The following is a 121,896-nucleotide window of genomic DNA, read 5'->3' as shown; positions in this document are numbered from 1 at the left end:
GCTGGCCCTGGGTTTGGGGGTAGACAGGTCTAAGTTTTGGATGCGGTTTGAAACGATGTGCTTCCAGGAACACTTGGCACATCGCTAAGCTCTGAGTTAGTACAAACAATTGTCTGATTTTGTATCATATCTGCCATGTGTCCCTATTTTAAGAAGGATAGTCTCTCTTTAGGACACATATCCCTCCATTGATATCTCACAGCGTTCTACAGCCCTAAAACCCTGAATGTTTATATCAACAACAGATTTATTTATTATATTGTATGAATAACACATTCTTCCTCTTCTCAGTTACACAAATAACTATTGATAGATCAGAGTCGCACATCATGTCTTTATAAAGACCTACCCCTAGCCACACCCCTAGCCACACCCCTAAAACAGTAATACCTCACAATTGGCCACTTGAAACGCTGGTTGATACATATTATAGTGCATTATATTTTTGCTGAATAACAGGTTTTCTAGTATAATAACATATTGTTTTACTATGGTCACGGCCTGATGGGAATTGGCCATACAACGTATTTTAACTTTGTTTACGTCCTTCTAAGAGAACATTGTGTATTTTTTTGTTTAAGATGTACACTGTCATTTAGTATTTGATGTATGGGGTTTATGTATAAAATGTGAGAATGGTACAACATTTGAGAAGTGGTCTTATCATCAAAATAATTACTGAATTAGTCTATTTATTTATTTATTTTTACATTTTCACCCGAATCAGTTTTTTTACATAAGCATGATAGTTTTGTTCATTTATCATATTAAATGATTGTAAACTGAATTTAAACCAAAATGCTCTTTATCCTATGAGATCTATTCACCAAATAAGATTAGAGGGTAAGTTTTGGTAAGGTGGAAAAAAATGCTTTAAATGGACACTCCTTTTTCGAAAAGCTAGATCAAGGTGCAAGAATGGAACTAATAGGTTTCTTAGGATTGGCTTGGCGTTTAAAAGATAGGCTAATCTTTGCGGAATACTTAACTTTAGGTCAGTCTTGTAATGATCTGGCTTAAAATACTGGTGGTCCTGCCTTGATCTGTACTGGAGCAAGTTCTGGTACCCAGCCGTCCATCTTAGGTGGACAGAACAAACGCAAATAACATATCCTGATAATAGATAGGGTGTGTATATGCGATTTTCTAAAAAGTTTCCATCTTTAAATCTTGAATGAACTTAAACCAGTGTTTTCTGATGCAAGCCATGTGGAAGCTGAACTTGTGGGCTTTCTATATGGTTGCCAAGACTTTTGGCCTGTCTGGCAGTGAAGATGTTAACATTGTTGGGTTACACACAGGCACAATGCACCTCGTGTGCCGTCTCTCGTTGACTGCTCCAGGCATTTACACATTAAACGCTCTTATTACCAGGCAGCGCACATCTCGTAAACAGAGCTCCCTCTAACATTACAAATGGGGTTGGCATGAGCCAGGAATTTGTTTTTTCAGCGCTGCGGATCATGCATTCCTTCTAGGGATCTGTCTGAGCTTATAGAGGTTTTAGGAGGAGACCTCCATAGTCCTGGGAAGGAGGGTTACCAAAGTTTAAAGGAAAGCTAGAGCTGAAAGAAGCTTCTCCTAAATGAAAGAATATCCACCACAACTAGAAAGACTAGGAGAACCCTGTTATAAGCATGTTACAGTCATCTCATGGAAAATGGTATATTTAGGTTCAACTCTCAGATCATTAAAACTCGCAGGTATGAAAATATGGCATTCAGTTGACAATTTGTGTTTTTTAGGAAAAGATTAAATGATGCAGGAGAACATTCCTTCCATCTCTGGCTTGATTCCCATATGCTTAACAGGGCCAGCTAAAATTGTCTCTGGCATGGATCTGGTGGATCAGCCATGATGGTGGATACAGATTTGATTTGTAAATGTGTTTCCTCAGCTCTAAGACTCAATGGGCCACCATTACAGTACCTGAACTACAGCTGTCCAAAACAGGGTTCTGGAGATTTGTTTTTCGAAATCTCCATTATCTCCAGCTGTTTTAGGTGTTCTGAAGGCAATAGAAGCCTCTCCACATTACTGTCTGACTATACCAGGGACAGTAGTTGTTACACTTTGACTCCCTTAATTTTTGTAAACAATGGCTTCTAAAGAGCTGTGGAAGATGGTAACTTAACAACACTTGTGGACAATGTGGACAAGGTAATATATTGAAACATTCTCACTTTAGCTGGTGCAGTCTCCTGGCAGGCTGTAGGAACATTTTTGATGAGAATTTGCATATCTATCCACACAGCTTTCCTGTGTTGTATTTCCAAGATCGTGTTTCTGAGTTAGTTCTTTAAGTATTTAGTCTGTTACCGTCCTTACATATATAATCTGTTGAGTAGTCCTGTGTCAAGAAAAAAATCAATGCATGTTCACCCAAGTAAGACAGCTGAGCGTTGCGGTAGTTTGTTTTCTGTTTTTCAATTGGAGACCGCTAAATTAATGTATTGGCTCTGTATTAAAATCACTGCCCATCTATGGGATGCTATTCTTGTTTAAGTAATTAAAGTGGATCTGGTAAGCCTTTTTTCTGATACGTATATGCTGCTCATTTTAATGTGGAGACACCATGGTTTATTTATGAAAATGGCAAATTCACAGTAATTGTGTGAAGGTTACCGGGGGGGTGGCTGGTAGAGGCTACATCTGTATCTAATTAAGAGCCCTGGTAACTGTATTATACACTGTAAGTGCTTTGGGAATGTGTAATTATATACAGCAACAATTATTCATTTGGCTTGGCCTCTGTAGAACAATGCAAACCATTGAGTGATAAATTACGCATAACTCTCATTCACACAAATATTTCCATTCCCCTGCTCCCCAGGGGATCATCTAGAAAAATTATAATAAGTTCTGTAACTCTTGAAATGGCAAAGAGGCAAGTATATATAGTTGTTTGGTTTTTGTACAAAGAGTTGCTTATCTCTGTGGCACTAAGGGGGTTAATCGGTCTAATTGTTCTGAATGATTTCAGAGGATGTTGTGGGATGGAATGGAAACCAGGGACAAAACTGAATTGTTTTTTTTTCTTTTTCTGAATCCACTTTTGTTTGGCCATGTTTCTAGACACCATTGCCATAACTTGTGCATATAGTATATTAAGGCTACCATTCACTTTAGAAGTCCCAGGTATCAAAGCTTCTTAATGGGTCATGATGCAACCTCTGGGTTTGGGTGGGGGGTATGGTGTCTTTGTCTTGTTCTGCTCATTCACTTGCTGGTTTCACCATTTCCCATAAATTCTTATATAGATTTACCTCCATTCTCCCCTAATGGCTGAGCTCACCTTGGAAGCAAGATGTGTTCTCTCTGTGTTATACATCCCAACAGTCCTGGGTAGCTTGCCCAAATGTCCCATTTTTGTGGGCTTTGGATCATTGACTAGATGGGGAGATCTTCTGGCCTCCTCCATGAAACTATAAAATCAATGGAATTCTGTGCTATTGTTGGTAACCTCCATTGCAAACTCCCACATTGCCTCCTCACAACATATTGAAGACGAGCCCCACAAGGTAGATCTTCCAAGGAGAGTGGTGGCCCTGCCCCTGCAACTTCTGGCACCAGGCCCATCCCACCCTACCTCTTGCTACCCCCGTCAACACAGGTGTCCGAATTGGGACACCTAAAATGTGGCCAGAGAGCCGGTCAGATCACTGAAAATTAAAACTATTGTCAAGTTTTCCTGGCACGTCCATGCTAAAGGAAGCCAGGAATGCTGATCTGTAATTTGACTGTGTTTTGCTCCTGGTTTTACCACCTATTGTTGTGTATCCCAGGATATATTGAGATGTGAGATAATAACCCTGCTAAGGAGAATATGACCTGCAACAGATCCCTGGAGCCCTCCCTCGTGTAGCTCGATGATGCCGGTGGGCAGGTGCTGATGTCATCAGTTAATGGTGCTGACATAGTCAGCGGGTGGAACTGATGACATCAGTGAGCAGTGCCGGTGATGTTGCTGATGGGCTATCCCCAACTTCTTTATATTTCTGTTGGGGTGGGAGGGGGAAATGGCCATGGGGGTCAGTGGGGTATGTCTAAATGATTTCAGGCCATGACCCAGAGAAACAGTGCTTTACCCAGAGTCTCCGGGTGAGACCTGTAGAGTTCCCAGGTATGAACATCTCCCAACCTGTTTGCGTACATGTAGTGCAACTACACAAAATCTGTGGTGACTTAAGAGAAAATCACTTTCTCTATAGAATGTGCTGTTCAAAAATAACATGTATATTGTAATGTAATTGGTTCACATCTGGAAGCCATGTGACCCCATCCAGTGTCATTTATCACCCAAGACAAATATGTTAGTTAACCCATACATGGCTGGGGTGTCTTCATACCGTGATCGCCATATGTACCCCCACAAATGATTTTGCCCAGGACAAGAATGGCCTTCTCCTAAAAGCTTAGAAATACAAAAATCATTTTAGTCCTAAAATGTAAAACCATAAGAAAACCCCACAAAAAACATTTTCTGCATTTCTACTACACAGTAGGTGCCACTGCTCAACAATGTCCCAATTTATGTTCAGAACTATCCCGAGGACCACATCTGTCCTTAACATATTACATATATTGCATATATTGCATTTTTTTTAAATTTATGTAGGAGGTTTGTGTGTAGTGGGGTTTTCTGGGTCTCCTCCATCGATGACCTTTCAATGTGTGTCAGCATTGAAACCTACCAGAGGGAAATGCCTGATGACAAGTAATTGTTAACAATTGGTGTTGTGGTTTGGCTGCAACTATCACCAGTAGCCTTATTGTCTGCCAAGAATGATGGGGTTTGTGCCTTGCCAGATGGAGCTATAGACTATGCAGTCCGTTGACCAACATCTCAAGGGATAGTTTTGTGTGTATTACCTTTTCCAGTTTCTAGACTGTCTTTTTCTTATCAGACACATTAACATTCTGCTTCTTCCTTCTAGAAACAACGAAAAGAAAAACGTAAGGAGACCTCTCAAGAGCTGAATGATCCAACTGGTGAGAGGATACATGACCGTTCTCTAAATATAATCATGGTGTGATCCTTCATTACTACTGCACTCCATACCACAAATTCCAGCTATTGATGAACTTAGTAAAGCAGCCGACGAAGTTGTAGAGATTATTTTGGCAGGCAGTTCACTGCCAGACTTTTTTTTTAGTTGCTGAAAGAAGTAACGTGTAGCAACTGTATTCAGACTCTTTAAAACCGTGTCAGCGTTTTGCCGTGCACTAAAACAGATTTGGATTCCATACATCAAATACTTCTCCTGGCTGTACAGTGAGACTGGACATATTTAGGGGGTCTGTTCACTATGATCTGAGTCGGCTTGAGTTAAGCAAAACCCAAAGCAGTATATGCACTAAGGGGAGAGTTTAAAGGAGGGTTGTGGTTTTAATTTCCTTTAGTTTACTTGCCAAATTCACCATATGAAGAGCCAACCCAAGTGAACTTCTGCTGCAGGATGAGCTTGACCGGCCCTGTATAGTGCATAGATAAATCAATGAATTAAAGTCTTGTTACGCTTTAGATTATGCGTTTGTATAGGGCCAGCTCATCCAGTGGTGGTATGTGGTCATACATGGGGCTTTGCCAAGTTGAAAGCAAATATGGCAGACCTTAAATGGAATTATTTTCCATCTAGTTTGGAACCTGACAATAACCCGTATACCCTACTCATAGACACTATCAATTTTAGGGGCTCTTAAATCCATTAATTTAATATAAGAGGTTTACCAATTCTAGATTTGCAGTACGTCTTAATTTCACTTTCAGTATTGAAAGGTTCAAAGAAACTGCTGTGGTTGGTAAATGTTATGTTATAGAAAGACTTAATTAAAGGCGTGTGGAAACAGTTTATACTTTTTTTTATACATTTTTGTTTCTATTGCTTTATTATCTACTCAGATAATTTCCATGGCCTTAATGACTTGCTCCAGAAAATCGCTCACCATGAGCAGGAGATTAAAGAGATCCTTCAGAAACACCAGGAGGAGAAGCGATCCATGGCAGAGGTCCACAAGACCGAGGTGGAGGCTCAAAAACAAGAGTTGCTGGAACAGGTCTGGTGTGAACACTATCCAGCAATCCCTTGAGCGTTTTGATTTATCGCCTCCACGTTTAGACAAAGATGGGAAATTCTGTGTCTTTTGATCCTTTGTGTCACTTGCTCGTTGTTAACCCTGCAGCTTTGAAGTTTTCTTCACAAAAAGGCCAATACCCTACCCCATAACTAACAGCTAACATATGAGAATTGCTTTAAAGTCCAAGGTGTGCAATGATCAGTAGGTGTTATTCTGTTTCTTATAATATATTCTCTGTTCATATACCTTAAACTTTGATGCTAACATCTATAATATTTATGAAACTATTCCAGCTCTGGTGGAGAGTCATTACTCAATTAGTAAATTCAAGCATTCACACGTACCTCTGGAGTTTACAACTGGATACGTTTCACAATTTTTAAATTTTTTAATTCTTAAATTTTTTTAAAAAAGACGGTTATAAAAAGAAACAAAGCAGACAGCCAATCAGATAACTGAGATCAAGGCACTTTAGGAAGTAAGATGTTCTAAGTACAAGCGCAACCCTTTTATATCCATAGTCCTGCTTAAAGATCCTCATGTAATAAAGAAGCATTTAGTTTGGCAGATCCCTTTCTCAAGTCTATAGAGTTTTCTTCTATTCCTTATTGAGATTTATATAATTTTATAACGAAAAAGGGTTTAAGGCATTTTCCTATTTTCTGCTATTTTCATGTTATTAAACATATAGAGAAAAGAATAAAAATACAAACCTGCTAAGGTTTATTTGCTTAACATACTGGTATGAATCAGTAGAATAAATAATTACTGATTTCTCGTTTTTAGTATTATACAATAATTTTGTTGCAAATTATGTTTTATATGTTTTGTATTACATAATTTAAGATTTAAAAAAACCCAAACATATACTTTCAAATGGTATGTGTCCAAAATATTGGATGGAGTGCATGTTTGTATAAAATCCATCTGATATGTTCTGTTTGGATTTCTTCCCGAAATCGAACATTGTCTTTCCAAAGCAATTACCCAAATAAAATATTTGTATGTAGATAGTAATATTGTTTAACAAAACCGTTTAAACGGTTACCTTAATCTGAATTTTCACGTCCGTTCAAGGACAGCAGGGAATACGTGGATAATACAGGTATGTTGCGTTCCGCTGTCACGTATGGAATGGATTAAGTATGACAAGGTGTATTGAATCTGATGAAATGCGAGGCTATAGTGTGTACGACCGAAAGTTTAAAATAGCAAAAGATCAAAGACTGCCTTTCATCGCTTGATCTTACATGCGCAAACAGGGTTTTGAAAGCATTCCTATCCCATTCTACATAATAAGTTAGAAAACCATGTCTGCTCCTGAATTGTGTCCTCGGCCAGAATTACACTTGTGTGATCCCAAATCGGGATTAAGAAAGAAAGGGGTCTCCATGTGGATCTCATAGTATAATAGGCATATTGGATGTTTTCAACATATTCTGTGTTTCAGGTGCGGAGAGATAGAGATGCTGAAGTAGAAAAGCGCCTTTCCGAGCAGGCCTCGGCAATAAAAGAAGAACTGGACGCGAAGTTTGCAGGTAAAAAGTTAAACGAGCAAGTCAACCAGCAATATTTATGTAAAAATGCAAAATGCAATAATGCTGCAGTCCCTATGATATATGACAACTGGGCGGCTGCCTAGGGCCTTAAGCTAGCAGGGGCACCACCATCATCCTTTGTCCTGATTGGTGCCAATGGGCACCGGCGCACAATAACCTTGTTTTGTTGCCTATTTAACACGCCATATGGCAACCTTAATTTTATGATGCTGGAATCCCCCCCCCCCCCCCCGTGTAGATGACTGTAAATGTTCATGTAACTTATTTTTATTACAAATATTTGTGATAGTAATAATACTTCTTTTTCGACATAAATGTTGGTATAATCATCAAACTGGGCATTGGGTTTTATTTGACATAATTTGAACTGTATTTTCTCCCCTCCCCAGAGCTGCAGGCAGCTTATGAACAGGAAAATCTTTTACTGAAAGAGAACTATGAAGAAATAACCACTTCCCTTCAGGTCTGTTCTCCACCCCCCACCCCCCCCATTTCTCACAACGTCATTGACGATATATTGTTTATAGCCGGGGGAATGGGGAATATTACACAGAAGGTAAAAGTGCCATCCAGATCCCAAAGTCTTTCATCTCCGGGAGATCAGAATGTTTAGTACATGTTCTACGACCCCAAAATATGATAATGTGGTTATAAACAGCAGAACACTTCTTATTTATCTTTTGTAACGTTGCATAACACGAAAAGTTTGGTAAACCTCCCCACCAGTTGCACGCATAACATTTTTTTAAGTGTTTGGGGTCTTATTAAAAATAGACTCTCTTTCTTGTAATTGTATTGTCTGAAATTATTTATTTTACATTATAATGAATATATGGAAATCTAAAATCTTTTCAGTTATGTAGAATGTTAGAAGCCATCCTCCCCAATGTCCTTCATGGACAGTACATTACGTAGAAGGCTTAAGGGACAGTTGATAAGAGGCCTTCTTGACAAACTTTAAACCATGACTTTTTCACCTGCTGGAGGAAGTCATCTCTTGTATATTATATACATTTATTGGGCGAAAAGAGGGGGGGGATGGGGCTTGATGAAGAAAGGAAAATAAGTTATGAAGGCTAGGATGGAAAAGGAAGTGAGCTTGAATGGTAAGAAGAATGAATCAGAATGAAACGGGAGCAGATTGTAAGAGTGCAAGCATGGTTTATATGCCAAGAAGGATAATATAAGGATGCATGATGAAGGTGTGAAAAAGTAGAAAAGTTGGGGCAGACTGAGCTAGAAAATAACTTTTTAGTAAAAGAGACAGTGATCAGAGACGGGGCCAGGCTGAGAAAGAAAAGAAGCCCTGGCACTTTGGGGCCATTGGATCCTAAATAATGTACCTTCGGCCGCAAGTATGTAAAGGATATTATAATGAAGCAGCGTTCATTCGTTGTGTCCATCTCGCTGCCACACATCTGTGACGTCAGGGGCAAAAAGGTAAAGGTTTGCCCAGTTCGCCTGATAGACAGTCTGGGACTGACTATAGTGAATGGAGAAAGGGGCATGATGTAGGTAAAGTTAAATCCAGGGCTGGCACTACCTACAGGTAAGGTAGGTGCTGGCATAGTGCTCAGATCTACGTGGGGGCGCCTCCTCTGAGGGTAGTCAAGTCCTCTGCAGAAGAGGAGCCCCAGGTAGATCTGCTAAAGGAGCAGGGCCGGTTGGGGAGATCATGGTTCTCCCTCCAACTGACCCTCAATAAAAGGAGTGCAGAGTCTATGTCTGGTCGTGTTAGTTTGAGTATCCGCATACATTTTATGTGGGTGTCTGGGTGCACTAGTTTGTGTGCATGTGTGTTAGTGTCCAGTGTCTGGGTATGCGTGTTAGTGCTGAGTTTCTTGTAATTGTTGTGAGTGTGTGTGCATGTGTAATAGCGCATTTCTATGGGTGTGTGAGAGCCCCTCCTAAAGGTCAGGCTCAGGATCCACCCGCAGGACCTCAAGGTAAGTGAAAGGGGGAGATAGTAAGAAACAGTGTGCAATGTGGGTGCCGGGCAAGTCCTATTATGGCTGGCCTTTGGGGTGTGCAATCTGTTATCTATGCCGATGATGTAAGCGTGATCAACGCAGGGGGCAGGTTATGTGTATGACGGGTGGTATACAAGGTATGCCTAGGAAGAAAAAAATGGTTCAATGGCTGAACCATTGTTCAGTTTGGGACAGCATGTTATACATGAATTATTTTAATGTTCTAATTACTCCCCAAAAGTCAAGGGCTTCTCTTATGAGATCACTAGGGCCCCAGCCTTAAGCTTTGAATATGTGACTATAGACAGAGGAATGAGTATATCATACTACAGATAAAGCAGCTGGCATGACTGTAAATATTATATGGTTAATCCTGCAGGAAACTGTTATTGGGTTAAATTCCCAGCTGGCGTCCTTCCAAGAAAAAATGAAGCGCGTGGAGGAGTCGGTCTTAAATCAGGATTACAAGAAACACATTGAGGTACAAACACACTTCGACTTCGATTATGGCGACCCAGTGCCTTCATCCGCGTATCCGGGCAGCCAACAGAAAACCAACAACGTATAGAGTGTGGCTACAGTTTAGCTACATAGATTCTAGATCCTCTAGAGTAATTCAATCATATGTTCGGTATTGGTTGAAAACGAGTTATTTTCTCATAGATCGTATCAATGATCCGTTCTCTGTGTATTAAACATAAAGCGGCTATTCTCGAAAAATCAATATTAATCTCATCCTTTTAACAATCTGTTCACATTCATGTATTACCAGCATTCCAGCCCTGCCCTGTCCTTTACATCTTTACATATATACTGTCTACATACAGCACTTAAGTCATGTTGTTTTAAAGCGATCCAGAATAGTTTGCTTTCAGCAGTATTAGTTTATTCCATCCAGTGAATATGGTGAAACTCCCGTAAAGCCCTATACGCATCTTGTCTCCCACACCTCTAAGCAAATCTATAAGGCCATCCACATGTGGTCTCCTGGTTGCGTGGTACCTACTGATTCTGACGCCTCCATAGTCTGTTGAGAAATGAGATTTCAAAATGATTTGCTTAGTCGAAAACAGCTCATTTATACATCTAGATGAGCCTTTAAAGTTAGTTCCAACATAGTCAACTGCATCATGGATTTGTGATGAGACTGAACTTGTGGTTCATCCTCAGGATCATGGAAGCCCTGGACAGTTCTGGGAGCAAGAGCTGCAGAGCCTGCACTTTGTCATTGAAATGAAGCGGGGACTGATCCAGGAGCAGGAGAAAAAACTCTTTAAACACCAGGAAATAGTAAGTGCTGGGACTTTGGGTTACGTGGCTAGTAGCGCTGGGTGATGTGTGCACATCCAGTAGGATTCCATGTTCGTAAATTCCCAATCCATTTGCCCCTACTATTTAGCTTCAAGATTGGATCCTCCCAGCAGCCATCATTATGATGGTTTTTCCAGCAGAGCATTTCACATAAAAATACTCTACAGGGGACTGACCGATTTCAGCAAATGGAGCAGTCTCCATTACATTTCCGTTAACGTCTCTCATTTTGCGTGTAACTCTAAGCGAATATGGAACTAGCATAAAAATGAAATCATAAATAACGCTTTTTGGTCAATTTAGACGACATGGTATTACGGAAATTGTCTTCTTCCTGTGACAGGCTGACAGAAATCTAGAGCTTGAAGAAAAAGTCAGCAGGATGGAGCATGAGATAGAAGCTCTAACAGCAAAGATTCAGAACCAAACAACCATCACTATGTAAGTTGTCTATGTAAGTTGGAGCTGTACCAAGAAGATCCCCTCCCCCCCCCAGCAGGGTTTTCAGCAGGGAAAGGAAGGAATCTACTTGGGGGGGGGGTGCCGCTAGAGAAGATGAAGATTTGGGTGGTCTGGTGATCCATTGTGGCCCTTACTTGGATACTTCTGAAGCTTGATCACAGTATATACAGATCTGTATATACTGCCTGACAGATTAAAAATAGTGAGAGTCAGCCTATGCCATCCTACTAGTCCGGAAATCCAAAAAACCTAGAAGTTCTGGTGCCATGAAGTCTTTAAAGCCCTGACTGTTATGACATCATAGATTGCCTGAGATCATGCACAAATATAGGAACAATCCTTAGTTATGCCCTCTATCGTGTCACAACTTCATAAGTATTAGCTAATGGCATCATGTACCTTCAACAGCCATGCTACTGTCGTAATATCAGAATGAGAATAAGTGACCTTCAGCTACTATGTCCTCTTTTTCTTTCTTTCTGGTGCAGCCGTTTGACAGAGGAATTGCTGAGTTCCCAAAATGCCCTAGAAAAGGAACAGCAGCTCCGTGAACAACTTCAGTGGGAAAAGGAGCAGTATCTGTACCAGGCGGTAAATGGGGAAGGTCCTCGACCACTCTCACTGCCAACCAGCACAAAGGAAGTATCTCTGATGGCAACCTAGAACTGTGTCCTGCAGAACATCCTTGACTATGGTTCCAACACCGTTCTGTTTACTGAAAAAGCAGCGTCCCATCAGTAATAAGACACAAACGACCATCCATCACAAACTTTCGTTATTTATTTTTTTATGTTTTTTTCCTTGCCAGTGGATTTTTTTTTTTTGGTTTTTTTTTTTTGGTTTTGTTTTTACAACCATTCCAGGAATCTTAAAATCTTCATCACAGTTGAAACCCTTGTGTGTCACTCATCACTCTGTTGTAAAATATATGCTTTGCTCTTCCACCCCAGTACACACAAATTGCCCAAAAAAGCACATTTATGCATTATTTTAGTTTTATTCTTTTAGAAATGAAGCACTTGAGGTTATTTCTGACTCTGGGACCTTGGTGCATCGCTGCAATAGGGTGCCCGGTTGTTGAAATGCCGCAGAAGCCTTAGAATGTACATAACGGCCGTGTGTTGCTTACTTGAAATAATACACACGTTTAGTCACTAAAACTTAAGTGGAGGTGTGATGAACAGTTACCTATAGATTAGGAAACGCTAAACCCAATGACATATGGAACAAGATCCTCCGTTATTATTCTACTCACTTAGTACTCTAGCATTTCTCTACAGTTCACCTACAAGTGTCTCTGATAATCTGTTTCTTCCACCAAGTAAGCCTGTATTGCTGTTTTGCCGGTAACTTTGGGGGAAAAAAAATATATATCTGCACAACTGCACTTTTGCTAATGGGAATATGCCACTAAATTAATATTGAACAGTGCCAAAAATAAAAGACACCAATACACTGGACTATCTGAATTACAAAATTAACAGAAAGAATATTGTTTAAAATGCTCCCTTTTTTTATTTATTTATTTTTTTTCTTGTGTTTTGGGCTATATGAGAATCTCTATACACTTGTCTTGATCTTTTCATTTGCTTGTCATTTTGATAGGACAACGTAGGGATGAAGATGTTTAAAGAGAACAAAAGGAGGACACCTTAGCTCCCAGTGATATAAGTACCCCAAAATGACTATGTTAAAACAACAACGAAGGGATAGAAATAACAAGCTTTACAAATCAGTGAGCGATGTATGTGGTAGGGAGCAATTTCCCTAAGACCCCTAAGAGAGTCCGGCAACCTAATCTCAAGGCGGTTATAATTCATTAAGAGTTTACTGGACTCACTTGGCCTCTTAGGGGCAATTTCCTCAATCTGCCCTTAACTACATACCTCCGTTAATTTGTTCCGCCTGTTTTTTAGTCCCCTCCCCTTCTTTGTTGGTTTAAACACCATTATTTTGTGGCAGTTTCTAAAATTGTTCAATATGCTGATGAAAGTTCCATTTTATTAGAGTTAAGGACTTCTGTTTTGTGTCTCTGATTTATGGCGAGATCACTTTACAGGTCCAAATACTCACCGTTTCTCATTAAACTGCTAAAAGAACAAAAATTCCCGGATTTTTTTTTTTAATTATTACTGTGTGAGAAATTAGCTGTACACTAAGTGACACCATTTTAAATTGTGTTTTTAGTATTTGTTTTACAGGCAAAAGGGTTTATTTGGACGATTACACACATTGTCTGGAACATTATGCATTTCATTTGGTTGGATTTTTTTTCCCCCTGATCTGCAACAAATAAACTCTTCCAATAAATTGCCAAGTCGTTTCTTCTTCTGTGAGTTTGCAAAAGCCACCTAATGCTAAGGAACTGGGTGAGCAGACAGGTGGAGGTTGCAGCCATTTTCATAGTGTGGCATTTTTGGAGGCATTTAGGCCATATCCATGGCAGCTATGCACCCCAGGCCAGGTAGTCTTAATGGAGTCAGGACTGGCTCTAACCATATATGTCACATAGGATGGCAAATCACAGGGCAAACACTATGGTTGGCACCCAAGAGAATTTGGGAAGCCATTTAGCAGGGCTAGTTGGGGAGATCAAAGTGCCTCTGCAAATTGCTCCATGAAAAAAACACAAGGAAACAAAAGTTGGCACCTCCTTTCAGCACAGACCTCCATGTCAGAACCCTAGGTGCTCCATGCATGGTAGGGTTGACAGGGGCAACATTGCCACTAACCCCCATTAGTCTTCTTTTACCCTTCTTCTCCTCCCCTTCATGTTCTGCCATCTGGACAGGATTTCTGCTCCCAAGCTATTTGCCAAACTTAGTCACTGTGTGTGACTTAAAATGGTACCCTACAGGCATCTAGTACAGGACTGCTTTATTTGAGTCTTTGAGTCTTTAACCCCTTCGTGACAAAGGCTGATTTTACTTTTTGTACCCTTCGTGACAATGGCCGTTTTAACATTTCTGCGATGCTCGTGTTTAGCTGTAATTTTCTTCTTTCCCGTTTACTGAACGCACACACATTAGATATTGTTTTTTTCAGGACAAGAAGGGCTTTCTTTATATGACATTGTTTTGATTGTATCATATTATTTACTATTAAAAAAAGTATAAAATATGGTGAAAAATTTAGAAAAAAATGACTGTTTCTAACTTTTAGTTGAAAAATCTTTTACTCATCTATAAAAGGTAATAAAAAAACCTGCTAAATAGATTCTACTATTTGTCCTGAGTTTAGAAATACCCAATGTTTTTATGTTTTTTTGCTTTTTTCTGCACGTTATGGAGCAATAAGTACAGGTAGCGTTTTGCTATTTCAAAGCCATTTTTTCCAAATCTGGTAATTCTTCCCCCCATGTGCCATTTCGGGTATCTTTGAAGCCGGCCAATGCAATTTACCCCATCAAATCATATATTTTTGAAAACTAGACAGCCCAGGGTATTCCAAATGCTGGTATTTTAACCCTTTCCAAGCACTTATTCTACCATCAGCCTTTGTCAAACTTTATGGTAGTCATTTTTTTGCATTTGTTTTTTCACACATTTTACTTTAGGTATGAATAAACAGGTTCTGGTATATGTCACTATCATAAAACACCCCAATATGTGTTTAGCAACATCTCCTGAGCGCAGTGATACCCCACATGAATGATTTTGCCTGGCTGTTCAGGGGCAAAAGGGCCACATTTGGGGCATGCACATTTTTCAATGTTGAACTTTGGCATTTGGGGATCCACTGCCCATCCCCTATTTGGTACATCTTTGAGCCGGGCCATTTCGGTGTGCCCAACAAAACGATATATTTTTGAAAACTAGACACCCCAGGGTATTTTAAATGCTGGTATTTTAACTCTTTGCATGCACACATTTTACCACCAGCATTTTTTCAAAGTTTGCAGTAGTATTTTTGTGTGTGTATTTTTCCCACACACACCTACTTTATGTATGAATTTACAGCTCCTGGTATATTCCGCTGTCACACGACACCCCAATATGTGTTCAGCAACATCTCCTGAGTACAGTGATACCCCACATGCATGGGTTTGTCATTTTTGGGGGGAAGTAAAAGGCCACATTTGGTACGTGTGCATTTTTCTAATTGGAAATTAGATGTGTGGCCATCCTTCCCCCCCGTGTTAATTGGGACCTTGTTGAACCCGGCCAATTCAATTTACCCCATCAAATCATACATTTTTTAAAAGTAGACACCCCATGGGCATTTAATATGCCAGTATTTTAACTCTTTCCATGCGAGAATTGTTTTAAGCTAATATGCTAATTTTAGGACTTGCTCACAAAAATATATTTTTTATATATATATATATTTTTTTTGCCTTTTTTTTTTATTTTTTTAACATTTTTTTTCAACTTGAAGGTTCCCCTGATAGTGACATCAGTGGGAAATTATTTTTACATTTTACTGGTTTTTTACTATTTTGTTTCTAATTATTATTAATTTTATTTTATTTTTAATTTATTTTTTCTAATCACACTGTGATTAGAAAGCTGAGCTCCATTGACTTGCATGGTTGAATGCAGTACCTATATTCAACCTGCAAGTGGAGCCAGAGTTCTCTAGAGGGTCTGGAGACTGTCTAGCGAACTTTTTAGACTTTATTGTTTTTCTTTATTGAATTTTCCCGGACCGCCGCCATCTTGCTGATGGCGAAGATCACCGGCAGCTGCGGCTGTGACCGCTCTCCGGAGCGGTCACAGTCCATCCAAAGGTAAGTGTTTGGTGTCGCTGGATGCTTCCTGATCGAGGCATTCCAGTTGATCGCCTCCTAAACGCTTTTAAAACGAAGTATGGCGGATGTTGACGCCCCGGGGAGGGGCCAGAGATGGCCCCTTTGTGCCGATAATGGCGTTGCTGAATGCCTCGAGGTCGAGGCATTACAGCAACGCCGTTTCGGTGCAGAAAGCGAAAATAGATCGCTTTCTGCACCCGTTTAATGACGTGCCGGTCCTGGCACGTCATTTGTCGTTATCGACTTGAATTTCCGTGACGTGCCCGGACCGGCAATTGTCATCAAGGGGTTAAAGCAGGAGAAAAGGGACAGACTAGATGGGCCAAACGCATCTCATCTGCTGTCAAATTCTAAATTTCTATTGTTGATAGGTCAAGGTAGCCAGAGAAAAAAGTTGGTTAGACTTGTTATTTGTGCCAAATCCTGCCAAAGGTTTAGTGTCCCTGACATAAAAAAGTCCCTTATCTTTAACCAACTCAAAAAAAGTGCATTCATTTCAAAGTAAAATGCAAAATATATAGGTAGTTTTAATATATATATTTTTAATTATAAATTTTGTATCCTGGATGGTCTGGAAGGAGAGTTAATAATGGCAATGTTATTATTCTGACTGAAAAACTTTTTGAAATGTAGTTCCATACACCTGGTGGGTAGCTGAGGATGCTTAGAGTTGCTGTGTAGCTGAAGGGCCAAACCTTACAAATGTCATAAATACATATTTATCCATCTACTTTAAAATGTATTCCCATTCTGCATCATATTTATTAAATTATTTATTCAAATTAATATACATATACGTTTCTGCCATCGTAAGAAAATACTCTCCTACTCGATCCTTACGTTCTTCCCATGGGCTAAGGCTCTCCTCACTTATCACCTCTTCCTTTTCCCGTCTATAAGATTTCACTCGGGCTGCCCCCGTATCTCTGGAATCTACTCCCAAGGAACCTTCAGCTTTCACCCTCCCTCCCACCATTCAAGAAACATCTCAAAACCCACTTCCTAAGAGAAGCCGCGCCATCTTAGCTGCTAGAACTTCCTTGTCATCGATACAACCACCACACTACCTCTCACCCGTCTCTGTGCCTTATGTTTGTCACCCCATTCCCTTGCGAGCCGAGCTCTCTCGTCTTAGTCTGTCAATTCTCGTCTTGTCATACCCCTTGAATATATGTATTGTATTAAGCGCTGCGTAAATTGTTGGCGCTATATGTTCCAGTTTTTCCACTGGAGTTTCTCATGGTGAAAAGTGAAAGGCCGTCTGCACCGGGGGCCGGAGACACAAGGATAGCCCAGTTGCCAAGGGCATTGGAAGATCAGCGCAGGAAAAGGATTTCAGTGGAAAGAGTTATTTTTATCCTGACTCTCTAATCCACAAGAGGAACTGATAAAAGTGAGCAGTTGTCATACCTCAGTGGTGTGGGAGAGAAACTTCAAAGAGACAAATGTATGAAGAGAAACGCATGTATACACAGTCCGCATTAAACCTTTATATGGAAAAATGAAGAAATACATAAAGTATTTCCGTAAAGTCATATATATCAGAAACAACAGCAAGCCTGTAAACGAAGTACAATGTAAACGAATAAATACACAGAATTAAGTAGTGGAAGCAAAACAGGAAGAGATCCTTGAAGCAGCCCCTTTATCAGGGGAACAGCATAAATCGGAGTTAAAAATGCATCTCCCCATAGAGTTGGATCATCCTGGGCATGGTAATTTCTGTCCTCTATGTAAAAAGCAGTGCATTTAAAATGTACCCTGGTCGAACTTGTAATTGTAATAGAACTTGATTGTTTGGCTTGGCTCTATCTGGAATATAATAGTTTGTTTATCTTACAATAAAGATTAGACACATTTCTTGGCGTCTCCCAACATGCCAACAGCTCTTAGCTTTATGATTTTTTAAAGCAATGTCATAATCCCTAAACTCCAAAACTTCTAAAGGTCAACGCTATGGGAGGCAAATATTGTTCATAATCCTATATAAACTTTGATCTGTAGAGGATTCGTGGGGGGAAACTATTTTATCTTGTCAATTGTGGCATTGTTGTTCACGTTTAAGGTGAACTTGACATTATCTGTGTGGCCCAATGTGCAGAATCAAACCAGATATCTGACTGTGTGGTCAACAGGAGACCTAAACATTGTGAGTTTACCGAAATGCACTAGTATTTATTTATAAACTAGCTTAAAATTAGAGTTATGAGATGAAATTTTATTTCCAGCATTTTAGTTGACTTAATGGGCTGTCTGAGATGTCATGATAGTATTTGTGATCTTCAATACATACAAAGTCAGTCATTGAGACTCAACACACTAATACTTTAGTATATAAGCACTTTCCATGCGGTGGTGCATGACTGTTCTATGGATGGGACAGCCTTGGGACAGGCGAAACTAAGGTTGCCACCTGGCCAGTGATCAAAGCTTTGAAGCTGGTGCCGGCGTAAGTAAAATACTGGCAATGCAAAAGTGAGTCCAATAAATGTAACAGGTGCTACTAATTACGTATTAGCAAATACAACAAATAGTTTATTTCATTAAAGTACAAATGTCAGGGGCTCTGAAAGTAAAGCAAGTCTTCCTTACCTTAAGTAGAACTTTATTAAATGTAATAATAGAAAATTACCATGCAAATGACAATTTCAGTGCCTATAAGAATTTACCTCTACAGACAAGCAAGGGTTATATTATAATTTAGGGCAGCTTCTATTGCAGGCACTGTGTACACGACACCCTCTCCCCTGTCTCACATACTGACCTCCCTGCTCCCCCTCCTTTTTCTCTTCTTCCACCTCTCCTGTCAGCATGGTCTCTGCTTCTGCAGAGAGAGATCAGCAGAGACCAGAATATGGCTTGAGAAAGTAAGTTAGCAGGTGCAGGAACGAGGCAGGGGGAGAGTGCAGGGGGCATCTCCTGTATCTTTGTTGTACGACCTTAATAGATGCTAGTGGTTTTTCATTTTTGTTTCATTTTCAGTTCTGTCGAAATCCAGAAGGCTTTTTTTATTTGAAATCAAACTTCCTTGCCCCAAAATAAGTCACTTTGTGGCCCTTCCTTGTCCCCTAGTGCTGTCTGTGCCCCCTCGCTCTCCCACTAGGTCTTTCTATGCCCCCTGATGGCAAAGTTTACCTGAAATAAATTGCACAACAGATAAGACCCATTCAGTCCATCTAGGCTGCCTGTTTTATCTTTTATAAAGGCTCAAACCTTACCCAGTTCTTGGTTTTGTCTTAGTTCAGAAGAATTCATGGCTATGCAATTCTTAAATTCCCTCACTGTGTTAGCCTCTACCACTATCTACCACCCTCTCTGTAAAGTTAATCTTGCTGGCATTAAGTCAAACTTCCTTACATAAAAGAAAAGTAAAAATATAAGAGGTTTTATGTGCCTCAAGCTACTAGTTCCCCAAGAAATATTCCCCACAAATAACAATGATTTAAAAAGAAAGAAAAATAATGTTGCCTCGCTCAGCTGCCCTAAAATATTATAGAATCCTCAGTTTACCACAGGGGTGAAAGGACGGGACTAATCCGATGTATCATGTATCCCTGATATTTTTACTTTTATTTTATGTAAGGAAGTTTGACTTAACGCCAGCAAGATTAACTTTACAGAGAGGGTGGTAGATAGGAGGAACAGCTTCCCAGCAGAAGTAGCTTGAGCTCAACAGAACCCCTGAGAATTTAATTTGTATTTTCTTCCTCTTATTATAAATCGGTGTTTTGTTTGAGGTTTTTAAAGACACTATTAAAAGTTTAGTTTTAGAGTTATTTCTGGTGGGATTTCTTTCAGTAATGATATATGTGGCATTGGAACGGTAAACTATTGCCTTTTTTGTCTTTTGCTGTATATAACCTCTTGCATCCTAGACTTGATTGTCCCCTGAGGAGTTCTCTGCTAATACTTAATAAGCAGAACCTTTATTGGACTCATGAATGCTTAACACGTCAAACCTTAAGTGTATTTTCTGGGAACATTGCCAAAGCAGGCACACAAATGGAATTTTGGAGGTTTTGTCCTTTGTTTATGTTTTTCACACAAAAAATTGGCAAGTCAAGTTATAATTATTCTGGATGGGGCTTCTTGCAACAGTGTTGCCTCAGGGCCCCACCTGAGCTTCACCTGCATACAGGGGCAGATGAAGGACCTCTATGACTCCATTAAAAAGGACCTCCATGACTCCATTAACTTTCTCACATCACTATGAAGAGCCAACACTAGCAAGTTCCTCCAGCATGAGTAGTTAAGCTGGCCCCGGATAAAGTATAAGGAGACTATAAGGAAAGCATGCTGATTTAACTCTGTATTATACAGGGCCAGCCAAGCTCTTCCTACAGCAGAAGCTCACTGGGGCAGAACCATCATAATTTATAGCAAAGTCCAACTCTCCTGTCAACTCTCCCTTTACAAACATGCCCTTCATTTGACCATCTCCAAGTTCTTCCCCCTGGGCTTTTGGCAAAAAAGAGATCTGATTTATATATTTATTAACGTCAAGTAAATTCTTCCATTTCTGGTGAAACTCTCACTTGTATATTTGCTCAATTATGTTCTTGGTTCTTGGCAAGGGAAGTCTCTTGGCTCGCTTTTATCTTCATTTTCTGTTTGGTGTTTCAATAGAATGGTTTTGTTTGATAGTTTAATGAGTATTTGGCACCATATCTCCTAAATCTGTGACCTTTCCGTGCCATTGGGGTGTTATGTGACCCGACATGGAAACAAAAATGAGCTGACTCTGAATCTTTTCAAAATATTAACCCTTCAATTTCCTATCATGAACCAAAGGCTGGTTGATTAGGGCGATTACCCCTTTTTATAGATAAACTGTAGTTTGAATACTAAACATGTTTTGCAGTAGTTGGAACCCAGCTGCAAAACCAAGGAGCCAACAGTCTATCTTAGTATGATCTTTGGGCATCCAAGACCATGCACAGAAAAGGCATATTGAAGGAACAACAGAAAAACTCAATTTTCCTAAAGAATATATTAATAATTATTTTGTTTATGCTTTTCCACTGGATCACTGTCCCTCGTTATTTGATGGGTTCTTAGATGTCTTCAATAATAACAATCCTTAGCCAACTCCAAGGAATTCAAGTGTCTGGTTAAAATCATTTTGCTAAAACATAAACACATTCAAATTGATGGTGTTCTAGGTAATGTATTAGACGTATCATTTTCAGTGACGAATGCAGAGGCTTTGATAAAATGTATGTAAGAAAATCCCTCTTTGGAAGACATCAATGGTCTGTTTAAATATATATATATATATATTCCATGGTTTTTTTTCATATAAAAATAATATACTATTTAGGAGTTTAGTCTCTAATGATGTTTTGGGCTTAAAATGCAAGACTCAGTAATTTAAATTCAGCTAAACACAGAAATGTTAGAATTTTTTTTGAAATTACATTTTAATTCTATTGTATTTACTTTTAATACATTTGTGTTTTATCAAGATGAGAAAATAACCAACATTTTTGAAGGTCCCTCCCGATTCCTTTGTATAGTTTTATGTTAGAGACAAATAAAAACTTAAAACATAACCTTTTAACAACTATAAAATGTAATTAAGTATTTTATATTTATTAAAGGTTACTTTTCAAAATTATGTTGCTCTCTAATATAAGGCTATATACATTTTTTATTCATGCCTAGCAAGAAAGATGATTTATTTAAAGGCCCTCACTGATAAAATAAACTTTATTGGACAATGAATTCAATTCAACATGGTTTTTATTACAACCATTGGTGCAATATTTTGCTTATTTTTGTTTATGCTGTTTACATTGGATGAAGACATCCTTGGAAAAATATTTTTGATGTCATGTCTGGGCTGGAAATGACCTCAGAGGTCTGAATGATTATTAGATTTAAGTTGGTTAGGTCAGTTAGCTAACCTAAGCTTGTCCCATCATTTCCATGTCAATGGTCGAGCATCCTTCCATGGAGGACATCATTGGAAAGATACTTTGTGATGTGATAAACTGCCGTCTAGGCTGGAAAAGCCCTCAGTTGTCTGAATGATTATTAGATTTAAGTTAGATATCTCAATCATCTAACGTAGACTTGTTGGGGACTAACGTTTCCTCTTCGATGGTTGTGGTTACCCCATAGACAGGGTGTTTACCTGTTCTTTAATGGTGGTATGCAGGGAAGTTAGGGTAATTTCCAAAGGAAGGAAGTTATAAATATCCTCGCTTCTAATGTATTCATACCTATTGTAGCCCAATTATAAAGTCTATAAACTATGTGACTTATTATGTCATAGCACTTGTTGTTTAGTGTAAAGTGTACATCAGATGTTTCGGAATTTTTGCAGTAGTTTCACATCATTTTGGTTTTTCTGGAAACATTTGTTTTTGTTTTTTTTTACAGTAATCAGTTTTTTTTCCCCGACGAGTTTAAAAAGAGTCTGTACTTTCTGTCTATACCAACAGAGGTCAGTACAAGTATCAGCATTCGGTGACAGCATTAAACCGTTCTCTGCTTCAAGCAACTCTCCCACAATTCTCTAGGTTGCACAATGAAAACATTACGACACAGCCTCATGATCGGGCTTGCCTGTCATGTGATTGGCTGCGTCGCTGCTTGCTTGAAGGGAAGGAAGGCACTGAAAAAACAAAAAGAAAAAAACAAACATTGGTTGCGGAATGTGATCTCTTTAATTTCCAGTTTTTGCCTTAATCTATGATTGCCATCAATCTTATCTGCTGATAAGCTTTTTCCTAGTGTTTGCTGTGCGCGCCTGTGTCTGTGTGTGTGTATGGATATCTATTTAAAAGGATCAAGCACAAGAGTAATAATCGAGTCGAGGTCGTAGTACATTAGCTGTAACAATGGTTCGTCTCACTCTATGTTTCCTGGTTGCGTTTGCAGCTCTGGGATCATTTACGTCGGAAGCAGCTGTAAGGCGGCCGCTGAATATCATTCCATGGAGACTCACCACGGTAAGCATTACTGCAGGGGTTGGTGTCGCTTGGAAAGGGGTCGAGGCAGCGAATTGCTTGTAAAGTCCGATCAGCCAGAAATGTACTCATCAGGAATTCACTAATACAAATAGCTTTACCGTTCTACTATTCCAAACATTAGCAGATTGCTGCAGTAATCCTGTATAGATATCACCGTTCTAGATTGTCTAACTAAGCTTTTTCAGAGATTTTGGATAGAACCGTAATGAACCGTAATGAGTTAGTGGCGCTGCTAAAGAGTATTAACTGAAAAATATATTTCCTTAATTCGTGTTCATTGTCTAAATATTTTGTGCCAGTATTAAAATGTTGCATTAGGTAAGGAGCCCTGATCTTAAACCTATATAACTACCTACGGTAGTACTTTCTTCCTCATGTTTGGAATCATATTAGGTAAAGGCGGGGAACCCATGGATCTCCAGAGATTTTTGTGCTTTCATCATCTGGAAGGCTATAGGTTTCCTATCTATGGGTGCAGGTAAAATGCCATTACATACCCCCAACATTTCAGCTGTCCAAATGTTCTGTTGGTGGTCCGGTGAGAGGTTGGGCCAGTCCAGGACCATCCATCCACCTTACCTACTAACTATGCATTGAAGCAGAACATCAGGATATGACATCATATTGTGACGTACAGCTTCAATATGTTACAAAATAACCACGAGGGAGCTGAAATGGATGTCTATGCTGCACTATTTTACTTTTTAACTTTAAATCACAGATATCTGGCCTATAAATCTGTTGTTCAAGAAGCCCCTAATTTCAACAAAGCAATATAGAATTTAACGACAGAGAAAAATATGGACATGTTTATACCTAGAAATGACCTGTAATGCGTTGACCCTTAGAATTTGACGGCAAAGAAGAACCATCGAGTCTGGCCATTTTCCGTAAAGACTCAAACCTTAACCAGTCCTTGATTTAGCCATGCATGTTACCTCTGTGATAAGCCACCACCCAACTCTGCAATAATGGAACCAAATGGTTCTAATAATGGTTTTCAGAAAACAAAACCCTTGTTGTGACTTGTCTCCGTATGTGAGTCACCTCTATTCAGGCTCGGATTTAAAATATAATTTACTAGTTAAAAAAAATACTCCTTGGGATTCTGGGATATCATAAGAGCAGAGCATGGAGAAGTCCATTTGCCCAGAAATGGACGTCTTTTACTACATATGTATCCTTGGTACCTTTGCTTACGTAATCATGTTTACATACATGGCAACTTCACGTCTCCGGCTATCCGGCCAGGACTGCACACTGACGTCAGCGGGCGGTCCGGCTGACGTTGGTGGGCAGTCCCACTGACGTCGGGGGAGTTCCCGCTGACGTCGTCGCCGCTCCCGCTGATGTCGGGGGAGTTCCCGCTGACATCAGGGGCGTTCCCGCTGACGGCAGCGGGAAACACCCCCATTTCAATGAAAAAATGGGTGGGGAGCGGGACGTGTCAAGACCCCGCTCCCGCGACCCGGATGATTCGGGTCTTTACCCGGAGAACCGGAGGAGCAGCGTTCACCCCGCAATCTCCGGGTCAAACCCGGAGAGTTCCCAGGTATGACTATACACCTGTAGGCATTAGAATTGACAGACTAAGACGAATCAATACATTAGTTAAAGACGGTTTTGCTCGCAAGCCTACAATCTATTAGTTACTTATATGTTCTAGCTATGATATATTAGCCCAATCTACTTGACAAACTGTTGCTCCTTATTACATTGCATTGCAGTAGACAATAGAATGGATCAGTCTTAATCACTCAGCAGGATGCTCTGACTAATGAAACTCTGTAGAGGAACAGACCTTATTAGCATTGCCATAAAGCACTGGGACAAAATAATATAAAATCAGGTTTTTATCAATGCTGACCTACATTACTGTATACAGCGCTGGATTTTATGCTCAAGTATTTTTTTTCCATGCAACTTCTCCTTTGAAGTCCTCCTCATTTGTGATGCAGGAGAAGGCAACTTAACCAACATCTTTATTTCTGCTTTTCTTGTAGGTTAATGGTTTCTCCTGGTCTAACTGTGACGCAAAAAGCCTACCTGGCAAAATCAACAGCCTTTCGGTCAGCCCAGACCCAATCAACATCCCTGGTGATGTGTCCCTCTCTGCAGTCCTATCCACTAAAGTGCCCGTGGCGTCCCCTCTTAAGGTGAGTACTTTAAAATGCATTCTTCATGGTCCTCCTCCATGATCCAATAATTTTTGGCACCGATTGACCGCTTGAAGCATCCAGTCAGTGTCAGGAAAGCACTTACATTAAAATCAATGGGAGCTCTTTCTGCGCATGCGCATGGGGGTCTAAACAGACCTGCACCCACCATGTTCCAAGGTCTCCAGCAGATGGCTTGAGATAATTTTATCAAGTGCATGAAGATGTGTTTGGCTGAGCACATCTCCTCCATGGAAAACAACTGGGGGGGACAAATACATTTGGGGGGATTCTGCAGACTCCACCTATACATTTCAATGGGGACCATGAAGCTATCATATGCATTAAAGTGCATATAATGGACTAGAGTGTCCCCTTACGTAAAGAAGTACTGTTTAGTTATATCTTTAATATAATTGAATAAAGAATGGGTCGCAAATCTCTTCATGTAGTGCGACACCTGAAGACTAACACTGAGGGATCTGGTGGCTGTTGTGGCCCAGGTACCAGCACTTTTCACTAGAACTGAAGGACTGAAGTTCAAGGCTTCTATTAAAAAATGCATGGTCTTTTCTATAAGAAACCTGAGTATCAGATGTTAGACCAAGAACGGGGCTGAGCTGAGCATTAAAATTGGTCCCGGCACTTTAAGGCTAGTGGCCAATAAATTACATTTATGCATCTGGCTGCCACACACCAAACAATGGGATCTACCCAACGAATGACAATAAAGGTGCGTGGAAGGAGCCATTAGACACCAGCCCACCGGGCATTTAGCCCTGGCTCGGAATATACATGATATACAATATACTTGGGCAAAGAAGAGGTCACGGCATTGTATTTCACGCCACTGGTAAATCCAGCTGTTAGAGGAAGGTTTCGTTGACTTAGTTATTGTCAATGCTTTTTCACAGGTGCCCATACACACGTGTCCAATCCTCTCACCACCTCCATAAGTATTGATATCTGCCTGCCAAATGCGATTTGATCCATACATTTGCTAGCAATGTGATGCAAGGGTCGATTTTTTTTTGCAACATTTCTGCAGAATTGCTCACAATGGCTTTTTAATGTCTATTACAACTATTACATAGTAAGCGTTTGGTGCACAGAAATATCTATTATTACCATTAATGTGCGCTTAAGCATGATGCCTTGACATGCATGTTAGATTTGTAATGTGCCGAGAGGCCGGCAGTTATGTTTCACCTGAAACCCATAACCCATGTGATTGCCATGCTCCTGTTTAAAAAGAAATACAAGGGTTGTTTTAGATATAGGCCCTTTGTCACGGTCAGGACTACTTGCCAAGCCGTGACTGTGTGGAGGGCGTGGGCATGAAGGGGTTAATAGCACCAGGCCTCTGGATTTACTAACTTCACCCCTTAACAAGGCATAAGTTACACCAAATTAACCCCCAAATCCTGCCTGTATCCCCCCAGGTAGTCTGCCACCACTCACGATTTTGATACCGGATTTGTGAGAAATCCGAATTAGAACCTTTATCTCTATATATATCAACCCACCCCGGGCAACTAACATATATATATATATATATCCTGTAAAACTTAATAACAATATGGTAACGTGTTATCCTCTCTTAGGGTTTGTGGATATCGATACTAGAGCCCAAAGACAGACTTGGATTATGAATATTTTAATAACAAAAAGACAAAGATTACACAGTGCCAGAATTACAAAAAACAAGACATACAAAATAAAAGTAAAACAGCAAACAGTTCTTAAAAACAATGGGACTTAAACACAGGACCCTCACTCACGAGTTTCTCCAATAAGTAGGCCTGTGGGAACTCCTTAAGTCCAGATGGTTTCTTACGATGTTGTTCCGATCAGAGTGTATCATGGAGTTCTGCTTTGAGGTCGCTGCTTTGTCCCTAAATCAGACTTTTGCAAGCAAACGCCCCTCTGACCACATGACTGATTATATGACACCATCTCCAAGAATCGGGTCCCATCTTTGATGTGCCAATAAGTTATGGTGGGGTAAAGGTGATGTAAACCCCCCTCTTAAGATAGGAATGGAATTCCTATAACTCAGGGTCCTTATCTGTTAGGCCATGAATCACCACAGGGGTCCTTTGGGAAGATGACACCTCTAGCCAAAACAGATACAGAGGGCATTCACAAAGAAACACATCAACCTCAGATTAACTCATTGAATGCTTAAACAAAGAAACTAACCACCTCTGCTGGGTTACCCTTCCATGCATCCACTACGTTATATGAGTTAATCATGACACCCTTGCCCTGAGCAATGCCAATATGGGCATTTTTTTATATTTAAAAGCCCTGAGTTGTTTTGTTATCTTTTACTATGTGTTTGTAATTTCTTCAGGTCAAGGGCCTTCTTTTAAAATCATAGATATACATAAAAACATAATAAATATTAGAGATAATATGTAAAACCCCCCAAAAAACGATACTATGTAATTTTGCCTAGAATGTCTTCTACACAGTAGTTGGCACAGACCCAGTTTATGTTTGTCAACATCCTCTGATTACAGTCATACTCCAGATACATATTTTTATATTGTCAAGAGGTCCACATCCATACTTTACATATTACCCTATTTTATATATTTATTACTACCAGTTTGAGGGGATTAAAGTCGTGATTTTATATTAATTATTATTTGCAGTGGCAGGGCAGCATGGAGAGCAATCAGAGATATCTGATGAGTCTTTCCATCCCCAAGTGAACTTCCGGTGGGTGTCAGAATGGACGCTTTACCGGAAGGGAAAGCCCAACAGCATGGTTGGGCATGCCTTGTATAATTGCGTATGATGACATATAGTTGGTGGGGAGGAAGCCAGCAATGGCTTCTGCCAACATGGGGGAGTCTAGGCACCCAACAAAGTCACCACAACAAAGTCAAGATGTACTGGTACCCTCCTAATGGTCTTGGCACAGCTTTCAAAATAACGGCCTACATATATTTAGTGACCATTCCCTGCAGCCCTTACATCAATTCTTAATTCCAGGGCAGTTCTTTATTCTTTCCTATTTGGTTGATTGAAGGCCTCTAAAAGGAAACACCTTGCAGCACGAAGGTCTGATTTTAAATGGTCGGACAGTATTACTTCTTTTTCGAGGGGCTAGAAAGTATCTCTAGTGTTTGTGCCTCGAGGAGCCTGAAACTAGGTCACGTTCCCCAGCTGATAAACAATCGTACATTCAGTTCTTCATTTCTTAGAATCTAAAAAAAAAGGCAACCAATTCAATTCGAGGAAATGAAATTAGAAACGGGATTCCTTGTACTGTTCAATATCCAAGAAATCTGCAATCATGTTTTCTTGTCATGCAACACAAAATCAGGCAGTGATAGGTTGTTGCCATAGAAACGGCATAAGCTATTGAAACATTTCTGTGTGTCTTTATGTGATTAAACCTTAAGAGGAAAAAATAAAATGGCAATTGTCGGGGTCGTAGTTATATTCCACAGGTGGCAGAACACCGTGACGGTGCAGAATGAGTTAATTTAGAAGGTTTTGTATTAAATAGAAGAAGAAGAAGAAAAAGTACAATTTAAAAAAAAAAGTCTATTTCTACATATTTTAATCTGGGAGTTTTAAGAGGAGTTAATTGTAGGTTGGTTTGCTGGGTTTATTTGTTAGGTAGAGAGAAAATAAATTAATAAAAAGTAACAAAAAAAAATAAAAGGGGAAAAAAAAAAGAAAATATATCATTTTTAATGTGTCCCTTCTTTGCCATCTGAAATATCACGAGGAATGTATGTTTGTGTATCTTAATTTGCTTTAGGTTCTTAAAAACCAGTTCTTTTAAAAATAAAATGTACTGATACTGAAGAGGTTTTATGGACAAGTGAAGAACCCAAGAGGGCTTTTGATTTTGTTTTGATCTTTTTCCCAAATGGGCTTTTTAATCTGATTTTGGCTTTTATCTGGCATGATTATTTTATTGGTTTCCATTGAGTACCATATGTTATTGTGCTTTTATTCCAGATCACCATTAGTGCTGAGAAGGAGCTGCTGGGAGAATGGATAAAAGTTCCCTGCATTGATAATTTAGGCAGCTGTTCTTACGATGACGCCTGTGATATCCTGGACTCTCTAATTCAACCAGGACAGGAATGCCCCGAGCCTCTGCGCACCTATGGCCTGCCCTGCCGCTGCCCATTCAAAGCAGTAAGTTCTAGGTGTATCTACTGCCTTTTTCTCATAGAAATGCTTAGCTGGAGAACATGTCTAAAGAGCAGCTTTGGGGGTCGAACGACCCTTTCACTTGGGTCGCCTAAGACCATCGAGAAACACATATTTCACAATATATAATTACATAATTTTATGGTTGGGGGTCACCACAACATGAGGAACTGTATTAAAGGGTCGCAACATTAGGAAGGTTGAGAACCACTGGCCTAGAGAAATCAGCAGGAACAGTCCATTGGTTGCTATGGCGATCACACCACATTTAGCACTGGGCACCAGATTTGTTCCTTAAACACAACCGCTGATATGAACTCATCTTATGGAACATATTTCCAAAAATCACTTTTGGTTCAAAGTTTGCAATGAAAATGGTCACAAAAACTATGTTTCTGGTAGTCTTTTTAAATACTTTGCAAAATATGTAGGTAGTGTTCTAGAGTAAAGCGAATGAATCCCGTGTTCTTTCTTTTTTTTAGGGATCTTACTCTCTTCCCGGCACCACTATTAAAATACCAAATCTGTCTCTCCCATCTTGGCTTGCTACTGGCAACTACCGTTTGACTGGAGTCATGAGCCATGGCGATGAAGAGATCGGCTGTGCCAAGTTCACTTTCTCTTTGGAGAGCTCTTCCTCCTGGTGGTGGTAAAGCGACCCTCCCCCCAATATCCAGAAGAGGACATAGAAGATTCATATTCCCAAATGATTAACCTCGACCCTCTTTTGTCAATAACCAGCACATCCTTGTTGTAGAGTAACATATTCATTTAAGAAACAGGATTATGTGTGGATGGATTGTTATTGTTATTAAAATGTTTTAGCCCATTTGGTTGTGTTGGGTACCCTTCTGGTACTCAAGTGGCTCATGGCAATAAGTCTACTCACTGTCCCAATTTCGTTACGCTGCTAAAATTCTAATTTTCTGATTTTAACCTGACCCTTACGTAAAAGGGAAAAAAGTTTTTAAATAATGGCAAAAAAAAGTGTAAAATAAAGCTTTTCATCCATTTTCCATCATTTTCAAGCATCTGTGGTTGTTTTTATAACCAATATATATATATATATAGACAATACATTAGCTCTTCCCCATCGATTATATATTTTCAATATAGGATTACACGACAAGGGATGATAGGAGCTCACAAAAACAAATCTTCTAGTTAAGTGGGATCTTTCATTTCAAGATTTAAGTGAAACTTTGAGGAAATGGAGATTTCCCCCCACTAAGGTAGTGATACTTTACTTGTCTGAACGAACCTACAGGATCAAAGCCCCCTTGTATGACGGTCAGGGATAGGCAATGCTTCTGTATAAGGACACCAGTAATCGTGGCAAGGGTTGTGAAGGTCCATCGAACATCATTAGACTGTCCACCACAGACCCCAGTAAATGTCCACCATGAGCAATGTTGGTGGCTACCCCTGATGATGGTAAATACCGGTAACTCTCTGCTTCATTAGAACTGGATCCAGAATAGAGCTGGGGAAATGTACTCCTTCTTGGGCCATTTAAACGCATAATGAATTTAAGACTTAAGGTTAAGTTTTAGCCAATTAGGGCTCCTATTTCTTCTATTGGTGGAATGGGGATTGACAGCATTCCCATTCAGCCAAAAAAATGTAAGGTCAAGCAAATGCAAATAAATAAAGAAGAATTATATGGCAAGTGTCATTTTAACCATGTCACACCAGCTTGATAACATAGTCCCTTAAAGGGACAGGCTGTCAAAGGTTACGGACGAAAGACGATATGACCTTTTCTTGCACTAGGCTAGAGATTGAAGGATCATCATGTTTCATACCTCGGGGTTAATATGAGGAAGAAAACCAACTGAAAACTAAGACAGCTGAAAACGTGGGCGATCTGACCTGATACCTTGTGTTTTAAAAATTGCCACCAGCTGGCAAGTGGTCAGATCTTTCAATGCAGCAGTCTGATGGCTCAGAGAGGATCACGACAAAAGTTCTAAATATAAGTGACCTTTAGTTCAATAATCCCTCCTGATCCCTTTTCTAATCAATAACTGATCTCAAATAACCAATTAATTAAATATTCTTAAACAACACAGGGTTTCCTTGCTTCTCTTTTTGTTGAGATGAATGGAACTTTTAGTACACTCCACATCTCGGAAGGTGCAAACAGCAGTGATATTTAACGATATATGATGACACAATAATGAGAAAACATCCAGATGGCCGTTGTTTACAAGAACTCATGTTGTATGACGTAAATGCTTGAAATGTTGTGGCTATAACACTGATACGGCTATGCCGTCAACACTCGAGATTAATGGCAGAAGGGGCATTGTCTCTGCCCCTGGATACAGCAGACGTTTAAGGGATGGAAAGATCTGATTTGTTTCATGGATGATCTTGCTGATGGACGTTTCATGGGACAAGGTGAACAAAATTATAGTCTACACAGGAGAAGCATTTCAGGGGTACCATACATGTAAATTGTATGCTGCTGCTAGGACCTGTGCCTAATGCTACGCTTCAGCCCGTGTTGTACCATTGTCAGACCTCTAGTCTCCCCAATCGGTCTACAGACGGAACCCAAGAAGTTTGCAGATACCATAGTTTTCTGGAACTCCTGGCCTCCTACCTAGGGTCCTAGCATATAAGCAGGCTCTGATCAGGGTGGCATAGTGACTTCACCCTGTTCTGTAGGTATTACTATGACACAATACCATGTCAGCCAACTGTCTATCTTTTGTGCCGGCCAGTCCCAATTTTGCCAATCTTTTCTGCCAAGCTCTACCTCCATCTCACCCTTCACTTGCCCAGAATTCATTCTCTGGTGCCAGGGACATCGCATAATGCATACAGAGCATGCTGAGAATTGTGTCCGTGCGCAGTAGTCATGCCTGTGAACTTTTGGGCTCCAGCTACCCGGTCCCCTGACATCGCAGGAAACACCCCCATGTAAAGGGGAAATGGACGGGGAGTGGGACGTGTCAGCACGGAGCTTCCGTGACCCGGAGGATTCAGGTGCTGACTCGGCGCTTCTCCTGGAGTTCTCCGGGCCAAACCCAGAGAGTTCCCAGCTATGGCAGTAGTGCTACCACCGCAGTGCACCGGGAGAGTGGCTGGGAAGTATGATGGGCATACCTGGGAACTCTCTACGCCCCGCTCCCCACCCATTTTCCCTTTAAATGGGGGTGTTTCCAGCTGCTGTCAGCGGGAACTCCCACTGACGCCATCGGGAATTTAAAGATGCATCACATATGGCTATCCTCAAAGACGAGACCGAGGACTGATTAAGGTTTGGGTCCTTACACTTGACTAGACGGGCCGAATGATTCTTATCTGCCATCGGATCTGAGTTAATATGAAGTCATTAAAATAAAAAGTGCCTCTACTTAAACATGAAAATAAATTCATGAGATTCTATGACCTACAAAATGATAGAAATCTCTGTAAAGTCCGATCTCTGGGTGAATCTTTCTAACAGTTAATCACATGCATCATGAATCTACGGTCAGAATTCAACGGTAATAACTGATCTGATAAAATAATGTTTCGGATCGTATGACATTTACATACATCCCAAGTGTCTCTTTTTAGGAGGGTCAGTCCTTTTATTGGGACGCGGATCCATCTGTCCCTCTAAAGTCCTTTTTTTTCGGGAGCTGTTTATAAAAAACATTATTGGTTTTAGATGTAGAAAATTGCGAAACCGCTCATTCCATAAGGGTAACAAAGAGGGACTGACCCATAAAAAACAGGGATGCTTGGAAGCTATTCTGTCCCAAAGCAGGATCATTATTGGGATGTAATACTGATTCCACTTTCTAGTCTGAGTGATTTCATTATTTAATAATATTTTTCTTAATAACATTAAAATAATAATACAGAGGACTGTGCGCTTCTTGCATTGTTTTGTTTAAAAGCAGGTGTCGCGATTCTACGTGAACAATAAAGTTTGTTGTGGAAAAAAAAAAACTGGCTGACGAAGAAAAACACATCTGTCAGTTGCCGCGGAGACTGTCAGCTGACTCACGTGAGTCACGTGACTGTAATAATGTGTGTGGATGGGATGAGGTGCCGGGAGACAGCAGGAAGTGTCTGCAGACGGTGAGGTGATTTACTGGATGGCAGCAGGAGGAAGGCTGCATGTGTATGAAGTAGTGTGAGTATTTGGGGAGCGAAGGGTTAATATTATCCATATTGTCAGTTAATATGGAGGCTTGGTGCGAAAGATAAGGCGATTAATGCTTTAAGGTTAAAGGGTAAGATAAAGGGCTAGAGGTAGAGCAGGGTAATTTGCACAGACAGGGGCAAGAGGTAAGGGCAAGGGGAAGCCAGAGGGGGCAATTGAGCCCTGCTTATCAGTGGGTTGGAGATGAGGTGACATTCTGCTCAGCATTATAACATTTTAACCACCTCTTATAGCACTTAAAGGGTTAACATAGGTGCATGTTAGTGGGCCACAAGATTGAAAGCTGTCAGCCACAGAGCTATGGATTGTTACGAAGGTGGCTGTCCCATTAAACGCTATACCTTCTAGATGAGTGATCGTATACGTATATATCATATAATTATATCATGTGATATGTATGTCACATGTATGTATGTGAGCTCTGATAATAGAGTGAAATACGCTGATAACGGACATTTATTTTCCTTTGTGTCATTGTCACTATTGTGTATAGTGTGTGTGTGTGTGTATATATATATATATATATATATATATATATATATATGTGTATATATAATTATTGGCGGTGTATCGGGGGTTAATTGCATTCATATGTTTAACGTCGGGCAGACATACTGTGCTGCCGGGTATTTGAGGGCAGTGCAGACAGGTGAGTGTTGGAAGCTCTTTTGCACCGTATGCATGGTGGAAAGCATTACTACAGGAGACATCCTCTTTCACATCCTGTCTCGCTATCCTCCGGCGTTTAAAGGGTTAGAAGAGATACAAAGTGCAGCCGGTCATTGTGAGAAATGGTGATATTTTGTTAGCGATCTGCATTACGTTACATTTATTCATATAGCGCCAGCAGATTCCGTAGCGCTGTTATAATCAGTAAAGTCCCAAACAATAACAAACTGGTATAAAAAGGAGAAGAGGGCGCTGTTCTTGGAGCTTACAATCTAGTCGGTGGGTGAGGGGGAAGTGAAATAGGAGAGGACGGCTTGTTCGGCGATGAGTTGATAGAGTCCGGGGGACGTTTATCACTCTTTATTCTCATCTTAGATTCAGGATAGCTTTATCCCCGTCCTATGCATGTTCAAATACCCTCTCGGTATTAGCTTCTACCACATCTGCTGGGAGGCTGTTCCACCTATAAAGTAAAAAGTATCACAATGCACTAGCAAGTGGCATTAAGTGAAAGGCAATCGTAAGATTCAGGACGTCGTTGAGATCTGCTGTGACTCACGTATGTTACTGGCTTGAATTGTCCTATTTGTGCAATCTTTGTGACGTCACTGCAAACATATTGTGATGACAACGGGGTTTTTATGTTTCTTTTTTTGTTTTCAAGTGGGACTAAAGTACAAACCCGAGATAAAACACTTGCGGCATTTTTATGAATTCACAGCTTCTGTACATAAAATCCATAATGCAAACACATTTTATCATATGGGTGATAGGTTGATGGTAATATCTGTTTTAACTGGAATGCTTGTTATATATATATATATATATATATATATATATATAATTGCTACTAAATGAGGCTCTAACAGGTCTTTTGAAGATAAGAATTCACATTTTCATTGGAGTGCGTGTACAGATCGATATTTCAGTCCACAAATACCACATAAAAGTCCACTGAAGCATTAATCTGTATATGCACTACAAAAAAATATAAATCTTTATATCTAAAAAGACCCATTTGTTCCTTTTTTTGTGAAATATTGTGGGCGTAGTTGCACCCGGGCCAACTATCTGCAGGAGGAGTGTTTGGAACACTTGCATGAGTGTGTGTATGTGTGTATGTATGTATGTTTGTATATGTACCACATGTATATTCTGTCGGCTGGTATAATGTCCCAATGCAACACAACGGTAAGAGTGAAGACTGCGGTAGAGTCAATGTGCCGGCGTTTATTAGGATGAGTTATCTGGGACTCTTAAATGTTTAGGAAGATTAATGAGAATGTATATGCCTTTCTGGACCAGCTATACATAAAGGCGAACATTTCTAAAACAAGACTTCATTGAATGTCCACTCCCCAGCAGGTGTTATGGCGACCACCAGGCTGAGAAATGATACGTACAGCGACTACAGCTCGACGGAGGTCAGTCCCAGCGAGGAGAACTCTCCGGGAGCCAGCAACAGCTTTGTCCCAGGATCCAGGCAGTACGAACGCCTCGACGACCACCATTCCAGCAGCACAACGTGAGTGACGACTTCAGAGCCACCAAGCTCAAGTACAACCAGGCTAATATTTCTCACAATCTATAGATCAGGTCTTTGGCTAAATAGGTTGTTCTCAGAACATGGCAGCCACCGAAACCTATTGAGAACCAGCGGCTTGGATGATGTTCTGCTCCTCAGGATAACCTAGGTCCTTTTTCTTTACAGATGGTTCCAGACCTTGATACACTTACTAAAAGGGAACATTGGAACGGGGCTCCTGGGCCTGCCACTGGCTGTGAAGAATGCAGGGATTGTGGTACGTCGGTGTCCGTCCGTGTCCAGCAGCATGTCAAGTGTTTGATAAAGGGTTCCTCGGAACGAGGGGTGCATAAGGTGAGCCCCTATTTCTACTATAAAACGGCTGAGGATCCTAATCCTTCCTAGGTTTTTTACTGTCTTGGTTGGAGTCTAAATTTGCTTCATCCATGGAATGATTCATGTCTAAGATGACACGGTATATGTCACAACCAGTACAGCCTCGGAAGGATTGGGATCCTCGGCCAGTTTATAGCAGAAATAGGGGCTTACCCTTTACCATTATATATCTATTCAAATATGTATAGTTTGTCAATAAAGCAAGAAAAAAAAGACCAACCGGTAAAGAAAACTAATTACTACTAGTACCAAAAAGCAAATATGAGCCCTCCTGTCTTGCCTTAAATTTACAATTATTGTCACATGACATTTAAGTATTCCTGTCAAAAATGACTGGAATCTGCCGTAGCTGACATTATATAGCTAGACATTTTTTTTTTTTTTTTCCCAGCGAAGAGCAGATTCAGAACCCTACACATGAGGTTCTTATTGGGAATCGCATGGTCCGGGGCGCCAAGGACTTCCCATGGTGGCCATTTGGTGTTGGCTGTATCATGGCGATAACATTGGAAATACATATTTCCAGGCAGTGCTGTCATTGGGCGGGGGTGTAAAATGTGAAAATGTTATACATTTTATTTACCCTTAAAGGAGAAATTTTAAGGCGTTCTTCTGCTCGAAGTTAGTTTTTTTTTTCCTGTTGAAAACACCTAACAATGGAACGGCTCAACAGCTGCGTTCCATTGGTTGCCATGACGATAAGACCACTTATCAAACTTGGTGCAATCATTTTTTTATTCTAAATAGATTTTCCCAACAAAATATATATATTGGAACAAATATGCAAATCAATGCTTGTGTTTTATTGTTACCAGGATATGCAGATGATTTGTTGATCTTGGCTCGTGTCTAAACTCTGAATTGTTTGTTCTTCAATGTAATTAGGTTAGCCGCCGGGGGCACAAACCCCTTATTTTGTTTTGATTGTGTTTATTTTCTCATGCTTTTGATGGTTACTTTTACTCTGTATGAAATTGGCTCTTGTGAGCTTCGTAAGCATCAAAGGAGCTAATTCTGCTTACGTGCATTTGTTGCTAGGCAACAAGACTTCCTAACAATAGCGAGTCCAGCTCATGGCTTTAAATATACGTCGGCCCCTGCCTGTAATCGCTTCTTCCTGATCGCTTACTAATCTTGTACTGTAGCCTAGTATAATTACTAGGTGCATGTTATTAACCCTATACCGGATAGTCAAACTCTATTATTAACCATCTCGTACCAACTGCTAAGCATTAAAGGGACACTCCAGACATCATATGCACGTTGGTATATGATGGAAGAGTGCCTGCCTTAAAAACACTTTGTTCTCGGTACAAATGCATACAGGGATTCATCGCTTTCTATACATTTGCATCCCCCCCCCCCCCCCCGTTCCTTGCCCCGCATGGGATTAGATTGTTTGGAGGCATCTCCTGTGTACACGTGGCGTACACATCATCACGGGATCACGCTGAAGTTCCGGGGCATTTAATCAGACCTTAATATTCATCCTTAATTTGTGGGGCTGTATGATGTGACGGAAGCCGCTCCTTGAGCTCAGAACAGGAACCAGGGACCCTGCATACGCAAAGTGTAAATCTAGTGCTAATCCAATAATAGCGATTTATAGGGTATTACCCCAAACATCAGACAGATCCAATGCTGACGTAAACCAGGAACTCAGTTTAATGGGAAACACAGCAGTAAATAAACAGTACAAGGGGCTAATTTACATACAATAGACACGGCAAAACGCATATTGTTCTCAGTCAATTTTGTCTTGGACACGGCTCAGTATCTGCACTCGGCCCACCTCAGCCCAGTAGGGGGGTCGCTATTTTACTCTGTGAGGAACACGGTAGACAGGGGCAGTTCCCTGACTTTTGGATATCAGATCTTGGTGCAAATACTGGCCATGGAGGTCTCAGTCCTGTAAGTCCTGACTGGATGGAGAGTACCACCACACATAAACCCCCTCCCAAAATGCAGGTACCCTAAATTTGCATCCAAGCTCCACAGAGGCTTCTGTGACATATGAGACACCAGATTATTCCTTTTAAAGAATGTAAATATGACCTAGTCGGTGGAAAAAACCTTTAAGTGGCTTTAAAGGCTCAGGAAAGACTCGTAGTAGTTGGGTGCTTACCCACCATGTCATTAAAACTGATCCTTCAGGCTGCTGGGGTTTAGGTTAATGCGAAGATTGTGATGCTGACTAAATACAACAAAAGTGAGCAAGTTTGTACCTCCCAGGCACTTCTTAGTGTACAGTGTGTAGGAGAGACAGCTCCTCTCTCGGCCCAAACCTCTACTGTCTCTCTTTCCTCTGATGATATCCCTATGTTCTAGAAGCTTGGGGTGTTTGCTGGGTAGACTGTGGGTGAAGAGTCCTAGAACATTGTTTTGATTGTGTCAGTAAAATCCGATCGCCTTCTAAAAATCTTTACTCGGGTACATAAATATCTATGAATTCAAATATTTTCATAAAATGAACGCACCGGCTAAAACAAAGGTGCCCCCTCATTGGTGACCTTAAACCTGGGTGGAAGCCAATGCCACCACACAATGGGATGGTTAAAATGGAGATCACTGGCCTCTCTAACCATCCCATTAGCGCTATGGTGGCCTGTGCCAAGTTGACAAAGTCCTACGCGGTTTCCTTTGGGCCTCGTTTCCTTTTAAAGTGGGGTGCTGGGATATGATGTCATATCCCAACGCCCAGAAGTAAGGATAGCGGCGCCGAGGGGGCCTAGAGCAGCACCAAAAGGTAAACACATCACTGTTGGGAGGAATGCATTATCCCATCATTTACTATGTCCCGGAAAGAGGCTTTTACCCTCATACCCCCCCCCCTTTCAAACACGCCATTAAGCAGCCTCCTCTCATAAAATGTGTCTGTTTACACGTGTTATCAAGATGGCATCATCCGCCAGCTCCATGATGAAATGACCGCCATTGTGTGAGGACAATTAAAGCAGATCGGTATTCCTTTCCCAGATGTTACAGTGCCGGATGTTAAGTAATCCTACATAAAGCTTGTAATAGATGGACGTGGATTAGGGGGGCTCCTTATATGTATGCTATTGGGGCAGTCATCTAACTACCTGCTGTCAGCGTCTCCATCGGTATGGAAGCTCTCCCGCACGGTTAAGTTGCTGGTTGCTTTTGGTTGGTTCGGGATGGCTTTGTAAGGATGTGAAGAGACCTTCAGGACAGAACATTGATACAGATCACAGCTTAAGTAAACGTTTCAAATCACCCAAACCAATTACATGGAATGGGCAAACAAAAGGCAGTCTCTGTAGTTTTAAATCATGACTTTAATTTATTATTTCTTCTTTTTTTGCAGTTGGGACCCCTCAGCTTAGTAGTAATGGGGATCATTGCTGTGCACTGCATGGACCTCCTGGTTAAGTGTGCTAATCACTTCTGCCAAAGGTAAGTAAAGTATTTAGCAGTAAATTAGGGGTTTTCATTTGTAGCCCCGAAAAATATACATGAACATAAATTGAATTTCTCTCTGTTACAATGTGGTCATCTGAATATACAGATTAACTGTACCCGATGCTCGTTATTAACTGGATTTGATTCCTATATCCATCCTGCTTACCAGGAATCAGTAGCGTGTGTCAGATCTCTGTTCTTCGTATGCTGTAGTGTTGCTGGCTTTCCGCTGTTTTCATATGGCTCTGGGGTTTAATAATGGGACTATTGGCTCGTTAGTCTTACAGCACTGATTTAATATGCAGAGTACACTTACCGTAGTCAAGGACAACTGGGTGTCGAGCTGCAACCTTTCTGGTCTTTTGTATGACACTCCAGCCTACCTAAAAACTCTGTTTTACCTATTTTTATGAATAAATAAAATTCAGCCCTTACACCTATATTTTCCACGTTTATACCTTTTTAATAATAATAATGATCGAGAGTATACCCCTGTTCATTGCCATGACACTCATGTCACATTAGCGTAAGCACACCATGGATCATACTTAAAATATAACTTTACAATGACCCCTTTTACTGTATTTTTTTTGTTTGTTTTGTTGAAGATAGATACATTTTACAAACAGTTATTTTAAAGATACTTTGTACTTTGAGCCAAATCTTTTTCTGTTCTGACTTTTCCTTAGGGATCAGAGACCATTTGTGGACTATGGAGACGCAGTGATGTATGGCATGGAGTCCACCCCAAGTCAGTGGCTGCGGACACATTCCATCTGGGGAAGGTACTTTTTGGATTCTTGCAGACTTTCTGTCCCGCCCTAGGTCAAGCATGTTTAATTAATAGGACAGTTTAATGTTCATAACAGCCTTACTGAAGAGGAATCTGCATCTCCTTACCTTCTCCATGGTTTGACCAATTTTGGTCCAGATTGGCTGCACGAAGCAGACAATCAATTGCAGAAGATCTCCTATTGAAATCAGTGGGAGTTCTTTCTGTGCATGCGCACTGGTGGCATCTCTTTAGAAACCTGTGACGTTCACCAAGCCAGCACTAGATCTGGCAAATGCATATGCAAAGGAGCCAACGTATCGATGTTAACGGACCTCTCGGCATTAAAACTAACTCTTGCATTATTGTCCCACGATATGGGGGGAAAAGAATATAAATATAAAGGACTATCAATAAAGTCTTCTTCTATCTTATTTATTTGATGGCCTTATATATCGAAGGATTATAGCAGAGTAGGCAAAGCCTCTTCAAAGTGAAGAGACAACTGTTCATCTGTTATAACCCCCAACATATGGCTAAAGTGGTCACGAGGACACTGCTTGTTTGTTTTTCTATGTATTTAGAAAAAAAATAATAATTGTAACAGTTTACAACTATATTTTCTGCAGTGGCCATCCCTTTTAGTGGTTACCTTATACTCTAGGGTAGAGGGTAGTGGCGGAACTACCGGGGTCGCAGGGGTCGCGACTGCGACCGGGCCCTGGAGTTCTGCCAGTCAAGGGGGCCCAAGGGGTGCCGAGCGGTTGCTGAAAACCGCTCGGCAACTCTTGGGCCCCCCTGACTGATAGAAATCCAGGATGCCTCTGCTCCCCGCCGCTGCCACTGCTGCCGACGTCGCCGCCGCCTGCCTCAGCGCTGCCCAGAGTACAGTGTTGGGAGCGTGAGGCGTTTGTCTCGGGTGCCGGCACCCGAGACAAACGCCTCACTCTCCCAACACAGGAGTTGATGGTAAGTGACCTACAAAGGGGGGGTAGGGAGGGAGTGGGTAAATCGTGAGAAGGGGGGGTAGGGAGAGAGAGGGTAGATCCTGAGAAGGGGGGGTAGGGAGGGAGAGGGTAGATCGTGAGAAGGGGGTAGGGAGGGAGAGGGGAGATCGTGAGAAGGGGGGTAGGAAGGGAGATCGTGAGAAGGGGGGTAGGGAGGGAGAAGGGAGATCGTGAGAAGGGGGGTAGGGAGGGAGAGGGGAAACTGAGAAGGGGGTAGGGAGGGAGAGGGTAGATCGTGAGAAGGGGGGTTAGGGAGGGAGAGGGGAGATTGTGAGAAGTGGGGTAGGGAGGGAGAAGGTAGATTGTGAGAGGGGGGTTAGGGAGGGAGATCGTGCGAAGGGGGGTAGGGAGGGAGAGGGGAGATCGTGAGAAGGGGGGTAGGGAGGGAGAGGGGAGATCGTGAGAAGGGGGGTAGGGAGGGAGAAGGGAGATCGTGAGAAGGGGGGTAGGGAGGGAGAGGGGAAACTGGGTAGGGAGGGAGAGGGTAGATCGTGAGAAGGGGGGTTAGGGAGGGAGAGGGGAGATTGTGAGGAGGGAGGGAGAGGGTAGATCGTGAGAAGGGGGGTTAGGGAGGGAGAGGGGAGATTGTGAGAAGGGGGGAGGGAGAGGATAGATTGTGAGAAGGGGGGGAGGGAGAGGATAGATCGTGAGAAGGGGGGTTAGGGAGGGAGAGGGGAGATAGTGAGAAAGGGGGTGGGGGGGCCCTTAACAGATTCTCGCACCGGGGCCCTGAGGTTTCTAGTTACGCCCCTGGTAGAGGGAAAAGCTTTGTGGCTCCTGCTTCTGGTTGAAAGACTAGTCTGTGGTTAACAGTTTCAGTCACTCTATACCTTTGTAATCCAGCATCTGAAAAACATGTCCTTTCCAGAGTTTAATGATGCTCTTTGTGTTTGTCTTTGGATCAGAAACTAAAGAACTTTCTATGTCATCGGCGTGCCTTTTGATCCGCCATATGACGTCCCCAAATAAATAATAAAGCCATATACAGCGTAGTGATATTTTAAGCAATGCATGACCTGTTCATTTAAATAGAATAGAACAAGAATGGGCAAACAGGCTGGCGTAGCCCCTTGAGAGACTTTAACAAAAGTTTAGCCTGACATTAGAATTCCATTATCTCAGTGTTAATGATTAACATTAAACATATTCATAGGACAAGTGGGTTCTAGATTGGGTGACTTTACTACCTTTTCTACTTACATTACGTTTATTTATATAGCACCAGCAGATTCTATAGCGCTGTACTTATTAATTAAGATGAAGTTTATTTGTATATGGCACCTAGAACCTCAATGCCACACAAGGGCAGGGATAACACATTAAAAGCCCCTTTTTTGTGTTTAGTTAAACTTTTTTTTTTTTAGCGATTTTGTATTTAGACCCTTTATGTGTTTAGCGCATCGATTCCATAATTAGTTCCTCAAATCCTGATACCCCATGGGTCATGTTTTGCAAGGACCTGGGGTATATTTATTCTGGGCAATAAAACGTTTTTTCTGGCCAGAATTGTTAGGATATGTCGTTTCTGCGCAAGTACCACTAGGTGGCAGTAGATATTAATATTTTTATTAGCTGTTTTTGACAGTAAGAAACATACAACACGTATGAATCATTGGTTGTGTTTTGACAAGGTAACAAATCAATAACATGTTAAACTTGGAACACAGAAATAAGGACAGATTCTTAAGATTCATACATTTTCACCTCTGGTCCCTTCAAGGGCCCGTTGGACACTATTTTTAAATAGACCTCTAATTGTTTCCATCAGATAATGTATGCAAACGATACCTAAATACAAAAATCACTCACTTTCTGGCTCATTTGTTATCAATTGTATTTTGGTACGGTTCTCAAAGGACCTTTTAGGTCACATTGTAAGCATCTTGATTTTTCATATATTGCAGTTTTGGTTTTTTTAAACACACTTTTTGTAGAAAATGGCCTAAAAACTCCCACGTTTACGTGTTACCCTTATAATCACCCATTGTTCACTTTTGCTGAACCACTTTACAGGAGCGCTCCAGCCCGTGTTATATGCATATTGGAGCCATTTTGCAATTATTGGAGCTCTTCATGCTCATTTAACTCTTCCCCCAGCTGCCGGTACTGAAAGCAGGAAGCATACCGCAGAATGCTTCTCGCACGTGCTCAGTAGATCTCCCATTGAAATATGCAGCCAGTCACTTACATGCTCTCTGAACGCTGGCGTCGGAGCACTACTTAGCATGTGCAATAAGTTTGAAACAAATGATTCCTTGGTTCGTGGAAGTGGGTCTTGCGAGGACTGCCACTCATAGCTTTGCAATCTGCAATGAAAGTTGACCCAAGCTTAAGAGGTTGGTGTTTAGTGAATAGACTATCTTTTCCTAATGGCTTGTATTTTCAGGAGGATGGTTGGCTTCTTCTTGATCCTCACACAGCTTGGATTCTGCTGTGTCTACTTTGTGTTCCTGGCTGACAATATAAAACAGGTACTTCTCACATTCTTGTATTTGATTCAATAATCACATTACATTTCCCTTTGATATCTTCACCCTGCCCCCACCCCTCAACCATTTGGAAGATATGGTGGAAACTTTTGCATTTTGGAATATATGAGCTAGGAATATTTTTTTTTAGTCTATTCTCCTGCGACATGCAACGAACTCCCCAGACAAGACAATGTATTTCCCTTTTTTTCCTGTCGTGTAGTGTCAGTACCACGGGGTGTCGCTCTTCCTGGGACAAGGACCTAGAACCGAAGAGGTTAAGATACCTCCTAACCCCTCCTACTCCTCCCTATAAGAGCCCCGGCAACCCTCATACCTTCAGTTCTTTCCTTGTCCCTTGTCAGGGACGGACCTTGTTTTTTTGTTTTTTTTCGTTGGTGGGGCTCCCCGGGTGGTGAGCAGAGCGAGGAGTAACGTCCGCATCGGCGGACGTTACGGAGCCGTCTAGACGCCGCGCTCTTATGCCGGCAGGTTGGAGCATGCGCACAGCGGTGGAACGCACGCCAGAGGGCGCTGCGTTCCACCAAGAGTACTGACACGCTATTGAGCATGCGTGATTCAGTTTCTCTTGTTCAGGGCGCGAAAACTAACTGGTTTTCGCATATATATAGCTGTGCTGCCCAGTCTGACAGCAGAGGAGCTTGTCAACACTGGGATTTCCGTGTCACCAGCCCCCCCACACGGATTGAGGAGTTGTAAGGTAGGATTTGGTTAATCTTACCCTGTCAAATCCTCTGCCCTGTATATTTTTTTTTTTTTTTTGTGTTTTATATTAGATGTCTGGTCCGGTTTCACCAGATAGGCTGGATAAAGAGAAATCTTTTACACCTGCTCCAAAAAAGGCTGTGGTTAAAACCAAACATTTATCGTGCACTGAATGTGCCACTCCGTTGCCGGATGGTTGTAAGAAGAAATTTTGCAATGCCTGCTCTGCTGAGAGTTTGGCAAAAGAAAAACAAAAAGACATGCAGTCTTTTTTAGGTTGGTTCCAGGACAACCTGGCGCAAACGTTTGAAACGTTTAAAGCAGCAGCAGCTACACCTGTGGAACCCGTTAAACTTAAATCCCACAAACGTAAGAGGGTATTATCCCCTCATTCTGATTTATCCTCTGGGGAGGTTTCTAGTTCATCCTATTCAGCTTCATCTAGTGGGGAGTCAGAGGATGAGACCAATTTTCCTCCACAGGAGCTGCGTAAATTTGTTAAGGAAGTCTCACGGCTTTTTCAGGATTCAGACCTGTCAGCGCACCCCAAAGGGTTGCCCAGGTTATCTCACATGCAGAATCTCATGTATAGAGAGTGGAATAATCCAGGCAAAAGAGCCTTTATATCAAAGCACTCTAAGCACCTTTTTTACCTTCAGGGCGATGAAAAATGGGAAGATATCCCTAAAGTAGACGTCCAGATAGCCCAGCTTTCCAAACGTACGACCATTCCCATTAGTGAAGTGGCTGGTCTTAAGGATCCTATGGATAAGAGGGCAGAAACGTCTTGCAGACGTATTTACCAATCATCTGGATTCCAGTGTAAAGTGGCGTTGTCTAGCGCATCTGTGGCTAAAGCGCAGGGTGTCTGGTTGCAGTCCTTAGAGGGCAGTCTTTCAGAATCTATGGATGAAGGTTTATCTAAACTATTTAAAAACCTGACACTGGCTAATAGCTTCCTGCTGGAAGCTGCAGAAGAGGGCCTTAAGCTTTCAGCCCGTAACATGGGTTTGTCTTCCGTTGCCAGAAGGGCATTATGGCTACGTTCCTGGGCAGCAGATACTGCCTCCAAATCTACTCTATGCGATCTGCCCTTTGAAAGAACCAAGCTATTCGGTTCTTCCTTGGAGGAACTGATCAGACACATGTCTGATACTAAAAAGGCACTTCCTCAGGATAGGAAAAGCAGATGGAACAAGCGATACCAGTATAGACCTTCCAGGCCTTTTCAACCAGTTTTCAAAACTCAAGCCTTTCGTAAACAACACGAGAGAAAGTTTCAGGAACACCCTAAGAAACCAGAGGGTAGGAAGTTCTGACGGTGTTGGAGGTCGTCTGCAATGGTTCCTACCAAAATGGAGGCAAACCACAAACAATTCCTGGGTCCTCAGGATCATTGCGGACGGGTACGGGATAAAGTTTTCCAGTTTTCCTCGTCCTCTGTTCCTGATTTCGTGTTACCCCTCTCAGGTGAAGAACTCAGCACTGTTGGCCGAAAGCCTTACCCTTCTAAAAAAGGGTGTCATAGAGCCTGTTCCAAAGTATCAGGAGTTTCAGGGAGTTTATTCCCGTCTCTTCCTGGTCTCAAAGCCGGATGGGTCCTTCCGTCCAATTCTGGATTTAAAGAAAGTCAATGCATATATTCCTTACCGTCACTTCAGAATGGAATCCATTCTCACGGTTACCCGCCTGTTGAGACAAGGGGACCTTATGGTTACGTTAGACCTAAAAGATGCCTATCGCCATAGCCTCCAGGAAATATCTCAGGTTTGCCATAAGAGTCGGGACAAGAGTTCGTCATTTCCAGTTTACTGCTCTCCCTTTTGGCCTGTCGTCAGCTCCTCGGATCTTCACAAAGCTTTTAACTCCTATTGCAGCGGCTTTACGGAAAGAGGGGATCACAGTCGTCCCTTATCTAGACGATTGGCTGCTAAAAGCAAGTTCTTCTCAGGAGCTCCGGGCACATCTCAGCTTTACGACCCGATGCTTGGGGGAACACGGCTGGATCATAAATTACAAAAAGTCCAACCTGATTCCAACTACGAAGATCCAGTTTCTGGGGCTCATAGTGGATTCCGTCTCTTCGAGACTTTATCTCCCACGCTCCAAGATCAAGAAGATAAAGAATCAGGTTTCCTTTCTGCAACAAAATCCAACCCTTTCCTTCAGGTTGGCTATGAGTATCCTGGGCAGTCTTACAGCGTGTATTCCGGCAGTAAGCTGGTCCAAAGCGCAGTTGAGACCCCTGCAATGGGACATCCTACAACAGTGGTCCAGGAGACCGGAGGATCTAGATGTTACCTTCACGGTATCCAGGGAGGTTTTACTCCGGCTGAATTGGTGGAAAGCAAAGGAGCGCCTCACCCAAGGGCGATCTTTTCTACCACGTCATTGGATCACCCTCACCACGGATGCCTCCAAGGTAGGCTGGGGAGCTCATCTACTCGACCTCTGCAGTCAGGGCAGTTGGTCCTTAATCGATCAAGCCCAATCATCAAACTTTCGGGAACTGAAAGCTGTGTTCCTGGCACTCAAGACCTTCGGTCCAAGATTACGGGGGAAAGCTGTGAGAATCCAGTCCGACAATGCCACCACAGTCTCATATATAAACAGACAGGGTGGCACTCGGATTCCAAGGCTACAGGACCTTTCAGACCATCTCATGCGCTGGGCCCAAAGAAACCTGGAGGATTTAGCAGCGACACATATCAAAGGAGTAGACAACTGTCTGGCAGACGATCTCAGCAGATCTCGTTGCTCCCAAGCAAACTGGTCCCTGGACAAGAGCATTTTTTCTCTCCTAGTTCAAAGATTCGGCCTACCAGATATAGACCTTATGGCGACCAGACAAAACAGGAAATTGCCAGTTTTCGCCTCCCTTTACAGGCAGGACAATCCCCCCCTGCTAGACGGAATGTCAGTGGTTTGGTCTTTCAAGATGGCTTATGTGTTTCCTCCAGTAGCCATGATTCCTCGGATCCTCCTAAAGATTCGGGTAGACAGAGCCAGGGTTTTAGCTATTCTCCCTTATTGGCCGAATCGAAGTTGGTTTTCGGAGCTGCTCAGTATGGCGATTTCAGTATGGGAGCTGCCAGTTTCCTCCCATCTTCTGGAAAACAAGAACCTGTCCAAGGATGTTCTTCTGCAGTTCAGATTGACGGCCTGGCTGCTGCAAGGATGATCCTCCAGAGCAGAGGCGTTTCCAATTCTATGTCAGAAATCCTCTTGGGTTCAGTACGAAGATCTACGTCCACTATTTATCTTCGAGTCTGGAATAAATTTCTCCACTGGTGTGTCTCCAAAGGTTTGGATTTCTCTTCTCCCCCCACAAGTTCTGTTCTGGATTTTTTGCAGGAAGGTTTTTCAGCGGGTCTCACAGTCTCGACGCTTAAGGGACAGGTTTCAGCCCTGAGTCATTTTCTCCTGTCGGAGTTGGTGTCCCAAGTTCTCGTCAGACGTTTTTTTAAGGCTGCCATCATTCAACGGCCTCCCAGACGTTCGCATTTTCCCTCCTGGGATTTGTCATTGGTCCTCCAAGCACTCTGCTCTGAACCATTCGAACCTTTGGAAGAGGTATCTCTAAAATTTTTATCCCTCAAGACGGCTTTTTTGGTGGCCATTACCTCAGCGAGGAGGGTCAGTGAACTTCAAGCTCTTTCCGCGGCTCCAGAATTTACTATTTTCCACCAAGATAAAGTCGTCCTGTATGTTAAACCTTCTTTTTTGCCCAAGGTTATCTCTGAAGCTAATGTCAATCAGCCATTAATTTTGCCCTCTTTCTTCCCGTCTCCTTCAACTCCGGAAGAATCACTCTGGCACACTTTAGACGTCCACAGAGCTCTACGAATTTATATAGACCGCACTGCTTTTTTCCGCTCCATGGATCAATTGTTTGTTAATTATTTTGGTAGATCCACAGGCAATGCGGCCTCCAAGCACACGATATCTCGATGGCTTTCCGATACTATTCGCTTAGCCTACTCTCTCAGTGGTCAGGTTCTTTCATCCCGCATTACTGCTCACTCCACCAGAGCTATGGCTACATCCTGGGCTGAAAGGTCTTCGGCATCTCCAGAAGAAATATGCAAAGCAGCTACTTGGTCTTCCTTTCACACGTTTATCAAGCATTACCGGCTAGACATCTTCTCCTCCTCTGATGCTGACTTCGGGCGTAAGGTGCTTCAGGCAGTTACCTCGTGACCGTTTTTTCCCCACCCAGGAGGGGTCATCTTGCTATATCCCCGTGGTACTGACACTACACGACGGGAAAAATAGTAATTTTACTTACCGTAAATTCTTTTTTCCTTAGTGTAGTGTCAGTACATATATCCCTCCCTGTGCATTTTTGTATTAAAATTATTTTTTGCAAGCTATCTTGTGTTTCTTGGTACTTTCTGAAGGTATGAGGGTTGCCGGGGCTCTTATAGGGAGGAGTAGGAGGGGTTAGGAGGTATCTTAACCTCTTCGGTTCTAGGTCCTTGTCCCAGGAAGAGCGACACCCCGTGGTACTGACACTACACTAAGGAAAAAAGAATTTACGGTAAGTAAAATTACTATTTTCCATCCCATAGATAGGATGGTACTTTTTAGCTGCTATTTTTGCTTTATCCCCTTAAGGACAATGGGTGGTCCCTAAACCCATTGAAAACAATGCATTTTGAGCCCGTACATGTACGGGGTTTGTCATTAAGGGGTTAAAGTTTGAAAATGGAGTGACATCCCTTACCCGTTTCCTAATTTCTCTGGCTGCTTGGGACAAATATTACAATTTGTAGGAAAGACTAAAAGGCTCACATTTTAATCCTTAATTCTACTAATGTATTATTGCCAGTTTCAATATGTTAACCCATTCATTACACAGAAGGGACCCTTTCTGTTTAAAATTTCTGTTTATCTGTCCTGCCTACTACCATTTGGGCTGTCTACCCGCACCGCGTTATATATGGGCTGTCTACCCGCACCGCGTTATATATGGGCTGTCTACCCGCACCGCGTTATATATGGGCTGTCTACCCGCACCGCGTTATATATGGGCTGTCTACCCGCACCGCGTTATATATGGGCTGTCTACCTGCACCGCATTATATTCTGTTCCTTTTTAAATAGCTTTTTAACATACAAAGAATAGTTGGAACACAGGCTCCTTTTTGTTTTGTCTTTTAAGTCTCCTCTCTTCTTATTTATCCTTTTAATCCCTTGGATCTTCACTGGGACCTGGTATGGTATATTACTGGGATTCACTTAGCCTGGTACACCGATTCATGACCATGCATATTATTTTTGCACATCTCAGTGCTGAGTTTGAAGAATCGGCACCCTTAGATGAACACTCAGTCTTATTGTCTTACTGACCTTCCATCTCCTTTACTTACTTACTAATTATGTGCGACATATCTTTGTCATTGTAACAGAAGGCGTAAGGATGTGTGTAAAAAGTCACTGATTAGATTATATTAAATCACTATAAAACTTTAATAGTTTTGTGATGCTAAAGTTGCAGTTTCCTTGAATTCATAAATTATTTCTCCAAAGTTTGAAGATTCTCATGACAAACCAGTTTTTATGTTTCCATTTTTTTTTAATTTCCATAATAATATCAATATTATGACCAAGTCCCGATTAAGTGGAAAAAAATCACCCTTTCCTGATAGATCTTGCGCCTCTAGGATCTGACCCATGATTGTGTATTGGAACGTACAAGGACTTGGTTGACAAATGGATGCCTTAGTGCATCCATGCAAAATAATTTAGCCATTAGCCATGAAAATGGTCATGGATGGTGGATCAGGATTTAGCCAGTGCTGCTGCCCAACCTGCCTCCATTAATCTATACACCTTCCTCCATTAATCTATACACCTTCCTCCATAAGGTGTTACCCTAGGGCACGGCCATAGCCCATGGAGCAAATCCGTGTTGGGATCACATTGTGGACAGCTGCTCATGGATCGTAGGCCTGGCTTGGCTTCCCTGCGGGGTGTCCAATATGCATTGTGGGCTATTTTGTAGGCTTTTTCTAAATAGATTACAAAAGGGTGAAATAACTATTCTTGGAGTTGTACTAAGTTGTAGCTCTGTTTTGGGGTAAGTGGAGGGCATGTCACAGAGGGATAAAGCCAACACATTGTAAAATATATTTGTTTTGTGGTTCAGTTAGTCTAATGTTTTGGTGTATTTTTTGTTTTTTGGCTACTGTTGGGTGTTGTATTTGTGACAATAAGAAAAGCAGAGCCGTGCAGGTATTTTAGCACATTTTCCACACCCCAGGTCTGGAGATCAGTTGTATCAGCTATAAGACGCTGGCCCATTAGGAGTCATCAAGAGGTGGTATCTGCAAAGGTCTGCAACGGGGTAGACATTCCAGCTGGAATAAGCCAAATGGCTCATGATTTAAGTAAGCTGAATATTGAAGAGTGTTGGAACGTCACTTTAGTGTCGATAAATGTAAAATAATCCACTTGGGACATAAAAACCCAAAGGCAGGAGGGACTTGGGAATAATTCTTTCTGAGGACTTAGTGGTAAGCAGGCAACGGAACAAAGCATTGGGGAAAGCAAGCAGGGTGCTGGGTTGTATAGCGAGAGGCATTAATAGCAGGGAGAGGGTTTCTATATACATGCATGCATGCGGGAGGCATAAAGCAATCCGGGAGGTAAGAGGAGAAGGAGGACTGATGAAAGTCTGAGTCTTTACATTGGGAAATCTGGGCAGGCTGGGTGGGCCAAATGGTTATCTGCTGTCCAATGATCTGTTTATATTTTCGAGTCTTCTCTCATGTATCTGCATAGTTTGCGTTGACCGGTGTCTTTTGGTTAATTCACGTTATTTATTTCTCATGTCTTTCCTAGGTGGTGGAAGCAGCCAACTGCACCACCAATGACTGCAGCTCCAATAAGACCATCATCCTAACGGAGAGCATGGATTCCCGACTCTACATACTCTCCTTCCTCCCTTTCCTCATCTTGCTAGTCTTTATCCGAAACCTCCGATACCTGTCCATCTTCTCTCTGCTTGCAAATGTGGCCATGCTGGGCAGCGTCGTCATGATCTACCTGTACATCGGGCAGGTAGGTAGCTTAAATGTTAACGTCAACCATCACTGCTTCCTGAACAAGTCAAGGTATATGCTGATCGCGTAGGGTCATCTAGCTTCGCTGGTAGCTGAAATTCACTGGAAATTGTGAAATATTTACAGGGCCAAGCTCAATTCTGAATGTTTTATGAATTTTTTTTAATTTATTTATGAAACTAGCTTTCGAGCTATGAAACTGTGATAAACACGAACACACAAATTAACCTGCGGATTATAAATTGAGTATAATGCGTTTGTGTGTAGTACAGCTGCATAATTGAGTGCTTTGTGCAACTTGTATAATATGCAGCAAAGTGCCCTAAAAACATCCATACAGAAGGTGAGGGGCCTGGTTGTGGCAGCTGATGCATGGTCCTGTTTGGAAAAACATTAAATGAACATTGTGGCATGTAAGGCAAATTATTACATACGTGTAGCTGTAGTTTTTCCTTAAGAGGGAATTAAAAAACCCAAAATCACTTTATCTAAGGCAACTTTCCTTTGATGAAGCGTAGAATCCCCAGTTCTCCAGGTCACTTTCCTTGTTCTGTGGGGCAGAGGAGCTAAATTCTTCAGCCACCTGGGACTAGACCTACCCATGTCTGAAGCTAACCCAGTCCCATCCTCGTGAAGCCAGTCTGTTAGACGACAGAGAGACCTGGGCCTGTTCCATGGAATGCCCATGACTACCGGCTATCGTAAAATGATATATTTTATAGCCTCTGGTAACTCATCATATCATCCCATTATCCCCAGGCTTAAATTCCCTATTTGCAGGCGCTTCCAATCCAGAATTCCGGGTTCATATGGAAGACTTAGCCTTGAGATCCACATGAATTATGGTGCGTTTAAGGGAGAGGTGGCTTCTTCTCTCAACGCCCCAATCCCCAATCAGTAGTAGTCCCTGTTTTTCTTTCCATATGGTTGTTTATCCCAAGCCTACCGAGGTCCCGCTGATCCACCGTATGATCATGTTAATGAGATCCAAGAGATGGTAACTTGGCTCTGTTGGCTTTTTTTATCATCACGCATGGAGCGAGATCTTAGTGTCTGGACCCATCTACTCCGAGCCGTGGATGACCCCTAGCCGGACTTTCCAGCGAAGGCTTCATAGGGCATATTTCTTGCTCTAGCTGTGTAATCGTGTCTCGTTTCGCTGTTGAATGGATTAGAGGTTTCTCACTACGCTATTAAACTAAAATCTAAATAATCCTCCCGGTGACCGCACCCTTCCTTGTAAAACCTCCAAAATAATTATTGACTTTCCCAAAAATAATTAAAATTCCTATTAAAAACCATTAGGCAAAATGGAAAAAATCGCAAACAATGCGTTTGAAGAGGATCTGTCACTTACCCAAATCCTACTTTTTTTTCGGTTCAGGATATGTAATAAACATAGATAATGGCTCTTAGGGATTACTATGCGCCGTATACATACCCATATTACTGTTTACCATGGGAAAATCCATCTTCACTTTCTATTGTCAGGTTTTGCATAATTATTCCTCCCCATTAAAAGGCTCTGCTCCACGTAGACAAAACATTGACTTCAGATTCGGCTATATATAAATATATATATATATATATATAAATAGTGCTGTAAATAACTCTTGCTTATTACGCTAATTTCTTATAGGATATACCAGATCCGACACATCTGTCATATGCATCCAGCTGGAGGTCGTACCCCCTATTCTTCGGCACCGCGATATTTGCTTTTGAGGGGATTGGCGTGGTAAGTCAATTCTTTAAAAATAAAATAAACCTGTCTTTTTAAGGAATTTACTGCAGTTTTTTTAAAGTGCACATTAATTATCTTTTTATAGTTTATCAATACGGAGGACACTTTTTTTTTTTTTTGCAGTGAATTCAGATATTATCATTTCTATTCATATTTTATTTATATATATATATATATATATATATATATATATATATATATATATATATATATATATATATATATATATATATTTAAATAACCATGACCATTGACAAATTTGTTTTGAATCTAGGAGCCAGCTAAAAAAGTTAGGAGCCAGGGTTTTCTTTTTTAAACTAACAAAGTTTTATCAAAAAATTAATGATGTCCCAAGGAACTCCCCCCCCCCCCTTAAATATAGGTCCACTTTCCTCGAGCCCCTGTTTTTTTTTTTTAATACGTACATTTTCGCTTTTCTTTTTTCCCCCCGCTCTCCTCCTACGTGGCGATCCTCTCCCCGTCACGAGGAACTCTTCTGTGACTCCGCCCCCTTGAGGGGCGGGGCGAAGAGCCTCACTGAGGCACTGCCACTGAGCAGCACGGCGTGTGCAAGCCTAAAATGAAAGCACTACGTGAACGTTGGTCTGCCAGGCCGCACACTGAAGTCCGACGGCCCGCATTTGGCCCGCAGGCCGCACGTTGGACGCCCCTGACCTAGGCGCCAGGATTAAATTCTCCGTCGCCATGGTGACCTGGCGACTGGGATTTGTCGAGCCCTTCGATAACTCCACATTTAGCATTTTGACCTACGGCGTCTTCTTATAAACATGGCCTGTTGTTTGTTGAAAATGGGTTAACACTACAGCGTTTACGCCAAATCTGTACATCGCTACCTCTACCCAGAATTTTCCCCCCATTTAATAGAAAAGAATGAATATGAATGTGTCTTTTTTGCCTTTGGAGCTCGTAGGGGGGATTGACGTAGACATGTCTTCTCATGGCAAGGAATACGTTCATACAAGGATATCTTATCAATGACAAGGCTTCTCGAATTATTTGAAATGATAATTTCAGATAATTGGTGTTTACTGAAATGTCTGTCACGTATTGTTACGCTATGACCTCAGGCCTTTTTGTCTAAAAATCCTCAAACCAAGGCCGTGTACATCCAGAGCGCAGGCTACATGAAGATGGTCATTATAGTGAACGCAGAGTCTGGGGCGCTTGGTATATTGTTGCTTTTCTGTGTTTGGTTAGAACCAATGGCTATGGGACCCTTATAGCCGAACCATATATTTTTTGTTTGCATTCCTTTTACAAAGTTCCTTGGAAATGGGGTCCTCTGGGTCATCTCAATGTATGGTATTCGAGGAGTTGAATTACTGCTGCTGGCCCGGGTAGGCTGTTCATACCTGAAAGCGGAGTTGATAATTGCCGTTTTATAGATGTCTGTGGCATGAGCTTGTAGCGTGTCAGTCTGTCTTACTCTTTTGGAGCCCCTGGCTACTAAATAGTACCTGCAATGTGCAATTTTTTTTAGTTGGGATTAATTTCTGGGAAATTAGATGGTAATTGAACCATAACCTTGTCAGCATTATTTTTTTTTCTCCACCAGCCTGTAGCTACTTTGTGGTTATCTGTCTAAGGATAAAGACTTTCCGAAATCAGACAGGACTATTATTAGTGTATATATGTATATGTATATATATATATTAATAGCAATTTATATCACATTTTCATGGTAAATGGTAAGTGCTTTAATAATAGCTCTGGTGCCCTCCTTTAGGACCCTCGTCCACCTGATACCTTTTTCTAGGAGCTCAGAGAAGCTTGTAGGCGAGTTGGGTTTCGGCTCCTTTGCGTCTCTGTACGTTATGAATACCCAACCCCACGCGGGCTTCTGCCGTGCAAAAAAGTTTGTTGGCCCGATATGATGTATAGCTAAGTCAGCAAGTGTTCTTCAAAGCAAAGCCTCCTGGCACGTTGAATTATGCATTATACGTGGCCAGCGCGGCCCCTTGACGCTGGAGAAACCTGCTAGTGTTGGCCCTCCTCTATGAATGGTGCAGAAGGATACTTCGAAACCCTCTTCCCAGCTCAACACGTTATTGTGATACATAACTAGCTGTCAATGGCTCATAATTTCACATGTAAAATCTTGGTCTCGAACCATAAAACGTTGACTATGTTTTAATGTCTCCAGAGGTACTGGCCCAAATGACCAGTGGCAGAGAAACTGAGCCAACTGCAAATCTTTCCAAGCTACCTTAGAAGCTATTACAGAGGGCCTACTTTGTGGATGGTCTCAAAACCTTTTAAAAATTGAAAAGTTACTATAATTAAAATAAATAAATAAAGTCTTGCATATAATATGACCTATGACCAGGGGTCTTCAGATCTATCTATCTATCTATCTATCTCTCTATCTCTCTATCTCTCTATCTCTCTATCTTATATATCAATATATAGACATACAGTATGTGTGCCCATATGTAAACCTATGATAGAACTAACACAGACGGGTTTGGAGGCTGGTTGACCTAAAGTCTTCAAGAAATAGAAAATAGAGGTTTTTTTTAAGCCCTTCAGGTGCCCTTTTAAGCATTTAATTATGACCCATTCATGATGTTGTGATACATTTCGTGCTAATATATATATTTTGTCATTTTAAATCCTGTACAACAAAAAGGTAAAATGGACTATTTGTCATTAAAATTGTAACCATTATTCTTAATAAAATTACCCATCAAATAGCTTCTTTCAAAGCCAATCCAGCCCACTAATATCAGCCCCCGGAGCGGTAATTATGGCTGAACAAAGGGATTTAGAAAGTGTCAGTAAGCCCTTAATTGACTTAATTTTTTGTTTATTGCCTCAAACCCAGATTAGAAGGAAAATGATTGTATTTTCTCTTTTTAGAATGGGCATGATCATGTAAGTCATCGTATTACACATAGATACGTGGAACGTGATGGCAGATAAGAACAATCAGGCCCTTCTAGTGCACCCCTATGTTTTTTTAGTGTATAAACTCATTATGAACGAGTAAAGTTTAACATACCCTGTGCTCAATCCCGGCTCGGGAGCATCTCGGTTCCCAGTGAATGCATTTTTAAAAGGGGGAACTATTGACGTCATTAACTGTATTTATTAAAAAAATATTTTTTTTGGAGATAATTAGCCCTTAACAACAAAGGATATTTTACAATTAATTACAGCATGCTATTTAAAGTATACCCTTGATTCCCTACGTAGGTTACGTAGGCTCCATCATTTGCATATGGCTTCTGTTCTAGATGCTTTTAGTACAGCATAGGGTTAGAAACAATTCTTTCTGATCATCCCACCTACAGACAACTACTTATAGATCTCTTCTAGGAATCTGAGAACGGCATCTAGCTAACAATTCTGTATGTGTATGGCCGGCAAAATTGTGACAAAAAGTCATTAAAATACAATTTTTTTTCCCAGGACAAGCAAAGCACGTGTTTGAAACCATATCATTACACATAACACAATGTTTATTAGTGCTAAAATGTTAAAAAGTGAACTAAAATGGAATTAGTCCCACTGCTGAAAACAAAACCAATTTTAAAAAATATCAAAATCAAAAAAGTCCCCATATGCATAGGTTTTTGTTTGTTTGTATTTTGGAGGGGCCAAAATGCTCTCTTACAACACTACAGACTAGATGGATAATATAGGGGGATATATATATATATATATATATATATATATATATATATATATATATATATATATATATATATATATATATATATATATATATATATATATATATATATATATATACACACAAACTACAGTTTGGGGTCACTTAGAAATGTCCTTCTTTTTGAAAGAAAAGCACTTTGTCCATTAAAATAACGTGAAATGGATCCGATAATATTAATGTTGTAAATGACTATTGCAGCTGGAAACGGCTGATTTTTAATGGAAAATCTTCCAGTGACACGTTGTGTTCACTGATCCAATTTTAAGTTTAAAAGGCTAACTGATCGAACCCTTTTGCAATTATGTTACCGCTAGAAATGTCCTTGTTTTCCATGAAAACCGCTAAGTGACCTCACATTTTTTAATGTGTGTGTTGCCCTAGTGTCATTGTAGACTGTGTGTGGTGCAATAGTGTCATTGTAGACATGTGTGTGTGTGTAGTACCCTGTGTAATTGTAGACGTGTGTGTGTGGTGCCCTGTGTCATTGTATTATTATTATTTATTGTTTTATATTGAGCCATCAAATTCCATAGCGCTGTACAATGGGTAGACAGGACATAACAAGTAGCATGTAATACAACAAATTGACTAACAGACAACAGGTGAGGAGGTGTGTGTGTGGTGCCTTGTGTCATTGTAGGCGTGTGTGTGTGTGGTGCCCTGTGCCATTGTAGACGTGTGTGTGTGTGGCGCCCTGTGTCATTGTAGACGTGTGTGTGTGTGTGGCGCCCTGTGTCGTTGTAGACGTGTTGTAACGTTCACCCTTTGCTGTATGGACTTGGTTAAACTTTGTGCCATTCATTTCATGTTTCCAGCCACTAGTGGCCGCCCTTGCCATTCAGAACCACTCAGACTAATTATCAGGTCCAGCTGCAGTTGCTTACCTGATCAAGTCAGCCTTTATAAACCTGCCCAGCCCTGCAGTCTGGGCCTTGACATTGAAGTTTGAGGACTACCTGTTTGGTTCCATATTTGTTCCTGCTTTGGTTCCTGATTTGTTCCTGCTTTGGTTCCTGATTTGTTCCTGATCTGCTCCTGCTTTGTCTCTTGCCGTGTTCCTGAGTTGTGGCCAGCGCCCCACTAAGTGGACTCCCAAGTCGAGTGCCCTGTAAGTGGGCAACCTGCCGTGTGCCCTGCAAGTGGGCAACCTGCCGTGTTCCTGAGTTGCGGCCAGCGCCCCACTAAGTGGACTCCCAAGTCGAGTGCCCTGCAAGTGGGCAACCTGCCGTGTTCCTGAGTTGCGGCCAGCGCCCCACTAAGTGGACTCCCAAGTCGAGTGCCCTGGAAGAGGGCTTCTAGCTGTGCCGTGTGCCCTGGAAGAGGGCTTCTAGTCGTGTGCCCTGCAAGAGGGCTTATAGTTGTGTCGTGTGCCCTGCAAGAGGGCTTATAGTTGTGCCGTGTGCCCTGCAAGAGGGCTTCCTGCCGTGTGTGCCCCATCCCATGGGCTTCCTGCCGAGTGTGCCCCATCCCGTGGGCTTCCTGCCGAGTGTGCCCCATCCCGTGGGCTTCCTGCCGAGTGACTTTCTTTGTGTATATATATTGTACCATCATATGTAATACAACTCTTAATCCGCATCTTCTGTCCTTGAGTTATTTCCTGCACCTGTCTGTACCAACCCCAAGCCATCATGCATCGTGGGGTACAGACAGAGCCCCTCGTATCCCCTGCACCTGGGCTCCTTATCTACCTGTGTCCTCGGTTCGTGACACGTGTGTGTGGCGCCCTGTGTCATTGTAGACGTGTGTGTGGTGCAATAGTGTCATTGTAGGCGTGTGTGGTGCCTTGTGTCATTGTAGACGTGTGTGTGTGTGTGTGTGGTGCAATAGTGTCATTGTAGACGTGTGTGTGTGTGGTGCCTTGTGTCATTGTAGGTGTGTGTGTGTGTGGTGCCTTGTGTCATTGTAGATGTGTGTGTGTGTGTGTGGTGCCTTGTGTCATTGTAGATGTGTGTGGTGCCTTGTGTCATTGTAGACGTGTGTGTGGTGCCTTGTGTCATTATAGAAGTGTGTGTGTGTTGCCCTGTGTCATTGTAGACCATAGCAATGAGGACATACTGTTAACTCCATTGTACTTGAAGAGTTTACCTCAGAAAAGATGAGATCTGTGGCTGCATGTGGCATAACTAGCATCTAAAGTCCGTCCTTTCCAAAGCTGAACCAATCAACAACAATCAGCCGCTTATTAGGAGAGAGATGACCTACCGGGGGGGGAATAATCAAGGTGGTGTTTATGCACAACACAGATTGATTATAATGCTATAAGTAGTTCGCACAAAATGACTTGGTAAAGCCCTGTTCGCTCGCCACGCCTTATATATAAATCCAAATTGCTGCATCAAATGAGAACCCCTTGTTGAGCAGCGAATGTATTGCTGCTCGAAGTCCATGGTTGCGTTACTAGATCCCTGGCATCTGCTTTGATTTGAAAGCAAATTTGAGGCTGCTAGTGGGACATTCAAGTGAATCCTCAAGGGTTTCTGGTAGGCCGTGTCTTATCGCGAAGCAATCAGCACAGCAAAGTTAATTACATGTTAAATAGAGCTGTTGTAGAGCCGGTGGGTCAGGAACAAACTGTAACCCCGGCACAAGATACACCGCCATGAGAATCCGCAACCTCCTCCACGATGTTCATGCGTTTCACCTACTAAAAACATGGCGTTATCATTCAACTGGAGACCATAAGAGTTGTCATAGGCACGAAGATACGGACAGTGTCCCTATTAGTCAATAATTTGTGCTACCTCCCTTTACCAAGATAACCGCGCTGCGTCTTCTCCTCTAATGCCTGATGAGGTTGGAGTATAGTTTGAGTACAAATTGTATCCTAAATGACCACTGACCTTTCTGTTTCCCACTCTTAATCGTAGCTTACTTACCGCACGCTGTACCTTCTCATACCTTTTTCTTTCCTCCAGATTCTTCCATTGGAGAATAAGATGAAGATCCCACATCAGTTCCCTGTTGTATTATATGTGGGAATGGCTATAGTCACTGCCCTTTACATCAGTATGGGCACTCTCGGATACCTGCGCTTTGGATCGGATATAATGTCCTCTATAACTCTAAATTTACCTAATTGTTGGTAAGTTCTTGTATGCAATTGCCAGAGTTTGACAATTTGCAGAATGGCTTTAGGAACATATTTGTTTTTTGGGGGACCCAGGAAGTGTGCAAAACCAAACATTGTATATAAGCAAAAAATGCTTAGCACTAACAATCATAGAAGCTGCAGATTTTGCTCTTCTGTCACATGGACGAATGTCATAAGATGTAGGTTGATGACTGAGCATTATACATTTTTTTCCATGTGCAGGCTTTACCAATCTGTGAAACTTCTCTATTCGTTTGGGATATTCATCACCTTCGCCCTACAGTTCTACGTCGCTGCAGAAATCATAGTCCCAACTGTGCTAACCTCAAGAGTTCAAGGCCGTTGTGTGCTGTTTCTGGATTTAACAACAAGGGCCCTGTTGGTCTGTGTCACGTGTAAGTTTTGTATATTTTTGTTTCTCTTTCCTTAGTTTCTGCTGAATATAACACTTTTTTGCAACTCAATTTGGCATTAGGAGTGCAGTCTCTGACTAGACATGATTCTTTAACACATCAAATTTTATGAAAAATACCCCTTGTCTTATATTCAAGGTCGTTTTATAATCGGACCTCGAATAGAGGTCAGCCTATAAGACTAAAATCTAGATCCCCGCAGCGCTGCAGGGAACCCGTTGTTACCGCTCCCGTCGTGTTGCCGCCGGCAGGGACGCCGAGGCGCAGCCCGCGCGGTCGGCTCCCTGCTCGTGCTGTCGCGGTGAGCTGCCGCCGGGTCAGTCCTCCTTCGAGACGCGCGTCCCCGGCGAGTTCGAGGGGTCGTGACGGGGCGCACGCCTCTACGTCGCTAAACTATTAATGTTCATGTCACTCTTAAAGTGACATTTATCATTTTTCCTCCTCCCCCTAATTAGGAGGGTAGGATGATCTGTATTGTTGGAGGGATATTTAAACCCTCGTTTGGCACTACACCCTTGCCTGTGTTAGTGCCTTTTTGCCTACACTAGAGTTTGAATCCTGATTTATCTCTCTGGTATTGACTCCTGCTTGAACCTGACCTCCGTTGTTTCGCTGCCTGCCCTGACCTTTGCTTGTGACCCCGACTGCTCTATTGCCTGACCTCTCGGATACCGTTATTATTTTTTTATTTTCTGTTCCTGAGTTTCACCTTCTCATTACTCTCGGTGGTGAACGGCCTGTATCTCCTGTGCCCTGGTGGCAGTGCGTCCTCTCTCCACAGGAGAAGCCGATTCTGCAGCGCGGATCCAGAACCCGTACTTCGGTCGTGACACCCGTAACCCTTCTCTCTGGCCACCGGTGAATGTCTGGGTGATGTACGCAGACAACTTCAGCTTCTGCCCGGCACTTCCGCTGGGGCTTCTATGATGAAGCACATGACCTTCCATAGTAGCAGCGGAGGTTGTCAACCTTCACCGGCTGCCCCCACTAGACTCCAGGCTTTTTCTTTTTTTCCTAAATGAATATCGTCTTATAATCAAGCAAATACTGTTTAATTCAAATGGAGTCAAGATGCCCAGATCGCAAATTATTTTACTCTTTGATAGGCAAATCATTGGAGATCTATTGATCTCCCTAACTGGTCCCCTCTGCCCACAAAGGACAATGACTAAAATTCAAGATATATGACAAGTATTGTCACTGGTCACTTTTCTAAGGACAATCTTGGCGCACTACTACTAGTTTAATTACTTTACATTAGAAATCTTATTTGTATTAGTTCTGTTACAGATCAAACCAAGCCTTTCCTTTTTCTGCTAACCGCTTTCTTCCGTATGGATCCGTAGCTGCTTTCTCCTTCTATGAAGACAAGTTTTAGAGCACTCTGTAAAAAATCTTTTATTTTACAGACCCTGGCTGAGCAGCCGCTTAATGTTCTCTATGTTTAACAGGCATGCGGCTCCATACCCTTTAATCTCGGTGTCAGGGATGTGTTGCACGCATTACATCCATTAGGTTGAGTTCTGCGGTGATGTCCATTAACATCGCTTCACCTGATCCATGTGCTTCCAGGCGTGTGACCAATCTGCCTCGCTAGCTGTCAGTACCCCAAAGCAGCTCTTTACCGATAACATAAGTGTGGAGCTCCTAGTGCGGAAAGAGAAAATGATATTATTTGACAGATCAGCCTCTTACTACATGCCTGCGCCATTGAGCAGAGAAGGGCCTGAATGAAATGCTTTCCATCAGTGGTGGAGGCTAATAACTGGTCCGAGGGTGGATTAGGCATATGGCAATCATGAATCTAGAATTAGACTAATTACAGGCAGGCTAGATAGGGGGCCCGAATGTTTATGTACCATCGGAGCTTCTAAAAACTTCAAAATGTACTTGTTGTTTTAAATCCAAGAAAGGCTTTCTGACTTCTTGGAAGCTGCAGCTTGGGATCATTGAACCAGAAATGGTTAACTTGACCCAAATTCCTCTGTAGTGCTATAGGCTGTTTTCCCAGTTGAATTATATATGTGTGGAGTCGCATGGAGCGTGTTTAGGTTAGAACCAAGAATCTTATGAGAGAGGATTTCTCGGTTCTGCCGCATCCCCAGGGTGAGTCGGACGTGCAAATTGAAAGCCCCTTTTAACTCCGTTGACCCAGATGGGTAATGCTCCAGCACCACTTCCCAACACGCAGGTGCTTGGTGTCATACCGGAAGTCAGTGAAAAACAATGGATATGTGGTATTCACATGACAAAAAGAGACATTATTATAATTTATTGGTCTGGTTGTGCTGAAATGTTTCTTAAGTGAAGGATGCCCCTAAATTCCAAAGCAGGTAAGCTCTTTTGACGCATAGATTTTTTTCTGTAGATGTTTATACAAAGTTTCCATAATACCTATTTGGTATGAACTTCTACATTACTATATGTTTTATCACTAAGCAATTTAAATAAGATTTGCTTGAAATGTAACAATGAAGGGTTAGTAAAAATGTTTGTTATAAACAAAGATCTGTCACTACACAATTAGGTTTAGGGATCTGGAACAAAACTATAGTAGCACTGCATAAGCTTGACATGACTTGGTTGGTTGGAGACAGCCCTTAGCTATGGACATTGGGAGGACCTTGATCGTGATGAGCTCCCTACCCTTGTAGTTTACATACTGTGTTTAGTCAACATCGATGCCAGTGAAGACTTGTCTGAATTTGCTAGTGCTTTGAGCTGCTAAATCCAAGTTCAGCCCAACCTCAGGTGAGTTACATTGAAGATATTTGGTGGTTCATTTAGGAGGTAGACTTGAGGTTCAAAAAACAAAACACAAGGTGCCTTACGTCACCCTACTTTTATCTCTAGTGGCCGGGAATGTGACCCGGCAAAGGGATCGACACTAAGTCACTAGTTATCCTATCCTAAGGCAAAACACTTTCAGAAATGACAGGTTTCATATTTTCCCTGCTTTGCAGGTTGAATCTTTTTGTGAAGTTACCACCACTGAAACATTGATTGAGAATGTCAATGGAAGCATTTGCTTTGTGCATAGAAAACTACACCTAAGGATACAAGTGATTGTTATGATTAATATGGACATCTTTAGATTATTGCATCGCCTCTCGGGTGACACCTTAAGTTTTCTTCTCGATGAGTTATAGAGTAACACGCTCACTGCCCTTCAGGTCTTCTTTAGGACGAGAAAGGAAAAAAAACAAACAATTTTCTACCGTAATGTGTTGATCATATTAAAGATTCTTTTAGTATATTGGCTGCGACATCAGCAGAGAGTAATTCCCAGAATGCGAAGGTACGTTGACCTGTCGCGTTTAACCTCTCTCCAATATCAGAGTTTAAGTTAATCCCATTATTAGGCTGTCAAAGTGATGTGTAAATTAGATATATTCTCTCTGGCCTTCACTATTCTGGGCCGTGTCTCTTCGTACTGCGTTTAGTCCAATTTTGGGTCTTTAGTGCGTTCTCTAAACGATAAGCTTTAGCTGGCCCTCTCCCTATGTTTATAGGCTCCTTGGATGAATTGTACGCAGCATATTTATAGTCCCGGTACTAAACTGAATGTTTTCATTAGCCCATTAGTCGTTTTATTAACAGTTAAACATAATATGCTGTTCACAACTGGGTTCCTATAGGAAATATAGCATATATTTCATTACATTTATTTATAAAGCGCTGGCAGATACCGCAGCGCTGTTACAGTCAGAAGAACAATTTAATAACACATTCAAAAACAAACTGGTGCAAAGGAGAAGAGGGTGCTGCTCTTGCGAGATTACAATCTAGTCGGTGGTTGAGGGGAGTGAGGCAATTGGAGAGGACGGCTTGGATGGGGATGAGTTGAAGCTGGTGATTGTTCGGATGGCTTGATCAGGATGATGGTTGGGAGTACTGGAAAGGAATGCTGTACACTTCCCTGAACAGGTGGGTTTTCAGAGATCTTGAAAGCTGCGTACGAAGAAGAAAGTCTGACGGAACGGGGAAGGGAATTCCACAGGGGAGCGGCGCGGGTGAAAACCTGAATACGGGAGTGGGAAGAGGCAACAACAGTAGAAGAAAGCCGCAGGTCATGAGAGGAGCGGAGAGGGCAGGTAGGGATGTATTTGGATAGAAGGATAGAGATGTAAGGGGGTGCAGAGTTGTTGAGGGCTCTATAGGTCAGAAGTTTAAATTTGATTCTGAAGGGTATGGGGAGCCAGTGAAGTGATTGGCATGGTGGGGCAGCGGATGAGAAACGGCGGCAGAGAAAAATGAATCTGGCTGCAGTGTTGAGGAGGGATTGAAGCGGTGAAAGGCGGGAGAGGGGGAGACCGGTTAGTAGGGAGTTGCAATAATCCAGACGGGATATCATTGGTGTTATCATATGGAGAGTATCGTTGGTGCTAAAGGTGTCATAAGAAATGCTGTATCCCATGTATAATCAACTTGAAGTTAGGTGTGTGGAGTGCCCTTAAGGGCCACTTAAGGCCCATCTAGAAGGATACAGCCCTCAAAAGGGTTTTTTGTACAGCTTTTACCTTCTTAGAATGTCCAGAATCTTCAATATGTATCAATATAAAAACATTAACTAATTGAAAAAGTGAGAGATTAAGGACCCGCATATCAATACTGTGAATGCTGTGTTTTCTTTGTGTACCGAACTCTCCCACCCTGGCCGTACCCAGGGCACTCATCTGTGTTTCTATCCATTATACGGAGACCCAGGCTTTCTGTAGCCGCCAGCATCGCAGATAATCCACTTTACTTGATTATGTACAGATTTCTTATGGTTGATTTTTATCATGAAAGCATTGGCCTGATAATTCTTATTTCATCCAAGAAAACAAATCAATTTATGGTCAAAAATATCTGTAATCATATTAACCAGCTACATCTATGTAGCATTCCATATTAAGTGCCATTTTCTCTGATTACATGTGGACCAATAACTATCATTAAAATTAAGTTTGTTGTTTTACCACCTGTCAAATCTTGTGCTAGCCTGCTTTTTTTTACTGTAAAAAGACCAAAAATGATAATAAAATTGACATCAGGTCCCTGATGTCCAACCAACTTTGGTCCTTGGTATTATATTCAGAGCCTTACGCCTATTCCATGAATCCCAAATTTGCAAAATGAATCATTTGCATGATTAAAGGTGCTGTTCTACTGAGACAAAACATTTATTGCACGCTGTAGTGTGTCATTCCCTTCACAGCCCAAGACCATACTATGATCTAATAATAATAGATCCTGCGCAACCACAAGGATCTATGTGCATTGCCTTCCAGCGGGATCAATGCTACACATTGAAACATTAGCTAGTGTAATAGAGACAGACACTACTAGGATGTCTGAGAGACCACATACACACTTACATACTGAAATCAGTAATGCATAAAATTAAATATATGTAAGATGGACATAATGGTCCCTAGTGATATCATAGCATCAGGGCTACTGTCTGGTTCCAGGAGAGATCCCTGAGGTTTGTTGTGACACATTGTACATAAGGAACAGGCAGGTTATTATTTGATGTCACACTTGATGTGTCTATATGACACTGCGCCGTTATGAATTTGCCAGGTTCTTGGATCGGTACCGATGGGTTTCACCAGTCTTTTGTCTTTATTCGCAGGTGTCCTTGCTGTTCTTATTCCCCGGCTGGACTTGATCATCACGCTTGTAGGGTCGGTTAGCAGCAGCGCTTTGGCTCTGATCATCCCTCCTCTTCTGGAGATTTTCACCTACTATTCTGAAGGTCTCAGTCGGTGGATTATCGCCAAGGACATCCTGATCAGTCTGGTGGGGTTCTTGGGCTTCGTGTTCGGGACGTACGTAACTCTGTGGGAGTTGCTGACACCAGAGTCCTTGCCAAGCCAAAATATTACTGCTGTGTTTGCGGTACAATGAGAAACCAGTCGAGTTAGTAGTGTTATTTTACATTATCGGTGCATGGTTAACAGAGGTGTTAGGAAAGGAACATTGGCCAATTTGTCCTAGTAATTCTGGATTTTACTCGTATAGAACAATAGATTTCTGTGAATGCATTTATTGTACCATTACCTGCCAGAATGTCAACCATTATGTTCCTAGGATTTAAAGAAACATTGCATAGCATGATGTCCTACTTCTGTTTTTCCTTTACACCTTTTGTGTATTTTCGTTTTTTCAGTTTTATGGTTTTTCTGTGTATTTTTTTCCCTACGACACACATCAGAATGTTTCATTTTCATTTATTCCCTATTGGCAGCAAATTAATGGGAGGTTAAAGGGAAATTAGCATGAAAAATAACATACTTCTGAAATCAAGTTCTCAATTTACAGTGAATGTTTTGGTTGCTCAATCAAGGTGCTTTTTTTCAGTACAAAATTAAACTGGTGCCAATTGAATATGGGGTTAATTCACCGAACTTCAAGATAGTTCTGGAATTATCCACAAAAGTGCTTTTGCACTTGCTGCTGAATGTTCAGTAGAAGTTGACGGCTATCCAGCTTCTAGAACAATGATCATTGAATCAACGATAAACTTGTGCCAAGCCCAGCTTTATTTTATTCCAACCTAATTATTCTTGGTTCCTCTGTCTGTTCTGTGTATAAAAGGTTTTCTATGTGGAGTGACAACTGCTACAAGGGGACAGTCACCAGAAGCCATAAAGACTCCATAAAGCAGTAATGCTGGGAATCATGTATAGTTACCTCTTACCAAGTGGTAACTTATTAATAAGAAGCCTAGTAAGGTGATCTATTGTCTTAGTTATATGAGCACCGTTCTCTGATTTGGAATTTGAATGTAATCACTCTCACATTTCCAGAAACTCATATGAATGTGGATTATGTATTCTCAGAATTCTAAAACGTTTCGCTTTCCATCATGAATTAACAAAGTATAGGGATTTCACATATTTATGTATACATAATAAAGTGGGACCGCAGCTGAGAAGAACATAAAGAGAGATGGTAGCTTGGTGGAGTAGAGTGGAGGACAGGTAATGGAACAAGAGGTCGGTGAAGAGCATAGTGGAAGAGCAGATGTAGCATTCATCGAAGAGAATGATGGGCAGGAATAGGGCAACAAAGATATATTGGTCAATATGTACCAGGGTTGGATATCTGAATTGGTGGGGAACAAAGGACAAGCATGGTAGAGAAGTTTAAGATATGGAGGGAGAGGTTTAAGTGCATTGGGTTAGTTTATGAAATGTCTTAATGATCTGTAGCACAGGTAGCCAACCAGCAGTGGCTTCCCAAGCTGTTGTAAAACTACCAGTTACAGTTACGGTTAGCCTGCTGGCTGAGAATCATTGAAGTTGTGCCTCCACAGCTGTTGGTAAACCACCTGTTGGCCCTCACTCCAGTTACTTGCCAGGGTTGACTCATCCCTTATTTGATTGTAACTATTTGTGCATTTTTTCTCAATATTCATATAAAACCATCAGACACACATGCATGTCCATCACCAAAACATGTTAAGCAAATGGTAGAACAGAAGAGTTCTGTAAAACCATCCGTATATAGAGAATACAGAAAAAATTGTATCGGTATTCTACACAAGATCACTTTACTTAGGATTACGTGCCAAAACTCATAAAGAACATTTTTCTACTAGTGTTTGATTGTATGTTTATAGAATGTTCTTTTCTAATAGGGACTATGACTTTTTCATTATTTAAGCAAATTAATATTATTTTAGTACCTTGAGGTATTCACCAAACATGAATGCACATTAAAGTACCTTAATAAGCATTATTTATTTTCTTTTAAAAATAAAAAAACAAAAAACTTACCTTCTGGAAACTGCCACCCCATCTCTAATTCAAGGTGCAGGGGAGAGCTGCTATTAAAAGATGTTCTTCCTGCTGTAACCGCCAAGTTAGAATTGTGAAAATATTTTATTTTAGGTTTAAAAAAATATATTTTTTTTAACCTAAAGATTTGTATATTTGGTAGCTGTATATTACATTTGTAGGTGTCAGTAGACTGAAAATGTTTGTGCTTTTTGACCTTTTTATGCTGTAATGGAAGAAATTTGCACACTGGTAGACGCGGAGCGTGCTGTGCACCGTATGTTCTCTATGTTCCATTACTAAACAAATACTTTGGTTTACACAATACAGAATTATCAGTACTATATTACACTCATTTGTCAAAAGAATGTATTCTGGTGCTTTTTTTTTTGTAAAACTCTAATAGTTTTACACGAAACAAAGAAATCTGTATGTTGGTATTTCTATACAATGGACAAAAAACCCCACCATTCTGATATTTTCTGTTTATCCTGAAATGTAAGCATTTGTGATGAAAGCTGATATCCTTCCGAAGTATTAATTTAGGATCCGTGCTTGGTTTTTATCCTAAAAGTCATATTTCCATCTACGCAAGTCATAATGGAGGCATTACCGCCGTCTGTAATATACATAACGATTTAATGGTTCCCCATAATAAAATCTTTGGTTTCTGAATTTATGGAGTTTACATGCTTATCCATTTTCTGTTGAAAACGTTACAATTACGTCTGGTTGACCTTTGAGTATAGTCTGGGATTCCAAGAACTTTCATACAAATTGAATATGTGAAATTGTGTTTAAACTGCTGTTCTTATTGAAAATGCTTTAGCCCTTCTACCAGCAAAGAGAGCTACATCAGCCATTGTGCGGGGAACGTGGCCTGTATGCTTAGAGCTTGTGATTTAGCAAAGCCGTGTTCTGCAAGACAATCTTCACTATGATTGTTCCTCGAGCTGTAACGGACGTTCAGGACGTCTTGAATGAACATACCCATACGTAATACTAAATTTGATCTACGGTCCTCTTGATTGAATAGCATTGTCATTAGTGGAAATAATCAAACAAATCAAAGCGTGATTTGCAAAAACCCGAATAATTTAATGTCAGATATTGAATGCAATTAAGGTTTTATATGAGGAATGCTTATTATGCTTTTTAGCAATATTCAAGTATCATTATCCACCGATGGAGAATGATGTCACTCACATGTTACTGTGATGTGGACCTCCTGTCGCTGGTTTGGGTTTTTTTTTTGCATGTATAGTACAGAAGCAATAGGGATACTTTCTTGGGCATGTGAGTGTTGACTGGTGGCAGCTATGGTATATTTTTGTTTACAGAACATTTCCACACTTGATAAATTTAGGTGTATTTATCATGTGCACGAACACACTTTGAAATCATCCAAACAAGGAGAGTACTGTAAATTTAACGTCACGTGGCATGTCCAATGGGAAGAGCCTGTTTAGTCTTGAAGATTGTAGGTTTATGTGAGTTGCTTAAGAGGAGTAGGTATTCTAAGTAACCATGGTGAGGAATGTCACTCAAGTCCCGAGCTACCCTCCATAAACCTATTGCCCCCACTTTCCCTCTTTCCCAGCTGTGTGCTCCAGATTCCTCCTCCTCACCACCACTGATCCCAGCCAGTGCTTACTCATTAAGGAGAAGGCGTCTCTATTTTTCTATTTTCTCCATATTATTGTATTATTAATGTCTCTCAGTGTTGCCAGATGCTCTCTTAGCTTCAATATCTTGGATTCCAAGTAGGCATATTGCTCACGCTTCTCCCACCCATACAGCCCCTGGAGCACTTGCTCCAGGAGTGCAAACAGATGTGTGCTGGGTGTCTTTCATCACCTTCCTGGCATTTTAAACCTCAGTTTTGCACTTGTCAGGTTTGTCAAGGCTCGGGGGTTTATCTTGAGGCTCTCCCACAAATCAACCTTAGAAATCCACCTTTTTTTGTTTTCTTCCCAAAATGTTACTCCCCTCTCTAAAGAGTAGATTTCGATATCTCCAAATGTACTATATATATATATAGTACATTTTCTCAACCTAAACAAAGGTTATGAATAGAGTGGTGTTTTTTTTTAACATCTCCGATGTTTACTTCAGATTGTTTACATGTTTAAGTTAGGTGGATAGTAAATGGTTAAGGTGATATTGTAATTGCTGGTACTATTTTTCTTTTTACCGTTTTGCGTCGCTGATCTTTTGTCCTAGTGCTCTGTAATGCAAGAACGCCGCATCTTGGACATCCATCAACTATTCAAAAGGTTAAAAATCTCGGAAGAGTGTACCTGTTTGATATCTTTTTCCGTGTTGTGCAGTAATTTCTTGTTTATGCGGCAAAGCATTTATTCAGCTAAAGATTGTACTCAAAAAGTAGTGCTCAGGTAGGTTAAAGGTCTTTTTAAGGTCTTGTTCTATGTGATCCTCTCTAAGGTCAGCGAAGTATGTAATATGGATTATTCCTTAAATCTGTATTTCTCCAGTCGGCAAAAATGGGCCATAGCTAGTTAACTTTCCCCTTCTTAACTAGAAACTTTTGGTCAGGTTCACCAAACTACGGACAAGATTGTCACATTAAAGTTTAGATTGTATTTTATGGATAACACCATTTTCTTCTCAGCAAAATGTGGGTCACATGACAACAGGTGTTTTGTCCTTGCGTTAACACTAGTGGATTTATCAAAAATTACTGAAATATTGAGTTTTTGTCTTCACTATTTATGTAACAATATTGGGGACAACTTTGAGGGCATTTATAGTTTTGTTATCGATTCCATCTATTTCTCCATGGAGGTCTTACTTGCCATATAGACAGGTATAATGTCTAATATTATGTATATTCTGTTGTAAATGTGTATAATTTGGGGTTCATCGTGTACTAATTATGAAATAAAATAAAAAAAGATTGTAACTGGTATTCCTCTGCTTGTCTCATTTATAGTATTCAACCACAACAATCTTTTAATAAATGTGGCCCTTTAGGCCCAAACAACTCTACAAACCGATGCATCACTGTTCTTATGAGATGTGTTGCTGAACACATGTTGGGTAGTGACATATACCATGAACTGAACATTCACACCTAAATTACAAACTTAAGTAATAACAGAAAAAAAATACTACCACAGACTTTGACAATGGCTGGTAGTAGAAATAGTGCATGGAAAGAGTTAATTTACTAGCATTTGAAATACTAGTCTTTAAAGATATATGGGTTGATAACTGAATTGGTCAGCTTCAAAGATGTCCCAGATAGGACATGGGGCAGGATGACCAGAATAAAAAAAAAAAGGTTTTGAAATAGCAATATATGCTACTTGTAACATTTGGTATTTCATAACTTATTAAATATTCATAAAATATTAGAATCTATGTAGCAGGCTTTTTCATTAGCCTTTGAAGATGAGTAAAAGATTTTTAAAATAAAAACATGAAATATGTTTTTTCACCATTTTATTATTTTCTTGGTAATCATAAATTAGATTATATGATCAAAATAATGCTATCTAAATAAAATAAAAAAAACAACCTTCCTCCCCCCCCAAAAAAAAATGATATATAATTTGTGTGTCTACTGCAAATAAACAGTCTTGTCATTAAAAAGAGCCTATTAGCATATCTAGGAACTCTCCTGATTGAGTCTTCAGTTGAAGTGCTGCTTCTCCTGGCCATTTCCCTGATTTTCCAGCTAAAGAAATGGCATTTGGTCACCCCCACTACCTGCCTAATTCTCATCCTATGTCCAACCCGATTAAGGCCTCCACATATGGTTAGCCCCACGCCTTGATGCCGCTGCCATAAAAAAAGATGGCATGCTCTGGGTAGCACGACTTAGGTATGACTATTAGTAGAAGTTTCTCCTAACAATAGTGTGTGCTTAGGACAAGGTTTCATGCTTTACCCACTGTATATGAAAGGATCAAATCTTGCCAGGTTGATCCAATTTTTGAAAAAAAGGTAAATTTTTGGGAAAACCCAGATTCTCCTACTTGAAGCTCAGATGTAGCCAAAAACTGTATTAAATTAGTGTTGATGAGTGCATTATATTAATGATTTAATAGGTTCCAACACATTAATTACAGTGCTCTGTATTAAAAGTTAGACAATGTTGCCATGCATAGTTTTTGGGCTTCCATTTACGAAAGATTAAGATTGTTTTGGGGTGTCCTCCTAATAAAAAAAATAAAATCTTATTTGGATTTCCACATCTCAGAAGCTGCTGTGAATGAATAGGCCATAATGACTTGGTACAGATCAGGAGTGCTATTCAGGTGGACCTGTGGCTTCCATGAACCAATACCCTAATTAAAAAAAAATAAATTCATTTAGAGCTATCTATTTGCTCCCTTTGATATAGCTGTAATGAAATATATACTTAGCTCATAATATGCATCTTACATTTGCATCATATACGGCTAACCTGTGTCCCCTCTCTGACATCCCCTCTTATTAGGTTAAAATAAATTGCATTTATCCAGATTAACTTTAAACTACAAAATGGTTTCATGACTAGTAATGAGTAGCATTCGATTTTTACGACACAGCAAATTTAAAGGGAATGAAAATTGAAAATGTTCAATTAATAAGTGCAGCAAGTAATAGCATAAATGGGACCCTCTGAACCCACCCCAGGCTGTTAAAATAGCTTTTTACCTACAAAATATTGTTTTCTTCTGAAGTTGTATATTTAAAAAGAAGGATCAAATGGTGCTTTTAAATGGTTTGCAAAAGTGTCTTTTTGAACCAGTAAATGGTTCAATATTCTTGTCTGATGTGGAAGAATTATGGAAAAAAAAATAGTACTTTGAAGTTCAAATGCTGTCGTAGCAGATGCAGAATAAAAACAATTCGGCTTATCTATTCTGCTGTTTTTCCCCCTGCTGTTAAAAAAACTCAAACTTCATTAAGTCCTCGATCTTTTCTTGGATTCAGGATAGCTGTAAGTTACCCGCTCATCTATCGCTCTTTAATAGACTGAACCTATTTTATATGTAAAACAGAGTGAGCTTGGCTTTAGTTTAACCCCTTAATGACAAAGCCCGTACATGTACGGGCTCAAAATGCATTGTTTTCAATGGGTTTAGGGACCACCTATTGTCCTTAAGGGGATAAATTATGTTCAGAAACACAAAATGCTTGGATTTAATGCGTTTTAAAGAGAAGATACATGGCTTATTAGACTTAAAAAAAAAAAAAAAAAAAAAAGATTTAATGATTATTTCATGTTCAGCATACTGAAGAAGCATCGAAAGCAGAGATGTAAACAAGAAAATGAACAAATATAAACCCAAGTATTTTTTTGTATCTTTTCATTTAATTAAATATGCATTTTATACATATTGTGCAATGACAGGTATAAGACTAAAGTTCTTTAGAATGGTTCAAGCCAACTGGAATATTTTTAACACGATCCTTTTGTACTCTCTCCGGAAATTCTTATTTAGAGCTCCATAAACGACAGCATTGAGGCAGCTGTTGAAATATGCCATAAAGTAGCTGGCTACGAAGAGCCAATGTGGAATGGAACCTCCCAATGATGGGTAAATGGCTACAGTGAGTCCAATGATGTTTAGGGGTCCCCAACATACTGCGAAAAGCACAAAGACAGCAAACATTGTGATAAAACCTTGTAGATTGTAAGGCCATGTCTGAGCTTGAAGATGTCTACCAGGCCTGACTCTGTGGCGGGTGTTAAGGACCAGTACCCAAATGCGTAAATAACAATAACTCACCACCCCTATGGGTAAAAAGAAATGGAAGACCACAATGACGATGGTGTACAAGGAGCTGACCGACTGGGCAAATGTACAGGAAAACACCCGGGGGTCATAACGTAAAGATTCCAGAAAGAGATTCGGCAAGATGGCTGCCAAAGACAAAGTCCAGACCAGGCCCACGTAGCAGACGGTGCTGGTGTTAGAGAATAGACGGGGATACCAGACGCTGTGGCAGATGTAGCAATATCGGTTGACGGCGATCCCTGTGATGTTAAAGACAGAGCTTATTACACTGAGTCCCATGAAAAATCCACTCATCTGGCAGTGTACGTAGCCCATTTTCCAGCCTTGGTTGAAAATAGCCAGCAGGACCAGTGGGTACGGGTAAAAGGCGACCAACAAGTCGGCTACAGCCAGGCTAACTACAAAAGCGTTACCTGCGTGAAAAGAAAAACAAGAGATTGTTAATGCTCAGTTTAGGATGGAATTGATCAGTCAGCGGGGGGGTTAGTTTGATTCTGGATGCCAAGTTACAAGCAGTATAATGATTCTTCATTATGGAAAGACAGAAAAGTTTGATGGATTTGGATTTTGTTTCTGTGGATATTTCGCCCTTTCATTCATTCACCATTTGTGAGGTCAGACCCTGATGCTGGGCGAGAAGGTCTGGCTTCACAATCTCCATTGAAAATCTTTAACATATTTTAATGAATCTCACTCTTAATCTGATAAATCATTTCTGTGGCAGTGTCCCCCCCCCCCAGGTGAATGCTGTGTCTGCAGAAAAAATTAACCCTTTAAGAATAAAAAAAATGCATTGAGCACAAAGGGTATTTTTTACATATAATTTTTACATATTTATATTTATATAATTTTTAATATCAAAATTAATTTATACTAAGATTTTTTCTGCACTTTGCTAGTTGCGTAATATGTTAATGGCAGATTTCTTTGAACTGTACCAAATCCCTCTCCTTTGAAGCCTAATTATAACTTTGGCTTATGGTCTGCATACACTCCTAGACAATTAGCGATCGATTGCAACATCACAGAAAGTCTAATCTGATGAATTTGTGTGCCACTGTGGGTTCAGACGTATACTTATGCAAGTTACATCTAATTTAGTCTTTTGTGTATATTTATATATATATATATATATATGACCAAATTACATTTATATATATATATATATATGTGCACATCTTCTCAGATGTATCATAGCTGCAATAAGACACTCAAGAACCGATCTAGCTATGCATTATACATGGCCAATTCAGCCCTTGGAGAAGTGGAGGTAAGGATGGCCCCTAGTAATGCATGGTAGGTTTCATCTTCAATTGTCTTCTTCAACTATTTCAAGTTACAACAATCATTGTACTAATGTGCAGCTTAGTGAATAAACTCTTTACTCTTCATATGACACTCCAGCTATCATGTGCACATTAATGCATGTGGTCACTGAGCGAGCTCTTGTAAATGTATGGAGACTTGGAGAGGTGCATTTGCCTGTTTTTGCACCCCACAGCTCCTAAACGTGCAGGAGATGTTCTGCAGAATGCACCTCTTTGGCCGGCCATCTGGCAAACTGAGAGCATGAGAGAGTACAAGTGTAGCGTGGTCACACGCTATGAGAGAGTGTAACGTGTGTCTACCAGCTGGATACACGTGGCCACACGTTATGAGAGTTTATAAGTGTAGTGTGTGACTACCAGCCGGGTACATGTGGTCACAGGCTATGAGAGTGTATAAGTGTAGCGTGTGACTACCAGCCGGGTACATGTGGTCACAGGCTATGAGAGTGTATAAGCGTAGCTTGTGACTACCAGCCGGATACATGTGGCTGCTTTTATACTCCCACTACATACATCATGCTTCATTTTAATCTGAAGCTTGCTAATGCATGCGTGCCATCCTCACCCCAAGCCAGCCGAAGCCTGCTCAAGAGTCCCAGGAGGTCTAATGAGAATCACGTTAATGAGAAGCACTTCCATAAGGTTACGAAACTCCAACACAGACGATCGTCAACGCTTTGGATGCAAATTATACAAAAGCAGTATGATGAATAAGCCTTTTCTCAATTTAAATTACCGCACATTTTTCCTATAATATATTAAACAACAGGAGAAAATAAGTGGGAATTTGCTCTTGGTTGCTGAGGTCACTCAAATTTGTCGGAAGCGTTGACCTGGAACATGTCGTGTGCCGGTGGTAATTCTAATTACTAGAAGGAGCACCACCAATTCTACTCTCAGAAACCCCTGAGACGGCTTGGTCAACCTTATATTTTACTAAAAGCCACGTTTATGTATTTGACTTGTTTTTGCCGCTAAAGGTTTTAGTTATAAGGAAAGGTTCGCAGTAACCCCTTAGCTGCCAGCATAGAAACATCTCTCAGTTTGCTTCTTCACAGTGTTCTCTGACTACGCTCAAAGCCAAAGTTAGAAAGAATTTCTCCTTTTACTTTTAACTCATCTTTCTAGAAACAAAAACTTAAAATTTAGAGACTATGTGTTAGCTTTTGATAATCAAAAACAAAATAATGTTCAGCACCTGCTCTACTATAAACCTATTTGGCTCTGTATGAGCAGAATTTGCTTTACAAAACACATACGGTATATGTTTGGATAATGTATTAAAAAATAAAAATATAAATATATATATATATAAGTTCAGAATCAAGACAATAGCATAACTACCAAATAAATTGTGAATTGTGTTAAAAGCTCAGAATCAGAATTTTTAGACCTTAAAGTTTTGGGTTTCTTACCCACACACCAATTAAAAATATTATTTTGGTTTTCTTGGCAAAGTTAATTAAAATCCCATAAAGTAGCATGAATATTTTTCTAAACTCATCTACAGGAGGTAATCCCCTTACCTGATTTCCGAAGTTTCTTGTTCCTGAAGACAGAAGTGATTACCAGGAGGTTGCCCACAATATCACCACTGATGGTGACAACCAGGACTGTGGTGAGGGTGCTGACTACCCATGTTGGATATTCCCCTTCTTGATCTTCCAAATCTTCATGGATATTTTCCTGGCTTGCCCTTTGTTCCATTGCAGTAACCACAGTTCATGCTCTGTGGCACCTCTTGTTAATTCTACGTCTATGAGGATCTAAAACATGCCACTATCAAGACATTTTCTCAGAAGGATGAATCAAATGCTCTCTTCCAAGATAGCATCAGTTAGGAAGCAAGGAATGCTCTAGTGCAACATCTGTATGACAAGCTGGAACTCCTCTCCCCCTTCCCTGCAACGTATGGGTGGGATTTGCCTGTTCTATATTCCATTCATATACTTTATTGGTTCTATCAAAGTGTGGCTATAAAGAGGAACGTTCGATTTTCTTTTGTTAATTCTCATCACTTCCCACAATCCTTTTAAACACAAGTGCTTGTCGTGTCTGGATGCAGATTATCAGTTGTCAATTGTTTTCTGGGTCATCGTATTAATACTACAATCTACTCTAGGACAATGTCTTTTGAGATTGATCAGAGTGATGATGGACAAACTAACTCCATTCTATCGAATTGTGATCCTACTTTGATGGTTGGTTATTAATAATATGCACCCCTTGTGCGCTGCTAGGGGTTAACATACTCTAAAGTTGCAGCCATAGAAAATATTGGATAATCTGTTGGATCTTGGAATTCATTTGGTGGAATGATAAGTTAATGTTATCGTTTGCTTTCTCTCTTTACTATATATCCTTATTTTAGAGTGGAAGCCAGATCCTACACAGGATCATTAACTCATTTATAAAAATAACACAGTTTATGCTTTAGTGTTTTAAGATATTTGATTTCAATGTTTTGTTCAATACAACACGGCACAGATTCTCCATACCACCTAACGCACTGATCCTGGACTCTCTTTTCCTCTCAGCTTTTAAAGTTGTGTCACATATAGGTTGAGATGTAGAGCCTGATAGCAGTAGATGGTACCCCTCGAAAAGAAAGAAAACTGATATAGACGTGTTGGTCCAAGAGAAGATGGAGTATTTAGTTGAAGGTGATACCTTTTATTGGGCCAACATTGAAACAGAAAAAAAAGAGTCACAAGCTTTCAGGACCTCAGAGGTCTGTTCTTCTGATGTTTAAAAGGTATCTATTAAAGACTCCTTGCTGAAGAACAAACCACTCATTGGTGGTCATCTGGTGGCCTGGTAGATGAGGAGATGCTAAGACAAAAGTGATACCAACAAGGCAGGGCAGCAGGAAGCATCATCCAAAAATAATGCCAGAGGTAAGGGCAGGAAGCAATGGCCAGGAAAGGACTGGGTAAATAGTATATTGAGTGCCAAGCATCTCAACACGGGCCTAAGGAGCATCACTATGTATTTGTCTACAGTATTCAACATACGGTATATATACCGGTAATTTGTGAGGCTAAATTACATTGCAATTCAAAGATTCATACTTGCCTGGATATTTGACTTTAGTTGTCTCTGGCAGAGAATTTTGTTACAGAATACTAATCTCCTTCAGACCTCCCTAACGTTTTCCTCCCCTGCTCAGGAGGAGTTGTCAACTCATATCCCATAGTTTAATCTGCTCCGTCTCTATTGACCATCGTCCACTCTGTACATGCTGCCACCGGTATCCAGCTACATCTCTAATATAACTACCGCCTATTATTATATATTAATTAGATACCAAACCAATTTCTAAATCAATATGTAACGAAAAGGCAGCAACGTCTTGCCCATTGGGTGCCGCGCACTTTTCTGAAGGCCACAGTGACTTGTATCTACCTGCTTTGGCAGGACTTACATGCAATCACATGTAATGTTACAATGCACACACTTTATTAAACATTAAGGCCTTATTAAGAATCTGTATTTGCACGCAGGTTGTAAATCTTTCCTTTAAAACACAATATTACTTGTGACCATTGTGGTTTTACCAGTACCGTCCCTTTAATCGTCAAGATTCTTCTCCTCATTTGTTTCCGTTTAGTGTCATCATCAGAAAAGCATTTTTTCTGATCTTTTTTTGCTGGTGTCAATGAATGCTAATTTCACAAAACCAAATTATCTGATAATTATAGGCAGCCTGTCTGATGACCTATGCTGTCAATTTCCTACTTCAAATGGTACCTAAGAGTAAATCAATTAATAGGTTGGAATTAAGACATCAGACGAATGACTTTAAACAACAATAAATACCTTTCGTATCTTGTCACGAACACATGTGAGAAGGTTACTTGATGAAAAGCGGGTTATTCAAGCTTTTGACTTTGTACTCTAGAGCCTTTAAAGGTTGGTGATACTTTCTGGCGGACCAACAAGAAGACCATATTAAAACATATAGATTGATCCAAGAGATAACTTCAGATGTAAAATCTGTGATGATGATACAGATTCAGGGGTCATAAGTGGTATTCTTCAGAAGTGTCTACCAGTATCACCAGATACCAGAGGTCTTTAAAGAGGTCTTCCCATACATCTTGTTCTCTGAATATATTGGCCATAAAATGGTACAACAAATACACGCTGTAGTTTTTGTAGATACATTCTTGCCCCTATCAGTACCTTTTCCTTAATGTTCAGCAACATTAACCGTATAAAACTAAAAGCTGAGATTGAAGCTTTGATCAGCCTTGACATTCATCAACTAACCATTAAAGTTTTAGGAAACATATATTAAACGATGTAAAACTTTCTGTATATGGGTTTTGTTAGAATTGGTTGTATCATGTCAGTAGGAACTATGGATTGCTAAAGAGTGAGTGAGCTGTGAGATGTTTGGGGTGAGCAGATGGGCAATTTAGAGTTTTACTCAGCTGGTGAAACCTCTTTCTGCTAGAAAGGAGCAATAACCATAAGTGATGAATGAGACAGAGTACACAACTAAAGAGGACATGTGTGAAGTTGGACAGTGGATACATTTATGTCGATGTGAAAGAATGAAGAATTAAAGGTTCTGTCCCACCTACTGTAATAAATGTTATACTTTTATAGCTAAAGGCAATATTAGAAACATCCCTTCTAGTTCTGGTTAAAGACCAACCCCATCCCACAAATAATGCAATGACAATGTTATAATTTTTCAGGGAATGCTTGACATGTGACACAGAAGCAAGCACTAATAGGCTGTTGCTATTAAGATTGTAAGCTTGCGAGCAGGGCTCTCTCCACCGAATGTATCGGTTTGTCTTAGTCTGTCAATTCTTGTCTTGTCATATCCCTTATATATATGTATTGTATTAAGTGCTGCGTAAACTGTTGGCGCTATATAAATAAAAGATAATAATAATAATAATTGAGACTAAACATAGCTTTTTATGTGCTTAAACTTTACAAGGAGTGAATGTAATGACGGATCTGCTAAGCTTGATAAGCTTGATAGCTCTGTGTTATATGGAACCATAATTATCGCATACTGTTTTCCCATGGCCCATAACACCTGAGTATATTTCAAGAAGATGTACTATTATTATGTGCCTGCCTGTAAATCCAAGCCCTTCAAAACATATAATTAATTGAAAATACAAGGATTAGTGCATTTTCAAGTGGTCTCAGGAATAACCTGGCCATCACTGCCATAGTTGAATGTGATCATTAGGTAATTGCGGTTTGGTCCCTCCTTATTCCAAGATAAATGGGATTGGGGTCACCAGCGTTGCTCGTTTCCCTTTGTAGCCCCCACTTGTTCAATGAATGGCCTGAGACATACTGGATCATGGAAGACATGCCTACCTTACAGTAGTCTTCTGTTATTATCTACAAGAGGGTCTTTACTGTAGCAGTTAGTAGGGTTGTATTTTGAAATGCCTTTTCTACCCTGGGTAATGAAGTACTCAATCTTCTTTGTAAATTAGACGAAGAACGTATTTGTTGCACTAGATAAAAATGTCATCCTTATAGTGAGATGAAGCAATAGACTATGGAGCCCTGGTGAAAGTTTATATTCATTAAAATTAAACTTTAAATTAGGGAAAACTATTTTAAAGTAATACATCGATGGTATTTGACCCCAACGACGTTGAAAAATATGTAAATACATCGGATGTATGCTGGAGGTGTGATGCAAATAGGGGGGATTATAAGCATATTTGGTGGGGATGTAAAGAAGTAAGATCCTTATGGGAGTATACATATGAGCTATAAGAAAAAATTGATAATATTCATATTGAGAAAAATATGAAGATTGCTCTTCTTCATATCCTCCCCAAAAATATATCTACAGAAAGAAAAATAATAATAGTACATGCACTGGCGGCAACTAAGATACTAATTGCTAGAGCTTGGAAAGAACCTAAACCAATACTTAAGATATTGTTGGTAAAACAAATATTGTTCAAATTACAAATGGAAAGAGGTTTAAGTTGGGTTAGTATATCATACAAAAGAAAATCAGAAATTTGTGAAGACTGGATTAAAAAAGTTATGAAATTTTTGAATTAGTACTTTGATGATTATTTTTATCCCTGACTTCTTGTGTTTATGTTTTGTTTTGTTTTTCTCTTCTTTTGGCGATTATTATGATATGACCATACAGAGAGCTGAAATGGTATGTGATGATGAATGATATAATTTTGTCAAGAAGCCAAGATTTATTATGTATGCTTATGTTGTTTTTATGTTATATGTTATGAAAAATAATAATAAATATGATTCAATAAAAAAAAAAAAAACTTTAAAGCAGAATGGTATGTATATTGTGTGAGCTACAATTGATAAGAATATATTTTGATATACATGTTTCCATGCTGTTCACTAACTAATGGTCACCCAGTAGGCCACTGGCCGACAGCACCGACAGCTGGATATCCTCGTCCAAATTTTATGTCATATCCAGCTGTCAGCCACAACTATCAGGTGGTTGCTGGACTTAGAAGGCCAGGGCCACCTCATGATCACCAGTCCAGCCCTGACTGGCACAGAAGGTGCCTTAGAAACAGAACTCCTCCGGACTATGTATTTGTAATACAGATCACAGCCCCAAAATATTTCATTCCAAACAGTAACAGATATCTATAAAAATTATATTTTATTGCTCATAAAAATACAGCAATATTTACAAAGAAGGACAATCTTAAACACTTTTTAAAGGGAACAGGTGTTTTTTTTAGTAGCATTTGGCAGCTGGACACATCAAATACCCATTACGAGCATGGTGTATGTGGTGAGTTCCATGTCCCACTGGCAGTGAAAATATGTTCAAGTGTTGGAGGCAGTTGGCCAAGGTGGCCACCCCAAGACCCTGAACCTCCTATTATTCAATGGCACCCAGTTATATTGGCAGGAAACCGATTCATTGCATATCTGAATTTCATAATTAGCGCACAGTAACATAGCCAGTGTTTATATAGTATGTTCGTTCCATGAACACTCCAGTGTTAGTATGAAATGCTGTGATTGCTTATTATGTTGTACTACAAATGGTAAGGACAAAGCTGATACTGACAGCTGGCATCCACATTCCCTCTCAGAGGTAATACTGTATAAGTCAGGGCTCTTTAAAGTGAACGTTAAAAGGTTTTTGAGTAACACACAGCATGTTGTGACGCACAAAGTCCAATATCGTCTCCCACCGCATAAGGTGCCTCTGCCCACAAACCCTTCTTTAATCAGAGAAACTGCATTTGCAGAACAATTCTCTACCTGCCTGTCCAACATACATTTGCAAAGAGAATAAAACATCTCTAGCAAGCCTTCACATATAAATCCTTTGCATTTTGCACACTCTTGGTACCAAAGATGCCAAAAAGGACCTCTTCCGTTTTGACTTTCGTTTGGACTCCATCTTCTTTGTGTCGGAACTAAAAAAACCTTCTTTCAATTCCCACTTTTTTAACTAACAAAATACTCTTTTTGCGCCTCTTAGAACATCACTTCTTCACAGCTACCATAGTCACTTTCTGCCAACTCAGGTGCTTGATAATTTGAATTTGGCATTGGCAGTGGACCACAATCAGCATAAGAAGGCTGTGCCACGCTCAGACGGACATTGAGACGCCTGTAGCCATCGTCCTGCTGGTAGGACAGTCCCTCCGGCTGTATGAGCTGTGCTGGGTAGTAGCTAATTGCTGTGTACTGGTCTTGGCAGTGGGAAGGTGGAGGGAGAAAATCGTCCAAGTTTCTGTTGTTGTAACATGGGGGAAGAGGGGCTCTCTTGTTGTTTGGCTCCAAGGGAAATGGGAAACCTCCAAATAAACGTTCTTCTTCAGGTTCCTTGGGTAGAGGGGGGACGGGTGGAGCTAAACGCTCTGCGTTGTGGACGGGCTCATAAGGTGGGTATCCTTGGAGTTCCGCAGGGATATAGCTAGAAGACCAATATGTACCGTCTCCTGTAAACACTGCAACACAAGAAAGAGACAATAATCAGAACTGCCATTTATTGTCTACAGTCATTTATTTACTTTCTCTGAGTGCTTTTCTGATTATTAGAAGAGTCAAACTAACTACAATGGTTTGGGGGACTTTAGATGACGGTGTTTGTAATACTTGGGAACTTGCAAGACTTGGAAATTACCTAGTAATGTGCCTATCTGATAGAGTCCTTACTTCAGTAACCCTCTCTGCTTGATTACAATTCACTACAACACCAAAGCTGACTACTTACACAGGGGTATGACATTATAGCACTAAAATTCACAACAATGCATATAGCAAATTAAAAAATATATAAAATTAGTTCTTGATACAAATTAGTAGATATACATATATATATATTTAAGCTGGATTTTTTAAAATATGTAATAGTAGACTATATGGGAACCTGAAATCTATGTTTCGAAGAAGTTATTTCTTTTGTCAGTAATGCATATAATATTTCTCCTAATAAAGATATAAGAGACGGATTCCAAGTACAGCTTTCTTAGTGCACGAGAAACAAAAGTTCAATATTTTTTTTTTATAATTAGAGGATTTTGCCCAGAAAAGGCTAACAAATTTCGCCCCTTACATTCCAAACGCTTAGAGACAGAAGGGACGTCAATCAAAAACATGTAGGCGCACTTCAAACAAATTCCAACATTATTCAAACAAGTTAAAACTTGTTTAAAACGAAAGTGCAGCACCCAGGTGTTTCTTGTCAGAAGCCACTAGGTGGCAGCACAGTATATGGCAAATTTAATGTGTTAACCCTATACAGGTGTGTTAGGAAAGCAAGTCACAATAGTTTGTCGTTTCATTCTAACTTCCGAACTTGGCACGTGTAGCTATTTAGTAGTATCTCTTATCAGAGCCGGATTAAAATTCCATGCTTGGCCTTTACATTTTATTCAGCGAATGTGCGGACTTAAGGGGACCTTATTTGCTAAAGAAACATGTTAGTCCTAGAGGGTTAGCTACTACATAAATTAATTCAGATTCTAGGCATTTCTATTTGGAGCCACCAAGACTTATGGTAAATTAAGTATACAGTAAAGAGTCTCAGCTCAGACCTGTGTCATTTGACTTGATGTAGCATCAACTAATTTGGAACAGGAGCCTTTACATATGGACCGTATCCCCTATGTGTTTTTAAAGGTGTTGTTCCAGGTTAATTGCCCCTTCAAGTATGTTAAGCAAATAAATATTTTCTTTTTTTCCCATATGAAGGTTCAACCACATAGAAACCACAAAGAAACTTTTTTTAGTTTTTAGGCAGCAACCTATAATTTCATCTGAGTAGGTGGAACAGCACCTTTAATGCAAATAATAATAATTATTATTATTATTATTTTAAACTTGAATATTTTAGCTTGTAACATGTTAACAATGACAGTCAGAGATACGTACTGCTTTCTTCACATTCCCAATTGTTTTTGGCAATTGAATCATTGTCTGAGTTGGACGGGGGAGCAGGAGGTAAGTTTGGAGCCACGCTACAGATGGCAGGTCCCCTATGACCTTGAGGCTTGCAGAAAGTAAGAAGCTCTGGAACTTGATTTCTCCTTGCCTGGCCTTCCGCATCTAGTTGAGCTCGTGCTGAGGGACTAAGGATGTTGAGTTCCATGGGTGGGACTTGCGTCCCGACCCCTATATCCCTAGACAAATAGGGTTTTATGTCAGGGTCCTCCTGAGGAGCTGGCTTGTGGCTTCCAAAGCCTCGGCACACGCGTTTTCTGAAGGCCACAAACAAGCCAACTAGGAACAGAACTGCAAGAACTCCACCAAGAATCTCTACTATTTCTTGAGTTCCAGAAACCAAGAAGGATTTGTTATTCCTCTCAGGAGTTACCAGCCCTGCACACTGCCATCCACCGTGTACATCGCTGCAGTTACATGTACCAGTAGGAACACACGGACAAGAACCATCTATGCAATGTATCATGGCACCCTGGCATCTGCAAAAAAAGGAGATACAGGAATATTTACACAAGTAGAAACATTTTCTTAAAAAAATCGAGCAATAATTTCCCCCCAGATGGTAACCATTGTCACCATTCATTGTGTTGTCATCTCAGAAAGTAGGAACTTTTGCATGGTTTCCACCACATATATTAAAACTCACAGTGTGTTTAGTATATATGCAATACAGTATAGTACAGTTTATAACAGCCCCACCAGAATAGATGTATACAACAAGGAAATTCATTATTCACCTGTCTCCTTCATATACAGGGGGGCAGCTACAAGTGTATCCATTGGAAGTTGGTGTACAAATCCTACCATGGAGGCAAGGGGAAGATGCACAAGGGTTTGCTCCCATATCACTGGCAGGCCCAGGGAACGGAGAACGGCAGAAGCACGAGTAACCTGAAAATGCAAATTAAAAGTGGGAATGATGGGAATTTTGATTTGCTGAAATCTAGAGAGTTGATGATTGATTAGAACAATGCGAAATGTGTGAGCCATGGCCTTACCTCCATTCTGGATCTCTGCACAGAAGCTGCCACCATGGCAGGGTTCCTGGCTGCATGCCTGTCTCTGTTCGCAGCACTGCGTTATACCCTTTTCTTTCAACAAATGTCCTAAACTTGATGAAGCTTGCCCATTTATCCTGATGTCATCGAGACAACCTTGGAATCCTTGGGACATATGCTCTGATTCAGACATTAATACTCCAATGAACATGCTCTGTTGCGATAATTGAGCAGCACAGGGTTGGATAGGTTTGTCAGTTGCCACTCCGTTGACGTGTAACTGGGCAGAAGAACCAGTCCACTCCAGTAGAATGTCGTGCCAATCACCATTGTTTACTGGGACGTCTGAAGCAATTTCCTGGACAGTGGTGTCTTTGCATTGATATTTAAAGCGCAGAGATCCATTTACAAGCTGTAAGAAAAAGATAATGGAATGTGCTGTAAAATACATACTGGATTTTTTTTATTATTTCCACATATTGATATTTTTATTATTCAAGTCTTGAATCCTTTTTTTTTTTCTCATCAAATAACAGCACCAATATACTGGTATCTGGCAATAATCTTCATTTTTTGTACATTTTGTTCATTTATGTCACAAACCAAAATAAATACCACTACTGCTTTCCTCACCCATAATATAGAGGTAGGATACGATCTCAAACAGATTGTAGGCATGCAGTGGTTTATACAGAAGATTAATAGCTCATCCTTGGATGATGTCACATCCTAGCTGAAATGTTAGTACATATATTTTGAAAAGCAACAACAAAAAAACAAGATCCCAATTTGTTTCCGTCACCTGGAACATTCTATTGATTTTCATGGTGAAGAAAAACACATTAATGGACTGGTCTTATACACCTGGACTACAAACACCCATAGACTGGTGGATCATGGGTCCTAGGATGGCCACAGGACAGCTGTTACTCAGCCCTGGTTCAGACCATATGACTTTAGAGGCACAAGTGATGCACAGATCATGCATGGGAGATCCCTGGGGTGGAAACCTCTGCTCCAACTTCAGGTCCACACTAGATTTGGAAGTCCAGTCCAAGTTTGGTGAAGCCTGTACCGGGTGCAGGTGATGGACATTTAACCTGCCTGGAGCAACAGATTCAGAGAGAATGTTGAGGAAGAAAGGAGCTCATCTTTGCTCCTAAGGCAAGGAGAGGCCCTGAAAGGCAATCCCTGTGTCAAGAGTGACATTACCTGCTGTGTGGGGGAAGGTTCCCCAGAGCCTGGTTTATGGTTATATTAAGTGTAAAAAACAATAAGTATTAGGAATTTGGAAACAGATCTGCTTTTAAGGAACCGGGACCACAAATTGTTGTGACCCTGATAACAATAAATAACGTATAAAACCAGTTGAGGCATCTTTATATACAACATACAAACAATCGAGGGAGTCGGGTAGAAGCTGCACCATTATTTATACATCTCCACAGGGTTGGCTGGCATCCATACATTCCCTTCTGTATTTATATTATGTGAGGCTATGACTGTACATGAGTACAACATCCTGCCCGAAAGGACAGATATGTGCCGACATCCTCGAAAAATCTTGTTTCCTGTTAAACAATCAAAAGTGCAGACTTGTTCTGAGCAATTTACACCAATGCTGATTAAACTACAGAGGCACGTTACAATGTAGTCAGACGCCCTCAGGCATCTCTCTCTGCTTCCGCCTGAAGAGCCATGTGTGCACTACCTTCACATTAATGAGAGTTTAGAGAGCTACAAGCACCCTCGCAACCCCATAAACCCTTACGCCGTAAAACAAGACAACTGCCTATTGAGAGGCAGGTAACCTGTTCATTGCCACCATGAAGAAGGATCGTTCACAAAAGCTTTGTTCTTATTGACCCTGTAGAAAGAAGCACAGGTCTCTCCATGCTGGAGTACTCAACCCTCAAAGAGTCCTACAAATTTATACGAAGGATCTGGTGCCAAAGGTTTACCATGAAATGCTTGAAGATTATTCAGGCCCGGACTAGCCGTCTGGCACACCGAGCATTTCCCCGGTGGCCGACAGCGCTAGACAACTCAAAGAGCCAGTGCTGCCCTGTCATTGTCAGTCCGGCCCTGGGTTTCACCAGCGTGGAAATCTGTAGAGGACTAATAAAAGTTCTGCCACCGATTTACCATGCAGCTTATGATTAAACTAAATATCATTAAACACAAGCTATAAATAGTTTTAATTGATGAGTGCCGTTGCGAAAACATTACTTTTTCCCCCCTGGAACCCAACTCTACACCTGACTGATGGCCAAAAATTGTGTGACTTGGCACCCTTTTGTTTTTTTAAAAAAAAATCAGCCCTGCCTCTAAGAAAAGCTCTTACTAATGTACCTTTTTTTGTCTGTAATAGTTGCCAATGTGTTTGTATAATGCTGTATTTCCTGACAGACAGAACACAGTGTAACATAATGCCCTTCTGTAAATAAAAGGAGAATAGAGTGTGTTTAAGCGACAGGTTAATGAGTAAAAAAAGAAGGAATCTTTGGCCATGCTGAAGAAAGTTCAAAGTGTGTTATATTGTAATGCAGATAATGGGTTAGTAGACGACTTGCTATTGTCCCCTTAAAGGTGGACAATTATTTACATTACAGTGCTACGCTTTAAAGGGAAATGGTCACAGCTTTAGTCAAAGCTAAATTCATTTATTAAAACTACCTATCGCTATGGGTTCTTATTGTCAGTATAAGTGCTTTGGAGGGACTATTATCTTGGGTGGGGGGCTTAATTGTATGTGATAATGTGGAACCTCTAGAATTATCAATCAATCGATAATTATGTAATACATTTCCTATCCTGAAGATACCCCTGGTCTCCTCACCTCATCCCTACAAGGGTGCTTAACAAAAGAAGAGAGGTATCTTAATGGGGGGGAGTGAAGTTGACTTCTCGCTAGTTTTGTAAACAGCATTACACAAGTTTATCTAGTGTACACAACTATAAAATGTAGGACCGGGGACGAGCGAAAGATCTATGGTACAACATCTTATTATTTTTTTTCTTTTCTGAGGTGCCTCGTGCTTTGTGGTCATCAATGAAAAAATGGTGATCAAAGTCCTTAAATGTATAAGGCCACAGTGGATAGTAGGTCCCCAAACTTCTCATTCCTGGGGTTTCACTCCCGACGGTGGGATACGCAGCTCCTTCCTTACCTCCATGACCAAAGCCTACAAGGTGGACCCACTGAAGCCTCCAAGGGGCTACGGGAACCTCCCAACAATTGTATGATTCCTGCACATCCCCCCCTTATCACCAGCGGTGTGAGCAAAGCATTGCTTTGTTTTTTAAATACAGTGGACAACTCCAGGTACTTTGAGGGTTAAATTGATTTTGTCAGCCAAACAAAGGTTTAGCCCAGGCTTGCAGAAGGGACCTAAAAGTTGGCCCGGGTTAATTATATGCTCTTTAGATACGGTAATGAGGTAGCTGTGTGAAATGCAACATGCATTCATTTGCATAAAGGGTCGTTGAATACAAGACAAAGGACTCCAAATGAATTTGCACATAATACACTGCAGAGGATTATATCTTGAAGTTAGATTTACTTATCTGATTTTACATTTAGCCGTCCATGGTTTCTTACAGTATTTTTTTATATGTTATTCACTTTTATTAATTCCCCACACCTTAAGCACAAAGTCAGATAGTGGTGCACAAAGGGTAAAGCCTTGAACAAAATCCCTATCCAAGTGCAACCGGAGGTAAGAAATAGATAAAACTAGGTGAATTCTAAACTTGGCAACTGCTTTTAAAGAGGAATTTGGCAGGAAGAGAAAGATCAAGCAGCGGGGTGAAGGAGCGACTCGGTATTACGTTACAGAATTAATTTCCAAGTGTCTCTGCTCAGTGTGTCTTACCAACGGCAGCAAGTAAGAAATGAATAGGCATTAGGGCAAAACTGCCAGCTTTCGTCTCTCAAAGAGTACTTAGCGTCTTCTACTGATTTAGAATTAAGTTGTATCTATTTAAGAAAGCTACTGTTAGAGTGATAGCAGGGTCTCGTGCCCCCTGAAAGAAGATGAAGGGGATATTGGCCACACGACTGGACATTCAGGATGCCAGTATTAGTTAATGCCAAACAGATCACAATGCTGAATGTATAAAAGGAATATTTGAACCTGAATAGTACTTTAAAAATCTGCAAATTGGCTAATCCTCTAATGGGCACATTGTCAACTCGGCAACACTCGAAATTACACAGTGTCTGCTATTACTGTGATTTATCAAATCAAGGAGCATAATAGAAGAATAATTTCCTTCTGGATTTCCAATCTCCCATGTCTTAAATAACTAATAGAATTAATTTCCCCTCAACACAAAATTAAATGCATCTATTCAAGTAAATCTCGCTCCACCGGGGTTACCTCAAGCATAGTGGTTGCTGTTCCGTTACTGAATACCAAAACGGAGTAAGCCTGGTGTGTCTTCAGACGAAACTGAACCTTCATGTTGCTGTCTCCATCACGGTGGTACTGCAAGAAGCTTTGCCCATCAAACCTCATCGCAGAATCTAGGTGGGAAAAGAAGACGCCATCAGGAAAATCTCTAAAGAACCGCACTGTGCATTCAATAAATAAATAAGAAATGTGTGTATTTCATATCTACCGTGATGTTCCTGAATCACTCAGGTGATAGCAAAATATAGTTACAAGTATTAAAACAAAAAGTCCAGAAAAGTCCAGATATATTCCAAGTATTTAGTTAATCAGTTACAATATAAGTACAATATTCTCCATTCTTGGTTATCGTGCATCAGCAATGTATTAAAAAATAAACTTACTGTTGCAATTGCATACTTGTTGTAGTGTGTGTCGTGGAGTAATAACGCTGATCCTGGCAGTGCTATATGATGATAATACAGAGGAGTCTAGCTCTATGATTTCCTTGCATGTGCGGCTTTTGCATTGCAGGCCCTGGCAGGGCAGATGAAACATTTTCTTAATCTGTAATCCCACCGACTGTCCAAGTTCATGCGAAGATCCAGCGATTCTATCTGCCAGATCCCGGGGACTGTAGAGTGAGGTCTTAGCTGTTCCTGCTACCAAAAGAATGTCCAAAGCAGAGGATTCCTCATCATTTTGTAGACTGGCCATTTGAATTTGCTGTCTGTCTACTTTAAGAAGGTTCCCAAGGAATCTTTGCAAGCTACGCCAGTGATCACCGATGAATTCCTCAGGGGCGACATCAAGGAACCTCAAGACCAGTGACTTCTCAAGCTCCTCTTCACTAAAACACCACACATAAATATGGACCGGTGCTGTGGATGAAAACGTTCCATCGCTGACAGTGACGTTAAAATAGTAATCTCCTTGGCGAAGACTTTCGAGTGCAATCACTTTGCCATCTGAAATTCCCACCGAAAAAAGACCTCTTTTCAGTTTCTCCTCAGCCAAGCTATACATGAGCGTATCGTGGGGATCTCTATCTGTAGCATGGAGCTTGCCTAATACGCTCCCTTGGAAAGTAGCCTCGCTGGTGGTGATATAAATCTCCAAAGGCACGACAGAAGGAGCGTATCGGCTCCTGTCAATGACTTGAATGGTGGCAAAGGTGGTAGAAGAGAGATGTGGAATGCCACTGTCCGAAACCTAGGAATGACAAAGAATAATTAATTTTTTATGCATTTAAATGCATAAAAAGCTAGGATAAAAGGATATACAGCAGAATCTACCCACAAGTTACATCAGGTGCCCAAAATATTCCTGAATTACCTGGACCTGTAGTTGATACTTCTCCTTTAGACTTCTGCTTAGGACGGAGGTGGTAGAGAGAAGACCATCCGAACTTACATGGAAAATGTCCCTTTCATTTCCCGACAAAATTTGAAAACGGAACGGAGGACCATGTCTGGGAGAATCCCTATCTGTCACTATGAATTTTGTCAGACTGGTTCCAATAGGTGATCCATCCTGCGTTAAAGAATAAGCTGATTTTTACAAATATCCATCCGTAGCAATAATGAGAAATAAGCCGCCGGTTAAACATTATGTGCAGCATACCTGAACTACGAGGGTATAGTTGGATTGCAGGAAAATGGGTTTGTTGTCATTCACATCGGACACCTGGATTCTGGCTGTCACTTCAGTGATATGCGCTGGCACACCATTGTCTGTAGCACGAACTACTACAGAGTAGGTAGATGTCTAAAAAACATGATGTTGAGGAAGGTATAAGTAAAGAGTAAGAGTGGTGTGTAATAACATGTACTCAATAATATATCCAAACTTAATGATCATGTTCATATTTAAGCACAGCCTTATGCAATGCCGTGAAACGATTTAAAAGATACTTATTTGACCATCATTTCATATTTATGACATGCGTGGAATGGCTTTTCTGGCTTAACTTTTCTGGTGTCCAGTATTTAAAGTTATTGTACTGTAATGGAATGCTGGGGTGATAGGAATGGTCAAAAACTTGTGAAACTCACCTTTTCTCTATCCAGGATACTCAAAACGCGAATTTCTCCTCGTTCTGGGTGTATCGAAAAATGACCAAGTGGATCTCCTTTAACTATAGTGTATGTGACCTTATTGTTGCTGGGGCCATCTTGATCAACAGCCGAAACCTTGAAGATACAGTCAGAAAGAACGTTATTAATTAACAATAGACCAAAAGCCAGAAAACTATCCATCACATTTTGAAGGACAACCCCGAGCACCCAAAATACGGCCTCTGGAGTTGTAACCCAGTAGCATTTGAAGGAACTGGTTGAATTGAACATTAAACAACCCATAACTCACCACAAGAACAAGGTCTCCAACCACAGAGTCTTCACTAATCTCAGCTTCATATCCTTCCTGGTTGAAGATAGGCTCATTGTCATTGACATCTGTGACATTGATGACAACAACAGTGACATCGCTGAGGGGAGGAAAACTGCTCCTGGTACCTTCTACCGACAGGAAGTACTGCTGATGTACTTCATAATCCAGATTTCCAATCAAGGACAATGTCCCTTTAAAAGGAAAAACACATTGTACGTTTATAAAGTGTCACATATTACACTGACCCACTCTTACTTTTCAACTATATTTTTTAGAACTTTTACACTTACCCACCATGCATTTGCCAAATGGCTATTTTTGAGTCTTGTTTTCATTTTTTAAATTAATGTGTCCCATTTTTTTAATGTATTAAATACAAGGGAAAATTATTTATTTATAATCCGAGAGATATTTTTGAAGAGTATTTTACTGAGCCCAGACAAGAACCTTCTGCTACTGTAAATAGCTTATAATGATGTATCCATGATTTCTGTTTCCCATGAACCAATGGGGCAAAACCATAAGACATGAAGATTCCATTCCAGTATTTTATGGTCATGGTTCCTAATATTTTTTGAAGTTGAAGTTCTTAAGCATTACCTTCACTTTAAACTGAAACCTAATTGTGCTTTGAACCTGGAAATGTCTTTACCTGTATCAGGAGTGAGGCGGAAGATCCCATCTTCATTTCCGTTCAAGATTTCGTATTTCAGCATTAGGTTGTCATCGTTGTCCTCGATAAGTTCAAGCAAGTCCATCAATATGGACCCAACAGCTTTGTCTTCTGGCACCACTATGACCTTTTCAGGACTTCCAAACACAGAACGGTAGTAACTAAGAGCCACCACAGATACTGTAATGGTCGTGCATGTTGAAAGTGGACGCGGGGAACCTCTATCTGTTGCACAGGTGGTCAAATCAATGACCGTGTCTTCTATGTCTTCTAATGGCTTTTCCAGACGAGTAACTCCAGTGGTTTCTTCGATTGAGAAAAGCCCATTGGCAGAATTTGGAAGGGAATACAAGACTTCAGAATTTGATCCTGAAAAGTGAAACAGAACTTTACATATATTAATCTGTCCTTAACAAATTGGTTAAATAAATTTTTAAATATGTTACTTATTGACAGAACATTGAATATTGTTATAGATGTAATACTCTACCTTCATCAGGATCTCTAGCAAAAATGACTGCTATGGGTGTTTTCACAGTGGTGTTATCAAAAACAGTCACAGCATAGTGTGTCATGGAGAATACAGGACCATTATCATTGACATCTTCAAGATTTAGGGTTATATCCACTTGGCACGAGAGTCCTCCTCCATCAGTAGCCTTTGCAACCAAGTTGTAAGACGCTTTCTCCTCTCGATCTAATGGAGCTAACGTTGTGAGCTCACCTGCGTAACAAACAAGGGGTCCCAAGATGATGTTTGGATTAACAGAGCAAAACACAAGCAAAGATAATGGTGACCAAGGGCATTTAAGACTTATTTATCCAAGAGCATAAACAGATATGGATGATCAAACTATGACAACATAAATAAGTCTAAAACTGACCGCCTTCAGAAGTAACAGTTTGCTGATTTAATTTTGATGAACATTGAAACAAATGGAGGGCTAGCTAAACTATTCTCTAACATGTCATTTGGTTTGTTTATGTAACTAAACCTTCAAATTAATATAAGCATAAACTAGCCAAGTTAATGGTTTCTCTAAATATAAACATAAATATCCAATGAACTATGATTGGATTGGATAACATATAATCTCACCTGTATGAGGATCCAGTCGGAATTGGTTATCCCCAAGACCATGAAGAGTGTACAATATCTGAGCATTATTGCCAACGTCAGGGTCCTTAGCTGATATTTTAAGGATAAAGAGGCCAGGAAGGGCATCTTCTGAAACTGTTGCTGTGTAGCGAATCTAATAAGAGAAAGTTTATTTTAGCATCTTGCATTTCTAACCATTCAACCATAGCAAGAATGTGAGATCCCAACCAAGCTGAATGATCACTGTTTTAGCAACGCTGGTTCTATTTTTGGATGGTCTTTAACAAAATTGCCTGTCTCTTCCATGCTAAGAAAAGGAGCACAACCGTAACCGTACTTCATGAAAACAAACATGAAAGTAGCCGTCTGATCCTTGTCTGAGAGATGGAGATAATACATTGCAATAGTTTTCTGCCTGCTGGTGGAACCACATCAGACACAATGCTGAAAAAACATACGTAAATAATGTCTGCTAACCACGATAGCCTTTTTTCTTATAATTGAAGCCTTCTCAGATAATTGGTTAACCTCCATGTTCTACTGGAGAAATATTAACTAAACAACATGTTGGTGACTATACAGAACAAATAAGCAAACTGAAGTTGTACTGTGGAACCTATTTGGAATCAGAACTCTGAATTATGATTCTGCATCTTCTACATCTTTTGCTCCTACAGACACTGGCTCAAAGGATTACTGAGAAGCCACATTTCATGCCATGAGCTAATTGATATCAAGTAGTAGTGTTCTAGAATTCATGTACCTGTTGACACTGTGGGCTGTTGTCATTAATGTCAAGAACTGTAATTTCAACTTCCGATGTGGCTTGAAATTTGCCATCAGATGCTGTCACCTTCAGAAGGTGTTTCTCCGTTTCTTCTCTATCCAATGGCTTTTTTGAGGAGATAATCCATTGATCCCCTACTTCATTAATACTGAACTGGCCTAAAGGGTCTCCGTCTAGAACATGGGCATAAATATATATATTAAATTACATTTACCTTAATATTCTAGTGGTAACAGTGTTAAGAAATGAACAATTATGAAAATAAGTAAAAGCTGAATTCTAAGCAAAAGAACGGAAAGGTTTGGTGCAAATGTATAATTAAATAAATCTTAAACCTTGACAAACCATTCATCCAACAAGAATGTTTTGACAATTAAAGCAATTGTTTGGGAGGTGTCAGGCCCACATTCATCATTGTTAAAATACAATACTAGGCTCTTTCACATAATGTCCAGCTAGGGACATTATTAGACGGCACTCTAGGACTGTGGCTGCAAAAATATCAAATCATTCAAATTATTTTAAATGTTTTGTGTATCGTGTAGCTGTGTTATGTTTAATAGTGCATTCTTGAGGTTAATGTTATTAGTTTTGTGTCATAAATAAAAAAAATAGAATTTTAGAATGTCTTTACTACAAGGTTTTTGAGAGTATGGACCTCCCCATTTTATGCGAAAAGCTTAAAATGACATGAAATGTTATCCTAAAAAATGTATTACTATATATTGTAATACTTCTTTTACATTTAAAAGTACAAAAGAGTTTTAATTCTCACTTTAAGTATGAATTGGAAGGTAAGAAGCTCTTACCTGTGATGTAGCATGTGACTTTTCTGTTGCTTTCAGATATGTCATTGTCCCATGTTCTCAGAGTAGCTATGATTTGCCCCGCGGGGTTGTTTTCTGCCACAGAGCCTTTGTAGACATGAGAGGTGAAGCAGGGAGGGTTATCATTCTCATCAGTCACTGTCACTTCTACCAGGACTTCTGAAGACAAACGGATCTTCCTGCCTTGGTCAGAGGCCACTACATAAAACTGATAGACGTTTTGTTTCTCACAGTCCAGCTCTCTGAGTGTTGAAATCCATCCATTCTCACTGTCAATGGTGAATAACTGGTGGATCTCACCGGTTTCTGCTTTCAAGCTATATGTCACCATGCCATCGTTCCCAGTGTCTTGGTCATTAGCAGTGACTTGTATCACCGTGGTTCCGGCAGGCATATTCTCTGTAAGTGTGGTTCGATATACATCTGCCTCAAAAACTGGCTTATTGTCATTAATGTCCTTGACATGAATGCTTACAGACACCAGGGATACCAGCTCTTTCCCCAAATGAGGACAATTAGCCTGCACGTCAATTAGGTACCACTTTGTTTTTTCATGATCTACACCTTTTTTAACAGTTAAGGCTCCTGTGTGCTTATCTAAGGTAAATACACCATCTTTGTTGCTTTCAGGAGTGGTTCCTTCTACCAAGCTATAGATGACTGGCTCGACTGCCATTGCTTTGACCAATCCTATCTCTGAGCCCGTAGGCAGATCTTCAGGTGCAGTGAAACTATAGAGCGGCTCTGAAAATCTCGGCAAAGGGGTTTCTGTTGGCACAATTTGGAGATGGACAGGGACAATAGAGCTCCAATGAGGGGGTGCACTGTCCTTGGCTATAACTGTGAAAGCAATGACCTGGTTCTCTAACCCTAAAAGACTGTCCTTGGCCATGATAACCCCATTAGAAGGATTTATGTGAACAAGATCATCATCAGATGTTTCAACAGAGTATGTGACATCTGCATTAGGTCCTTCATCGGGATCATAGGCAACAACTTGGATGATAGGGGTTCCTTTGCTTAGGTTAGACTGGACAGACAATGTGTACTGCGTGGCTGTAAATTGAGGAGGGTTATCATTTTCATCTGTCAAGATGATCTTTACGGTGCAAAAAGCTGCCCTACCTCCACCATCTTGGCCCATAACCTTGATTGCTATAACCCTCTCAGTTGCATTCTCACGATCAAGTTTCATCAGTGTGGTAATATGCCCTTTATCATCAATTGAAAACTTATCAGACGCCAACCTGTTAATTATAGTGTAATTTACAGTTCCATAAGGGCCATCGTCAGGATCGAGTGCTAGTACCTCTATTACTTTTGTACCAATTTCTGCATTTTCAGCTAGCTCCACCTCATACATGTCCTGCTGAAAAGATGGGCTATGTTTATTTGCATGGGTAATGTTGATATAAACAGGTACTGTGGCCCTGTAGACCCCATCTGAAGCTGAGACCTGAAGGTGGTACGACAAGTCAAAACTGTTCCTACAAAGGTTCGAGAGCGAGATGATTCCAGATGTTTTGTTGATGGTAAAATGACGGTGATTGTTACCAGAGAGAATAATATAATTCAGCTTCCCAGCATCTATGCTGTCTTTGTCAACTGCCTGGACCTTTATAACAATGTGTCCACAGTTGGCCAGTTCACTTACATTGGTTTTGTACTGCAGTTGCCTAAATTCGGGTGGATTGTCATTCACATCTGAGACATTAATAATTACCAAAGCATCTGTATGCAAAGGTGGCAATCCGTTATCAATTGCCCTAACTTTGAACTGGAATTGATTCCTTAGCTCGTAATCAAGCTCTTGTGTTGTGGTTATTTCTCCAGTTTTAGAGTCAATATGGAAGAACTCGTGAGTGCCGTTGGTGCTATTTCCTACAATGTAATAAGACACTTCTTGGTTTTTACCTGAGTCTTGATCAGAAGCCTGTACTTGAATTACTTTTTTGTAAGGGGGTAGTTTTTCGATTACATTGCTGAAATAGACCATCTTCGAGAAAGTTGGTGGATGATCATTAACGTCTTCCACATTGATTAAAACTCTTGCTTCAGAATAGAATCCTAGAGCTGTATCAGTGGCTCTTACCGTTAAGGTATGCTTTGCTTTAGATTCATAATCCAGTTGCCCAGCTGTGCTAAGGGCCCCTGTCTTAAAGTCAATGCTAAACAAAACAAGAGCCTCATTCTCCACAATATTGTAAATTACACGGAAACCCTCGGGGCTTCGGGCCTGAATGTGCAAAATTGGAGTGTAAATTGGTACATCTTCTGGCACTGTGACAGTGTAGTAAAGGCTTTGGAATGTCGGGTGAGACTTATTTCTTACAATTACTACTACTTCTTGTTCCACCTGCAAAAATGGCAATCCGTTGTCTTTGGCCCCTACTCTTAGAACATACTGATTCAGTGCTTCATAATCAAAGGGCTGTTTCAGAATAATATCTCCCAGTTTTGGGTCAATCCTAAAATACTTATAATCTTCCATCAGCCAGTATTGTATAGCACTGTTCCTTCCAGCATCTTTGTCAATAGCAGAAACTTGGAATATGACATCTCCAGGTTCTAAACCATCCTCTACAGGAGTATAATATGGCGTATTTAGGAACTCTGGTGCATTATCATTGATATCTTCCACATAGACTTCAACTTTACACTGTGCAATGCGGGGCGGCTTTCGACTGTCTCTTATTTCAATTATTACGTCATATTTGTATTGTTCCTCTCTATCAAATGGGAAACCTTTTGTTTGCAGCACTCCAGAAGAACTACCTATTTGAAAAATGTCCATATGTGTAAGAATGGCGAAGGAAACTGGTTCATTAAGTTGAACTCCAAATACATCCACCATTTCCAAAAACTTGACACTAGTATCATTTTCAATCACCTCTGCAGTGTAGTCCTTTGTACCACATTTTAAGTTGGTTTCTTGTGTTTTGGTAACATTTATTTTCACCGTAGTAGTGTCGTAGTAGAATCCATCCCAAGCTTTTATAGACAGAACTCTAGGTGTCTGCAGAGCTGAACCATTGTTCACAGTCACAACTCCACTGATCTGATCAACAGAGAAGACATTGTCCATGTTACCTTCTGAAATGCTGTAGCTCACTTCTGAATCTTGATCCTTGGCTGTCACTGTCAGAATCTCCATGCCCTTGTGTACAGGCAGATAAATATTGAACTCATAAGTATCTTTTAAAAATTTAGGAGGGGAATCATTGACATCAGTCACCTGAATGGAGACTTTGGCAGGTTTGGAGGCAAATAAACTTGGTGAGCCTGCATCATGTACATACACACGGAAATGGTAAGTTGTGTACAGTTCATAGTCAAGTTCAGCCACTGTTGAGATGGTTCCTGTACTTGGGTTGATCTTAAAGTATTTGAGGACCTCTGGGTCAAGAATCTGATAGGTCAGTATGGCATTTGCTTCTGTATCATTGTCAGTTGCTTGAATCACCAGTGGATTAAGGTCTAGGTGAGTAACCATGCTACCTATTGTTGCATCTTCACTGATTTTCCCCACATACAGAGGCTGAGAGAAGATGGGAGGATTGTCATTCTCATCAATAATATAAATAAATACCGTTGTTTCACTTGCATGGCCCAGGGAACTGTTACCACGCACTTTAAGCTGATAAGATGACATTGTCTCAAAATCCAATTTCTTTTGGGTGGATATAATACCTGAATAGCAGTTAATATAAAAGGCATCATCCGTGTTTCCTTCCCTGATTTCATAATTTATAGAAGACCAGCTGTTTGAAGACACTAAGGTTACATAAGTACCTATGGGTACTGATTCACTGAGTTCAACAACATATTCCAAAGATGTAAATTTGGGAGGCGAAGTGTCAGAAGACCTAACATGAACGTTGACGGTAGCCATGTCCTGAAGTTCTGGTGTGCCATGGTCTGTGGCAGTGATTATCATTGAGAAGCGATTCTTTGATGGTTGTTCCATCGGTTTCCTTAGGGTAATTACACCAGAGAATTTGTCAACGGCAAAATATCCTTCAGTGTTACCTGGTGGATAAAACAACAACAACATATTGTGCAAGGTTTGGTATGTAAGAATTTGTAGAAATTCTGAAATACATCTAAAATCCAAAAAAAAGTCTAAAACAACTTACCAATAATCAATTCTATTTTTGAACACAAGCCATTAAATAAAATGTACTAAATTATTTCCTCATTCGTCTGTTGGTGTTCATGACACAAAAATGCAATTTGTAAGCATTCCATTGGTGAGCACAGCTCCTGAAAATATCAAAAGCTGAAACACTTTTAACTTCAGCTTCCCCAGGCAGTGATTGATATCAGGAACTCATTAAATGAGCGTACATAGATCAGTACATAAGTACATCAATCAATATCTGTCTTTCAAGCCTGAGGCAATTAAAGAGCCAATTGACATTCAAGACCTGTGGACCAAGCCTGACAAACTCTTGATTCTCTTGTTGCTCTTGATGCACTTAGCTATGAACTGATCTCTAACCAAGTATTATCAGTTTTATGAGTAAGATTAAGAAAGATATATATATATATATATATATAATAGTTCTGCATCAATTTAAGAGGTTCTACTCTGTAATGACTTTTCTGGATGGAGAACACAAAAGGAGACCACATAGACAATTGTGACTACTGTGCTACAGTGGCTGGAATACAATGTTTAACAGTGCATTTTTGTTCATCTCACCTGAATGAATGAAGTATTCAATTTTCGCGTTATCCCCTTGGTCTTTATCTGTGGCTCGGACCTGCACCACTTCTTTCCCAGCAGGGGAAGAATCTGGTAGGTTTACTTCATATAATGAACGTATAAAATGAGGCGAGTGGTCATTACTGTCTTGTACATGGATGGTGACCCGAGCAAAATTTCGTTTTATTGGAACATCCTGGTCCCGTACCTAAAACAGAAACAAAGGACATAATCATTGTTGCAGAGAAGCAGGAGCCAGAACCTTTCACTATGTATGTATAGATTATCTTTATTTTTGTGCGGATAGGTGTTAAGATTCTAATATGTAATGATAGCCCTTCCCAACTATTTTCTCTTGTTCATTCTGTTCCATTGACTTTTCCAATATAACTTCAAAACCTCTTATTTTATAAACTTTTAAGGTGTAGTTTTCTGTAGTGGGGTAGTGGAATGTATGAATAGGTAGAAGAATGAAGGCCTGAATGAAAATAAATTATTTGGTAATAAACATACCATCACAGTCAAGATGTGAAGTGGCATTGACTCATAATCCAAAGTCTCTGTTGTATAAAGGATGCCGGTACTTGGGTCGAGACGAAACATTTTTGAACTCCTTGGGTCAGCACTACCTTGGATGGTGTAAATTAGTCTGCTTCCACTGTCTTTGTCCGTCGCACTGATTTTAATCACCTCCACTCCGAGCTGCATATCCTCTGAGACTTCAATCTCATAGTGGCTTTGTAAAAATTCTGGACGGTGTCGGTTTAATGGAACGACAGAGATGTGAACCTGTAAGGGTAATAAGAGGCTCTTGAGAGGTTTCTTCCAATAAACCAAACTATATTTTGGAGAGCAGTCATCTTTTAAATCAGAGATTCTGCCTTTAGAATGAATGGCTCATATACTTTTATAAAGGAAGCACTTGTTATCATAACTATTAAGCAAACACCTCCTGTTTTGATATTTGGTGACTTATAAACATTATATGAAATAATTTAATGATAATGATGTTAATAGTGATAATAAGGTTCTTGATGATGGAGTCATATTGGCTCTTTGATGTGACTAAATGAAAACGGTGAAGGATTTGGTTGCAAAAGAGAAGAGAGAAAAGATCTATTATTAATTAGCAAAGAAAATGGTTGGAAGGTAGCATAAAACACGATTTAGAGGGGTGAGAGTAGGGGAGGAAAGACACAAGGGAGGGATAGATAAAATTAAGAGATCAACGGAAAGAAAGAAAGAAACACATCTAAAAATAAGTCAGAAAGAAGGGTTAGCATTCAATGAAATAGCGGTAATAAAAGAGTCGGGAAAGGAAAAAAAGATAATGAACGGACATATGAGAACATGCAAAAACAAATGAATAATAAAGAATAGAATGAGAGTCTTATAGTAGGCTAAAAAAGCACACAATAAAAAATTCACACAATGTGAAACTGGCCAATAAAAACATGAGAAACAGGAGTGAGTTTAAAAAAAGTCAAAAGTACATCAACACGTAGGAAAAATCTAAAAGGGGGAAAATTTTATGTTAATTGCATGTAGAGAGTAAATTTAGGCTTGAAATAAATGTTTTGCATTGACTCTTTGTTTAACCAAAGTAGTCAATGTATAATGATTTAATGGAGCACGGAGAATGTGCACACACACTTGCAATATTTGACTTTGATTTGGATTCTTGGAACATTAATGTGGCTGGCTAATCCCTCCAACATCACATGCACGGCCAAGTCTTATGTATGCGCGTTAAGGTTAGATAAACATGGACCCACATTTTCAGAGTACTACTTTCTCTTCATTAAGTTATAACAGCAAGAGGTTATTCTATGTTTCTAAAGAGGGCAGAGTCCTTAAATTACACCCATGTGAGTTCTACCTTTTACTCAGATGTAATCCTGTGTTGTGCTTGTATTATATATATAAAATAATACAATGGTACAGTTTTTGTTCTTTTGTAGGCCCCCAGCAGGATTACACTTGTGATACAATATCTGGAATACATTTTTAAAAGGTTATTGAAACACAAACACAACTCTCATTCAACTCATTCCTTCACTTTTAAATCTAAAGATCCCATAAGTATTGGAAGAAAGTGAGGGGAAGAAAAAAAAATCTCTTAGTGAATTTTGCCCTCTTTCTTTGCTCCTTCTCTGAACGTGAATCCAGCAAACATTAGATTACCTGGGTGCTGACAGTATTAGTGCCGTCTGTGACCTGTACAGTGAGGGTGTACGCTGGCTTCTTGCTTGCTTGTAATGGTCGAGCAATAACCAGACCCCCGGTGCTTTTATCTATGTCAAACTCCAGGTCCTCATCACCACCTTAAGTAGAGACATACAAGCTCATACAGTATTTATACATCATTAAATAGTAATTAACACTATAACACCAAATATGCATGTCAAAAGAAACGCTCACAGTACGTTATTTCAGTGTTTTCCTGGTACAAATGTGAGATGGACATCTTAGTCTCATAAAGGAACCATTACGAGTGATCAAACATCTAAATAATGTTATATCCTTCAACTAAAGTATCACAGTTTTAAAGAAAAACTCCTTCAAGATGGGAACAGAAATTCTGTAAAACCCTCTACAGTGATCAGTGGGCTCTGTCCATGCCGCACATTTTCTTAGATTCTAATCCAGATTCCTCCCTACAGGCCAACGCGTTTTGCCTTGAGGCTTTGTCGGGAATAAACCAGAATACTTATGGTGCCATACTTGCCAGACCCAAAGCCTATCATGCATTATCAGTAAAGTTTGATAAAGATTATGCCTTGCTTGCCACTTAGGGATACTTTCTGCTTGTTGTGAGATAATAAAATCATGGTCATCATTGGAGACTTTAGTTGAAGTTAGATGTTTCGAAAAGATGTTTAAAACCCTCACTAAAGACTCGATCTTCTCTTGAACCAACATGGCTATATCTGTTTTGTCTAACAGTGCTAAACTACCATAGCAGCCGACTATGGTCTGGAGACTGACCATCAAGGTGTCACTTAAGGCTGTCAATGATTGTGTTTCACAAGAAGGAAAGGGATTTAATGTCAATAAGGGAGAAAGAAAAGCACTAGACTACTAAACAAATAAAACACAAAGGCTCATACCTACTCTAAGAAAAAAAACCACATGGACAATACTAACTGAACCGGCATAACTAGTAGGGACAGTCTAAGGACATTCCCTGAGGACAGAGGGCAATAAACTAAACCAAATTGGACAAAACTGCAACAGCGGTTTTGCAAATGAGGCACTCTTACAATTTAGACCCTGATGGCGTCAGTTACTTATTCTGTGAAGAGGCACCACAGAACTGTTTTCACATTGCAATCTTGTTTTAACAATCCCCAGCCATACTTTTGAGATTGTTCCGTCAGAGATCCCCAGAATATAGTCATAAACAGGACCTCACCTGTAATTTGGAACCAAATTTCACTGCTGATGAACTCCGTGCTGATTAACCCCACCATGTGATTAACAGGATCCGTTTCCATTACTTGAAAAGAAAAATGGGGTTCATCGAACACCAGCGGCTCATCTGAGGGTTCTGGTGTTTGTATCCACTGCACGTGAAGTCTTACTGTGGAAGATCGAGATGGGCTGCCACTGTCCGATGCTTTAACCTGTATTTGACATTTAAATTGAAATGTTAATATAGGGGGAAGTTATTTGAGATATCGTTCTATAGGATACATTAATGTTTTTCCAGCTCTCCAATTTTTATTATTGTCCTTGCGCTCAACCATTTTACTTACTGTCAATATAGTGTACTCTCCGGCTGGAAAAGATGCCTTAGAAGAGATGACACCAGTGGTGGGGTGAATGGAGAACATGTCTCCTGTAGATTCAGTAATACTGTATGTCACTTGACTATTAATTCCTTTGTCCTTGTCCATAGCTATCAGTCTGTAGATAGAAACAGGCTCCTCTGAGGATTCACGTTCTGGAAGCTGAATAGTAAATAGCTTCTGAGAGAAGGTAGGAGGGTTGTCATTTACATCGAGCACTTGGATGACTACACGAGAGATGGACTGCAGCGGTGGGGTTCCATTATCAGACACTGTGACCTATAGGATACAACACAACACACAAAACATTCTAGTAAGCTGAGGAGACACTGTGTGGGCCCAATGTTAAGCCTTAATAGGAAAAAGGAACAGTATGTATGTTTAGAAAGGCCTTGAACACAACTGCATGTTGACTACTGTCATACATTTGGTCCATTCAGGCCACACTTTGTTAAGGTGTAGTTTAAGAGAAGCTTGTATTGCAATATTTAATTTTAGATGTTAAATTGATTGGAACACTAAGAATGGATGCCAAAGATGTATATAAAAATGAAAAAAATCAATACATATAAAAAAGCAGTTCTGGTGTTTGTAAAGTTCCAGACTGTAGGTTTGTTTGAGTTGAACCTTCCTAACTTCCTTGTTTCTGTAAGTCCAAATTATTGTTTGATGTGCACCATGTTATGTGTTATGTCCTGTTTGCTTATTGTTAAACTCTGTGAAATACGATGCCACCAAATATAAAAAATAGATAATGATATTAATAAAGGTTAGTCTCATAACCAGTGGTTTTAATTGTTGGTAATGGTTCTAATGATTGGATGTTTTAGTATAAGCAAAGCTTTATCTGGAGTAATGACCGTAGGGAAGTTGCAGTTTCAACTCTCTCAGTTATCTATTCATATTGTGTAAGCAGACTTGGAATAAATCTCACTGATTTAAGTATGCATTATACAGGGCCAGCCAAGTCCTGAAGCAGAAGCTCACTGAGGTTGGTCCTTCATAAATTATGGAGTTAAAACCACAACTCCCTTTGATGAATAGACCCAAAGGGCTCTTAAAATGCTAAGGTCCCCTTCCAAACTATTTCTATCCCCAGGAAGGCAAAATTGCCACTTGGCCACCCTTCACTTTGACTATTGTAACATAGAAAGAATATATTTCAAGGGACCAATCCTACTGAAAATGTGTCTTCTCAACCAAAGCAACAAGAATTTACTCACTTCAAGGATGTGCTCTTCCTTACTTTCTCGATCCAACTGTTGAGCTGTGGTTGTGATCAAACCTAGATAATTAAACACATTGCATGTGGGTTAAATGATCCTTGCTCGGTATTATCAATTGGTTATCTTACTTTCAGATATTTGGTGCCAAACCAAGAGGAGATAAACAAGAAACTTTGTGCAGTTAATCTAATAGATTGTAAAATCATAAGAGGGTGGGCCATCTTCTCTTCTGTATTAATATGTCTTAATGTTACTCTTTTTTTTTAACGTTTATAGTAAATGTAATATGCTGAAGCATCTATATTGCTCTAATTGATTGATTGATAGATCAAAAGATCACGCTGGGTTGCATGGATGATCTACATAGAGGTATTATTTGCCAACGTTCAGCCCACCTCCTACCAAGGAATGAGGTTGAATTTCCTATAAGCGTGTTATCTAGGGGGCTCTGTTTTTGAGTATTATTGTAGACAAAATGAACAGAGCTTATTAGTAGTTCTGGCTACAGTGACACAAATACTCCCAGTAGTTTCAAATTCATTTGAGCAATTAAATTATGCATTATACTGGGCCCATGCAAGATAAGCTCATTAGGGTTGGTCCTTCATAATGCATAGTGAAGTTGGTGAGTTAAACAGTTCGTTTCTCCTTAAATCACCAAGTGCATGCTTTAACGAGGGACCCTTATAAAAGAATCCATGGCCCAGGAAGTGATTATAAACCAAATAATAACCAAACAAACAACATAAACAGACCCAGATCAACGATACGTCGGGCCACCTTTTATGTCAGGTTGGAAATTCTAGTGGCCCTTTTCCTGCTTTTTTGCCACAGGCGTTTCTATAGAGCTGTTGCGGGAAGTGGCATTCATATACAAACATGATACGCAGCCAGCGCTATTCGCATACAAATTACACATGGAGTCTTGAAAGGACACAGCTGTGTGGGAGGGGAGCATTCTGCCTACAGCAAGAGTGAATAACCACTCATCAGCGCTAGGCCGGCTCTCGTGTCGGAACAGGTCCAAGCATCAGCTGTGCATTGTTCCTTGTTAAGCAGAGCCTTTCACCACAGGTTGTTGAGCTCCCCCCCCCCTGTAAAAGAAAGGCAGGAATTTTTTGGGCCAAACCTGTTTCAGGTAGGGAGGGGGGGTCTTCATTGCCAGCTTTTTTTTTTTCTTTTTAAGTAATTTCCCCCACTGGCATATTATTTACCATAGCATTCAGATTTAAGAAGTGTGACAAGTCTATAGGCATGGTGTAGAGGGAAATGGAGAAAACTTTGTAGTCCCCCCCCCAATATGGTGCATGTGGGCTCATGATGTAGAGTCCATTGTTTTGTCGTGGCTTTAAACAAATGTAAAAGGCTTGTAGAATTGGCCATTGACTTCCTGATTCCTTTTATAACCAAGGTTGTTCCCATGTATGTACAAAATATGGACGCTGGTGTAGAGTTTGGAAGGTGGTCTTTTCACAACAGTCTGCACACTGAAATAACGAGTGATTGGCTTAAAAACTCTTCAATGAGGTGTAATTGTGCAAACTGTGTGGTTCAGGGGGCATTATTAACCAATGCTCTTTCCTAGTTCTCCTTTTGTTGATCTACCTTACTACAATGATTACCGATTTCCCACCAATGAATAAAACTAGAAGGAGGTCATATATGTATAAATGTATTTGAAGTCGGTGGAGTATAGGCCAAAACTGATACATAACAGATGAGTGGGTGGGGCTGAGACTATGCCACACCCACTTAGTTCCCACAATAATAGTAAAAGTCCTATAATGCCTTTATAGAGAATACATCACTCAACATTAAGTACTGCCTTCTGCTTCAGGACCAGGACCGTCTTGCGTGGCAAAAGGGGCAACTATCCTGGGCCCAGGCTTACTTTAAGGGCCAGCGCCAGCCCCTTAAGATGCTATATACCATTTTCCCTTACACAGCAGAGGAAAATTGGTGTTTGTGGTGATTTCCATGGACATTGTGCTATGTTTTGTCTGTTTACGAACCTATTGTGTGAACACCTAATCCTGTCCATGTTTAGACTGCACGTGTACTTTGGTCAGCATTTAGATTGAATAGAAAATCTATAGATAGCATTTATCGTTCAGACAGTTGGTGATTTTTGCCATGTACCACCAAAACAAAGACTCCATTTTTCTTCAGAAGACACTTTGATCCAGTTGTGAACTGTTGCAACGCACTGGTTTTGGCACACAACATTTGATTGACAATTACTAAATCTCCTATGTTCCTTCTTAAAAATTTTAGCAAATTTTATTTTCTTATAAAAATATGTCTGCTAGAAATGATCTCCGTGGCAGTCAATACACAGGCCAGTAAAAAAAAAGCCCCATCAGAAAAAAAACCTAGACTGGTATTTTGTTCCAGAAAAGCTGGTAACCCTATGTAAATAATGCCTGCGTCTTAATCCCTTACAATGCTTGCCAGTCTGACATGATATTTTCTGCGACTCTCTTTGAAAGCGCTTTTCCTCTCTCCTCCTGCTTGTTCTCAAAGATAATCCAGGGAGTGCACAGGGTATGCTGAGAAGTTTCAATGTGTGTTTTAGGAACAAAAGCCAGAAGGATTTATGTAGGGAGGCAAATGCAGCAACAGGCTGGGTCTTGTGTTCTATATTTATGGGTTACAAAAGAACCGTGTCCATATACTTTGAAGCAAGGACACAAAATACGTGAAATAGCGTTAGGAGAGCAATCAATTATGACAGGCCGTGATGTATATCTTTACAGCTCCATTATACACAAGACACATAATTTCTCAAAACAAAATAAATGTTTAAACAGAAAATATGACTGGCCTTCCCATGGTGGATTAAATAATATTATTGCACCTCCGTTCTAGAGGTGCTGAGCAGAATTTGAATTCCATGTGTCATTGCACCCAGGTCCACTTTATCTAAAGGCTATGTCACTAGGGTTGACCATAAAAGTTATTCTCTGCTGTCTGGTCAGTTACTAGGGACAAGAGAGACACTTGAGATCTCTTATCCAAAATGCATTTATGCATTTCCTATTATAGTTTATTGACACCAGATTTATTATTAAGCGGCAGATTGGGTGAGTATTGGGTGCTGTTGGCCAGTGGCCCACAGGGCATTTGCCTGGCGTGCCAGGTGTCCAGTCCTGGGCCGATCACATCCATTTCTTAAAACTACCAGTTTTATTTACTTTTAACCAGTTTTGAAGCCATGTCCATGTGTGCCAGAACTAGCATATCCAATAAATGTCCTGACCCCATCCTTATAAAGGCTGCCACAACCAATCAACAGCAATCAGCAACAACAGGAGAGAGAGAGAGATCACTTAGTGTTGAGTAATAAGCATACAAATCGACAGAACAGGACATTAAGATGACTGCTCTCATTCTTTACCGTTGAGGTTTTAATACATCCCTATTGCTCTGTATTTAAAAAAAACCTTCTAGGGTCTGTGCATTAAATATTTTTTCTAACAATAGTATATGATGGTAATGAATACAGTGACCTGGCTAATACTTTATATAGCATGTACGGTGAGTGCCTGCCCCCACACGTTTTGTGTTTGATTCCTAGAAAATGCAGCTCTATTATGGAAAAGTTAAATCCTCGGATACATTATTAAAGAAGCCTTTTGTTCTGCAATTATGCTCTCATGAAAAAAAGATTGGCGCAAAAGCATTAAACTGTAATTTAGGGCAACACTGAAAGCAGAAAGAGAATTTTCAGCAGTTACTGTGCTAATCTGTTTCACCATACACACTGGATCAGTTTGTGGTTTGGGTAAGGATTGTGGGTATCAGATGGATTAGTCAAGGTGGAGTCATGGAGCGCTCATATAAAGCCAAATTCTCATAATACCTTCTTACCTATCATATTATAAAATATGCCAGCTATACTTAAAATATCCTCATTATAAGAATATTTTTTTATTTTCTGTTCCTTCACATAGGAATATTATTAACCATTAATTTACCAGCCCATGAATTGCACAAATTGTAGCAAAAAAAACTAAATTTTGATTAGAAATAACTATATTTACGAACACGACTGGGAATTCGATAACACGTTTCATTAAAAAGTTCAAAACTGTTGTTAAATGGTAAAAATGAGCTGCATTTTCAGCAGTTTTGCTCACCTGTGTATGGGTTCAGCATGAAGAATCCTTGGTTATTTCCATTGGAAAAGAAGAAAGAAAGTTTTCCTGCCGAATCAGCATCTGAGGCTTCCAGTTGAAGAACTGAAACATTTGATGGAGAATTCTCCATGACAGAAGCATAGAAAACAGCCTTTGACATTTGGGGGATGTTGTCGTTGACGTCAATAACTTCAATGTAAACTTCAGCAACAGAGAAAAGAGGAACGGAACCCAAATCTGTAGCATAAATGGTTAACCAGTAACTGGAAACAGATTCCCGATCCAGAGGAGCTTCAGTGCGGATTGTACCTAAAAGTTATAAATGGCTAGGGTGATTTATTTATTTTTGTTTGTTGATTTTACATGAAAGTTACACATATTTCCTCAAGAAATATCTCCCAAGAAATATGATACAAATACATTTAAAAACATACTATAACTTTTCTATAAAAAAAATAAATATAAAAAATCATTGGTAAGTTGGACACATTTGTATGTCAAACCCAAGAAACACTTTACCTGTTTCTTCATCAATGCTGAAGACTGAGAGGTCTGTTCCATCCCTGATTGAATAACGTATATCCCCATCTTTTCCTTTATCTCCATCCTGAGCTGTAATTGAAAGGACTGGAGTTCCTGGTGGAGAGCTTTCTGGAAGGGATCCATGGAATACAAAGGATTGAAAGTTTGGTGCCTGTAGGTTCTCATTGACATCTAGAACATCAACCTCCACATGGCACACTGAGGAATGGGGGAACGGTAGGCCAGCATCAGTAGCTCTTATCGTCAAATTATAGAATGACCTTTTCTCATAATCAAGTTCTTTCTCTATGATCAAAGCCCCTGTTAATTTTTCGACTCTGAATATGCCTTGCTCGTCACTGATAAGAGTGTACGACACTTCTCCATTTTGGCCAACATCAGGGTCTGTTGCATCCACAAAATAAACAACAGTTCCTAAAGGAATATCTTCTGGAATTTTTACATTAGCAGTAACAGGCCTGCAATATGGAGCATTGTCATTGACATCTTCCAATGTAACAAGCACATCTGTCGTGGAAATTAACTGATGATCACCTTTAGGCTGATCTCTGGCTTCTATTTTGAGTTTATACTTTGGCATTAACTCTCTGTCCAGTAGGCCCTTGACGGTTAATTCCCCGGTCATACTGTCAACTGTAAACTTATCTGTGGCTGTTAAAAGAGTATACGTTACTCTCCCGTTGTCCTCCATATCATGATCATCTGCTTTCACTTTGAGGACAAGACTACCTACTTTAGTATCCTCAAGTATTGTAACACAATAGCCAGATGGTGGGAAATATGGGGCATTATCATTAACATCTAACAAATTAACAGCTAAAATTTTCCAAGAGGACCTCTGAGGGATGCCAAGATCATAGACTGTAATGTTGAGAATGTAGGAACTGGTAGTTTCTCGGTCTAGAGGTGAGGAGACAATCAAATTCCCATTTTCCATGTTCATAGAAAAGCATCCATCCCCATTTCCCTCAGAGATTACGTAGATCAGTTGGCCATTGAGACCAGTGTCAAGGTCAATGGCAGTGAGCTGAACAATTGAAGAGTTGACAGGAGTATTTTCGAGCACATCAATGGATATTGGGAAGCTGTCATCAAATAACGGAGTGTGACTATTTATTAAGTGGATGTTAAAAGGTGTGTCTTCCTCCAGGTCTTGGTCCTCAGAATGGAATTGGAAGGAATCTATCATATTTGCAGCTATTTTGTTTAGTACTCCAGTGTCTTCACACTGCACTGAGACTGGAGAACCCTCGTTTGAAATGGTGATATTAACTATAGTCGGTTCTGCATCATTTTCCCCATCTCTGGCAGTGACAGCAAGTGAGTAAAATGAAATCTTTGGATGTTGTGGACCATAAAATTCCCCCCTTACTGTAATTATTCCAGAGGTAGGCTCTATTTTGAATTTTTGTAGGTCATTTCCGGATATGATCTCATATTGGATATTTTGAAGCTCATCTATATCTACTGCTGAGAGAGCTACCACTTTTTCCCCAATTGGAAGGTCTCTTGGAATGCTGATGTTGCAGTTCACTTTTTCAAACATTGGTGAATTGTCATTCAGATTGTTAAGGATTATGGAGACGTAAACTTCACTTTGTTTCTGAAAAGGTGATCCCCAGTCAGATGCCCAAACTCGCAGGCGATACATCCTTTGAGTTAACTCATAGTCAAGAATTCTGTTGCTTGTAATAACACCAGAGAATTTATTTATACTAAATGGTGCATTTTTTGGACTAACCAATGTGTAAGTGACCTTACCATTATCTTCCAGGTCAGCATCAGTGGCACTTACTTGTAAGACTTTTGTTCCTATAGGGCTATTTTCATTGAAGGAGCCGTGAAATGAAGATCGTGTGAAAACTGGGGCATGATTATTACAATCTACAAGGTCAACAAGAACAGTTGTAAAAATGTGTCCATTAAGTGCAGAGACCTCCAACTGAAACTGAGATTGGTCCTTTATATCCATCTGCCTGCTGGTGATGATTAATCCCGTTTGAGTGATGATTTTAAATTTGTCTGTAGGAATTCTGAAGTGGTAACCACCTGTGGGAACAATTGGGACGGTTTTTACCAGAGTAACGTAGGTCCCAGGAGGAGAGCATTCATTTAGCTGTACCTTATAGACATCTTGCTCAAATCTTGCTTGGGCATACCTCCAAGGGGGTATATGGATTATTTGCACAGGAGAATATACTGGTGGTTTGCTCTTGTCTTTAGCACGAAGACTGAGATTAAACCCTTGTGGGTTTTCCAACCAATTAATCTGAGCCGTAGACACTACTGTAAATTCATTTTTCCCCACATAGGACCGTGCAACTTTGAAATATCCTAATGGATCTCCAGCCACAATTTCCACAGAATCTATACTGCATCCCGGATCTGTCAGGTCCATCGTCACTGTGGCATAAAGCAGCTGATCTGATGAGTCAGGTATTGCTGTTGTTACTGAAGATATGAGAGGAGGTTTCTTAAGTGCTGGCTGTACTAGAACCTCTAACGATGCCACATTGCCAAACCCATTCCCCTCTGAAATCTTTTTCATGCGGTCAACTGCTAAAATCTGGAGCCTATGGACAGCAATCTCTGTTGCATTCAGTCGTCGAACCAACATTACCAAACCACTTGTTGGATGAATAGAGAAGAATGGGGACTTGGTGTTAAATGTATAGTAGAACATGGCATTTTGTCCCAAATCGGCATCTGTAGCACTTATTTTACCAATAACGGTTTTAAGGGGAGCGTCTTCATTTACAGTAAATCTGTAAGACGTTGTTGAAAAAAGTGGCCTTAAGTCATTCATGTCCAAAATTCGAATTATGACTTTAGTTTGTACTTCATGCTGCAGTGACTTTTCAGATGCACGAATGATCAGCTGATAATTGTCTTTGACCTCTCTGTTCAGAAGAGCTGTATTACCACTTCGCATTCTTATACGTAGGAAGCAAAAATCGCCAACCACCAACTCTTCCGTCTTAAAGAGACCTGTACTGTCTCCTGATATGATTCTATACTTTATTGACCATTCAGGGTCCTTCAAGTAAATACCCATCTTCTCTCTACTCACAACATAGGTTTTCGGAGCAGAGTTTTCATAAATAGTCGTGTGGTATATGTTTTGGGTGAAGTTGAGCAATGGAGCGTTGTCATGGCTTGGATTTCCTTGTGCAGCCGTGTGATGTGCCACAAATAGGGTAAGGCTGAGAATTTCCAGGTAAGTAAAGCTGACCATTGTCGCCTTCTCCCTAGATGGTATTAAAAACAAATCATGTAACATTACCTGCATAAATCACAATGGAATATAACAAAGCAAAACATAGTGGGACAGCAAATATACAGTAAATAAACCAAAACTGTCAAGAATATCCTTAATGTAGTTTATTTTCAAAAAAATTGCTCATATGCTCATTGATTATGAGCATCAGACTTGTTCGGGTTACTTTTTATATAAGATCATGCTTCCATTAATATGAAATGTTGCCAAAGAACTCTGGTGATGATTTTGCATTTTGTTCCCCAAAAAACTGCTACAAAGAACTTACAAGCTGGACCACCAGAAAGGCCAACTGCTGGACCCACTGAACGTTACACTTTCTACCCAAATATAGCTTTAGGAGCATCATTCATAGTTCTTTCACCCAAAACCTTCAAACAGATACAATTTGTCCTCTTCATTCAATTTGATAGGTAGCTTTAACGAATGAATTTAGTTGTCACACAAAAATACACATTAACCGATTTGTGTTATAACGACAAGCAACTGTCCTGTGTTTTCTAACACACTTTAATCTGCTGAGAATCTGACTTGTTAATTATTTAGTTCTTAAATTCATTTACATTTTTGGAGGGCATCCAGTTTCTCAGGGTCATTAAATCCCAGTTTAAACCCAGTCTGTTGTGTGTGGTGAAGATATCCACATATTATTACTGTTCCTCTAATAATGGTTTTACGCTTAGCTGTGAATGGCATACCAATTATATATTAATATACCAATATTTTCTCTTCTCATTATGAAATATAAGCCCATAGCTTCGGTTTCTCTTTATATGTCTTAGCTGGAAATTGGACTTTCACAAAATGTACCTGGCACACACCCAACCCAGACAAGAACTACTTGTTTTTTTTCCGACACATCCTAATACTGTTAATGGTTTAATTCTCCTCCCATGTATTTATCAAACAGTATTTGCTGTGGCTTCGTATTAGTTGTGGACACTGGTTAAACAACACAGCTGTACATATTAAGCCTTGTAGATTTCCGACCCACTGCTAACTGACTCTTGCCATCTTGGGTTCTGATTCTTGTCTATCTAGATTATTGCAGTGGTCTGATCTCTTCTTTTTAAGACAACTTCCCATTAACCACAATCAGTATACATAGATACTAGAAAAGGGGGGCCTTTGTAAATTGACTAACCTGCTTGATTATGGAACTGTTTCCCTTGCTGGAATCTATATTTTACAAACTTTAAATCCCTTCTCACCCCTACAGTGGTATGTGTCTTCCTCAACCTCAGGTCCCCGGGAGTTTAAGGGGTTCTGCGCAGAATCTTAGCTGTTCCTAGCACTGCACTCTTCCAGACAGAATGTTCTAATGTTGTTCCTGGAATCTGTTGGAGCCTCTCTCCCACCTTAGGAGTCACAACCCGAGTGCTCCTATGACCACTTGGCCTTCACGCTCCACATCTTCTCTAGTTCTTCTTTCAGGGCCTGGTACTAATCCAGCTTCTCGTACTCTTTGTTCCTAATGTTGCTGTCACTTGGCACCTACATCTATCATCACCGCTGTCTTCTGGTCCTTGTCTACCACCAACGATGTTGGGTTGATTGGCCACTACCTGCTTGTTGATCTGGATTGGGAAGTCCCTACTACCACTATAAATGTATATATATATATATATATATATATATATGGACATCAAATTGCATCTGTATGTTAGTTAACATGTAATTGTCAGTTTGAATGTTAGGATGCCCATAAATGTCACAGAATATACAGGAGATGTGGATGATGTCACGCCACTGAAAATCCATTGTCCAGTATCATGCAATTATGTATCACTATCTGTCACTGCATCACACTTAAAAGACTAGATACTTCACTCATGCTTTGTACTGATTCCCTAAGTGTGCATTTTTCTCTTGACTCATTTTTAACAGGGTGGCACCCACTATAATTTGGTAATGTGACAGAACTGTAGATTTCTTTCTCAAGAAGCTGATCACCTTTACCAATTAAATTCTCTGCCTTCTACGCATCTTAAACAGATTAAAACCATTCCTTCATTTTTTATCATGGTAAAATATGTGGGGGGTTTTTTTTGTTCAATTTAAACAATTGGTTAGCTAACTAAACCATGTGGTCATCTTTCTATGTTTCTCTTTCATCATGGTGATTAGACGTCCTAACGTTGACGTATCAAGATGGAAGAATTTCAGGAAGACTCCTTGGTCTTTGCTGTCTTCTCCCCTGGCTTTACCCCTATGTTATACGCCAGATGGCTCTGTCTGCACTATAGAGGTCACAGTGTCAGAAAAGAGGTATTGCAGAACACGGGACCTGCGTGTTTCAGCCTGTTCAATGACTCAATGATCAGGCTGATCTCTTTATCCAGTTTATAGAATGCTTGTTACTTTCACATTGTAAAACAGGGCACGGCCTTGTGCCATTATCATGTGCATTTGAGAGCTTAGGAAAGGCTTATCACCTGCTTATCTCACACTTCAATCATCATACATGAGGAAAGGTGTTCGATTTGCCTGTACCCCATGTCGATATAGTGCTTTTAGTCTGAAAATGAAACCGTTTCTAATGTAGAAGAAAACACAAGGATTTCCAGGGGCATCGCTGCTGCATGGCTCAAGCGTGGTCATCTCGAGGTGCCTGGGGCATCTGCCCCTCTTGCCCCATAGAAGTTGCCTTCCTCCAAGGGATACTGCCCATACAAATGAACCTATATGTGGTCACTGCATTCTTTATCAAAAAAGGCCAAAAAGGAGCATTCAGAAAGATATGTCTCATTTCCTTAGCCATATGACATGAGTGTGGAACACAGAGTGTAGCCACTTGAAAATTCTGAAGGACTGCAAGAGGGTCCTCTTCACCTAATGTATCAGTTTGTTTTACACAGTCAAGTTATGCCATACCCCTTGAACTGTAAGAAGCGCTGCATAAAGTGCTGGTGCTATATAAATAAAAGAGAATAATAATTTCAAATACCTCAGGAGGCGTGATATAATCATAATTTTAACTTCCTTCCTTATGTGATCGTTGTTGGAAATAATATGCAGAATAAGCATTTTTATCTCATTCTACATTCCTTAACTGGGTAAGATAAAGACATGACTGGTTAGTCTAGTTTGCTGCCTCACACGCAGTGGCCTAGATTATACAAGTGAAAAAACAAATTTCATTCTATGTTGCTTCTCTAATTTGTTTAGCTGCCCTTTTTTATTCATCCATAAAAAAATTCCATAAATAACAGTTTTATAAAAATACAATATTCTATATACCAGGATAAGCTTTCTTTCCTTTGTTCCTCTCAGCTAAGGAGCTTTGTTACTGATAACTGATGAACTCCTAGGAGTTTATTCTCTAACCTTGGAGTTTTGCTGGAAATGTGCGCATTTCTGTTTCCCGATTTCACTCTGGATTATGAAGATCCAAACTCTGTGAGGTTGTAGTGCAAGAATCGCAGAGCTGGACCTATATAATGTGGTGAGATGCCTTGAAAATCGTCAATGTAATATGAAGAAGAAGCCCCCCCCCCGGGTTTGAAGGACCTCAAGAGCCAGACAGTAAAGTCTCCAAAGACGTTACTTCTTTTATATATTTATAAAAGGAATTTAGTAACCCTTGCTCTGAGTAGCCATATAGATACCATAGCTACTAAAGTTTTATTTAACCAACAACACCTGTCCAAGCACAATTATATGACTGGATCCATGAATTCATAGTTCAAAAGAAGAGTAATTTTTGCATCACTTTATGGATTAAGGTGAGTTGGTCTAATAGTCTAATTTTTCTGCCTCTGCATCAATGGGTAATTGGGGAGTGATTGTCAACGCTATGAAAAGAAGGTATTACAAAAGGATATTTCTAAATACCCACCCATGACAGTATTGTCCCTGTCAAGCATGATCATATGAGTTCAACTACCATTTTTTTCTGTGAACCTAATGTTAAGGAGATTGGTCATATTCATACTGATGTTCTTGGGTTCCTGTACCTACCTTTGTTCTACTGCATTAGGTTTTGAAACCCAAATGCACGCTAGGACCCTCACGTAGGAAGCGCCACGTGCGCCACCTGATAAAATCGTTCACCCCAAACTTTGACATTCCAAACCTCGAGAGGTCAGAGCAGACGAGTTACATGGTTAGTTTTAGTAAAAACCTTGTTTGGTTAACCTTTAGGGAGCTGATGTATGATAGCAGGCATTCAAAATATGTTTGTCATATGTTGGCTGTGCTAAAACAATATCCACCAATAAAAACAGAATATCAGTGGTAATTCAAAACAATAGTTAATGGATTATTTTAAGAAGATGCCAAAGTTGAATGCAAACAATAATAACTAGGTCTAAAAAATGACTTGGATTTAATTTAATTCTAAAGAACGAGGAACTGTCACATCGAGAGCCTTAACCAAAATTCATTATTAAAACGACCCATAGCTTGCATGTTCTTGACAATAAGTGTAATTGTTTTGGTTAAAAGGTGTAGCTGATTAATATTCTGTCCTCGTCTCCATTCTCCCGCCATTACAAAGTCTCCCTGAACATCTGCTTTCATTCAGAGTACAATAACTCAAGGGAGCAATAACTTCAATGAATGCAATAATAATGCATAGTATATTGACTAGTAAATTAAGATGGCCGCCGCTTTACCTACTCAATGCCAACATATGGCTTTCACACCTTTCCCACTGGAAATGTCAACATTTCATTACTTTATTTAATCTGCTATCTTTTTGCGTGTGGGAAAAGATACTGGGAACTGTAGTATAGCAGAAGCATCTGGAGAGAGACGTAGGTCAGCCACCCCTGACCTAACCTGTAGAAGATCCAGTTTTTAAGATCGACATTGTTACCTACAACAGCTGTTCTAGGTAATAATAAATAAATCGCATTTTATATGAGGTATTCCGCTGCAAACAAAATCCGGTAATGTTTCTGTATAATTGGTCTCTAAAATACACATTCTTTCTTTACAACGAGGGACCAAATGATGTTGTAAGGATTCTTAGACACTAAAGGAGGACATAGATATAGAAGTGGATTGGATGCCATAGTCCAGGATTAGATGGTCAGGGATATCAATACAAGATTGCTGTGAGGGTGGTATTATATGGAATAGTTTTCAAGCAGACATTGTAGATGATAAATAATTTAAGAGAATGAAAGCATCCAAGGCCAAAGCCATTGAGGTTTCTTGCAAGCTAGATGGGTCACATCTCCCTTATCTGCCATTAGGTTCTATGTTTCTGTAGGAAGTGATTAGCTCATGCTTGTTGAGCCACATTCAGCCACGCTAAACATGGAAACTAAATATATTTATTACTATGGCCCTGATTAAAAAAACAAAACGAAAATGGGTTAGCTAAAGTAATTTTAATAAAAAAAATAGTTATGCTAAAATATATGGCGGGGACAGTTCTACTTTAAGGGAAATCATTTATCAGAAACCATGGAACGGTGCCCTGACTTGATCTTCGTTTGCCTTAGGAAAGTACAATAAAAAAATACTTTCCACACAGGTATGAAAAGTGACTGATGTCTCCCAAGGAACACTTTACGCCCAGTTAGTATCGCACAAAAGAATGAATGATTACAACATTTGTGTTGTACATCACTCCAGATATTTAAGAAACAGACTATCTTGACCTCGTTGCTCCGTTTAGCTGTACATGTTCTCAGTATTGTGGCCGTATCAGTCAACCCAGACCTCACGTTCCCGGAGGCTCCCCCACAAAGACCTGTAAGCACATGCCTCCGAGTCTTCTGACAGCAGCGCTTGGAGCGCATGCTCACATTACAAAGCCCTTTTATCGCACTTACTCTGCCCAGGGTCGCTAAAGAATTTTCAGGTAGGGCCCAACCACTATTATAGGGCAGCTGAAGCACTGGGGGGCTGGGTGGTGACTGTTTTGGTTAAACAGGTTACTTTGATGATTCTGACACGTTAAGCTCATTCAGTAGTGGCACGTGTAGCCTTCAGATACTCCTTAATAATCATTCCTTGGAGTAGAACATGCATTGTAAAGGTGAAAAGGTTCCGAGCCCTTCAAGAAGGGCTTCTCATAATAATGTCAAACAAGACGGTACGAAACTGTGGTAATAAATGATTATATCGACATTAAGGGAATAAGTGATGTAGAATTTTGAGCATAATACGCATTTATGTATAACACAAATGCTTAAATTGCAGGAGAACTTTATATATTTTGTATACATGCATAATACATCACCTTCTGTAAGTACCCAAAATAGGGGGAAAACGTATTATACCGAGATTTTACAGTAATTAAAATAAGATAATGAATTCTGAACTTTTCAAAAACCCTTGTGCTATTGTTACTATTATGTATGTATCCGAGTCTTTTGACGAACTTGCGACGGAACATTCCAGACAGTTACATTGCTGTAAAAATCACAATCTGGTTTAGGGAAGTTTAAGCAAGCTGGAAACGGCTGCTATCAAATCCTATAGGTTCCTGATAGGACCTGCAATGCATTCCAATCCTGTCTGACATCATATAAGAAAGACAGTGAATTTAGCTCATTTCTGCAAGAAGGATTTAAAGGATCGTATAAAAGTTTAACGTCTGTGTCGGCGAAGCTTTGTGTTTCTTGACATTGAAATGCAGGAATTAAAGTTTTTGAAAAGGCATTTGTAAAATAAAAGCTTTAAGTTATCTAAATTCTGTCTAGAGGTAGAAAATCTAGAAGTGGATTTGTCTAGATATAGATATAACCTATATCTCCTTCTGTCAACATGTTGGCAGTGCCTCCGCCAGCTTAAGGCCCTAGGCAGCTGTCTATATAGTGCTGCTAGGCATGCACACACTTTTATACCAGAATTCCTCACCAAAAAATATATTACCCAACACCGCTTATTTGTGAAAATGTGAATGAATGTGAGTGCCAGCCGGGCTCAATCCTACACCAGTAGGAAAGAATGCGCTGTTACTACTCAAACAAGTAGCGTTTTTGGGTAAAATAACACTTGTTTCTCTAAAAAAGGAAAGTATGACACCAAAATTAGGAGCACTCCTGGATCTAAAGCAGTGAGTCACAATGTATTCTAGATAATGACGGTAAGGTGGGTCATTGTTTCAGTTCCATTAAAGTGACTTTGTTCTCAAATGAAACCAAAATGTTTATCCACCTTACCTTCCGTTCTTCACAGTAAATTGTGACTCACTGCTTATGGGCAGATAATTTGCCTATATTTATTCACTTTATGTTTTGATTTTCTAGTGCCGGTTACTTTCATCATTGTGTGAGCCTTTGTGATATAAATATACGTAAATACATAATGCGGTTTTCCTAGTAAACAACATTGTTAGGACAACTAATTGTTTTCTTCTTGGAAAGTAACTGTGTTCTAGTTCCAATATTTCAGTGGTCCTTATTAGACTGATGGTGACCCGCTGAGAAAGCCCAAGCCAAGGATCCCGAACTGCAATCTATGTTTTTGAGGATGCGACGTCATCTGCTGACGGGCTGTGTATGTTACATTAGGTGACTTATTTATACACTTTTATCTGGAACCACATGGTCTGCTGTGTCTAAGTCCTCCATATTGCATAAGTATTGCTTCATTAAATGAGTGAATATTATTTTAGTAATGTACTATACATGGCCAACTCAACTCTTCCCATAGTCCATGCTAACCAGGGTAGTCCTCTCATATTGCATTGCTGACTTAAAATAGGACCAGTTGTTCAATGTATGGGGCATATAGGTGTTGCATAAGATGAGGGACGTTAAACATGGGGGAGCCTCACGCTTAAGGGAAATTAATTGTTTAATTGTGTACCTACGTGCCAAGCTGAATGCACAATCTACCTTTTGTAGCCAGATATACAGGTATCAAACCAGGCTTCAGATCACTTATAAATTTGGGTGTCTCCTCGTTAGACTGGCTTGCACCCTATTGAGCAAGACTACCACAGTCAGCAGTTCTACTGAATCATGTTTTAAGCAGTCAACAGGCTGGATGCAAAGATGGAGATTAATCTATCGCAAGTCATTGAATAGAAATATGTATATAGCTGAAAATGTTTCTTTTTCAGTCGTTTTCATATGCGGAAGAGATCTCTGGGGTCCTGAAAAACTATTAAAGGTATCAACTTCAATTTACACCGCAAGTAGTTCAAAAGCAAAACTCATACAGCTCGCAAT

At 40.3% G+C, this 121,896-nt stretch overlaps 5 protein-coding genes across 5 annotated transcripts; 3 read left to right on the top strand and 2 right to left on the bottom strand.

The window, feature by feature from the left end:
- Positions 1-3,872: 3,872 nt before the first annotated feature.
- Positions 3,873-12,043, top strand: LOC149287327 (coiled-coil domain-containing protein 69-A-like). The gene is made up of 9 exons (XM_089493027.1): positions 3,873-3,878; positions 4,938-4,992; positions 5,903-6,057; positions 7,529-7,616; positions 8,027-8,100; positions 9,987-10,088; positions 10,778-10,897; positions 11,262-11,359; positions 11,869-12,043. The coding sequence occupies exons 1-9, from the start codon at positions 3,873-3,875 to the stop codon at positions 12,041-12,043; spliced, it is 873 nt and encodes a 290-aa protein (XP_089349153.1).
- A 10,932-nt stretch (positions 12,044-22,975) lies between these two features.
- On the top strand, positions 22,976-30,138 carry LOC149287326 (ganglioside GM2 activator-like). The gene is made up of 4 exons (XM_089493094.1): positions 22,976-23,086; positions 25,111-25,263; positions 29,248-29,430; positions 29,928-30,138. Exons 1-4 carry the CDS (start codon positions 22,976-22,978, stop codon positions 30,096-30,098), a joined length of 618 nt encoding a protein of 205 aa, XP_089349220.1. The 3' UTR covers positions 30,099-30,138.
- A 5,511-nt stretch (positions 30,139-35,649) lies between these two features.
- Positions 35,650-66,503, top strand: LOC149287325 (proton-coupled amino acid transporter 1-like). The gene is made up of 10 exons (XM_089493074.1): positions 35,650-35,804; positions 35,991-36,081; positions 39,529-39,617; positions 40,313-40,408; positions 43,789-43,873; positions 51,443-51,661; positions 53,303-53,401; positions 60,020-60,186; positions 60,418-60,590; positions 66,229-66,503. Exons 1-10 carry the CDS (start codon positions 35,650-35,652, stop codon positions 66,501-66,503), a joined length of 1,449 nt encoding a protein of 482 aa, XP_089349200.1.
- A 7,267-nt stretch (positions 66,504-73,770) lies between these two features.
- On the bottom strand, positions 73,771-77,165 carry LOC149287324 (melatonin receptor type 1A-like). The gene is made up of 2 exons (XM_089493026.1): positions 76,985-77,165; positions 73,771-74,543 (listed from the first exon to the last, which is right to left on the bottom strand). Exons 1-2 carry the CDS (start codon positions 77,163-77,165, stop codon positions 73,771-73,773), a joined length of 954 nt encoding a protein of 317 aa, XP_089349152.1.
- A 5,772-nt stretch (positions 77,166-82,937) lies between these two features.
- LOC149287323 (protocadherin Fat 2-like) lies at positions 82,938-113,719 on the bottom strand. Its single transcript, XM_089493025.1, has 23 exons — positions 110,461-113,719; positions 109,942-110,250; positions 105,800-105,861; positions 104,544-104,855; positions 104,201-104,411; positions 102,970-103,109; positions 101,299-101,574; positions 100,783-100,993; positions 96,060-100,106; positions 95,227-95,423; positions 94,464-94,617; positions 93,855-94,088; positions 93,344-93,733; positions 92,668-92,882; positions 92,355-92,492; positions 91,924-92,067; positions 91,636-91,833; positions 90,705-91,512; positions 90,289-90,434; positions 85,907-86,318; positions 85,646-85,799; positions 84,840-85,387; positions 82,938-83,413 (listed from the first exon to the last, which is right to left on the bottom strand). The coding sequence occupies exons 1-23, from the start codon at positions 113,717-113,719 to the stop codon at positions 82,938-82,940; spliced, it is 13,041 nt and encodes a 4,346-aa protein (XP_089349151.1).
- Positions 113,720-121,896: the final 8,177 nt, after the last annotated feature.

This window comes from Sceloporus occidentalis, unplaced genomic scaffold (assembly GCF_023333645.1).
Source record: "Sceloporus occidentalis isolate IW3139 unplaced genomic scaffold, rSceOcc1.0.p SCAF_62, whole genome shotgun sequence".
In the NCBI taxonomy this organism is placed as follows: domain Eukaryota; kingdom Metazoa; phylum Chordata; class Lepidosauria; order Squamata; family Phrynosomatidae; genus Sceloporus; species Sceloporus occidentalis.
This window is presented reverse-complemented; position numbering and strand designations above follow the sequence as displayed.

Coding starts and splice junctions, on each gene's coding strand:
- LOC149287327 (XM_089493027.1), top strand. Junction 8,101..9,986: donor AAATAACCACTTCCCTTCAG/GTCTGTTCTCCA, acceptor TTAATCCTGCAG/GAAACTGTTATTGGGTTAAA. Junction 11,360..11,868: donor AACCAAACAACCATCACTAT/GTAAGTTGTCTA, acceptor TTTCTGGTGCAG/CCGTTTGACAGAGGAATTGC.
- LOC149287326 (XM_089493094.1), top strand. CDS start 22,976: ATGGTTCGTCTCACTCTATGTTTCCTGGTTGCGTTTGCAGCTCTGGGA. Junction 23,087..25,110: donor TTCCATGGAGACTCACCACG/GTAAGCATTACT, acceptor CTTTTCTTGTAG/GTTAATGGTTTCTCCTGGTC. Junction 29,431..29,927: donor GCCGCTGCCCATTCAAAGCA/GTAAGTTCTAGG, acceptor TCTTTTTTTTAG/GGATCTTACTCTCTTCCCGG.
- LOC149287325 (XM_089493074.1), top strand. CDS start 35,650: ATGGCGACCACCAGGCTGAGAAATGATACGTACAGCGACTACAGCTCG. Junction 35,805..35,990: donor CACCATTCCAGCAGCACAAC/GTGAGTGACGAC, acceptor TTTTCTTTACAG/ATGGTTCCAGACCTTGATAC. Junction 51,662..53,302: donor TCTACCTGTACATCGGGCAG/GTAGGTAGCTTA, acceptor AATTTCTTATAG/GATATACCAGATCCGACACA.
- LOC149287324 (XM_089493026.1), bottom strand. CDS start 77,165: ATGGAACAAAGGGCAAGCCAGGAAAATATCCATGAAGATTTGGAAGAT. Junction 74,544..76,984: donor CAAGAAACTTCGGAAATCAG/GTAAGGGGATTA, acceptor CTTTTCACGCAG/GTAACGCTTTTGTAGTTAGC.
- LOC149287323 (XM_089493025.1), bottom strand. CDS start 113,719: ATGGTCAGCTTTACTTACCTGGAAATTCTCAGCCTTACCCTATTTGTG. Junction 92,493..92,667: donor TTGGAGACCTTGTTCTTGTG/GTGAGTTATGGG, acceptor TGTATCTTCAAG/GTTTCGGCTGTTGATCAAGA. Junction 85,800..85,906: donor TGCAGAGATCCAGAATGGAG/GTAAGGCCATGG, acceptor TTGCATTTTCAG/GTTACTCGTGCTTCTGCCGT.